Raw genomic sequence first — 125,864 nt, 5'->3', positions numbered from 1 at the left:
TTAAAAAATCCTGGGAAGTGTCGGGTGCTCGCCTCGGTCCTGTGGGGAATGCAGATATTGAGCCTGCTTGCCCTGAAGGGGTTTCTTTATGCCCCGAAGGAGGAGACAGAACTGGTTTCCTTGGGGCTTTAGAACGTGAGATACTAAGTCAGACGCTACGAGGGAGGCATACACTAACGGAGATGACAGCCGCTTGGATCGTCGGAAACGTACGACATACAGACTCCGAGACCGAACTTGGCATCAGGGATTTGAAGATGTTGGCTCACATGTTAACCGTGCAGCTCCGCACCTGTAGGACCCAGGACAGCCACCAAACCAATCTTGGAGCCCTTTCTGTGCACCAGCCAGGACACTCAGTACTGAAAAGATGCAGAAATAGTGGCTCACTTCAGAAAACCTATAGTTGAGGGCAGACACACGGAGTCCAGAAGTGCTGCATCTAGACAGAGGTGCGAACAGCGCCGAGAAAGCTGTGCATCTGCACCCACGTGGGTGTGTGTAGCCCCGTACTTGTAGGGACACTGCAGATAACAGGTGCTCCTAAATCTGAGGAAACCAGAGAAGATAGCCTTTTAGCAGGTACTTGAGTGGAGTTGATGCAGACAAACAGTTGGGGGTGGACTTTTCTACAAAGGCACAGAGTCCTGGGGTGTGTATGGTATGTAGGGAAGACGTGAAGCTGCTTGATTCTGTTGGAGAAAAGAAAAAAAAATTCCAGAAATGGAGAATGGTAAGAAAGGAGTCAGGAGAAGTAGAACAGCTCAGTAAGGGCCTTTTATGCCACATTTGATAGTAGACTCCAGGTTTCTCTGAGGTGTGATCCGTGGACCACCTGTATCAGCTATTTGGGAGCGGTCAGGACTTCTTAAAATGCATTCCAGGGACTAACCTTAGAAAAACAAGCACCTCTGGGGGTGAGCCTAGAAATCTGCATTTTATACCTCCCACACACACACCTTTATTCTAAACGGAAATGTCACAAAGTTTCTTCTGTAGGTGCTGGAGGCGGTTAACAATTCTGAGCAGGAGAGAGACATGATTCACTCTTTCATGACTTCCCTCTCATCTCTCTGGCCATTTGTCTTTCCTTTGTCGGTCCCTTGCCATTTTCCCAACCCCTGGAGTTTCCCACACTGATATATCTAAGCGCCATATCAGCCTGGAAGCCAGTGTGGCTGAAGCACAGTGAGCAAGGTGGGGAACTGGAGGAGATAAAACTCGTGTGGGGTCAGATTATGGGGAGCCTCGTGGTCCACTGTAAGGGCTTTGGCTCTCCGGGGAAGGTGGGCAGGCGGGAAGACTTGAGGCAGAGGCCTGAGGGGACCCCTGGGGAGCTCTGAGCATGGGAGTGGCAAGATCAGGACTGTGTTTGAGGACAGTCATTGTATTGGGCACAAGGTAATGAGGGGCGCTGGTGGCAGCCCCGGAGAAGCTGCCGAGCTGCACCGTCACCCTTTACTCCATCCTCCGCTGTGCTTAAGCATTCATCAAGCTGCGCGCCTTCAGCTCCTGCTCTGCTCTTCAATCTGCCCGAAAGGCTCAGGTGACCTTCAGGCCGCATGTCACCTTCCGACGTGCTTTGCCTCCCGGGATCCTGCAGTGGCCTCTCCTGCCCCATCTGTGTACCTCCAGCCTCAGCACCTGCGGCCCCGTAGCGATTGTTTACACACCAGATGTGCTGGCCGTCCCGGGATGTGGTTTAGCTCCTCATTGCCCTCAGTGTACTGTCCCGCAGCCTGGGCCTGGCTCTTGCTCACCTCTCCAACCTCGCTTCCCACTCTTCTTTCCTTTTAACTCCCTACCCTGGAACATCTCTAAATTCTTGAAACCGGAAATTGCTGTGGGCCTTAAACGCACTGTGTCCCCTGCCTGTGGCCTGCCCCCGCCCCTGCCCCTGCTTACTTCTCTGCTGCCCCCTTTATCCTTGCTTCCCAGCACTTTGACTACAAGGTACTTGGATGTAATATTCTTTGTGTTCATCCTTCTTGAAGTTTGCTGGGCTTCTCAGATCTGTGGTTTGATGTTCTAAATCAAAATTTAGGAAGGTTTTTTTAGCCATTAATTTTTCAAAAAAATGATTTTTTTTGTCATGTTTCTTTTTTCTGGGACTCCAAGATACATGTATGTTAGATTGCTTAGCACTGTCCACAGTTCATTGATGCTCTGCTTTTTTTTTTCTCCCCATGCTCCAGAATAGATAATTCTTATCAACCTATCTTCAAGCTCACTGAGACTTTGTTTTCTAGGGTTCAATTTATTATGAAACTACTCATCCAATAAATTTTGATTCTAGATTCTTCAGTTCTAAAATGTCCATTTTTAGGAGTTTCTGTTTTTCTCCTAAAATTCCTTGCAACGGGCAGCCCTGGTGGCTCAGCGGTTTAGCACCACCTTCAGTTGGGGGTGTGATCCTGGAGACCCGGAATCGAGTCTCATGTCGGGCTTCCTGCATGGAGACTGCTTCTCCCTCTGCCTGTGTCTCTGCCCCTCTCTCTCTCTCTATCTCTCTGTGCCTCTCATGAATAAATAAAATCTTAAAAAAAATTAAATTTCTTGCACCTATCTCCTATCTTTCCCTGTGTGTCTATGTACACACACACACACACACACACACACACACACATATATATGTATATATATATATATATATATATATTTTTTTTTTTTTTTAAGAGAGAGAGAGAGAGGAGGGAGGGGTAGAGGGAGAGGGGGAGGAAATCTCAACCAGGTTTCATGCCCAGCACAGAGCCCCATGCCTGGCTTGATCTCACAATCCTAAGATCATGACCTGAGCTGAAATCAAAGAGTCAGATGCTTAACCAACTGAGGCACCCCTCCCTGTATATTTTTAAAAACAAATTTATAATTGTTACTTTCAACTTTTTAAAAAGATTTTATTTATTCATGAGACACACACACACAGAGACAGAGACACAGGCAGAGGGAGAAGCAGGCTCCCTGTGGGAAGCCTGATGTGGGACTCGATCCTGGGACCCCAGGATCATGACCTGAGCCAAAGGCAGACGCTCAACCCCTGAGCCACCCAGGCACCCCTGTTACTTTCAAATTCTTATCTAATGGTTCCAGTATCTGGTTCACCTATATGTCTGCTTCTTTTAGGTTTGACTATGGGTTCTTTTTCCTCTGTTTTGGGATGTCACATATTTTTAATTTTTATTCTGGACCTTGTGAGAAAAAAAAAAAAAAGGAACAGTGGAAATTAAGTGAAGAACTGAGCCTTCAGATACTTCACACATTGAGTTGAACTGGTGCTGGGCTCTAGTTTTAATCAGACTGCATTCCCTTGCAGTTAGCCCAACTCCTGACCTCCTGTGAAGAGTGGAACTCTTTGATCTTGTCAGTGTCTGAGTTGGAGGGGAATGGTCTATGGTGTCAGAACATTTTGGCTCACCTTTGTGTTCAACTTCAGCAAGGCCTAGGACTCTAAACCCGTGAGAATGTGCAAGACTTTTAGTGTTCTCTTTACTTACCAGACGTATTTCCTTCTACTACTGCTATCTTAACAATCTTAGGGAGTGGGATGGAGGCCCAAGTGAATTTTTTTGGGGGGGGGGGTTGGGGTCCTTCCAGGCCCAAGTCTGTCCCACCAGCTTATACTGTTGGCAAAAAATCTCAGCTGGTTTCTTCTTGACTCCCTGTATATTCTGTATACTCAGAGTATACACTCAGAGTCCCTGAGTGTCACAGGCTTGTTCCTCCCCTACCTGTAGCTAGGCCAGACCTCCCTGAGCAGGGTAATGTGACAGCTCTTTACACACTTCCATCCCCCTAGACCCAGACTTCTCTGTAGAATTTAGTTCACTAAGGTCTTATTCCACCCACTGCTTTCTAACAACCTATGGAAAAATATTTTTTATTTTATCTGGTCACTTTTTATTAGCACAGATGTGACAGGCTTTCTCACATCTTTCCATCTCCTAAATGGTAGCAGAAACTTTGTCATCCTCTCCCAGGAGAAGCTTTCCCTGATCCACCAATGCTGGACTCAGTGTACCTCTGAATATATGCTTGCACAGTGTCTTCTGTGTTATGTTATCGTGGCACATTCTAGACTCACTTGTTTGCCTGAATGCCCTACTAGACCATTGATTCAGGGCAGGGGTTGTGACCTAAAGAAAATCTTTAAGTATCTGTCAAGTGATTCTTGGGCCTAATGCCCCTGTGCTTCCACCTTACTTGATCTTCCATGGATCTTTGATTTAGGCCAGCACCCTAATTCTGTGTAAACCCATTGAACCAGCTTACCTTGAGCAGAGGAGAACCAACCCCCACCGTGCCTTCCTGGTTACATGGCTTATATGTAAGCAGCAGGCAAGGACAGCTATAGTCTAGAATCACAGAGACATGAGCCTGCTCTCAGTTGTCCAATTGACAATTTTTTTTTTTTTTCAGAGCAGTTTGCTTTTTTAAAACACCAAAGGCTGGATGTGATTTCTGGTTAACAGAAAGAAGAGTGGCAGCTTTTCTCTGCCTCCCGGGATCCCTGGCGATTACTGTTCATGAGTCACCTGTGGCTCCTGACAGCAGTGCCAGTCACAGCTTAGTGACTGGATTGCTAGGGCGACCAGAAACAACTGGTGGCTACAAGTCCCAGCCAGCTAGTGGGAATCTTCTGCCGCGTACCCCTTCCTCCGGGTTTCCAGAGGAGATGGATTACATTCCACGTGCTGTGGTGCATTTTGGAGGCAAAACAAGTAGATTGGAATGAATACTGGTTCCAAAGGGCAGAGACTAAATGTACCACCCACATGTATCTATTCAATAAAAAAACCTTGAGGATGTTTCGGCAGTGAACTTTGTTATCATAGCAGATTGCTAGAAAATAATTTAATTTTATCGTAAGTTCTTAGGTAGGCAAAACCATGAGAACAGGGTGCCAGTTTTTCTTCTGCATCTCTTCCTGCTTGGTTCAGGATGAGCAGTTAGAGGGGTGCAGTGTTGCTTTGGATGAGCGGGAAAATGAAGTCCAATGTCCCCTATTCCCCACTCTGCTCCCATCACTTATGTATCTTATAGATTGTGAACTGGGACTTGGTTAAGCGAATTGGGTTGTAGGCTTATATCCTCTACGTGGGTCGCTGGATTGCCTCTGGAAAGCTACCTTAAGAGGGGTCCCCGTCCCCAGGAAGACGGCTTATAGCCTGGTGAGGATCCTGCTTCCTTTGATGAGTCTTGGAGGGGGGTGCTCTCACCGGTGGTTTGTACCCACCCGTTTTAATTTATGGGAGTAACTAACTAAGTGATGACAGAGTGATGCTACATTTCCCCAGAGAAGGGCACAGCACACCATGTGGCCATAGCGGAAACAGCGGAGCTGGGGAAGGAGGCAGACAGAGAGGCGGGAGCTGGATGAAGGCAGAGGCCAGAGTCTTTACTGGTATGTCAGTGGGAAAGGGAGGGCAGGGGAAGCAGTTTGAAGTCTTCCGCTGAGCTCCGAGACATCTGCGCTGTCCCTTGCTGTGTGTACCCGGCTCTGGGTAGGTACAGGACGGGAATACTGCTGGGCATACGAGTTAGATTAGGAGGTTGTTGGGGCTAATGGGCTCCAGATTGCTTGGTTTGTGTATGAAACAATGTACTTCCAAGGCAGTTAGTTTACTCTTCTTAGGAATTAGCTAGTTACGGGAGATTGGTGTCTCTCAGGGTCTGCAAGGCCACAAATGCCAGAGCTGCAAGAATACAGGAAAAAAAATGTATATTATACATTAATATAATTGGTCCTGTGATGAATGGCTGCTAAAAAGATAAATACAGAATCTAAGAAAACAGAACACTCACCTTTCAGTATGTGGATTTTAGGTAATAGTTTCAGCAAGGCACCTCACTTCTGAGTCTGGAGTCTCATTCAATTTCTGAAGAAGTGATCAGAGGGGAAAGGAGCCTTGCTGAAACTATTACCCCTGGCTCTGCAAGCCAGGGGAGGGTATTTGGACAGGGGTGTGTGTAATTACTACCCCTCCACACTCTCAAACCTCCTGCTCAGCAACCCCTGAAGCACTTCACCCCCCCTTCAGAGGAACTGATGCTCCAAGAATTCCAAGTGTCTTAACTTTCCTACTTTTGAAGAGGAAGCCACTCCTCTTCCTTCAATCCTTACAACACTCTTGCTTTCATTACTCATTAATTCCTAGCACATGCTACTGTTATCTTTTTCGTGACCATGTGACATCGCCAACCTCTGCAATTTCGTTGAGATCAGAGGCCAGTTTCCCTTTCCTTACACTGCCTTGTGTAATCTAAGAGCTATATGCACGTTGGTTAACATTTGCTGTTTAAGAGTTTATTTAAAAAAATGAAATATTTATCAGAAAACTTAAACCAAACAGCATAAGAGGGAAAAATGTTACCCAGTCTCTCTTTTTAGACGTAACTGTTAATAATTTCTATACTGTCAAGGTATCTTACTTTGAATTCACCGAGTCAGTTTTTCCCTCATTGGTGGGGGTATAAATGAGTAGGCCTCAATCATGAGTCTTTGCTTAGCTTTGTACACCTTTTATAGCACTCTGTTCTCTTCATAGAATAACCCTCTCCATTTATTTAAAAAAAAAAAAAAAGAAAGAAAGAAAAGAAGCAGGGGATGATGCCACTATCAGCTGCTTCTAATTAACCTCCTCTGGCTCTTTTAGTAAATGACTCAGCACCTGGACTTCTTAAAGCGGTCAGGTTATTTTGAATCATAACCACATAAAATCACTTAACACTACTCTGGAAGTTCAACATCAACATTTCTTCCTGTAGCCTTGTTTCTAGAGTCCAAAATGACCATGTTAGAACCTTTGCTATTATCCTTTAAAAAATGACTGGGCCAGAAGGTATGAGCCAGTCAGTCTAGGAAAGTAAGTGATTCACAATATTTTCCAGTGTAATAAGCCCTTTTTAATAGAAAAAAATTTTGAGGAACCCCAGATAATTGTGGCTGGATATTTAGTATTCACTGAGTGAATATATACATATTGTTGAGGATTTAAAATAGGAATGTGAAATGGAAATGGGTGAACTATATTGGGAAATCCATCTTAAAATCTCAAATATTCATTCAAAATAGTAGTTTGCTTCCCTTTATTTTCCAGGTTAGGTTCTATTAGTTTTCCTATAATATGCCCTACCTTAGAAGAAAGTCTTTTATATACCTCGTAGACTGGAATTGTTATTCTGGCTTTTATTTGAACTCCAGGGCCAAACCTGGAGGTCACATAATATCAAGATGATGGACACAACACCTTGATATATCTGAGACCTTCTTAACTCTCTCAAGATTTCGGAATGAGGGCAGCCCCGGTGGCTCAGTGGTTTAGCGCCGCCTTCAGCCCAGGGTGTGATCCTGGAGACCCGGGACTGACTCCCACGTCAGGCTCCCTTCATGGAGCCTGCTTCTCCCTCTGCTTGTGTCTCTACCTCTTTCTCTCTGTCTCTCATGAATAAATAAAATCTTTAAAAAAAAAAAAAAAGATTTCTGAATGAGGTCTTCAAAGACACTTGTTGAATTGGAGAGAAGCGTTCACTGGCAGGCTCATTCCTCCTACGGCCTGTGCATGGTATTTTGGGGGGGAGGAAGAGACCATTGACAAAACACATGAAATCAACATCTGCTAGAATTGTGAGGGCAAGTTTGATTTTTGGGGCTGTTTATATCATCTCAAGACCCCAAGAGGTCATGGCTTCCAAGGTAAAAGAGGATTTTGGTAGTGGTGATTATGAATACAATATTGAGAAACCCTTGCAATAATTCCATACTCTTCCATTTGCCATCAACACGTTGGGAAGCAACAACCCAGGGTTTTGAAAAGATTATATACACCTGTGAACATAGCTTAGTAATTGTGGCAGGTGGGTGGAATGATGGGAAAAAGACTAGGTCAAAAACACTGACAGAATCTAGAATTACTCCATGGGCTTTGGGGCCTAATGTATTTGTCGGGTAAGTCAAGGATGGGGCAAGACTTCTGAAGCAATTACATATATATATATATATATATATATATATATATATATATATGGTAATAGTTTCACCCCTCCACACTCTCAAACCTCCTGCTCAGCAACCAGTTTTATATATATATATATAATATAAATATATAATATAAATATATATATATATATAAAACTGGGTCCTGTACTTGCTCAAAATAAGTGCCAAGGAAATCTTACTAGAGTCCTATACTTTTCAGGTGGGGGATACTCCCACAGATTTCTCCTTGGAACAGGCAATTGGGAGAGAAATGCCATATTAGCTGTTCACAACAGCTTGAGGCCCTAGTGTCCAACTCTCATGAGAATTAGCCCGACATATCATTTGGCAAAGTATTTTAAATTCCAAAGTCTAAACTTACTGAAAACAAAACAACAACAAAAAAACATATTTTTTTGGGGTCTGAAAACCAAAGTGAGCTATTCTACAATATTTACTATAAAATATACCTGTTATTTTATCTGTAATAAACACCTAGATTTCATTAATACTAGTGGAAGGAGGAACTAGCAACTGACCAAAGACACATTGACTAAGAAAAGATGGTAGAAAGAAGTTCTTTAAAAAATAACCTCTACTGGTCTGGCTTAGACTAATGTCAACTAACAAAGTCATTTCTTACAGTTTCATAGGTCTAAGTGATAATGAACCAAAATGAATTAATTTGTTTAGTCAGCCTCCAATTCTTTATCACTGTGGCATAATTTATAACTAGTTGCCTCTGGCATACTTAGAGGTTAGTTTTCTGGGGCTTATTTCCTTTATACACTGTCTCAAAAATAGAGATTTCCTAAAACAGCATTAGAAAGCTCTTGAGATGGTTGCAGAGATTAACTGTGATTTTGGCCAGAGTCTAATCTTGTCTGAATTTGGCTCAGTAATAGGACAACAGCTGTGTTTATAAGAAAGATCAAAGTTTTGTGTTTAACCACCATTAGGAGCAAAGATACCAGCAGCATTTATTGTCTTTTACTGTAAAGAAAGGAAACAGGGAGCCAACTCATTCTAGCATTGAAAATGCAATTGGTAGAAATGCTTATTTTATACATCCTTGTATCTATGGGGTTACTCAAATTGTTTGCAAAGGCTGAGAAACCTGGTGGCCTCTCCTTCTACTTACCATTGTTCGTATGGATTTTATAAGCTTACATAAGTGTTACAAGTCCCAAGGTAAGAGCATTCTGTTAAAAATTAGTTGAGAAGGCAAATAGCAATATAACAAACACAGAAGTTAAACAGAAATAGGCCTATCCAAAGAAATTTCCAGGCAAATGTAACTTGACCCTAAATACAAGCAACTATTGTTTTTTTTTTTAAAGATTTTATTTATTTATTCATGAAAGACACACATACACACACACACAGGCAGAGACACATGCAAGGAGCCTAATGTGGGACTCGATCCCAGGACTCCAGGATTACACCCTGGGCCAAAGGCAGGAGCTAAACCACTGAGCCACCCAGAGAGTCCCATAACAATTGTTTTTACTAAGGTAGTTCAAAGAACAGCTGAAAAGGTCAGAAAGGAAATTCAGTGCTTTTGATTTCCCATGAAGTCTGTGTCCATGCATGCGAAAGAAATTGGTTATGTCGAATCTGAGTAATGGATATGTCGTCAAATGTGTGTTTGTTTTTCCTTTTGTGAAATTAGATCTTCAAAGCCGATATCCTAATCATTTTGTTGTGTTACTGTACTTAGTTGACAAAAGGTTGCTATAAATTAAGGTCATGTTAATACCAACAACAAAAGAAAACTTCTACCTATGGTTTACAAGGCATATTTCTTTAAATTTATAATTAGAAACAAATGTTAGATGTTTTGAAATTCTTTCCCAATGCCTGTTAAAATAAATGTTTTTGAATCAGCAAGGTGTTAGATTAAAGAAACAGAGTGTTCTCTCCTGTCCCTGTTACTGAGCACACCGACAGCTTGATAAAGATCTATTGGAACAGAATGTTGCTTCTGAGGACTTGACTATGCTCTCATGAGGAATATGTGGAAATGGACCGTCATAATGGTGATTTTTACTTTGTACATTTTATTTGGGCTCAAAACTAAGGCTATTACGGGTTTCATATAAAGTTGGGTTGAGTTTAACTTTTAGAGCTACAGGAAAACATGGGGAATAATCTGGAGCAAATACTTGTTCTCTCCTCAGAAATCAGTCTTGGGCACAATACTGTCTCATAACTTCCCAATCAGCATTTTTGGGATAATGTCAGATTTTGGACAATTACAAAAAACCAGACACAAATGTGCAAACCAGATTTCAATTTCTTCTTCACTGACATGAGATTTAAAACAGCAACAGGAACATTTCTAGGTCAGTGTCAATATGTAGTCACAAATTACCAAAGAAACAAATTGGAGTGCATGGGTGTGTGATTTTGTGTTTTGGCATGGGAGAGACATTGAAATATTCACGGTGTACAAGCCAAATCATAAAAATAAAATAGGACTTATGATCCCATCATTTTGAAAGAGTGGGATTTAGTTCTGACATCTTGCAGATTTGTGATATCCCGACTTTTGCTTCAATAATCCTAAATAATATGAGTTTTACAACATAACTTTTTTTCTTTCCACAATGTTTGTAAGTGAAGCAATCCTCAGGAAAACTTATTTTCAACAGAAGTCCTCTTAGATATACAGAAACATGGAAAAACTAAAAATGTGTATGGGATACATACACATACACAAAATCAGAACTCATGTTATTTATCAGGAATTAGAAGTTATGCCCAATAAAATTTTTCATTAAATACTGCCTCCTGTGTTAGTCTAATTTAAACATAGTTTACCAAGAACAAAGTTTTCTAAGGAAAAAGAATGCCATTACATCATTTAAAGTAACTGGACACAGTAAAATTTAACAAATGCTTATTCAGGATAACCTGAATACTGTTCCTGAAGCTAAGAGGTAAAGATATTCCTCTCATTTCTTGAGACTTTAGTGTCACCAGAGTCATCATATTAATTTACAAATGAAACAACCATTTTCTCATTTTAAGGGTAACACTTCCCACCTCGTTAGCATAAATCCACAAATTTGGTCCTTATAGGACCCCTGTGGGCTATCTTTTCCCAGGACAGCTTCCCTTAACAGATTGTAGTCCTACTGGGTTACTTCTTCAGACAAATTATTTTTGGGTAAGCTTTCATTCCCATTTCCTAAACAACCAAAATACAAGGCCAACGTACCTTTTCAATCTCCATTATAATCACAACCCATTCAATTACTAAGTCAACTTTCCTGAGGATAAAACAATTTTCAAATACACTGGCTCAATCTGTCATCTCAATATGTACCCCTTATTTTGGGGACACATCCTGAAATGACAAATTTTTACAAATTCTTTTGCCTATCCTAATGCTATTGAGGGTTCTCTGTTCCATCACAGAGATTGTTAAAAGGAAGTATATAAAAATTCTCTGCTCTTTGTCTTAAGTTCCAATCTGCTTATGAAAGGGTAAACTATTCCTACTATTTGGTAATATTTTATTGTATCAAATAACTGACTTGGAAATTGTTTGCTATGCACTTTTCTCATCTGTACTTTAAGCAGTAACAGTTTATACCAAACATCTACATAATTACAAAATTTATTGCATTAAAATTATCTGCAACATTTGTCTCTTAAAGCTAATTTTCTTGATTCCATAAGATATGTATTATAAGACATCTTATGAATAATAAAACACTTGAGTAAAAATATTCATTGGCATTTTAAGTAAATATAACACCTAAATTCCTCAAAAATAAGAACTGTACATCTCTGAAATAAATTAATAATACCTACAAATCCCTGAACCGTGAGGTAGACCATCAGAGGTGTTTTTATTCATGTTAACTTAACCCTCACAATAACTCCACGAGACAGTGACTCCTAGTTCCATTTTACAAGAGGAAATGCAGTTGTAGAGGGTATTAACTCACACAGCCACAGAGTTTGTAGGAATCAATTTTTCTCTATACTTGACTAATAAACAGAACTATAATCTTATACTCTTCAGATTACAACATGATGTGTCACAGAAACATGATATGGCTGCCTTGCGTAATGATAATTTCAGGGATTTTGAGATGGTGAAGAGTTCTGACACTAGGTATCATCTCAAAAACATTTCAGTTTCTGGGGTAAAAATGGTGAAGATTCATAAAAGGCAGAGGCTGTCAAGATAGTAAATTATAATCCATTTTTCAAGGTTAGCTTTATTCTATATACCAGATAGAACTTCTAAGAATGTTGAGATGTCTAGTCAAAAGAAATCTGCATATAGTAAACAGGGTTGAGTAAATTGGTCACATTTTTAAAAAATGAAAATCATTCTTTATATTAAATTGAATAATAATCTTTTATAATTACTGAGGAAATTGTAAGAGCCTTACACATACAGACTGCTAACAAAAATGCATACACCCACACATATACATGGAACCACTTCCAGAGTAACACTGAAATGAAAGACCTTTACCTTTTGTAAATGTTTGTGTCTCTGAGAATTAGGAAAACAGTATATATTTCAAGTATAGAGGACAGGATATACTTTGGATAATCCTCTGAAAAATCACAAATACATATGCTTCCTTAGTCATCTCTTTTCCAGAGCTGCTGAGTCAATTATAGTCTTAAAAGATGATTTAAAAAAATGTATGCATGTGTTATGTGTACATATGTGTTTATGTATGTGTGTGTGTGTATATGTATATACATATATATATACACACGCACACACAGAAACACAGAACAGAGAAGGAAAATGATTTTTCAAACCATTATTTTATTTAACAGAAGCAACAACTGGGACATTTCTAGACCGTACAGTATATTTGATATAAAAATAAGAAATTCTTCAAAATATGTATTAAAAATACAGAGTTTATGTATCTAAGGTACAGAGAAAATTTGTTCTACATTTCAGTTACCCAAAACAACAACTTGTGGTCTCCTCCAATTGCACACAGTGGGAGAGTTCTATGCCAGGAAAGACCAGATCCGACGGCTACAGAACCAATGAGGACAGGCTACAAAATACATGAAGAATTAAACTTAATAAATCACCAAAGTTGATAAGTAAAACTACCCTTCAAAAACAAGAAATGCATCGATAAATTGTTTTTGGTTAACATAGTGGAAATAGAATTAAAAATTTGCTTCCTCATAGGTGAAACACACACATTATTTGTTTGCAGCTGGCTAGAATGAAGGATACAAATAACCTATGAAAACTGTTGTAGCTTAGACTCAAACATTTTTGTAGCCTAAACCAAGCAAGCAAAATTATTATATTTCAATGAAAAAAGAAATAAAATGCTTCTTACATGAATAATGGCAACAAGTCTGTTACCACCAGCAATTTAAACATCAAAAAATGCTTTCTTTTTCCAACGTAAGCAGATAAGACATTCATAAATGTGTTTAGTTACACATTACAAATTTGGGGCTATGAGTAAAAAAGTAAAAAACACACATTTAAAAACACATGCCACAAAACAACTCCTAAATTACCTGAGGGTGTCCTAAATGATGAATTTGAAATTGACTTGCAATTTTGCCAGGATAACCAGTGGTTGCAAACAAGTTCTCATTAATTGTGGACCACCTGAGGAAAGACAAAAACATGCATAGTATCTTAGAGATAACTATAAGCTTTTCTAAACAAGTTATTCCTTTTTGCACAAAACCGATAGTTTTATAAGTCTAAATTTGTTAATACAGCTTTACAACTGGACTGGAAATTTCAGGGAAGTTAGCTATAAATATTTTCTCATTCTGTGAATATTTATTAAACGCTTATTACCACGTGCCACTTTGTTAGGTTCCAAAGTTACACAAAGTTAGCAGTTCTTATAACCAAAGGGCTAGCAGTGTGGTAGGAGATATAAACAAGGCATCAGACAAATATAAAATATTTCACAGTGCAATACACTAAAAAAAAAATTTAACGTTTTCATTGACATTCGTTATAAAATCAGTGATAAATTCATGCATTTAAACTCCTTGGGATGAATACAAACAACTAGAATATTTGGATATTTGAATATTTAAGTTTCAAAATATCCCAGACATTGAAACACAGTGAATTAATGAATCAAAAAGCATTAATATAGCTTCAGTGACATGCCTAGTACTGTAATAAGTGCAAAAGGGAAGATAATAAGAAAAAACAAAGGATTTTTTTGACCAAAAAAGAAAAAAAAACAAACAAAAAAGAAGAAAAAGAGAAAAGGCTAAAGTCTAGTTAATATTTTTATATGGGCAGACATTAGTTGTTGTCCAATAGCCTTTCTGACATTTTCTCAAGCTAACTGAACCCCAACTACATTCTGACAGTGTGTTCAACCCCAAGGGATGACACGCAATGAGAACAATTCCTAATAAGAGAAGAGTGTTCCTTCCTCTCCTCGTACTTTGGACAAGCTTGTACAAGGCTATGATGCCTGGAACTCTGGTAGTCATCTCATGACAGTGAAGCAACAAGCCCAAAGCCAGGCCGTGGTGGATGGATGGAGAGGGAGGGGGCTGAACTCTTGGCAGTGATGACCTACTAAAGCCAATCCTCGAGACTGCCTCCTTCAGAAGCCTTTACATCTCTGTGATGTGCTCACATTTCTGAAATCAGAGTGCACCTTACAATCTATGGCATTCTTACATTTTCTTGAATATATTTTTTTTATAAGGTGTACAAAAAATGATGGTGTCCCCAAGTCCTATAATTTTATTGGAGTTGTAAGAAATGTACTACTGGTTTTAGTCTCCGTTAGTAGTTTTCATGTTATTTGAAGTTAAAAGCACCCTAATGACTACTTTATGCAATGGAATATTATGCAAAAATCAATGAGAAAGATCAAGATGTACATATTAAAGTAGAAAAAAGTCACAGATACAAAATATACTGTTTTCTCATTTAAAGCATAATAATGAAGTTTACATGATTTTAAGTGCATAAACACAGGCCCGTGCATAAACACGGGCCCACCTACACTTTACATCTTTATCAGAACAAACTATAAGGAAGTATATAACCCAAATTGTTGGAGTGGTATTAGTGGAGTGGCCATGTGTTTTGTATTTTATAAAATTCTTCAAAGAAGGAAAAAAAATTCTTCAAAGAAGGAAAAAAAATTCTTCAAAGAAAATATTGGAAAACAAACCACTCCCTCACCCAGACCAAAAGACCAAAGCAAAGACGTAGTTAAGAAAGCAAAATAATCATCTATTAAAAAAAATCAGAAAAGGAACACAAAAACAAACACGCCCCCAATACCTCAATGTGAGGAGAAGGTTGGGAAAGTATTTGAGATGGTGGCACAACATGTAACAAAATAAAAAAATCAAATATAACTCCAACAAACATGGTATATTACCTGAATAAACAGGCTTGATCCATGTGGACAGGTCTCTTATCTTGAGGATAACTAAAAGATAACATTTTTGTATTTTATGAATTTATGTGCTGGTCTCAAGTAGAGGAACTTAAATTAAGGTTTAAACGGTATTTTTTCTTTAAAGGACACAATACCCAATGTACTTCAACTGTGACAAAATTCCAAATAAGCACTGGATTAACATAAATGAAATATGACAGAGACATAGATCTGATTTAGAACCATGATAGAACACCATTGTTCAATAGAGTCAATGGTTTTCTTCTTCTTTTAACATAAACATTGCTTAGATCAAAGATTTCTTCCTTTGCATTGTTCTTCCTCAGTTACTATCCATAAACCTGCAAAGCCTGAGCATATATCTCTGTTATGTAAGAACCAACAGCTCTGATCTTTCTGCAGGAGACTTGTTTCTGCTCTACAGTGAGGCTCAGGGAAACAAGAATGGCTCTGTGGACCATTTAGCAATAGCCACTGACTTTTTTTGTAAGCAAGCAACAGATAAATATACCAAGAAAGTACCTGGATCGAGTAATATCCCAAATTAACCAATCATTTCCTGCAACAGCTCCAACTTTGAAGGTATTTTTTAAACACCAGTGGGCTGACATTAATGGCATCTGTTCTGATTCAAGAGATAAAATAGCCTGTTGAGTCAAAAGATCATAAAACCGGATTGTTCCATTCTTCTCTGCAACCATGAGCTGTAAGACAGAAAAAAAAAAAAACAACAAAAAAAAACCAACTCAATTCACTAGCCAAATCTGAGGCAGAAATTCACTATTATATAGTAATATGCAAATATTTGCGTATATTACAAATGGGACATCAAATGTAAATGAAATAGGAGAGGCCTACATAAAAAAAATTTCTGTCAAACATTTAAAAACTTACATAAAATTGGTGAAAGACTCAGGAAAATTTGGTACAATTTTAAATGATGATGTATAGTTACCAGGAAAAAAAAAATAAACCCAAAGAATTATTCTGGGAAAAGCTATAGCTTCAAGTTAAGTAGTCTAGAATGGATAGAGAGCTAAGTGTGTATTTCTCAAAGAGATATATTATGTTTACACATCCTTATGAGATGTGAATTTGTTCCCAGAATGGAAGGCAGCATAGTGTGAGGAACATGGCTGCTTCCTCCACTTAAAAGCTAAGTGACTGGCCAAATTACAAATCTTTGATTGGCAGCTTTCTCCTTTCTAAAATGGATATGTGAGGATAAGAATAGCTACAGCATTTTTGTGCTGATTAAATGAGCAATACATGGGAGCGCCTGGCTGGCTCAGTACATAGAGCATGTGACTCTTGATCTTGGGGTTGAGAGTTTGAGTTCCATATGTTGGCTGTAGAGATCACTTAAAAAAAAAAAATAAAAGTAATATATGTAAAGCACCCAGTACAATGCTTGACAAATGTTAGCCACTCACTCAGTAAACACTAGTTACTCTTATTTCAGTTTCTCCTTTATTCTAAAATACTACTGATTTAAGATGTTGAACTCGCTTGCTTCCTTCCTTCCCCTCTCCCTCTCCTTCCTTCCCTTCGTATCTAAGAAATATTTTATCAATGCAAAAATGATTATAAGATAAATTTCAATCTTACCAAATATTAAGATGTGAAAAAATTTATTTCTCAGACTCAAAGAAGCAAGGCATTAGGATACTCACTTATGGCAGTTAAGGTAAAGAGATCACTATGAATGGGTAAGTAAGTGTTGCCCAAATAAAATAACAAAATGCTTTAAAAACTTTCTGTTTTCTGTAAAGTTCTAACTTTTACAGAATGGTCTTGTAATTCTGATTATATAAAGGTGAAAACATTCCTGAAGGTGTGAAGTACCAGTGGTAGCCTGGAAAGAATGAGAGACTGAATATCAATAATCATGGGTGCTACTAATCTGTTGAGTGACCTGGAGTTTGCTTTTTTCCTATCTGTGAAATGTTAGATAATTACATCAGACTCAAAATGTTTCCATCTGGCTATAAGTAAGATTATATATCACAGTACTTTTCTAAACCCTTAAAAGTATTGTTACTACTTCTAATAAGATATCATGTCTGGCTCAGAACCACTGGCAATCATTCTATTATTCATCATTTAGGAGACCCTCACCAAGCATCTACCTCTACCTTCCCCCACTGTTTACACAGACTTGAGTCTTATTATTCAGGGTAGGTAGAGTCTATTAGGTTGCTGCAAACAAGGAATTAGTGAATATTGAACACTGATCCTAGAGGAAATAAAGGGTTGGGTTCTTGTGAGTCTCTGGGCATAGTATTTTTTTGTCAGATGACCAATATATAATCTTGTCTTATGTATGTTTAAAAATACCGTATTTCATATTTATTGATTAACAGAACTCACAGCTGGGGTGCCTGGGTGGTACAGTCGATTAAGTGGCTGACCCTTGGTTTTGGCTCAGGTCTGATCTCAGATTCTTGAGATCAAGCTCCTCATTAGGCTCCACACTCAGCACAGACTCTGCTTGAGGTATTCTCTTCATCTTTCTCTGCCCTTCTCCTTCTCCTCACTCCTCAAATAAAATAAATCTTAAAAAAAACAAAAAACAAAAAACAAAACAAAACAAAAAAAACCCCAACAAACCTCACAACTACCAGCACTCTAGCTCAGGCTTGAATAAAGCTTATCTAACACAATGTATTTTCTCCATAAAGCACATCACAGCCTTCTGGCACTTAGGAATTCTAGACCGTATTTTAGCACTTATGCTTGGGGGGCCATTTTACACGGTGAAATCACCAACAAAAAGCACAAAAATGTAGCCCTAAATAGACCACAAATAGGACACTTTTTTTAGAGCATGAGGACTAAAACAAGAAGGCAAGAGCACTGGCCTCATTCAGCCTTAGCTGGAAATGTGCACATTGGCCAACTCAAATTTCTTGTTACTTTGAGCATGTCTGTGACTGTGAAATGCCATGAGTACTGATACTGGGGTTATAAATAAGTTCCAGTGAGTAGACAAACTTGCAGATATGGAATCTGTGAATAATGAAGATCAACTATATATATATATTATATATGTTTATGCAAAATACAATGATAATTTCAACAGAAGTCAAAAGTAAGAGATGATCCTTGATATCAAGAAATTTCCCATTTCAGGGCACCTGGGTGGCTTAGTTGGTTAAGTATCTGCCTTCGGCTCAGGTGACCCCAGAGTCCTGGGATTGAGCCCCCACGTGGGGCTCCTTGCTCAGTGGGGAGCCTGCTTCTCCCTCTGCTTGCTGTTCTGTCAAATAATAATAAAAAAGAGTTTTCCCATCTAGAGAAGAGAATTATGAAAAAAAAAAAAAAAAAAAAAAAGGACCATAGACTATAAGTAGAATATTGGTAGTCTTTGCAATTACCGGATTCTTAATAGAAAAGAAAGAACTTAAAACTACTCTTTAATAGGCAGGATGTTAAAATAATACTAATACTACTAACAATAACAACAGGTCAGTGACATATATGACAAGATCAAATTCAACACTGAGCTTTTATATGCCCTGTCTTATTGAGCCTCCTAATCACTGTATGAAGAAATTACTATCATTAATCCCATTTTTCAGAGGAGGAGACTGAGGCAGAGCCTGCAACTGCATTCAGGTCCTGAACCAAGGTCTGACTACAGAGCACATGTATTTCTTATTGTAAGTTGGACTGTGAAAGTCGGTGAATGGTCTGGTGAGCTATATATAGCTGAGGGTGGGGAAGCAGTGGAAATGGGAGGAGACCAAGGGAGCCTTACCAGAATTTATAAAAATATTTGAGATTTCGAGCCTGACTCTAAAAATCTTAAGGATTTCAGGTATAAATTATGGATTGTGGACAGGCAAAGTTCATCTGGGCCAGGTCCTAAATTAGGAGAGGCAACCAAACAGGAGGTTTAGAAAAGACCTTGTTTGGGTGGGTCCTAGCTCTGCTGTATGATCTCAAGCAAATGACCTCACATCCTCATCAGTAAGAATGGAGCTAATAACAGTACCTATTTCATAGTGTGGTATGAGGATGGTATGATTTAATTAATATATGTAAAGGACTCAGAACAGTCTTAGCACAGTACAGACACTCAAAAAACATTCACTATTATTATAGGTTGAAATCAGATTGAATACTCAGTTATTTATCGTTTTTTAAACTATGCTCAATTGTGATGATAGGTTATTTTTTAGGTTGAAAGCAGAGTAAAAACGTTAAGTAAGTTTGGGAACTGCTGTAGCTAAGAAATTTACAGAAGAATTTTTCCTTTAGGTCTTTTCTCAGAACCATAAACAGAATATGCATTGAATTTTCAGAGGGGAAATATCTTTTGTAGCACAGAACACTAGAACTTGAACTAGAGTGAAATCAAATCTGTGACTGTGTGGCCTTGGGCTTATTACTTATTAGCCTTTTCATGCTTCAGTTTTATTTACCAAATGAATAGAAAAATGTTACCAACCTCAGTGTTTTGTGAAAATTACAAAAGAGAACACATGTAAAATACTCAGCACAGTTCCTGGCACTCAGAAAGCATTCAGCAAGTGTTGGTTGTTACACTTCATGTCATTTAGTAACAGTCTACTCTCTTAGAGTCAGAGATGAAGATGTCCTCAGTCCCAATTCTCTTGATTCCATGACATCCTAAACTTTTGGTTCTGTTACTACTACCTGGTAAAATCCTAGCTCCAATTGTGGTTAATTAGATTTAAGATCTTAATTTCTTGAGATATTTTGATTTTTGTATCTTTTACTATTAAATGCTTGTGCCTGCTTTGTGGTTTCCAGACTACATGCTCTTTTGTGTAGTTCACATCTCACATGATTTTCATAAGAATTCTATGACACAGGTAATCATGGACCTACCTCTCTTCTCTGGCTGCCTCATTTTCATCCAGACTAAGCAAAACAGAACAAAAATTCTGGGCTTGATTGGATATATCAGACCAAAGAGAACCACTAGATCACTTTAGTAGTAGTGTCAATAATGACAAACAGCTAAAATCGATCTAGTGCTTATTATGTGACAGGTTCTCTTTTAAGGACTTTCTAAGAGTTCACTTATTTAGTCTTCATGAGTTTCCATTTTACAAGAGGAAGAAGTAAAGGCAGTGACTGACAGCTTTTGTGACTTGCCTGAGATCACACAGCTAGTATGTGGTAGAACTGGGACTGAACTCCAAGCTTAATCACTTTTTTGTCGCTTTTCCGTATTTTAGGTTTTTGAGTTTAGGGGTGACATGATGAAACTGGTATTTTAAGATTAGCTTAACTGAAGTGAGCAAGAAAGATCAAAGGGTGGAGAGCCAAAACTTTTGAAACAGCTAAGCCTTGGCGAGAGTTACTTGTGGGAACAGAAAGGTGAAGGATGCACCTAATGAGAGAGGAGTGTATTCTACTAATGTGTTCCTAGGGAAGGAAAAATTAAAAACCTGGAAAAGGCTGCATATACGGAAGGAAGACATCAAAGGCGAGGTCAGGATTTTTTGAGTGTATGTGATCTACAGCAGGGACTTCCAAACATTCTGAAGGCATGGAAGCAATAAATGGAGGAGGTGGGGTGGGATGGAGTTTTAATGATATACAGAAGAAAAACAGAAATTAACTTAAAGCACATGGAGGAAAGGGGTCTGAATCACAAGCATTAAGATACAAGTTTTGGGATAGAAGTTGTAAAAAAAGTTCTCATTTGTCATCTAGGTCACAGATTTTAAAAAGTAGCCTACTTGGAGTGCTTGGGCAACTCAGTTGGGTAAGCATGCAACTCTTGATTTCGGCTCAGGTCATGATCTCAGGATCTCATGATCTCAGGGTTAGTAGATTGAGCCCCATGTCAAGCTCCATGCTGGATGTGGAGCCAGCTTAAGATTCTTTCCCTCTCTAACTGCCTTACCCCCTCATGTACTCTCTCTAGAAAAAAAAAAAAAAGGCTATTGTATTCATACACGGTAATATTAATATTTAGGTAGACCCACTGCTATAGGGGAGAAATCTGGCAGGAAATAAAATATAGGGCCTGGTTTCAAAAATAATACTTATAGACAGAACAATCCCTATTTATGTAATATGAATAAATTGCAAAATTTTACTCATGCAAATATATAGGCTGTATATTAAACAAGCTTTCATGGCATCCCAAGGCTCAGAGAACATACTTATATAGTCTGGTATATAGTCTGGGACATCTCAGCTCAGCATTACCTCCTCAGTGAAGGCTAATGTGCAGATCTGATTAATGCTTTTTTATGTCATTGATCTATTCACTAGATCTTTTTATTCCAACACTTAAAATCTGTGTTGCCGTATTTACGTGTTTTTCTTCCTGATAAGCCATTCATTGTATAACTTAAGGGCAAGGGCTTTATTCATTCTTTTATCCCCTTTTACACATAGAATGCAGTATAGATGAGAACTACCCTTTCTAACAATTCACAAATACCTGGTGAAAGAAGAGTTGGCAGAGGAGAAAGAAAAAGGGAAGGTCCACCTATATGTGCTCAAGAGGACTAGAATAATGCAGCTTCAAAAAGCAGGTGAGCAAGGTTTCAAGATAGAAGTAACAGAAACGGTTTTCTTATCTGTTAAATGAGGATCATCATAGTTGCTATCTCATAAGGTTGCCATTAAGGATTAAGTGAGCTAACAAGAAATGCTGACAATGGGCCAAGTACATTTAGCACTATGTAAGGGTTTGCTATAATTAATCAAGCTCATCTTTTTGGGCAGTGTGAGGATGGAAAAGAGTCAATAGAGAAGCATGAAGACATTGGAGAGCTCTAAAAAAGATACTGAGGGAACTGGCATGAGATCTACACAGCTAAGGAAATAACTTTATCAAGATGGACTTAGTAACTTCTTAGATTCTAGGGAAAGACAAAACAGTGATGTCCAAGAGAAGATACTGGCCAATAAGAGAACTCTTTTGTTGAATGAATCCTATCTTCTCAATGAAATAAGAAATTAATTCAATTGATAATGTCATAGTATAGTTTTAGAATTTTAGAGAGCTGTACTCTGAATAGGAGCTGAATAGCACTGCAGCCAGCTCAAATTTGCCTTATGCCACTGATGCTTTCTTGTGAGTATAGATTTTAACTTTTTTTTGTTTTTAATGAATACTGCTACTAAATAGTCTGAGTATCTGTCTTTAGATTGCAATCTAACAAAGAGCAGGAAAAACGTACTCTGAAAAAATGTCATTTATGGATGATGGCAATAAAATACAAAATTATAGAGCGTTTTTAAGTTACAGAATTCTGGACTAGTCCAAGTGCATTTATGGCAATTAGAGTTTCTGAGGTAGAAAAAGTAACTGATTTTTCTCCTCTATGTATGCATGTATTACACATGTATAGGTCTTTTCAGCTTGATAAAAGAAAGCTAAGTTATAAATAACAACCTTAAAAGTTTCCTCAGGATGCCAGCACACACTCATTCCAGGGGAATGAAGAACAAAATGAGCTGTCTGCATTCCTTCCAAGTTCCAAATCCTAATTTAAAAAAAAAAAAAGGCATACAATGTTAAATATATTTGCTATATCACTACTAAAAAAAAGGAAACTTCCATGAATTTATTTAAAGCTATTAACTAGAGAGTATAAGGCAGACATTTATACCTAAAGTATATGTTAAAAAACACTTATAATTTTAGAAAATGTGAAAGTAGTATGAAGAATTTAACCTTTATCATAACCAATCATGGAAAAACAGTCACATACATTTCTGATCTAACACAGCAACACTGTAACACAGTAGCCAAATTAAATTATTCATATGTGCTTTTATTTTGTGGGCAGAATCTTCCAGTTTCCAGTTCACCAAACAGGCTACATTCCTACTCCAGTTGTCATTTCAGTAACAAATAATTTCTGCCAGGGGTGCTTTTTACACACGCGCGTGCACATGCACACACACACCCTTCTAATATTCCTATTTTTCAAAATACCATACAAAGAAGCTAGTTTGGGGTGATGTGATGTGAATTTGGGACGATAATTTCTGTACTTATCTATTTCTTCTGCTTTTGGTTTTTCGTGCCAGAGGCTACTTCCTATCTTACACCCTTTCTGATACCGCTCACTCCCCCAATTCTCCTTATCGAAGGTGGCCTTGATTGAAAGCTAACAGATTAAAGGTTGGCTGAAGGAACAGATACTCAGTTCCTCCTATCTTCCTCTCCTCAGTACTTGGCGAATCCATAGTAACAAGGACCAAGTGGCTCACTGACCAGGCTTTCCTAACCTCATGGTGGAGGTCAAAACTTAGCCTGGGTGACTCAGGGGTTTAGCGCCGCCTTCGGCCCAGGGTGTGATCCTGGAGGCCCGGGATGGAGTCCCACGTCTGGCTCCCTGCATGGAGCCTGCTTCTCCCTCTGCCTGTCTCTGCCTCTCTCTCTCCTTTTGTCTCTCATGAATAAAAAAATAAAATGAAAAAAATAACAAACACAAAATTTACAGATCTCAGTAATGGCACTCTGCTGGGAGAAGTGCGACTCCCTCCCCAAGCCTGCGAGCTGCCCCACTCATCCTTCCTGCTCACCACTGTTACTCCTCACTGGCCCAGAGTGTGGCAGAGCCGCATGGCAGGAAGCAGGAGGCAGAAGTGTGAACGGTTGGCAAAGTATTCACACCACTCCGGTCTTTAAGAATTTATTTTTTTTTGTGTATTTTTTTATTGGAGTTCGATTTGCCAACATATAGTATAACACCTGCAGTGCTCATCCCATCAAATGCCCCCCGTCAGTGGCTGTCACCCAGTCACCCTGTCCCACCGCCCACCACCCCTTATTCGTTTTCCAGAGTTAGGAGTCTCTCATGTTCTGTCACCTTCTCTGATATTTCCCACTAATTTTTAAGAACTAAGACAGCCCATTGGAATGGAGGTGGGCAGGGGAATGTGGTAACTGGGTTATGGGCAGAGGGGGGCAGCTGACGGGATGAGCACTGGGTGTTATACTATGTGTTGGCAAATCGAACTCCAATAATAAAAATACATATTAAAAAAATAGAATGTCTTGGGGATCCCTGGGTGGCGCAGCGGTTTGGCGCCTGCCTTTGGCCCAGGGCGCGATCCTGGAGACCCGGGATCGAATCCCACGTTGGGCTCCCGGTGCATGGAGCCTGCTTCTCCCTCTGCCTGTGTCTCTGCTTCTCTCTCTCTCTCTCTCTGTGTGACTATCATAAATAAATAAAAATTAAAAAAAATTAAAAAAAAAAAAAAAAAGAAAAAAAAAAAGAAAAAAATAGAATGTCTTAGACCTTTTTTTTCCCCTAGGGTTTATAGTTCATATCTCATTAGACACCATAAAATAATTTCAACAAACATTTAAAGATTAGGGGAAGTTTTACTTCAAAAACAGTAGGCATATGGATTGGACAATACTGCTATTCTGTGCCAAACCACACAATTTCAAATATTTATTCTCCCTTGTAGAAATTATAGGGTCTCCAATTATGAAATGTTATAGTCATAAACTAATGTAAATGTTTTTCAAGATGATTACTTGATTAAATAATTTAGAAGTGCACTCTTTTCTCTTGCCAAATCAACACTTTTCATCTATATTTACTATACAAGAGAAACAATTACAATTTAATTGAAGAGGGGAATAACATTTACTAATGGTTTGTGCAATTGTGTTTCACCCCCCACAATGAATAAAATTATTAATTATGGCAACTGAATATTTCTTTCTTCTCTATTGCCTCTTGCATAATAAAGTGCTGGGCTAGCATATATTTTACCACTACTGAAATAGTAAGAATATTTGGCAAACTCTGTAAGTCTCATGAGAGAATCGTTTGAAGGCTCCATTCTTTTGAACTTATTCTAATATGTATCTGATTTTTGTTTGCTATTCTATAAACTGAATATGTACCAGGATATTTTCATGATTTTTTCCTTTTATTTTTTTTATTTTATTTTATTTTTTTTTGATTTTTTCCTTTTAAATGAAGAAAACCAAAGAGGTAGAAATTATGAATAAAGATATTCAACAAAAACAGGTCAATTAATGAAATGTATTTTAATATGGTCCAAGGAACCAAATTTTAGTCTAATTTTTGAATAGTATTTTATCCTGACAGAATCTGACGCTTAAAAAAACCCAAAAACAAACTGACTTAAAAATGAGGAGGGTGATCCAGATTACTTTACCATACTAGGATATAGTGATTTACATGCTCATTAAGTAATTCTCAGTAGTTGCATAATCCAAGTACTAAGTATGCAAAATACAACAAATTGGGCTGAAATGATTTATCAAAACTACATAAGATACAGATGGTACACTTTAAGTTATTAAATCTTATTTCCCTTTTTGATAGGTTCCGTAATTAAGCTCTTCTCCAATCCCTTTGTAGAGCTCAACTCATTTTTCTGTCCTTACTTCATGGCTCATCTAGTTAATATTAGTTCCATCAGATAAAAATCACATTCTTTTATTTTTTGGATACAGTTTTTGCAGTTCGCTATACATAATAAAAAAACACAAATCTTAAGCATACAGCTCAGAAAGAACAGAACCCAAATTAAGAAACAGTATTTCCAGAACTCTGAAAGTTATCTCCTGCTTCTTTCTAGTCATCCTTCCTTGCTCTCTCACAAAAAAGCACCTACTATCCTGACTTCTAACAGTACCATGTACTTTAGCTTGGTTTCAACAGCATAAAAATGGAGTCATAGAGGTCTGGCCTCTTTCACATATCATTAGATTTTGTGAGATTCATGAACATCGCTGCATGTTGTGCATCGTTCACTCACACTGCTATAGGTAGTACTCCAGTGAGTACACTGTGATGTATTTACCTATTGTACTGTTGACACTTAAGCTGTTTCCAGTTTTGGCCATTGTTAATAATGTGGCTATAAATTCTCTTGTATGTTTTTTTAGTAAATACAGATACTCACAAATACAGAAACTCACAAACAATTTTTTCCACTCCTCCACCCCACCCCCGAGTATATACCTGGGCATGGAATTGATGGGTTATAGTTTACAAATAGTTTTCCAGACTGGTTGCACCTTTTCTTTTTTCCTCTCATATTTCTTTTAATTATCAATGGAAAAAACCTATACTTTGACAAATTTCCAACAAAAACAATCTTAAAACCATCATTTGTCTGACAGGCAAAATGTACAACTTTTCAGTTGGTCTTATTTGTAAGGCAGATTTTTGAAATCATCCCCTTTTTCTTATATTGTTATTTTCACATATGTATATATGGATTAACTTGCATCAATTTTAAAATATGGTGAATACAATGTATAGTCAAAGCTTTTAACTGACCTCCTTTGACAGACTCTTCCTTTTTCCCCTATGTAGGATTGACAGGAACAAGAAAGCTGTTTTCTAATAGGCCCACAACATGCAGTTTTTGTAGACTTAGAGGGAATATGAGTTTTTTGCTTATGAAGCCACCATAAGTGGCGTAAACCCATGGTTATTTATTAGTGTAATGACGCAACTAATATAATACTATACGTAAGCTAACAGAATATCAATGTGAAAGAGCTGTTTCAATGAAACTAAGTTGGTGGGAACTGACTAAAGATAAATTTCTAACTTAAAAAAATGCTCTTAAATTAGGAAGGTGTGTCAGTAACAAAAGATTAAGCAATCAAAGTAAAAAATCTAGATATATCTAAATTAAGAATTAAGCAAATGTTTTCACTGTAGACACTGTTTTATGGGTGTGGTTCATGCAAAAAAAGATCCAGTGCTGATCACAGACTCATAAATTACAGAAAAATAAAGGTCTTGGCCTAAAATTAAAAAAATGGCAATTAGCAAATTGGTAAATTTTCATATATATGCTATACATTACAAGAAGGTAGGTAGACAATTTCTTAAAATGATTTCCTAAGCTTACTCACACTTTTTAAGACCAGATTAGTTTAATTATTTAATTAATTAAATTTTAATTCCAATGTAGTTAATATACAGTGTTATATTAGTCTCAGGTGTACAATATAGTAATTCAATAGTTCCATATATTATTCAGTGCTCATCAAGATAAGTGTACTCTTGAATCCCTTTTACCTATTTCATCTATTCCCCCCACCCTCCCCTCTGGTAACCATCAGTTTTTTCTCTATAGTTAAGAGAGTCTGTTTCTTGGTTTATCTCTCATCTCCCCCCCTTGTTTCTTAAATTCCATATATGAGTAAAATCATACGGTATTCATCTTTCTCTGACTTATTTCACTTGGCATTGTATTCTTTAGCTCCAAATATGGTGTGTATACACACACACACACACACACACGCTCCACATCTTCTTTATCCAATTATCTATTGATGGACACTTGGCCTGCTTCCATAGTTTGGCTATCATAAATAATGCTGTAATAAACATAGGGGTGCACATATCTTTTCAAATTAGTGTTTTTGTATTCTTTGGGTAAATACCCATTAGTGTGATTCCTGTATTGTAGGGTAGTTCTCTTTCTAATTTTTTGAGGAACTGTCTCCATACTGTCTTCCACAGTGGCTGCACCAGTTTGAATTCCTACCCACAGTGCAAGGGGGTTCCATTTCCCTCACATCCTTGCCAACACTTGTTGTTTCTTGAGGTTTTGATTTTAGCCATTCTTATAGGTGTGAAGCGCTATCTCATTGTGGTTTTGATTTGCAATTCCTTGATGAGTGTTGCTAATCATCTTTTTATGTGGCTATTGGCCACATGTATGTCTTCTTTGGAGAAACGTCTCCATTTTTTAACTGGATTATTTGTTTTTTTGGTGTTGAGTTGCATAAGTGCTTTATATATTTTGGTTACTAACTCTTCATCAGATATGTCATTTGCAAATATCTTCTCCCATTCAGTAGGTTGTCTTTTAGTTTACTAACTTTTTGATTATTTAACGAACTACAGGTTTAGACCATGTGAGATAAGAGAGTTTCTGTTGTAATAGGAAAAAAATTAATAAATTTGAAAATTCGTATTACTTTTTCCAAACTTACTGCTAATAAATTTGTTTATAATGAATAAAATTACTTAAAGTTAATTATAACCACAGAAGCATACCTTTCAAGGACATGGAACATCACAAAAAAAGAAAAGCTGTTAGAGTTCATAGCCTTCTTAATATGCATAATCAAACACATGGAAAGATAATAGACTATAAAAGTATAAAAATATAATAGTATCAAGTTAAACTACCTTGACCAAAACTCAGGAGCTATATGAAATGTATTGTTTACCTATTTAAATGTTTGCAAGGGATTTCAAAGAAAAGCTTTTAAGGTAAAATTAATTTACTGACATATTAAGAAGTCAATATTACAGATTAAATCAAAGGACACTGGAGTACAGATAGCATCCCTCTTCAAGTAAAGGAAAATAAATGACAGTTTTGACCTAATTTGACTATCAAAAACCCCCTCCAACCCTGCCAACCCTGTGGTCCTTTCTAAGTCGAACTCTTAGATTTCAGCTGTAAAATGTACTGATGGAGAACTGTCCAGATCTACGATTATGAATTACACTTTACTTTTGGTAGTTTATTGTTAAAATTATTGCCTCATTTCAGGCTGAGCATTTTTCAGTAGAATATTAAGTATCCCTACCATATGGTATTTAAATATAATTGTCCCATTTAATTAATAAAAAGGTCCCGTAAGTTGAATGTTGGTGTATCGGAAATACGCTAGATATTCTCAAGGGTCTTTTAAATTGTCAATAGAGGGAGATGTTCCCTCCGAGAATATGAAAGGAAATTTCCTGGGTAATACTATGTTCTTTATTTGCTCTCCATTTTTGGCATCTCATTCTCTGTTAAGGAGTTCACTGTAGAAGGAAACTTCTGCTACTAAATATTTCTGACAACACAGACAAAAGAAGGAATGGATGACTTAAATGACACATCTGTAATTCATTTGACCATCTCTAATCAGTAAAGCAAAAAATACTAACCATAATCTTTCTTTTTTTTTTTAAAGATTTTATTTATCTATTCATGAGAGACACAGAAAGAGAGAGAGAGATGCAGAGACACAGGCAGACACAATCACTAAGTTACTCATCACAGTATGGATAATTTAGAAAAAGGAAAAACAGTATATTTCCTTAGTATGAGAACATAGAAATAGGAAGAAGTGAAACAAATTACAAAGTAATTTAGTGCTAAAATGTCTGGTTTGAGGTGCAAAATCTAGGGATTAGATGGGCAAATCTTGACAGTGGGAATGGTAAATTAGTGTGGTGACAGTGGGGGCAACAAAAATGGCATGTTAGTATAAAATAAGAATTTTGTATAGGGTATATACTTTTAGTATGTGTCAGTATTTCAAATATATTGAGGACTAAGATTAGACTAATTTTGCTTTTTATTTTAAATGCTAGATACTACTAAGCAAGTAGTATTAATGTACCAGTAAATATTAATGATAAAAGAAACAGACTACCAGAAATTTTATTCACTTGAGTGTAAGAAAAATTATAAAAATGAAAATGGTAATTGCATTTGCTTATTATTTGATCCTTCAATAAAAAAGATAATGAGTCAAAATAGAGTCAATAATCAAAGGCTGTATTTTGAAGGAGAGACAAAGGTGGCCTGTTTCAAACACAATACTAATAAACCAAGTAGTATACATAAAATAATCTACTATTGTAAATCTTCACAAAGCCTTGGAAGAGTTAAAAAACCTTATAAGCTCACATGTTATTGCTTCATTTTGTTTTCTTGAAATTATAAACAAATTCGGCAGAAACTACAAGCTTATCATCACATAGGTGAGAAACCAGCTGAGGCTGCCCCAGGGGAAAATTAACATCTTAATTTATGTAGAGAGATAGATTTTTGAAGGATAGGAATGAGAGAAATTTTGTCACATTTAAAAATAAACCTTAAAATTAAACTCTCAACTGCAAAGAAATACCATATGGTAGTCAAACAGATCATATATAATGATTTCATCTTCAAGGAATTCAGAGTAAAAGGACTTTTCCTTTAACATAAACACCAGTAATACTATCCAGGAAATATCAGAATTTCATTATTTCCAAGAAAAATTTTGATATATGTTACAACCTAAAATTTGACTATTATGTTGTAAATGAGGGAAAGTAGTCCATATTAGTGACATAAATGGGCTTTCAAAATAAACCTGAAAAAAGTTTATGGATCTGATTCTCATTTATACAATTCACTTACTGCAACCACACGAGGGCCACATAAAACAAGCTTAAATTACTGCAGTCACTGATATGGTAATACACCTTATGAAATAGTGGTTTTGTATTTCATCTACAAGGGCACATGAGAGAGAACAAAGAATTGAATATTAGAGAGGGGTATGACCAGTACACAATCATATAAAAGTTTAGTAAAGTCTTGCATCACTTTATAACTTTTACTCAGTTATAACCTTGCATTAACATACTACTTTACTGCATCGAATTTAAAAAGGTCTGCAAATATGATCAACAGATTTTAGTATATCTTTTGGATAGTTCTTTCTTATAAAGACAGAATCCTTACGTTCCATTCATTGGAGGAAAACTATTACCAAACCCAACACAAACTTTATTTATCCCATTCTTAAAGCTCTTGTTATAACTGTGCAATAATTATCTTCATTCAAAATGTTACAAAAAATTACATGGACTTTTAGAAGCAGAGAACTATATTTCTGCAATTATTTAACCATACATTAATAATAAATAATATAAATTCTGCTGATTTCACTTTGTACCTGGCATTATTTGGCACAGTTTACTTGCTCCTGATTAAGGGATTAACCTTTCCAAGGAATGCTTTACTGAAGGCTCCTTGTCCCCTTCTTTCTGTTTTCCTGCGAGGACTATTTTTAACTAGATCACATATTTTAAAATCCCAGTTGGAGTGGGGGTGGGGTAGGAACACTCCATCTTACCTATGGATTTTGAAGACTCTCAAATGTACATAACAATGGTAATATGGAAAGAACTTGACTAGCATGAGGTACAGAGAAGACATTTGATAAACATTCTTTTTCTTCTTGTACAATGTTTCAAAAAACAATACAACTGGCTTAGTGAACATCTTAGGTAATTTAGTATTCCCCTATCCAATGGTTTGGTTCTATTCCTAAAAAAAAAAAAAAAAAAAAAAAAAAAAAAAAAAAAAAAAAAAGAAAAAGAAAAAAAAAAAGCAATCTTATTTTTTATATGCTGCCCCTCTCCCATTCTTTTTAAAAATGATAACAGCTAGAACATGACAGCTACTAATATCCCATGTTTTATAGACGAAATGAATAGCACATTACATGTTTCTATTATTTTAGTCTTAAACTAAAAATTCTTAGTTTCTATTTTTTTTTTTAATTCTTAGTTTCTAGAAGCCAATTTTTCTTCACCATAAATTTTATCTAATATTTAAAAAGACTATTGGGGAGGTGGAGGAGGAAAGGGATTTACTTCTGACATCCTTTGTAGTAACAGTGAGTACTGGGTCTTCTATTTCTTTTGTATCCCCCAAAGTACTAAATGTTGGCTATACTAAATGCGTTTAATAAATAATTGTTGATCTGACTTGTTCTTACAGAACAGTACTGTTTTTAATATACAAGAACATCTGTTATTTGGCACTGACTTAGGAATAAGATGTTCTGTATTAGTGAGTTTTTAAAATAATAAACTTAACCCATTAAATACTTAAACACCATTTTCACCTTCTTTTGGAGGTGTGGGATAATTAATCTTTCTAAACGAATATGCACTTATTTACTTCTCAAATATTATAATAATTTTAACCTCCTTTTGATAATGCTGGATCATAACTATGGACACGGGTCCTGACATTTCCCTGTGCATATGTATACATATGCATACATGCACATATGTGTATATACATATACATGTATATTTAATTATGTGTGTATATGTTTATGCACATGTATTTGAATATGGTGGAGATGATGAGGAACCATCAAGGAAATGGTATCAAACATGAGGGTGAATGGTTAATGCCATAATTTACCTGAGAACTGGTCTTAAACACAAAACACATCTGTCAGATGTTTTGGTGATGGCAAGATGCTGTGAGAGGTACGGAGTGGTATTCATTACTTCCCCCACTCACTCACTGAGTACCTGCCACAAGGGCACCCTTGTAAAAGCTGTGATGACTCCAAGGTAGTAAAGCAGGGCTGACCCTGAAAAATACTTTACTAGTGCAAAGGCCAGAGCAGTCTCCTCTAGAGTAATTTTCCTTACCCCTACATAAGTCTGTTTCTCTTTACTCTTTTCCTCACCTATGAACTGGGCTAATAAAATATAAAGAGGGAACATGACATCATCATTTCAAGTACGGTATAGAATGTTTTAGCAAAGGCATCTTTCAAAAATTATAAATTCCTCATAAGTAGAAGGTAACACTTCTGTAGACATGACTCTACCATTCTATCAATTTTATTAAGCCCTACATAATGCTTGATTTTGATCAGAAGACACAGGTAATCTGAATATCTGCTTTTTCAATAATATAAAAAGACTAAAACTTAATGAGTGTTAAAGTAGAAGAAGCATAATGCAGTAAAGCTAGATGGCCTAGGATTCTCCTCTATAAAAAGGAATAAGAAGAAAACCTACCACATAAGGATCAAGGATTAAATGAACGGATTCATTAAATGAGAATGTAATTTACAAAATACCTCTAGAGGTGGGGGTGTTTCAAGGTAGAATATACACTTTTTGCAATTTTTGTTAGCATTCCATCCCATGGCATAACACTGAAGTATTCTGATATTATCCACATAAAAACTGATTTGCAAGAATATTATCTTTCCTTAGTTTTTCAACTTGACATCCTATAATTTGTCTTGTGTTATTTCTACTTTGAAAACATTATTTCCCTCTTTCACTTTCTATTACTTCTGACGTGAGTTTTATTCTAATAACCATAGCACTACTCAGGGATATGACGGTGCAGAACTCCAGATGGCATTATTTTACATTGTACTTTATGCAAAACATATCCTTCGAACTGTGCATTGGCAGCCTTGCCTCTGCCTTACATTTTCCTGTCATCTTATTTTTCTGATATTCCAATTTATTCATTGTAAACATGGACAAAGACTACCTCATTGTCTTCTTATGTAGTCCTGAGTAATTCACACTATACTGTTAGTCTGTAACAATTTTTTTTATAGAATCCTATAATACTATTAAGATACTAACATTATTTTTTATGATTATGTATTTTGAGAGCTTGTTTGGAGGTTCTAGCAGGGGAGCGCAGCTACTCGTATACCTTTGACCAAAGAACGGTCCTCCTCTATTGGGGATGGTCGTCCTCTACGACCGCACGTAGTTTCGGGAGGGACGCACATGGAGCGGTGAGGGAGGAAGGGGACACCCGCCTAGCCAGTCAGATCAGCCGAATCAACCCTGGCGATCAATGGGGTGACAGATGTCGCAGCCAGATCGCCCTCACATCCTGATTATGTATTTTGATACCTTATATTTCTCTGAGTTTCTTTCTTTTTTTTTTTTTTTATTTATGATAGTCACACACACACAGAGAGAGAGAGAGAGGCAGAGATACAGGCAGAGGGAGAAGCAGGCTCCATGCACCGGGAGCCTGATGTGGGATTCGATCCCGGGTCTCCAGGATCGCGCCCTGGGCCAAAGGCAGGCGCCAAACCGCTGCGCCACCCAGGGATCCCCATGAGTTTCATTTAAGACTGTATAGCTGGCATTTTAAAATATTTTTTATTTTTTTAAAAAGATTTTATTTATTCATGAGAGACAGAGGTGGGGAGAGAGAGGGAGAGAGAGAGAGAGAGGCAGAGACACAGTCAGAGGGAAAAGCAGGCTCCATGCTGGGAGCCCGATGCGGGACTCAATCCCGGGTCTCCGGGATCACCACCTGGGCCGAAGGCAGGCGCTAAACTATGGAGTCACCCAGGGATCCCTAAAATATTTTAAAAGGGGGATACTGGGGCTGATAAAGAACTGCTAATTTAAATGAGAACTCAATTTTCTTATAAACTTGCATAGATCACAGAATACTAAAACTAGATAGAAGCTTAGATAAAATTTAAGCTACCCTCTTCTATAATAACATTTCCGACTATGAGTAGCATGTTGGTCACAATTGAATTAATGAAGTTAGATTACAGAATATAGAGAGGACAGATCTAAAAATATTTTCAGATATGAATACCATCTTCTCAGGGTAAACATGAAAATTGTTACTCGGGCAAGTGAATGAGTTAAGAGTGCAGGTACTTGGGCCAGACTGCCTGATATCCCTGTTCCTCTACTTAACAGTTATGTCCCTTTCCACAATTACTTAGCCTCTCTATATCTTAGTATCCCCATCGTGTAAAGTGAGTATAAAATAGTACTTATCTCAGAATTGTTGTAAAAATTAATTAAATTTAGCTAGGTAAGGTACTTAAGAGTGGTGGTTAACATACAGTAAAGCACTCAATAAAATATTTACTAACATTTTTGCTTATTAATACTGCAATTAATTTACACAAAATACCTTTGTCAGTCTTGAAGAAGCCTGAATGGTTTTGAAATGATTAGTCACAAGTATAAAAGTAAGTCTGTGTTTCTCCCTCCCCTTCCTCTCCTCTTTCCCTTACTGTCCCAACACTCCAAAGAAAGAAAGAAAAAAAAAATAGGTCAGTGATGACTGAGTCTAGCACAGTGCCTGGTGCATAGTAGATGTCTGATATTTGCTGACTGAATGAACTAGTCTATGGGTCTATAGATTAGTTTATTCTCAATACATTTATTCTTTATAACTAGAGATAAATAAATGATAACTTCTTAAACCATATACTGACATACTAGTTTAGTATAAGTAAGAACTATATTCATTCTGATTCAGAATTTGGCAATTTCAATACAATAGATAAACGTTATGAACTTGTTCAGGGGATAGACTGTTTTGAAATGATGTCCCTATGGCCATAAATCTAGCTAATTATAATTCTGTGTCTCTCTTGGAAATGACAAAGTCAAACACTAGAAACCATGCATAGGTCAAAATATTTATTTTAAAAATTATTTTAAGTTGGCACTGAGTTAGTCAGAAATATTTTTTCTGCCCTTTATAGTATAAAATGTTAAGAATTCATATTGTAGTCCCGCTCCTGTTATATGGTCTTTTTGGTCATGGATGTAATGTGATATTCCTTTGTACTGACTATAGTATTTTACATAACATATCTTAGTATTTAAAAAATTTATTGACTTAGTCACTTACTTTATTTTATGCACCATTTTAAAGTGCATGATTCACGGCCACTTAGTACATTTACATTGTTGTGGAACCATCACAACTCTCTAGTCCCAGAACATTTTGATTATCTCAAAAAGGAACACTATTCCTACTGAGCAGTCACTTCTATTTCCTCCCACTCCCACTGTTCCTGGCAATCACTTATCTGCTTTCTGTTTCTATATATTTGCTTATTCTGGAGATTTTATATAAATGGAATCTGAGAATATTTTATGTCTACCTTCTTTCACTTAGCATAATGTTTTTGAGTTTTAAACATGTTGTAGCATGTATCTGTACTTCATTCCTTTTTTAGAGCTGAATTGTCTCTCAACATATGGATGTGCCACTTTTTGTTTATCTAGCCAGTTGTTTATTTCCACCTTTTGGCTATTGTGAAGGGTACTGCTAGAGATATTCCTTTGTTAAATTTTTGTTTGAATACCTGTTTCAATTCTTTTGGATGTATACCTAGGAGTAGAATTGCTGGGTCACATGTTTAGCTATTTGAGAAAACTGCCACAATGTTTCCACAATATCTGCACCATTTTACATTCCCATCAGCAGGGTTTGAGAGTTCCAATTTCTTCACTTTTCCCAACACTTGTTACTTTCTATTTTTGTTTTTAATCTATCCTTGTGAGTGTGAAGCAATATTTCATTGTGCTTTTGATTTGCATTTCCCTAATGACATTTGGCATCTTTTCATGTGCTTGTGGTTATATCTTTTTTTTAAAAAAAGATTTTATTTATTTATTCATGAGACACACAGAGAGAGAGGCAGAGACATAGGCAGAGGGAGAAGCAGGCTCCCTGCAGGGAGCTCGATGTGGGACTCGATCCCAGGACCCTGGGATCACACCCTGAGCCAAAGGCAGACGCTCAACCGCTAAGCCACCCAGGCATCTCTATTTCACATTTCTTTTGAGAATTCAAGTGTATTGAAGTCCTTTGTCCATTTTTTAAAATTGGGTTGTCTTTATTTTATTGAAGTATAACTAGTATATAGTATTATAATAATTTTAGGTGTACAGTATGATGACCCAACAGTTCTATCTGGGTTGTCTTTTGTCTTTTTAATGTTGAATTTTAAGAGTTCTTCATGTATTTTTGCATACCAGACCTTTATCAGTTATGATTTGCAAATATCTTCTTCCATTCTGTGAGTTGTCTTTTTACTCTTTGACAGTATCCTCTGATGTCCAAAGTTTTAAATTTTGATTAAGTCCAATTTATATTTATTTTGTTGTTTGGTGTCATATTTAAGAACCCATTGCCAGATCCAAAGTCACATATATCTGCCCCTATGTTATCTTCTAAGAGTTTTCCAGTTTTATATAGATATTGTTGAGGATTTTTTTAAAAGATTTTATTTATTTATTCATGAGAGACACAGAGAGAGGCAGAGACATAGAGGGAGAAGCAGGCTCCCTGCAGGGAGCCCAATGTGGGACTCAATCCCAGGACCCTGGGATCATGACCTGAGCCAAAGTCATACGCTCAACCACTGAGCCACCCAGGCGTCCCACTGTTGACGATTTTTGCATCAGTATTTGTAAGGGATATTAGTTTACAGTTCTCTCGTGATACCTTTGGTATCAAGATAATGCTGGCATCATAAAATGACTTAGAAAATGTTCCTTCCTCTTCAATTCTCTAGAAGTATTTGAGAGATTGGTGTTGATTCTTCTTTAAATGTTTGGTAGAATTCACAAGTGAAGCATCTTGTCCTAGGCTTGCTTTTTTGGGAAGTGTTTGATTACTGATTCAATTTCCTTATTTTCTATAGGTCTATTCAGATATTCTCTTTTTCTTGAGTTTTGGGAATTTTGTGTTTCTGGGACTTTACCATTTCATCTAGGTAAATTTGTTGGTTTGTAACTGTTCATAATACTCTCTTAAAAATCTTTTTTATTTCTGTAAGGTCAGTAGTAATATCCCACTTTTTCTGATTTTACTAATTGGAATCATCTGTCTTGCTGAAGGTTTGCAAATTTTGTTTTATCTTCTCCAAGAACCGACTTTTTTTTTTTTTTTTTTTTTTTAAGAACCAACTTTTGGTGTCATCTATTCTCTATTATTTTCTATTTCTATTTCTATTTCTATTTTATCTCTGCTGTCATCTTTACTTTCCTCCTTCTGCTCCCTTTGGGTTTCCTTTGTTCTTTTTCCAGCTCTTTAAAGGTGTAAACTGATGTTACTGATTCCAGTTATTTCTTCTTTTTTAATATAGGTGGTTATAGCCATAAATTTCCCTCTGAGCATGGTTTTGCTGCATCTTGTAAATTTTGTTGTGTATTCATTCGTACTCACCTCAGAGTAGTTTCTAAATTCCCTTATTTCTTTTTTGACTGTTTATATGTTGATATTTGTAGATTTTTCAATTTTACCTCTGTTACTGACTCCTGGTTTATTCTACTGTGGTCAAATAAGATACTCTGCATGACTTTGATCTGTTAAAATTTATTTAGACTTGTTTTTAGGCTTGACATAATGTTTATTCTGGAGGATGTTTCATGTATACTTGAGAAGAATGTGTATTCTGGTGATGCTGAAAGGTTTGGAGTGTTTCGTATACGTCTGTTAGGTCTAGTTGTTTATAATATTGTTCAAATCAAAAAAAAAAATATTGTTCAAATCCTCTAGTTCCTTGTTGACCTTCAGGCTATTCTATTGAGTATGTATTTTTAAGCATGGTATCACCTGCACATAAAATTACTTCCAAGATGAAAGAGGATTTGCCTATGATTGGACAAGGATTTCATTTGTCCAAGTGAACAAATGAAACATGCAGACCCAAACTATGGTAGGCATTTCTTTAGTATAGCGATAGGGATGATTCCTAGGATATAAATAGCTATTTCCATTGCCCAAACCACAGCTGCCATTTGGATGGTGTCTTTATTAGTAACTTGGCAATTAATTCTATACTTTGAATTAATGTAGATAGTTGTACTGAAATATTTTCCTCTTGTAGTCCTCTCGGAATCCCTTCTTCCATTTGTTATTATGAATGTATGATACTTATTATTCTTCCTTAAACTTCTTGATTTATGCTGTTTTATTTTTTTTTAAAGATATGTTTATTTATTCATGAGAGACACACAGAGAGAGAGAGAGACAGACAGACAGACAGACATAGGCAGAGGGAGAAGCAAGCTTTTTGCAGGAGCCCAATGCGGGACTTGATCCCAGATCCCGGGACCACTGCCTGAGCTGCCCAACCACTGAACCACCCAGGCATCCCTATGCTGTTTCTTTTAAAAGTCTCATATATATTGTTTTTGGTCCAAGAGGTTTGACTTTCTTTAATAGCCAATCAGAACTGTCCTTTACTTCTGATAGGAGAACTAACCTGATGAATTCTAAATTTAGCTTCCCAGCTATTGCTAAAATGATGTTATCAACCTCCAAATCTCAATGGCTTATAAAAATAAGCATAAATTTCTTGCTCACAAGTCTGCAGGAAGCTCTATTTCATAATACCAGATGGGTCCATATTTGTTCCATATGTTTCTCATTCTGGGACCAGTAGCTATCCAGACATGTTCATCTTATAGGAGACAGAGGACAGTAGGTCAACACAAACCAGGTAAATCATTTCAATGTCTGCTTGCATCACAACCGCTAACATTGTGATGGCCTAAACAAGCTAAACCCAATGGTGTGGGAAAATCTCCTTCCATGTGAAGGGGGAGGGAGAGTAAGTATTTGTTGAACAATAACATCATCAACCACAGTCTAGCAAAATAAGGCAATTAGGGGCATCAGAGTAAGTTTTTCAAAAAGCTAAATTTATTTAAAGGACTTACTTTGAAGTTAAGCCTTTCTCCTTTTTAGAGTAACAATGTTCTTACTTTCATAAAATGATGGTAATAATAGAAGGCAGCAGACTTTTTAAAATTCTTATTACTTGACAAAAAGTTGGCAACCCTTTGTCAGTCCCTAAAATTTTAGGACAATTTTACTAGTCTAAAAACCCCCAAAATTCTACTATAAGAAAAAAAAGTAATCACAGACCACTGAATGTAATCCCACGTCTCTAGCTATTGTTCACTATTCAGAGGTTATTCCTTGGCTTGCAAAGTCACTTATTTTCCCCCTTCTCAAGTTTCATTATTCCAAATGCTTGTGATTAGGAAAGTCCATGAGTTAGAGAACTAACATGTCATTATTTATATCTGTGATCTATTCTAAATTTTACCTTTAAAATTATCCCATTTACTCTTCAGGTCTCTATACAAACTTGGGGTTTGTAACACTTGAGGCCCTAACACCTTTTTTTTTTTTATTTTTTTTTATTTATGATAGTCACAGAGAGAGAGAGAGAGGCAGAGACACAGGCGGAGGAAGAAGCAGGCTCCATGCACCGGGAGCCTGATGTGGGATTCGATCCCGGGTCTCCAGGATCGCGCCCTGGGCCAAAGGCAGGCGCCAAACCGCTGCGCCACCCAGGGATCCCGAGGCCCTAACACCTTAATGGCATATAAATTTTTCTGTCCTTGACATGAACATTTTCACAGGCAGTATATAAAGAATAATGACCTATGACTCTGTAACTTTAAAAAAAGATGAGCTATTATGATTAAAATTGAAAGAGTAGCTAATGGCTTTACTGCCAATGTGAAAGGACACATATTTAAAGGTTTTATGTGTATATAAGTATTCACAAATACTAATGATTTTGTTATAGCCTTATCAAATATTAAAACTATGTGAAATAGCAGAGCTGTGTTTTTTTTTCTCACAGTACTGTTAAAGCAAATGAAACTGGCACTCCTTTAGAATTCCCTCATCTCACTCCTGACTCCTCAGCTTATTTCTACCTCCTACTCTTGCTCTTCATCTTGTTCTTTACTTGTGAAATTCTCCACTGTTAGGCACTATTAAAAAATGTTATAGCTCTCATCCATTCCAAACTGGGGAATGGGATGGAAGAAAAGGATATTGAAATGCACTCTATCTACAGAAAACCTTATATAGAGACTTCAGATTTGTCAAAACAGGAAATTTCCCATGTCTTTTTTTTAGCAAAGAAGATTTGCAATTCATTAAGCATCAAGTTATCAGACAGGATCTGCAAAATAAATCCACAATATGGCAACTGCCTTTTATTGCCCTACTGATCTTACCCAATAGTGGAGAATTTGACCCAATATATATTTAAATTTCATAAATGCATATATATATAAACTAAGAGGCAAGGAGGGAAGTTTTCATTATCTGGGATGAGAACTCACTAGTTTTGAAACTTATGTCTGTGCCATGCTTATAATTTAAATAAAGTGTGCATCTTTTACAACATTTTTATGGAGTATATATGAAAATTATATTTTCTGTAATTTTACAATGTAATTCTCATTAAAATAAGATGAAAATTGAAAAATGTGCTTTTAACGTAAGTAACATACCTGCAGGTATGATCATCACTCACACTTGCAATTTCTTGGCCTTCTTTGGGATCAAACACCAAGCCATTAATGAAATCTGAATGGCCCTCTAAAACCTGACATAAGGGGAAAAAGTAGTAAGAATACAGGAAAATAATCTACAATATTTCTAACTAATATTTTTACTTCACTGCCTTAAAAACTTTCACTGCATGCTTCCCTTTTCTATAAATATTTCTTAAGCAATCTGCTATTTTTAAAGCATGATTTATACACCCACTTTACTGGAAGGTTTATCTTGGAAAGAAGCTGATCACTCAACACACTGCTATTAGCTTGATCTTTTTTTTCTAGTATGCATTTCTTATAAAAACACACACACACTTTTTTACTGTACCTGTCCTCATCTCACCTCCTCTCTCACTTATTATATAAAGCTTTAATAAAAATTAAAGCTAGAAGAACTTTCTAGGGGCACCGAGATAGAGCCTCCTGAACTTTTTAACTCATACCTACTGCTCAGCAAACTTACTGCCTAATAAACACATAGTAAGGATTTCACCTTCTGAGGTCTTTATTCACTTCCTCAATGTGCCTGCCAGCACTGGAGACAAGTATTAGAAGCCAATAATCATGACACACTGGAAATTAATTTTTGTTTTGTGGTGAGAACATTTAAGACTTACTCTCTTAGCAACTTTCAAGTATAAAACCCATTCTATTAACTATACTAATTGTGCTGTACATTAGGTTCCTAGAACTTACTTATTACTGTAAGTTTGGTACCCTTTGACCAACATCTACTCATTTCCCCCAGACCCCAGCAACCACCACTCTACTCTGTTTCTATGAGTTTGGGTTTTTAAAATTCCATATATAAGTGAGATCATACAGTACTCATCTTTCTCTTATTTTACAGGGTTATTTATTATACTAATAGAAAACATATACATAGGGTTCACTTGTACAAAGCATTGTTTTGTTTTATATGAATTAGCTCAGTCAATGCTCATAATCTTATGAGACAGATACTATGATTATCTCCATGTTAGAGATAAGGAACTGAGCACAAAGAAATTGAGAACTTGACCAGTCACACTGCTACTAACGTGGGAGAACTGGCTTCAAACCCTGGCAGTCTGGCTCCTGTGTCTGCGCTCTTAAGTGCTTTGTAATTCTACCTTGCCCTATATGCTGCACTAATCATTGGTTGTCTCGAAGTTGGACTCTCAACTCTATGCGTGTTCATGTCTATAATACTCCTACTATACCCAAATGTGAATTTCTAATTCTCTCTCATTTGTTGTGCCTACCTAATATTTTAATAAATATCAAATTTATAATCTGTAGTTTTTACTATAGCCTAAAATAGAGTAAATGAAATCCTAAACTGTATACTTTAAAGGTGACCATTATACGTCATTTTAAATTGAGATAAATCCAATTAAAAAGGCAAAATGATGTTTTCAAATAAAGTTATGAATTACAGTTGTCAACATACCTTATATTCATTTTTATCTTGAAGATCTGAAGTAAATAATCTTATTTTCATATCAGCAGCTGAAGTACAAAATCTGGAATTAAGAAAACAAAAACCAACACAAATCAATAACCAGAGCTACAAGCAGAGACAAGGATGAATCTCACATACATAAAGTCAAATGAACAAAGCAGGACAAAAAAATGATATTATTATTCCATCTGTATGAAAGTTCATTAAGTAGGAAAAAATAATATAATAACTATATTGTTTTAGGGATGCATACATAGCTGATAAAACTATTTTAAAAAGATAAGAAAATGACTGCTGTAATAATCATGAGTTTAATTATCTTTAACGGGAAGGAAGAGGGTTGATTAGGGAGGGGCACAAGAGGTCCTTGGATGCTGGGAATGTTCTACTTCTTGACCTGGTGACCATTACATGGGTGTTTGTTTTACAATAATCCTGTTAAATTGCCCATGTACTTTTTGGGGCACTTTTTGGCACGTATGCTATATTTCATAACATACCAATAAAAGGTAAGAAAACGTAAAAAACAAAGCTTATCTACCTAGTTTTTCTCCTTCGAATTTATCCTACTATTGTTTTGGGTATTCATATTTTTCCACTCAGAGGAAACTCTAGAACAGATTTTTCTAACAACATTACTAATGTGAGGGTTTCCTAACATACATCTCCTCATACTTACGTCATAAGAAATCATTTAAAAATCATCTCTAATAAAATAGAAAAAGGCTACTTTAGAAGGTTTTTAAAAGAAATATTCCAAGCAAAAAGGTTTATAAATAAAGTATTAGTAAAAGAGTAATAAGGCCATGTTCAGTAAAAACATCGAAAACAAAGGACTTACAGGAGTCAAAGATTATTTACTTAAAAAAAAATTAACGAAAGGATCTTATTAAAGGAACACACACTCACCAAACTTTATGGCAAACCTTGTATTGTTCCACCTTTCTCCAAACGTTGCTACTTGAGTTTACATGCGTTAAGTGTATTTACACCATCCTTTAATTAAACCATAAAGCCTCAGAGAACAGAAGTAAGGTGAAGAGTTGCTCTCCAGCAAGTGTGAAGAAACGCAAGTAGGGATGAATAGAGAAAGACAGTTGTATGGAAGGCAACTAAACGCTAAATATAAAACTCTAGGAATGTGTTCTTTCTAACTGTAAGTTAAAAGTTAATGATGACAAGACAGCCACCAAGTTTTACTTCAGTCATCTTGACAGGCAACTCTTTAGTGGTGATAAAAATAGTATTTACTTTGGAATTTATATATAAAAGTAAAATAAGAAGTATAAAAACTTACAAATAGAGTTTAATCACAATTGTGTAAAATTATTTATGAAAAAATAGGGCATTGGGTGTAGAGATGATTTTTGAAAATGTTTTTGTATATCCCAAATTTGATACAGTAAATATGTATTATTTTGTAACAAAAATATATAATTTACTTAAAAACAAAATTGTGCTGTCAGCTTGCTCTAAAAATATTATCTTTAAAAGTGATGGTTAATGTTCTGAATTTATTATATATATTTGCAGAATTTCAAAAAAAATTTGAGGCCGCTTATCAAAAAGCAAAAACAAAAAATCAAACAATATAGCATATCCATTAAAAGAAGGACAGGAAAACAGGCACTAAGCAAAGCCATGGAAGAAGATACTTTGTATAAACGAAGAAGACACTTTGTATAGCTTTCAAAGTCCCCTAGAGAATTCAGAGACTGAGGGACTCCTGGTTTAGCTCCAGAGACTGTGAACATTTTCTTTTAACATAAAAGGAAATGAACAGCAGACTGGCTGTTGACAATGATATACGTATGTTAACAAGCACTATTATGTGATTATTTAAAATTCAGTTAGCTAACACCCGTATAGCTTATAGAAGGAACAAAACATCTTCACAATCTTGTAGGCAAATATTCTTTAGATAGGAAATAGGATGCATATGAAAAAGTGCTCAAAATTGTGAGTCATCAGGGAAATGTTACTTCAGTCCCAACGATAATGGCTAAAATTGAAGACTGACAACAATAAATGTTGAAGAGCTGGCAGAGCAAGTTGAACATCTTTAGATTACTGGTGGGAGTATAAAACAGAAGAGCCACTATGGAAACTGGTACTTTCTTAAAATGTTAAAAACCATACGTCTACCCTCTGATTCAGCAGTTCTACTCCTGAGAAAAATGAAACCATGTTATGTACTAAAAGGTATATACAGAGGTGCTTACAGCAACTTTAGTCATAATAGCTAAAAACTGGAAACTGCCCCAGTGTCTATTTAGAGGAGAATGGATAAACAAATAGTGGTATTTATACAGTGTAATGGAATATTCATCAAAAATAAAAGAATCACCAGTACTTGTAACATGAATAAATCTCAAAACCAACAAACTAGATTTAAAAAAATACGTTCTATATGATTCCATTTATATGAACTTCTAGAATAGACAAAATTAATTTCTGAAAATTACATCAACAGTTGCTTTGGCAAAGGATGGGGTACAAAGATTAACTGGGAAGAAAGAACCTTTTGAAGTGACAGAAATGTATTACCAGCACGGAGTATGCAAGTGTATGCACATTAACACTGATCAAATGGTACCCTCAAAAGTTGAAAATTTCACATGTGAATTATCCGTTAATTAAAAAAATTAGATTAGCTCAGTAAGAGCTAACTTATGGTTGCTATACTGTTACTGAAAGAAGTCATACCTTTTAGATTTCATATCTGTGGAAACAAGGCTAGTGTTTTGTAACAAACATTAAAAAACCTGACAAATACTGCCTTGTGAAGAAGGCCTCAGCAGGTAATGTTAAGATTTTTCTCAAAAAGCAATTTTCTTTTTCAAATGCTTTCATAAAAACTGAAGCCCAAGGATTAGAATTGTAGTTTTACATTATATGGTCTCATTCATTTGGGGAATATACAAAATAGTGAAAGGGAATAAAGGGGAAAGGAGAAAAAATGAGTGGGAAATATCAGAAAGGGAGACAGAACATGAGAGACTCCTAACTCTGGGAAACGAACAAGGGGTGGTGGAAAGGGAGGTGGGCGGGGGGTGGAGGTGACAGGGTGACGGGCACTGAGGGTGGCACTTGATGGGATAAGCACTGGGTGTTATGCTATATGCTGGCAAATTGAACTCCAATTAAAAAAATATATTTAAAAAAAAAGCAAGAATTGCAGTTTTATGTACTGTTTAAACATGAAAATGTGACATTGACCTATGTGTGTAGCAGGAAGGTTCATTAACGACTCAACCAAATTTACTTATTTCAACAGAGTTGTACTTTGAGTAGGTGGTGAATTCAGGAAGAATCTGTGAAGACTTCAAATGATTCAGATAAAATTCAAGAGCTTTGGAGTCAGGTCGCAACATATACTCAAGGCATCACTACCATGTTGCATATTTAAATTACAAATTCAGATAACAAGCCTAAATTATGATATAATGGCTGATGCTAAAATATCTAACATCTAAAATTGGGGAAAATGGAAATAGAGGGAAAAAAGTCCTCATGATCAAAGGCTTCAGATCACATGAAACAAAGGATATTAATACTGCATTTAAAAATTTTAAACTTACTTGATTACTGGAGGCAATGAATCAAGTCTTGTTTCTGGGCTCCAAGCTATGCCATCAACTCTGACTCCATGCTGAAACGTTCGTAATGTTTTATATTGAATTCCTTCAACGTCTGCTTCTTCCTCCTAAGCATATACAGTCAGTGTTTTAAGAAGTTATGAGGACAAATACTATAAACACCATAAACAAATACTCTGATTTCACTATAATGAAGAATTTATCAGGAGGCCATATATTCCTTTGAGAGGTTCAAAAACAGATTAGATATTGAAAATTAACTGGTTCATTGAACAATGACAGAGTTGGCAGAGCAAGCTAATGTCCCTAGAAGGACGGCCTGAGATGGAAGGAACAGTGAATAAAAAAAATCAAAAGCAAACAGGTAGGTTAATCTAAACAAATATTAATCATATAAAACACAACTTGTGGGTTAAAAAGAAAAGAAAAACAACAGAGAACTAAGATATGACAGTAAGTCTGGAGGGGTGGTAGTAGCTCAAGAGTCAAAGATCCTTATTTTGTTCACAAAGAGGTTAAAGATATTAATTTGACTTTGTGTAATTAAGTATGCATGTTAAAGAGTCTTTGGTAACCATTAAAAGAAGAGAAACCACATGCCGACCTCCAAATTATCAGGGAGGAAAACAATGAAAGGAGGTTAATAAAACATAAACAGTAGACATAAGAATATGCACATTGGCAAGTTTTCAAGAATGAAAAACTAAAAATAACCCAAATAGCCAACAGAAAAATAAAATATTAATTATAGTATATTTATATAATATACAACAATAAAAAAAAGAATTTTGACATGGAAGACTCCATCAAATACAATGTTAATAGCAACATACTGCAGAAGAACATAATGCAGAATCATTTCAATTGATACAAAGTTTAAAACATGAAAAACAATATATTCCTTTGCAACACCTACATATATGGTAACTCTATAGAGAAAAAAAGGAATCACCAACACAAAATACAGACCTGGTTACCACTTGGGGGTGAGGAGGAAAGACAGTAAGGGAAGAATGCCGTGGGGTCTTCAAAGGAATGGCTAATGTTCCATTTCTCAAGCTGGGTAGTGGGCATTTGGGAATCTACTTTATTATTCTTTATACCTTATAGATAAGTTATTTTAAAATACTTTTTATAAGCTTAAACTATTATGATTTAAAAACAATTGTTTTGTTATTTAAATCAATACCCTAGGTCTAGAGACTACAGCAAATTTTTTTCATGACAAATTTGCCCAAGGAATCCTCTGTATTAAGTGACTATAATTTTAAGCTCATAGAATTATAAAATATCATCAGGGAAAAAATTCGGAGCAGGTAAAACTTGTTAGGACTATTACCTAAAGGCCTGTTCTAAGAATTCCAGTTATCCTGAATCTAAATGCAAAGTTTTATAATGTGTACCTTAATTGAATCCTATTGGATGTGTTGGTTTTTCCAACATGGCCTTTGGGATCCTAGCAAAGCCATTTCACAAATATATTACACATGGCTTTCTCTACAGAATTCAGATGCCCCTTGGAAAATAACTTTAAATTTCAGATGAACTTAGAGTTAACAGCAAAAAGTTTTTCTCCATAGAAGAAAAAAGGAAATAGATATGTACCTATCAAGAAAAACACTGTCAAATTTCATTACCTTATAATCTGCGTGTATAATAACTGTATAGCTAACAGCCAGATATACCAAGGTAGCAACCTTTAAGCAATTTAAAAATAAGGTTAAGAGAGCCTAATCATAGCTTACTTCATAGTTCGGGTTACATCTATTTTTCCACACTGGACAAGTCAATCTTTTAAAAATGAAGTTCTTACCATCAAAATACACATTACTTTGCTACTGTAACAATAGTGTTGACACTTAGGTCCTGTAATTCGTTACCCAAAGTATATATGGAGTTATTGGGTGGCCATGGAGATAAATCCCAGGGACCGTATAGCTTGAGCTTTATGTATTACTAGTGAAAACTTTTTTCCTGGCAGCAATGTCTGCCACAAAGCCAACTAAAAGGCCAGGGTGTGTGTGTGTGTGTGTGGTATAGGCAGAGACAAATGCTATTTTGGGTTTAGTTTGGGGTGTAGGCAGTATTGTACAGGCAGGAAATTAAGACACTTTGGACAACTTGCTACAATACAAATCATTTACACAAGGCTCCGGTGTATTTGAGGTTGGGGCAAAGCCAGGTTGATGAAAGGACTCTTCTAAGGGTTTGAAATTGGCAGGCCCTCCCACCACACCTATTTAAGGCTAAATACTGAATCTTAGTCAGATGAGACTGTAAAGTTTACTTAGTCCATTTCTTTCACCTCACATTTGAATTTATATAACATCTGGAGAGAGTTTGCACAACCTTTCTCTGAACACTCTTAAGGACAGCAAACTAGCTATTTCTTGGGGGAGCTTATTCAACTCGGGTAGTTCTAATGAGAAGAGCTCTCTTTTACATTAAACCCAAATCTGTTTTCGTGTAAATTCTACTCACTGCTCCAAATTTTCCTCTCTGGCACCAACCATATGGATTAAGCCACAGCTGATCTTAAGTGAACACACCCAAATAAGCAGATTCCGTGACAGTCTTAAAGCACAATAAGCCCCAACTCCACTCAGACAGAGTTGACCAATAACACAAAATACATTTACCATTCTGAGTCTAATCCCTCTTTCACATGACAGTTTTAAGCATTTTAATATCATTCTGAAATGTCTTAAAAAAAAAAAAAAAGAAAGGTCTTCAAATACATTGACTCCTTTGCACATAATATATACTGCTGAGAAATGAAGTAAAGATTAAACAATCTTGGGTAGCCCGGGTGGCTCAGCGGTTTAGCGCCACCTTCAGCCCAGGGCATGATCCTAGAGACCCGGGATCGAGTCCCACATCGGGCTCCCTGCATGGAGCCTGCTTCTCCCTCTGCCTGTTGTCTCTTCCCCCCCCCCTCCCTCCCTCCCTCTCTCTCTCTCATGAATAAATAAAATCTTAAAAAAAAAAGATTAAACAATCTAATCAATTTAGAGGCAGATATAGAGCTATGCTATCCAATGTGGTAGCCACTAGCCACATGGGGTAACTAAGCACTTATATACAGCTAGTTGAAACTGTGTATACCTTATAAAGTGCAAAATCCACACCACATTTCAGACTTAGTATAAAAAGTATATAAAATATCTTATTAATTTTTTATGTTGGTTACACATGAAATATTTTGGATACACTGGGCAAAATAATACATTATTAAAATTAATTTCATCTGGTTTTAACTTCTCATAATGTGGTTACTTTAACACTTAAATTTATATTTGTGGCTCACATTGTATTTCTATTGGACAGCATTGAATTAACTCTTTTTGATAGTTTAATTGTACTGATTCATGGTGAACCTCCAGGTGACTAAAAACTGTAAGTAACCATTGTCCCTTCTAGCTCCAGCAGTCTATCATTTTAAGACTTTATTAAATTTTAGGTTGTTCAACTTGGCCCATTAATCCAATCTATTAATATTTGAGTTCGAATCACAGTGTCTGGCATACAACAAGTGCTCAATAAATACTTGTTAAATGTAGTTTATCCTTCATTTAGCATTAGGTATCCTTCTCAGCTTCATGTTCTATATAAGTTCAATGTGCTTGCTTAAATTAAATGTTCTCATTCAAGTACCCTATTCACTATTGGTGATCCTTTGAATAGACTTAGAAACTTTCATGTTCCCTCTACCCTTTGCACATAGGACTTCTTACATCAGTTTTCTTACTGCATTGTTTTACATTTAAACATCTTAAGGTCAAGGTCCTTGCTGTTTTTAACATATGTATTACCAGTTCTCAGCTCCTGATTTGCATTTAATACTTGACAAATATATGACACCAGTTAATAGTACTATTATTCAGCTCAAATTTCCATCATATTCAAAAGAACACCATAAGATTCTGAAAAATAGTTTGCTGAAATTTAAATCTACTGTATTGACAATGTTTTCCTAAGAGTCTTAGAATGAGGATTGCCTTTCCAAAAGGAATGTGGAAAACTTTCAATTCAATTTACCTTTCCTTAGTTTTCTCTCTCTCTCTTTTTTTTTACAGTGAGGAAAAGATAATCTCTTAATATATGGTGTTAGAACTGGACAGACACAAGCAACAGAATGAAATTAGACCACTACCTTACATTATATACTCAATGTAAAATTAACTCAAACTGGGCTAAAAGACTTGAATGCTAAGACCTGAAACCATAAAACTCCTAGAAGAAAACAAACACTATCAGTTATTTGACATCCATGTTGGTGATGAATTTTTGGATCTGATTCCAAAGTCAAAAATAAGGAAAGCAAAAATAAATAAGCTGGACTGCATCAAACTAAAAACTCTCTGCATTGCAAAATAAACCATAAACAAAATGAAAGGGCTATGTACTAAATGGAAGAAGATATTTGAAAGTCACTGTATGATAAGGGGCTAATATCCAAAATAAAGGAAGAACTCATACAACTCAATAACAATAAAATAAACAATCCAATTAAAAAATGGGTAGACGATTTGTAGATATATTTCCAAAGGCAATATACAGATGGCCAACAGGCACATGAAAATATGCTCATTATCACTAATCACCAAGTAATGGAAATCAAAAGGGAAGCATGAAATTGGATGCTATGGAACCTGAAGAATCTAACATGAGAGAATAGAAACAAATGAACAAGGGGTAGTAGAAGGGGAGGTCGGCAGGGGGACAGGTGACTGGGTGACAGCACTGATGGGGGCACTTGAAGGGATGAGCACTGGGTGTTATACTATATGTTGGCAAATCGAACTCCAATAAACTGATATACAAAAAAACCCCAATGTTTAATAGTGTTTAATTAGTTTAAAAAATAACTTTAAAGGAAACCAATAATTTATTCTGAATCTCCAAAGGCAAATTATTGGGACTCTATTCTCCTCCATAACTGTTTGAACTATGGCTTCAACCTTTTTGAATAGCAGCATGGAAGGAAAAGAACAGGTGTTTAGAAATGGAGTCTAGGGGTCCCTGGGTGGCTCGGCAATTTAGCGCTTGCCTTCGGCTCAGGGCGTGATCTGGAGTCCCAGGATTGGGGCCCATGTCAGGCTCCCTGCATGGAGCCTGCCTCTCTCTCTCTCTGTGTCTCTCATGAATAAATAATTAAAATCTTAAAAAAAAAAAAAAAAGAGGATCTTATTTTTCATTACTAGTCATACAAATCCCTGAACTTCTTTGAAGTACAATGGAAACTCTGAGGATGGGGATTATTGCTTAATTTTATTGCCAGTACTTGGCACAGAATATTTGTGTTAGCTACTTGCCAAGTTAATAAATCCAAATTTTTTCTTTAGGTTATTTGGCTAGAAGACCTAGCTTGCCAATCTGATAGGTCTGAGGATGAACAAGGACAATGTGCAAGACATGACAAGAGCAATACAAATGTTTTTTTGCTAGCTCCTTCTTCTAATTGTCTTTTTCTCTCTCTGCCACTCATTACCTCTGCCTTTCATTTTTCTGGATTTTTTTCCTCCCTTCTTGACTTTCTTAGCTGAACATAAACTAGAGATAAAACAAATTTTTTCAGTATTTTTTAACACAATTCTGTATTCACAGTTATTAATTTTAGAAGTGATTAAATAAAGTTAGTTTCACCTGTAGGAAGCTGCTTTATTCTTTGGTGGGTTAGTAGCCTGTACCAGAAAAATGTTTTTTTCCCCTCAGTCTTTTTCAAAAGCGTGTTATATTATTTCTCTTAATCACGTGAGCTTTTTATGATCCTAATGAATTAGTCCAGCTAAAGTCAGGCTGTGGGTCATGGCTAGCAATTCCTACCCTAACCCTAAGAGAGACAATGTGGCACAATGTAAGAGCTTTTATATTACATTCAAATACCAAAAACCTGAAAGCTTGAATTCATACTTTCTCCTTAGGATAAATATGCATGCAGTCTAATTTTGGATAATTTTACTTATTGTACTATAAAATGCTAAATTGCATTTATGATGTCAAAACACTATATTGAAATAAAATACTGAACTGCCTCCTGAGTAAAAGAGGAAATAATAATTATGTTTATAATAGTACCATTCTAGTGGTAAAGTTACTTTAAATCTTTGAAAACTGGGATCCCTGGGTGGCGCAGCAGTTTAGCGCCTGCCTTTGGCCCAGGGCGCGATCCTGGAGACCCGGGATCGAGTCCCACCTCGGGTTCCCGGTGCATGGAGCCTGCTTCTCCCTCTGCCTGTGTCTCTGCCTCTCTCTCTCTCTCTGTGGCTATCATAAATAAATTTAAAAAAAAAATTAAAAAAAAAATCTTTGAAAACTGATCACTGCCATATTATCTCACCGATTAACCTCAATTTGAGAAATATTGTTTTATGAATAATATTCTGGTAAACAAAGGATTAGCCAAGATTTCTGAGGGTTGAACTCTGATTGTTTAGACTCTTTCACATGTGGAACTAGCTTTCCTGTGAGAAAACATGGTGTGTGCTCACCGCAAAGCATCCTGCTTTGGTGATTAACCATGGGCCTGTGCTAGAGGGAAACAATGCCGAATTAATAACAGTTAAAGCATTATATATGTGTGTGTATATATATATGTATATAATATGTATATATGAATTAAACATGCAGATGCCTTCCAGGAACTTCACATGATGTACTAACTACATTCTCATAAAATCCTATTAAGTATTATTTTCCTCATTTTTATATAAGAGAGATTAAGTACCTGCTTGAGGTCATATTGCTATTAAGAGGTAAAGCCAGACAGGGGTAAAAACCTAGGCATTCTGGCTCCAGAGTTGAATCTTAATGAATATGCCTAATTGCCTGTTCAATTAATAGGGTCTCATATTTTGTATACTCTGGATTATGCTTTAGATGAATAAAAAGCATGAGAGCATACTAATAGAAAAGCTGAATATCACGACAGCTGTAAAATCTCCTAGAGGATCATTCTTCTAGGCTTGATTTCCATGTCAAAGTGGAATATAAAAAAAACTGGATTACTTAGATCTCATTTAATTGGTGTTTTCCCTGTACATACCAAATGTTCAATTAGTCACAACCTTCAATTACCAGAATATTCCATTTCTAATTATGAGGCAAAAGACAGGCCTCATGGTCTTTTTTTTTCACTATTTAACGTTTGCACAAATCTCAGGCATGTATTACTGGAAATATCTTCCTCTGTAGTTCTTCATATATTTTTTTATGACATTCAAACTCAATATGCTTTCCAACTTTAATCAGTTTACCAAAGTCTGTTTTTTTTTTTTTTTAAATTTTTATTTATTTATGATAGGCACATAGTGAGAGAGAGAGAGAGGCAGAGACACAGGCAGAGGGAGAAGCAGGCTCCATGCACCGGGAGCCGGACGTGGGACTCGATCCCGGGTCTCCAGGATCGCGCCCTGGGCCAAAGGCAGGCGCCAAACCGCTGCGCCACCCAGGGATCCCCCAAAGTCTGTTTTTTTAACCAGTAAAATAGCTTCATTGTCAGTCACTGAGTTTTGTACACTAACCTGAAAAGTACACATGCCAATGACCACATAATTACCGCCACCATATGCAATTAGGTTTCCTGAATCCCCACTGTCAAAGGGATTAAATTCTACCACATGCACATAATCTTCACAATCCACAGTGTAGGCAGCACTTCTTGTGGCATCTTGCTTCATGTTGTATGTCAATACTTGAGCAGTTGTAATAAAAGAGCCTTCTACTGGACAAGGTCACGAAACTGTGGATTACAGCAGAGACACAACACAGAAAACGTCAAAGTATCAGTTACTTTCAGCAACTGAATCAAAATAAGGACATGGTATTTCAGATGCCACAGGCAGCTAAAAAAAAAATTCAAGTACTTGTTTAAATACTTTATAATACTTGCAGAATAAATCGTCATAATAACCTGTTTAACCAGAAGATACAGTGAGTACTTGAAGATGTAAATCACTTTAGTTGTAAATATATTCATAAAAAATTAATAAGTTAACATTTACAGAGCACTATTTGCAGGTGCCATGTTAAGGATTTTACTAACATCATGACACCTAACACTTGCAAACCTAAGAGGAGGGAAATGGCTGCCACTTTACAGAAGAATCGAGACTTTAGTAGGTTAGTTGCCATGCCCGTAAGAGGAGATAGCACTTGTAATACTTTACTATGCGTTGGACACTAATCCTAGGGAAGAAAAACAGCCCCTCTGCCTTCCAGATCACAATATCCAGTAACAGTTATGACTCAGTGTGAAAAGCGCCATAACATAAGCAGATCGAAAATATAAGATCTGGAGAAAGGTGTGTCAAAATGTGTGATATAAAAATAATACTCATAAAACCAGGCACAAAAGTTCAACTAACCTGCTATGGCCTGGTGTGCACTCTGAAAGTAGCATTCCCAGATGAGACTCAGGAATGTAAAGAGGGTTTTTTGTTTTGTTTTGTTTTCTCTCTTAATTGGACGCAGTTGTCCTGAGAACAGTTGGGCTCAGTAACGAACACATCAAGAACCTGAGAAGTATTTACGGAGAATGAGAGGAATCCCAACTCACGTAGCCTATAACCTAGTAAGCATACGAGTGGGAATCCGGGACCTGACATGTGTTAAGGGTGACCAGCAGGTGGATGCCCTTAGAGGCACGGCGGTGTGGGGAGTGGAAAAGACTCCAGGTCAGGAAACTCGGTCCCCTTATTGCTCCTTAAACTAGTGCCCACTCTCACTGCATTTCAGGGTTTCCCTGCACACTGGGGGGGCGGGGGGGGGGGATCTGCCCTCTAAAACTGGAAAGGCAGAGGAGGGAAGGGATTGCGCTGCAAAGAGCCCCAACGCCTCTCCTAGACAGGCAAGTCCCGCGAGACCCCGCGACCACCTCCCAAAGCCTGAGGTCCGGGAGAAGACAGGGTGCGGCCCGGGAGAGAAGTAACTCGCAAGGACACCACGGGAGCGCTGGGCAGCCAGTAGTAAAGCAGCAGGGACCCCTAGGGCTCCCGCGCGATACGCACCGGGGGCGTCGGGAAGTAGCCGGAGGAAAGGCGGTCTCCGCTGGGGGACTGCCGCGGCGCGCGCAGACTCTGCTTCCGGGTCAGAGGGCGGAAGCGCCGATTGGCTCCCGAGCCTTCCCGCGAGATTTAAAAATATAACTCGGGACGAACTCTCACCGCTTGAAGGCCGCAGCCTGGCGGGACTACTGTTACGTGGGGTCTGCACCTGCCGGCTGTTCCCGAGGCAGGTGAGTGTCATCTCTTGCCCGCCCGCCTGTCACACATTAATCTGTGATTCAGGCTGGGGCTGGTGACAGCCAAGTGACCATCCAGAATGTGATTTGTTTAGTGGCTTTGCTCTGTAGCCTGCTTGGGTCTGGGGGTGTAGAAGAGTTCCCGGTTATCTGGTGAGGAGTATGGCTGGAAGGTCCTGAGGGACGCCTGAGGGACGCCTGGAGGGACCTCCGTAGGTTCCTTAGGGTGGCAGGAAACCATGGTTCGAGTCCCAAGACGCGAGCAGACTCCAGTTTCACTACTTTCTCTCTCTCTGTTACCGTCTCCCAAAGAATATTTAGGATCTGCACCCTGAGAGCGATGCCCCTTTTTTCATTTTTTTTTCTTTCTTTTCTTTTCTTTCTTTTCTTTTCTTTTCTTTTCTTTTCTTTTCTTTTCTTTTCTTTTCTTTTCTTTTCTTTTCTTTTTTTTCTTTTCTAAGATTTTATTTATTCATGAGAGACAGAGAGAGAGGCAGAGGGACAGGCAGAGGGAGAAGCAGGCTCCATGAGGGAGCCCAACGCAGGACTTGATCCCGGGACCCCAGGATCACCCCCCAGGCCCAAGGCAGGCGGTAAACCGCTGAGCCACGTCCCTCTTTCTTTTTAACGGAGCACCTATTAAGTGCGTGACCCTAGGTGGATGTTTCCTTGTGTTATAGTTTTGTGAGGTAAGCGATATCTTAACTCCTTTATGCTTGAGGAAATTTATGTTCATCAGAGATTTTAAATACCGAAGGACGTACATTTCATACATTGAGGAACCAGGATGTGGGCCCTGGAATATCCGACGTAGATATTCTTTTACCATCTCTCACTATCACCCCAGTGATAATTTCCCGTGACACAGTTTTTGCTCCAGTGCAGTTTGGAAGCTAGTTTTTTCAGGAGAGTGTTCATGATCACTGCCACCTGCCACTGTTGCTGTATAGTGCCAGGCAGCCTGAAATTCCGAGTGCTTGTGTAGTCATCGTCTCGGTGACTCCTCATAATTGGCTGGAAGGTATTATTCCTGTTTTATTTTTTTCATATATATAAATGCATATTTATATAATATAAATTATATTTATATAATATAAATGTACAAGTATTATATATATATTATTCCCGTTTTCTGCGTGATGACACCTCACCTGGGCAGTCAGGGGTAAAGTAAAGCTTGTTGCCCACTAGCTGTGGAAAGCATGGGGACTGGACCAGAGTTGGCAAACTCTTGGTCTACTTGTTTTTGTGCAGCCATTTTCGGTGCTAAGAACAGATTTTCCATGTTTGAATAGTTGAAACAAACAAACAAAAAGAATGATATTTTGTGACATGTGAAAATCATGTAAATGTTCATTTCAGTTTCCATAAAGTCTTGTTGAAGCAGAGTTATGCACCTAGCCTACGTTTATGTATTGTCTGTGGCTGTTTTCCCACAGGCAAGGTCAAGTTGAATGGTTGTGACACAGACGGAGCGCCTTGCACTGCTTAAATATTTCTGGTTTAGCCCTTTTCCATAAGTGTGCAGACCCTTGGATGAGACTCTGGGCTTTTCTACGGATCAGACACGCTGCTGAAAGCTCAACTTGTACTTCTATCCTTGACTTTTCACAAACTCCTGTGACATAGGAACTATTATATTTTCATTTTCAGGACAAGGAAGCTGAGGCGGGGGAGATGACGTAACTTGCTGTAGATCTCATGGCTAGTACATGGTGTGGCCAGGATTCAAAACGGTCTAGTTCTGGACTAGTTTTCATTCTTAGTAATCTGAACTCATATTACTTTTTTTTTTTTTTTAATTTTATTTATTTATTTATTTATTTATTTATTTAGAGAGAAAGAGAGAGATCGTGCTCACACATGAGCGTGGAAGAGGGGCAGAGGGAAAGAGAGATCGCAAGCCAGACTGTGCTTGGGAGCAGGGTGGGGCTCAATCTCCTGACTCTGGGATCATGACCTAAGCTGAAATAGTGGGTCCCTTAACTGACTGAGCCACCCACGCACTCCAGAACTCTTATTACTTTTAAATAGTACCCTAAATAATTTAGTACTAAAGATTTATTTCAGGCGAACTGATCATATCACTGAAGCATTACTTCTTTCCTTTTTTTTTCTCCTTTAAGAAAAAGGGTGATATTTTAAAGACAAATAAAACTTTTAGCTATTTACTAGCATTTGTGCATATGTAGATATTTTAATTTATTGGTTTTCGCTTGTATCTTTAAGTTGCATTATTGATGCAACTTTGAATTCTTGCTTTGTAAATGTTATATGCCCATTTTCACCATCATATAAACCCAAAATACATAGTAAATATTTGGGATTCTATTTATGCCACATAAAAAAAAAAGAAAAAGATAATAGAAAGAGTTAATAAATGGGTTGTGTACAATGAAATATATCCAAAATAAGATAATGGCATATGAACATGTTGGAGACTAGCATACAAAGTAGGAAAAAAACCTTTCAGCAACCATATCTGTAAACCCGTAAAGAAAGGAATTGCTTTCTTAGATGGACTTGAGTATGTAAAGTAGTGAAACTACATCTAATTATTTTGAAAGACTTTTGTCTGTTAGGAGAAGTTATGTAATACAGTGATGTAAGAGCACAGCTTATAGAGTTTGGAGTTAAGTTTGTTTTGCGATTTGCTAGCTGAATGACATGGGGTATCACATTCTCCAGATGTAAAATGGGGATAATAGTGGACCCTCTAATAGACTCTTTCAAAGATTGAAGGAAGTAATAAATATTAAGCTTTTGAAAAGTTTCTGGCATGAACATAGCTCCTAAATATTAGATATTGTATTGGTAATCTGTTGTGTAACAAACCACCCCAAAACTTAATGGATTTAAAAGAGCAGCCATTTTATTTACTTACGATTCTGTGGACAGCAGTTTTGGCTGGACTCAACTTGGTGGTTCTGCTGGCCTTGCCTGGGATCACTAATGTGGCTGCAGTTCATCTGGTAGGTTGATTGGGGCAGGAAAGTCTAACATAGCCTCCCATGTCTTTACGTTGGAATTGGTTGTCAGCTAGAGTGCCTTGGTTCTCTTCTATATGGCCTCTCCAGCAGGTGAACTTGGACTTTTTCTTATGGTAGTCTAGAGTGGCAAGACAGTAAGGACTAAAGCTGCAAAGCCTTGTATCAAGAGGCCCTAAAACCTACCCCAGGTTGGATTTTGCTAAGAAGGCTCAGAGGACTCAGTATATAGTTGTGCCCACACCTATAATTTATTACAACAAAAAGATGCTAAAGAAAATCAGCAAAGAGAGAAGCTACATGGGGAGAAAGTGCATGGGATGAATTTCTGGGGAAATCAGGCATAAGTTTCCAAAAGTCCTCTCTTAGTGGAGTCACGCAGGACATGCTTAAGTCCTCCAACAACAAATTGTGACAACCCATATGAAATGTTGTCTCCCAGGGAAGCTCTTTAGAGACTCAGTGTCTAGGGGTACTGATGTAGGCATTCTTGGTTTATGTTCCTAAGTTCCAGACTCAGAAGGAAAGCATGTGTTCAGCATAAACTATATTATTTGTATAAACAGTTGAGGCACAGTGAGCTACTCTTACTGGAAATCCTCCTGAATTCTAAGTTACCGGGTGCAGCCAAGGGCCAACCTTGTAAGAAATCTTTTTAAAAGATAGACATCAGGCCTACTGCATTAACTTTTCTGCATGGGCCTTTTGAGCACTAGGCTTGGAACCCCCATGATGTAATTCTTGCCATACTCAATTGGACAGGTTACTAGACTGACTCATACTTAAAGGGGTAGAAAAATAGACCACTTCTTTTTTTTTTTTTTTTTTAAGATTTTATTTATTTATTCATGAGAGACACAGAGAGAGGCAGAGACACAAGCAGAGGGAGAAGCAGGCTCCCCCATGGGGAACCCGATGTAGGACTTGATCCCAGGACTCCGGGATCATGACCTGAGCTGAAGGCAGATGCTCAACCACTGAGCCACCGAGGTGTCCCAATAGACCTCTTCTTTTGAGACAATATGGGGATGGGAGGAAATTGGCCTTTACCCCCCCCCCCCCAAATCTACCACACATATTACCATTTATCTCAAAACAAATATTTTGAAAATACAGCTTTAATTAGCTGTGTCTATAGGTTTACAGAATTTGTGTATCTGTTTTGTATCAGTTTTCAGTTTGAAGGTTGGATTTTGTTATTTCAAAAGATTTGGCTTAAGAAAACTAAAGGAGAGGAAAATATGATTGGGCAGAAAGTGTGTTGTTCTGTTTCCCTAAATTTAATGAAAAGCAATCTTAGTAAATATGAAATGACCTCTTGTTCACTACTTATTTTTCTCTAACTCTGCTTCCTTACACATGTTAAATATTAGTTTCCAATTAAAGTAAATCTTTTTAACATTGCATTCTGTCCTACTTTCAGAGAGGATGGCTGCGCTTAATCAGAATTCTATCTTGGATATGATTAAAGAGTTCAGAAGGAATTGGCACACTCTTTGTAACTCTGAGAGAACTACTGTATGTGGTGCAGACTCCATGCTCCTGGCATTGCAGCTTTCCATGGCAGAGAACAACAAACAGGTTAGTAGACTATATTTAGGTTTACTTTTCTTTAAAAGTGAATTTTGGTAGCTGCTTATTTTAATTATATTCATTTCTTTGGAATATATGCCCTATGACAATATCAACACAATTATCAAAAATATCTCTACATATCTGTCAAAATATTGCAATTGGATTTGAAATGATTTGCTTCAAAATTAAGGCCTTCATATGTGTAATATAACATAGGACATGCACATTCAATGTTTAATTTGAAGTCTTAAAGTAAATGTGCAACTGCTCTTATTGTGGTTAAAAATATTTTTATTTATGATTTCTTTAAAAAGTTTTAGAAGGCATACATAAATAATGTTGATTTTAATATTTTGTCAAATTATTTTATGACTAATTTCAGACTCTGTGGTATAGATTGATTATTCCTAAGCCAGGTTATGAATCAGAATCACTTGGGTGAGTTTTTAAACAATAGTGGCTTCTGTGCTTTGGTCTTGGAAATTTTGATTCTTCTAATCTGCACTCACTGAGACTCTGGAAATTGTCTTTTTAAAATCTTTTCTTAATCTGATCCTTGTGTAGTTGGCTTGGACCAAACTAGTTTTTGGAATGAGCTGTACGTAAAGAGCTTGAGGTGTTTGGGTGATGGAAAGATAGGCTGGAGTGGTAAGAAAATGACTTAAAAATTTTGGATTTCAGGTAATATACTTAAAGGAGGGGAAATCTTTGGATGGGAGGATTTTAAAGAAGGGATGAAGGAAGGAAAAAAAATCACTTAAGAAGCATCCAGGGGGATCAAAGTCTTGATATTTTGAAGATTATAAGGAGATGGTTTTGACCAGAGAGGATTTTTGAAGGGTGGAATAGTTTTAGTGGGTCTATTGGGCTAGATAGTGAAATGACATTCTGGTGAATTATTTTAATCCTATATGTCAGTAGTTCCCAGATTTTTAGATTTCATATGTCAATAAAATTTCCAAAAAAAAAAAATATTAGACACTGACAGATTTGAACATTTCTCAAGTTGGCAAATAAGGCCATTGAGAAAAAATAGAACCATCATTTTGAAAAAAATATATATATTAATGCCTAAAAATTAGAAATTGTATAATCTTAAAATGAGAGATAGTCTTTACTATACATGGTAGTTGGCAGTTTTGTGTGTTTAAAACAATAAATATTAAGATGAATTTTGAACATAGTAAGATTTTGACAAAATTCTCTTATATAGTCATTCTTTTAACAAGTATTTGAATTTTCACTATGTGCTAGACATTATTCTAAACATTCTGAAGGAAATCTCTGCTCTAATGGCATTAATCTTGTAGTGGAGAGAGACAGATAATACTCTAATAAGATATTTAGTATTTTAGGTCATAAATACTACAGAAAAAAATAAAACAGATACAGTTAAGGATTGTATAGAGTTTGGGGTGGAAGAGTTCTTGGCGGTTTGAAATACGATGGTCAAAGAAGGCCTTATCTACAAGTTGCCATTTGAGCAAAGATTTGAAACTAGTCATGGGAATTTTTGTGGGAAGGGATTACAAGGCAAAGCGAACAGCCGATGCAAGGACCCTGAGGTGGTATTATGTCTGGCATGCTCAAGGAACAGCAAAGAGGCCAATATAGCTGTTAATATAAATGTTAAGTGTTAATTTCTTCCCTTTGGGAGGTGTTTTTTTTTGTTTTGTTTTTTTTGTTTTTTTTTAGATCCTGTGTGGCAAGCATTGGGGTTAAAATGATAAGCAAAACCAGACATGGCTCCTGCCTACCTTTTCCTGGTAGACATGTAGAGAAAAATACAAATAAATTCTAAACTATAGCTGTGAGAAGAGATATATGATGCTATGAGACCAAGGAGTTGACTTGCTTGGAGAGATCAAGTTGAACTGTAAAGGAAGAAGAAGAGTTAACTAGGCAAAGACTCGGGGGCACGATGATGAGGATGAGGGAGCAGCATATGCAGAAGCTCTGGGCAGGAGACCGCAGAGAGATTTGAGAAAATGGAAAAGAACCAGTGTAGCTGAAGGGTGATGGTGAAGGTTACACGTCCCATTTGTCTGTTTCTTGTTTTTATCCACAGTCATTGTTAAAAATCAATTTTATGTAGGTATATTGAATAAAAGAAATGGAAGTCGTACTTTTTGGATTCTGTGTTTAAAAAAAAAAGTTAGAGACACCTGGGTGGCTCAGTGGTTAAGCGTGTGCCTTCAGCTCAGGTCATGATCCTGGGGTCCTGGGATTGGCTCCCCACAGGGAGCCTGTTTCTCCCTCTGTCTATATTTCTGCCTCGCTCTGTGTCTCTCATGAATAAAAAAAATACAGTCTTAAAAAAAATAAAGAATAAAAAATAAAAAAATAAAAAAGTCAAACTTTCAGAAAAGTTACAAGGATAGTACACTGAATTCCTTTATCCCCTTCACTTAGATTCACCAATTAGTATTTTGCCACTTTTGTATCATTACTATTTTAATATTTTTGTATGTGTGCATAACAAAAATATGTAAATAAACACAAGTATGTATTGTACACATGCATACACATTTATTCATATCACTCTGTATGAACCATTTGATGATAAGTAGTGGACATCCTGAGTCTTTGTTCGTAGAATGTACAACTCTTGCTATTGTACATTATGTGGGTTTTGACAATTATATAAGACATATATGCACCTTTATAGTATTTACAGAATTGTTTCACTGCCCTAAAAATCCTCTCTGCTCCACCTACTTATCCTTCCCTTTCCCCAACCCCTGGCAACCACTGATCTTTTAATTGTCAGCATAGTTTTGCCTTTCTTAGAATGTCATGTAGTTGGAATCATGTAGTATATAGTCTTTTCAGATTGGCTTTACTTTCTTTCAGATGCATTTATGGTTCCTCCACATCTTTTCATGGCTTGATAGCGCATTTCTTTTCAGCAGGGAATAATATTCCACTGTATGAATGTATCAATTTATCCATTTACCTTTTACTTTTCTTCCAAACGATATTCAATAAGATATTCAATATTTAATAGCTTTTTAGTTTAATAATTATTGGATTTTCTGTTATCCTCTTTTTTTTCAGATTTTACTTTTTAAAGTACTATCTAAGCCAATGTGGGTATTGAATTTACAACCCTGAGATTAAGAGTCACATGATCTTTTGACTAAGCCAGCCAGGCACCCCTGTTATCATCTATATTCTTTATTTATATATTTATATATATTTATATATATTTATATATTTATATATATCATCTATATTCTTTATTTCCAAGAGCTCTTTTGTTTTCTCTTTTTGAAATACATACTCATCTTGCTTCAAGCATATATTTTTTGTTTGAAACTATTAATATTTCTTGAGGCTTTCTTCTTCTTACGTAATCTGTTTCCTCCTAGTTTCTTATTTTATTAGTCTTATTTGGGAAGAATTTCTATTCTTCTATCAGAAACTTTCTTCCTGATGATCCTTGACCATGCACTTTCATTTAAGTGAACACTAAAATGCTTCCTGGAAACTCTGCATGGAGGATTAGGGGTTGTCAGCCTGTTCTGACTGGGCTCTTTGGCTGGGGAACATTTGATACCCATGTTTAAGATATCCCTTTTACAACAGTTTCTTTAAAAAGGAGTCTTTACACAAATGGTGTAAAGTTGAGCTGCCAATGTGTTGGGGGCTTGAAAGAAGTGTCAACATTTAGAATATAAATGGTCATGTGTTTCCTGTCATTTTCATTTGGGTACTCTTGTTTTCACTTGCACTCTTCAATCCAGAGACTGTTTTAACCTCTGTAGGGAATAAACCCTCAATCTTCTGCCAAAGTAGGTTAACTACTCTCCCCTTTTTCAGCAGAAGTTAATAATTAGGCAAAAGTGTAAATGAAAATACACTAACAATGAGACAGAAGAAAGGGACATTAAGGAGTCAATCTCATTTAAAATTGCACCCAGAACCATAAGATACCTAAGAATAAGCCTAACCAAAGTGGTAAAGGATTTGTACTCAGAAAACTATAGAACAGGGATCCCTGGGTGGTGCAGCGGTTTGGCGCCTGCCTTTGGCCCAGGGCACGATCCTGGAGATCGAGTCCCACGTCGGGCTCCTGGTGCATGGAGCCTGCTTCTCCCTTTGCCTATGTCTCTCTCTCTGTCTCTCTCTCTCTCTCTCTCTCTCTCTGTGACTACCATAAATAAATAAAAACATTTATAAAAAAAAAAAAAAAGAAAACTATAGAACACTCATGAAAGAAATTGAGCAAGACACAAAGAAATGGAAAAATGTTCCATGCTTATGGATTGGAAGAACAAATTATTAAAATATCTATTCTACCTAGAGCAATCTATGCATTCAACGCAATCCCTATCATAATGCCATCAACGTTTTTCACAGAGCTGGAACAAATAATCCTAAAATTTGTATGGAGCCAGAAAAGACCCCAAATAGCCAAAGGAGCATTGAAAAGAAAATCAAAGCTGGTGGCATCACAATCCCAGACTTCAAGGTCTACAATAAAGCTGTAAGCATCAAGACTGCATGATACTGGCACAAAAACTGACACATAGATCAATGGAACATAATAGAGAACCCAGAAATGGATCCTCAACTCTGTGGTCAGCTAATCTTCAGCAAAGCAAGAAGGAATATCGATGGAAAAAAGTCTCTTCAACAAATGGTATTGGGAAAATTGGACAGCCACATGCAGAAGAATGACACTAGGCCATTTTCTTACACTAACCACAAAAATAGTCAAAAGTGGATGAAAGATCTAAATGTGAGACAGGAATCCATCAAAATCCTAGAGGAGGACACAGGCAGCAACTTCTGTGACCTCGGCCACAGCAACTTCTTGCTAGACATATCTCCACAAAGGCAAGGGAAACAAAGGCAGAAATGAACTCTTGGGACTTCATCAAGATAAAAAGCTTTTGCACAACAAAGGAAAACAATTGACAAAACCAAAGGACAATTGACAGATGGGAAAAGATATTTGCAAATTTCTTATCAGGTAAAGGGCTGGTATCCAACATCTATAAAGAACATATCAAGCTCAACACCCCAAAAACAAATAATCCAGTCAAGAAATGTGCAGAAAACATGAACAGACATTTCTCCAAAGAAGACATACACAGATAATGGCCAACAGACATGAATAAATGCTCTACATCGCTTGGCATCAGGGAAATACAAATCGAAACCACAATGAGATACCACCTCGCACCAGTCAAAATTACTAAAATTAACAAGACAGGAATCAACAAATGTTGGCGAGGATGTAAAGAAAGGGGAACCCTCTTACAGTGTTGGTGTAATGCAAGCTGGTGCAGCCACTCTGAAAAACAGTATGGAGGTTCCTCAGAAAGTTAAACATAGAACTACCCTACGATCTAGCCATTGCACTACTAGATATTTACCCCAAAGATACAAATGTAGTGATCTGAAGGGGCACCTGCACCCCAAAGTTTATAGCAGGAATGTCCACAATAGCCAAACTGGAAAGAGCCCAGATGTCTATCAACAGATGAATGGATAAGGAGGATGTGATACACACACACACACACACACACACACACACACACACACACACACTAGAATATTACTCAGCCATCAGAAAGGATGAAATCTTGACATTTCCAACAATATGGATGGAACTAGAGGATATTATCCTAAATGAAATAAGTCAGTCAGGGAAAGACAATGATCATATGATCTCACTTGTGGAATTTAAGAAACAAAACAGAGGATCATAGGAGATAGGAAGGAAAAATAAAACAAGATGGAATCAGAGGGAGACAAACCGCAAGAGACTCTTATTCACAGGAAATAGGGTTGCTGGAGGGGAATTGGGAGGGGAGATGGGGTAACTGGGTGATGGGCATTAAGGAGGGCTCATGATATAATGAGCACTGGGTGTTATATAAGACTGATGAATCACAACTCTACCTCTGAAACTTGCATACATTTAATGCTAATTAATTGAATTCAAATTAAACAAAAAAAGAAATGAAAAATGTCTAAAAGATTATCCACAGAGGTAAGCATGATACTGAGGCTACTCCAGAAATCTCTTCACTGGCAAGTATCTTCATCATTACCTTCTGCTGTGCAGATTTTTTTCTAGCGGGCATAGTAAGAGTATTGACCTTTAGAGGCTTCGACTTCCTTTGGCAGGGTGAGGAGGGTGATCTAACTTCCCATCTTTTGTCTCCTAAACTTTGTGCTCAGAGTTCATAAAAACCAGTTTCCTTATTGCCAGAGAATGGTAGTTACCAGGAAAATACAGGCGCCACCATTTGCTTACCTCTTTATATTTGGCACTTGCTCATTGTTTTTGACCTTTAGTAATTTCCCTTTTCTTATGGTCAATTCAGTCATGCTTAAAAAAAGTTTTCCTAATTTCTCTTGTAGCTTTAGGTATTTTATACCAGGAGGGGTCTCTGCATATCCAGTCAGGCAGATTGCCCTGTTAATGTGTCTGTTTTAAAATTATAACAGATGGTATACATTCTTTCTGCATCTCGTTTTTATTATCCAGCATTGTTTTCAAGAACTCTTTAGGTGCTGATAGACAGAAAAGTTGATCTAATTTATTCATTTTAACAATCATCCTTTGTATGACTGATATATTTTACTCATTGATGGACCTTTGGGTTGTTTGAAGTTTGATATTTTTGGTATTTTTGCTATTATAAACAATTCTTCATTGAAATGAGATGTCTGTGCGCAGAATGAGAGTTTCTCTAGGCCCCATACACAGGAGGTCATATGATAGATACATCTTTAATTTAACTTGATGCTATCACATTACTCTTCAACTTGGTTATTAGAATTTACATTTATATCAACAGTATAGGAGAGTACCATTTTCTTATTTTTTGCTATATTAGATATTTCATTGGAAAAGAGAAAAATAATATTTTAACTTTTCTGTTAACTAGAGCATTTAAACATCTTTTAAAATGCTTATTTGACTGTTTAGGTATCTTCTTTTTATTGTCTACTCATACATATCCTTTGCATATTTTACCACTGAGTTATTTTTTATCTCTTTCTTACTCTTTTTTTTTTAAATTTTTATTTATTTATGATAGTCACACACACAGAGAGAGAGAGGCAGAGACATAGGCAGAGGGAGAAGCAGGCTCCATGCACCGGGAGCCTGATGTCGATTCGATTCCGGGTCTCCAGGATCGCACCCTGGGCCAAAGGCAGGCGCTAAACCGCTGCGCCACCCAGGGATCCCTCTTTCTTACTCTTTAAAACAGTTCTGCATGTACTTTACTCTCTTTGTAACACACTTTGCTGATAGCTTCTGATGCACTCTATTTTACCTACCTTCGCTGGATATGTTCCCCTTACATTGTTTACCAGTATTTATATGCCAGACTTCTCTACTGAGTCCTCCTTGGTGTGACCAGGTAGTTACTGGACATTTTGCCTTGATGCCCCAGTAAGGTCTCCACATCAGTTTTTAAAAGTAGACCACATTGTTTCCTCTCTCAGCTTACCATCTTGTTCATATTCTTAGTTGCAGTCTTATATACCATTGTTCACTCAGTCACTAGACTACCCAAGTGTCATTATAAAGTCTCTTTCCTTTGCTCTCCATTGCAATTCATGTTGAAGTCTTTCCAATTTTACTGCCTGAGCATTAAAAAAATACTCTCCCTCTTTAGCAACCTGAAGAAATGGTACTAAGGTAATTAATAGATTCTGAGGATATTATATAAATGAAATAGAGTAGCTAAAGGTTAAACTTTGGTGGCCATTCACTGGAAAATGAGGAGAGAAATTGAGGCAATTATTAAGAATCATTATTGTATAGTAATGGCAGGCTATCGTTTTGAAATTAAGCAGACCATGTTCAAATTACCTTCTGTTTATTTATGAATATTTTGAAACAAATATATCAAAAAGGTAAGTGAAATGTACCCTGAAGAAAACTTAGTTTTCACTGCAAAAATTTTGATCTGTTGAAGCACTCAGTTCAAGTAATTTTTTCTTCAGGGCTTGTCTGTGGAGTACTCACTCAGGATCTCTTTCTACTTAATTTTCTACTTGCTAATTCACTTAATTCACTGTGAAGGTTCAGACTCTGGGTGGGAAAGAAGAGGAGAGGTGAATTGCAACTGAACTTTTCTCTTTGTGTATGTGTGTGCCTGTATGCAATGGAGATGGTGGGCTGCAATTCTGATTGACTCTAACTCTCAGATGGAGTTAGCTCAGGCAGCCCCAACTGCCTGACTCAGACTTCTAAGTCACTCAGCAAGATAAAGCAGCATGCACATATCCCTGCAAATGCGTTCATAAGTAGTAGATCGTCATAAAAGTTGGAGTTGGTTGTATATATGCTTCGCCTATATTTTTCACTCTGTGATTGAGCTCTATTTAGGTTTTTAATTCTCAAAAGTTTGAGGATGCAAGTCTCTAAAGTATGATTCTTCCAGCTGAATTTGACTACAATAAAACTTGAGAATACCTAGTGGAGTTGTTAGCCTATCTATTGGCACGCTTGTTTTCTTAGCTGCTTTAATGGAGATAAAAGGTATATGAAAATAATCTTTGAATTTTAGGTTTTCTGAGGGCAAGTTTTTTTTTCTTTTAGCTTAAATCAGATGTCCTCTAGGAGTTTTATACTGCTAGAGATTTAACTTATTATTAGATTCATTGAGGACCATATGGCAAATATATATGACTTTTATTATTAAGTTGCAAATAGTGTTTTAGTTTTTCCTTTCTTTAGAATTGACTTCATGGTCTGATTCTGTCTGGCAATTAAATTATAAATGCTGTTTTTCATCTTAAATAGCTTTAAGAACATTACAAATATTCTATCGGGTGAAACAAAGATTTTAGTTTTATAACTTCATGGAAAGTCACAGCCTGTGGTTGACTGTCAGATTTGAAAATGACCTAACATTGACATAACAAAATAAGAAGAAATAGATTTTACAATTGTCTTACATTTATCTACCCCCAACAAAAAAACCCAATTATTATACTTTGAATAAGAAAAGAGAAAGAAAACTGACATGTTTTGATCACGTACCATTTATCAGGCATTCTTTAATCTGTAAAATCTCACTTTATAACCAAGGAAAAGTATTCACAGGATCTGAGTATTTTACCCAAGGTCACAGAGCCAATTAATGCTCTTAAGTGGATCTGCTATCTTTTCTGTTTTGATAACAACAAAAATTCCAGTTAGTTAAAAATGTAAAATTTAAGTTTTTGAATAATTATAAAAATAACTTCGGCAAAATATACAGAGTACAAGTGCTCTGAAAAAGTGCTCCTTTTTTTTTCTCATTTTATTCTTATGAAATACAATCCTTTTTATGTCCATCAGAGAATTAAAACATTGACCATCTTGAACTTCCTTCAGATATTAGCCAGCTGGCATGTTTTCCTAGCAAAACATTTTCTGATTTGACCACGAGCTCTCTGAATCAGTTGTTATTGGTTTGAATAATAGAATATGCTGTCATGGTGGGCACCTGATCATGAAAACTGATATCTGGAGTACATTTTTATTTGGATTTAAAATGTTTTTACAATCCCAGTATAAACACTGTTAATCTAGTCAAGACCTTTTCTCACAAGATCAAGAGTTTGTGTAGTTTAACTAGAGTCAACAAAATGAGAATGAATTGTACATTTACATTAGACAAAATTTTAATTTATTTTTAACATAAAGGATGTCATATCAAAATAGTTTTAGGAATTTTTGAGATAAAACAACTTAGTTTCCAAACTCTAAATAGCTGGATTTATTTAATTTAAATACCATTTGGAAATTTTATTGTGTAATTTTTGTGGGATTGCAAAGTCAAGTACATCATTTTTGATGCAATGCTGAGAAATTACAAATCTTTCTTACATCTGGGTTATGGATTCAAGGTTTGAGAGTTACTACTTCTTTTGGTTTTTCATTGAATTAGTTTCATGAAATATAATTTTTTTTTTTTTTTGAAATATAATTTTATAAAAAGATTTATTTATTTGACAGAGCACACACGTGTGTGCACACACAAGTGGGTAGGTTGGCAGGCAGAGGGAGAGGGAGAAGCAGTCTCCCTGCTTAGAGAGGGAGCCTGATGCGTGACTTGATCCCAGGACCCTGGGATCATCACCTGAGCTGAAAACAGACACTTTAACTGACTGAGACACCAGGTGCCCCTATAATTAATTTTTATAATTTTGATGTAACAGGTCTCTCCAAGGGACAGTAAGGATAATTTTCTTAGTTGTCTCCATATCTGTGAGTAAAAAGTTAATTATTTTAAGGCAGTTTGGACATAATTGTCTTAAATTGAGATAGTTAACTAGAAAATGTGGCTGATTTTTATAAAAGAAATATAGATTTAAAAGGGTTGGATATGTAAAAAATAGTATATTATTTGGCTCTGTTTGATTCTTTTTATTATTCTTCATTGGCTGAAGATGATGTTATAATTTTGGTTCCAGTGAATTATAGTTTTTTTTTTTTTTAATTTAATTTTATTTATTTATGATAGGCACACAGTGTGAGAGAGAGAGAGGCAGAGACACAGGCAGAGGGAGAAGCAGGCTCCATGCACTGGGAGCCTGACGTGGGATTCGATCCCGGGTCTCCAGGATCGCGCCCTGGGCCAAAGGCAGGCGCCAAACCGCTGCGCCACCCAGGGATCCCAGTGAATTATAGTTTTATTAAAATATCCATCCATCTTTCAGTGCAAATGATGGAAAGATCTTGGTGTTATCAGAAACTACTAACATATTAAGGAAACCTAACTGTGGAAGAGAGCAACATAATACATTCCACTAAATTACATATGGGTACTTAAAAGTATTTGTTATTCATGCTGCATTGGAAGGGAGTAGCTAGAATTTTTTACTGAATTAGGGCTAGCATTTTTTGGAGGGCACCATTATTAATATTTGGAATATTAAGTGGGAACAGAATGCAATCAATTAAAAAAAGCCTTCAATTCAGCATGTCTGCTGACTAATATATCATGTTGATATTGAAGAAGAGAAAAACAGAACAATTTCAACTCAGTAGGAACACCCAGCAACTTAGAGAAAGAAACCATGGCTTTTTAGTACTTGTTTATAGTTTAGTGTGTCCATGAGCAGAGAAGAATCTAAATTCTCTGACCCAAGGTTTTAGTACTGATATTTTGCTTTCCCTGGAACAGTAATGAAATAAAACATGGTTTAAAAAATTTAATTTTTATGATCATGTTTTAAGACTAACAGTTGGAAGTGTGTGGTATATGGTAATTCACTATGGCTTTGAGAATTTTAAATAAGAGATTAAATATACGTTGGCAGCAACCTCTTCAACCTCAGCACACACAGCAACTTTTTGCTAGACACATCTCCAAAGGTAAAGGAAACAAAGGCAAAAATGAACTCATGGGACTTCATCAAGGTAAAAAAAACTTCTGCACAGCAAAGGAAACAGCAAAACTAAAAGGCAACCGACATGATAGGAGAAGATATTTGCAAATGTCTTATCCGACAAAGAGCTAGTATCCAACATCCAACATCTATAAAGAACATATCAAGCTCAACACCCCAAAAACAAATAATCCAGTCAAGAAATGTGCAGAAAACATGAACAGACATTTCTCCAAAGAAGACATACACAGATAATGGCCAACAGACATGAATAAATGCTCTACATCGCTTGGCATCAGGGAAATACAAATCGAAACCACAATGAGATACCACCTCGCACCAGTCAAAATTACTAAAATTAACAAGACAGGAATCAACAAATGTTGGCGAGGATGTAAAGAAAGGGGAACCCTCTTACAGTGTTGGTGTAATGCAAGCTGGTGCAGCCACTCTGGAAAACAGTATGGAGGTTCCTCAGAAAGTTAAACATAGAACTACCCTACGATCTAGCCATTGCACTACTAGATATTTACCCCAAAGATACAAATGTAGTGATCTGAAGGGGCACCTGCACCCCAAAGTTTATAGCAGGAATGTCCACAATAGCCAAACTGGAAAGAGCCCAGATGTCTATCAACAGATGAATGGATAAGGAGGATGTGATACACACACACACACACACACACACACACACACACACATATACACTAGAATATTACTCAGCCATCAGAAAGGATGCAATCTTGCCATTTGCAATGATGTGGATGGAACTGCAGAGTATTATGCTAATCGAAATAAGTCAGAAACACAATTATATGTTTTTTCTTGTATGTAGAGTATAGAAAACAGAGGATCATAAGGGAAGGGATGGAAAACTGAATGGGAAATCATCAGAGACGGAGACAAACCATTAAGAGACTCTTAATTATAGGAAACAAACAGGGTTGCTGGAGGGGACAGGGATGGGGCATGGGGTAACTGGGTGATGGGCATTAAGGGGGGCACGTGATGTGATGAGCACTGGGTATTATGTGCAACTGATAAATTGTTGAAAACATCTGAGACTAATGTACTATATGTTGGCTAATTGAATTTAAATGAAAATACATTAGAAGAGCTGAAAGGAACTAAATATTAAAAAAATCAAATGTTTCACCAATCAGTGCTACTTAAGTACAGATCACTGCCCACACATTCCTCAACTGAGTAGAAGTTTAGTGAAGAATGACTATGTATTTGCTAATTTTGTCATGCACAAACTTGCCATAGTTATCTTTTATAAAACCATCAAAATCTTTTTCTTTCATATCTGGTTTTAAAATTATTCCATAACTCAGCTTGGATGTTCTCTTCAATAATGTAGCCTTTTCTATTGAATTTTTGAACAAAATTCAATGTATACTCCCATCTCAATTATAAGTAATGAATATTCTGACATCCAACTTTATCTTTTTATTTTTGGCATTGTCTCTTTCAGCACAGTGGAGAATTTACCGTTTCTTTGAGCGATGTCTTATTGACCTGGAAATACTTCCTACATGAGAAATTGAACTTATCAGTTGAAAATATGGAAGTGATTGACCATTATGAGGACATTAAGAGGACTTATGATGATTTCTTAAAGAAGAGTAATATGCTAGATCTGATTGATGTTTATAAAAAATGTATTTTGATTTCTAGTTGTGAAAATGCCAACATATCCCCTGTAAGTTTTTTTTTTTTAATTCTATCTTAAATGAAAATTTGGCTAGATTTATTTCTATTTTAAACTATGGTGTTAGCATTTATAATACCTTGATAATGCTTTTGCTTTTCAGATGATGTTAGAAATAGAAAATCTAGCTGCCTGAAAGTTAGTTATTACTGGAAAGAAATATTTCAGTGGTAAATTTTGCTGAAATTCTGTTATTATTTGGTTGAAACAGCTTCTTACTAGATCAAAAAATTTTAACAAAGAGATCAGTTCCAAATGTGTGATTTCTTTTTGAATTTGTGCCAAGGATTGCTTTTCTATTTTACTTTCTTGGTTTAATGTGCATCTGTTCTTTTGGCATATGTTGTATAAATTATTGCAATGACTCTTTATATGGATTAAAAATACTATTTCACTGAGATGAGGTATCTTTTGTGATGACAGTATGATGCAATAAACATGAAGTTATATACTATTCCTTTTTTTTTACATGTACACATATTCATTGTTTTATTTTTTATTGAATACAAATTTTAAAACTAATGGGATGCCGTCCTTTGCAGTTTGGTTTTATATACATTAGACTTGATATATTTGGATGTGTCTAGTTTGTTTTAAAGTGTTGAAATGTATTTCTTTATCTTAACGTTTGCTGGGTACCATTAAAGTAGTAGTTAAATACTGGTAATAACTAAATAATTGTAGATATAATTAGAAGAAAATGTTTATTGTATTTTCTAAGATATTAAAATATTTGATAAATATTTCCATCTGATACTTGGAAATCATGTTTTGGCTCCTTGTAATAGGAACCTCCACAGTAACAGTGGTTTATGAAAATGGAACTTTATTTCATTCTTTAATAAAAGGAGTCTTAAGGTAAGCCTCTGGGGCTGATGTGATAGCTCTGTGGTTATCAGATACCGAGGATATTTTTGTCATTCTGCCCTCCCATCTTAGTTTTTGACCTCTACCCTCAAGATCATTTGTGATCCAAGATACCTGTTGGAGCTTCAGATTCCTTATCAGCATTCCTAGTATCAGGAAGTAGCAAGGGAGCACAGCACTCTCCTTTCCTTTTAAAGAGACATAGCTCTTTTGCTTCCATGTCCTTGCCCAAACCTTAGTTACATGGCATACCAAGATGTTAGGGGAGATGGAAAATAAAGTTGTTTTTTTTTTTTTTTCTGGGTAACATGCCAGAATAAAAACAAAATCTCTGTTACTGAGGAAGAAGGGGAGAGTGGATGTTGGCAGGCAGTTTGCTGTCTTGGGCTCAATGGGCTATAATGGAACCCTTTGCCCTGTTATAACTTTCTTTCCTTTCTTTTCTTGTTCTTTCTTTATTTTCTTGTTCTTTCTTTTCTTGTTCTTTCTTTTCTTTTCTTTTCTTTTCTTTTCTTTTCTTTTCTTTTCTTTTCTTTTCTTTTCTTTCTTTCTGATTTTATTTATTTGAGAGAGAGTACGAGAGAGAGCATGGGGTGGGGAGGGGCAAGAGGGAGAAGGAGAAGCAGGCTCCCTGCTGAGTGAGTGAGGGGGTTCAATGCAGGACTCTACTCAGGGCTTCCTCCCAGAGCCCTGGGATCATGACCTGAGCCAAAGGCAGAGGCTTACCCAACTGAGCCACCCAGGCCCCCCTGTTGTAACCTTCCAAGCATACATACAATATGGTAATGATAAGTGTGAGGGAAGATAATTTTTTTCCATTTCTCCCTACCTTATTTTATTTGCTTGTAGAAATAATTTTTGACTACTTTTCACATAGTTATTTTAGAGAGGCTAATCAAACATAAGTATTTGATTGTAGGAACAACAAAGACAATCTTCTGATAAAACCAATGGGAGTAAAATCTGCCTGAGGTTTTTGGACACATTATTTTCATCTTATCCTTTGCTCCTAACTCTTATTGTAAACCTTTTCATTTAAGTGAATCAACCATACTATGAGATATATAGATCTACATTGGAGGGAGTTCTGTGTCTCCAAATGTCAGCATGTTCTGCAGAACATCAGGAGTGGAGTGGAAGCTGCTGAGATGATAGTATGTGAAGTTGAAATTTTTCTGCACTCAAAATGGAAGATTTGATCTCTCATATTTGTTTGCTCCAGGGAAATTTCCAATGAAGAAAAAGTGAGCAGGAAGACAGATCCCTAGATTGATTTCCTCAAATATGCGCTAAAATAACCCTAACTTATGCTAGAAGTGTCTTTAAAGAAAACAAACAAACAAACAAACAAGGAGTTATTTATTTATTTGAGACAGAGTGGGGAGGGGCAAAGAGAGAGAGAATCTTCAAGCAGATACCCTACTGAGCACCAAGTCTGATGCAGGGTTTGATCCCAAAACCTGTAAGACCTGGGTTGAAACCAAGAGTCAGATGCTTCACCAAATGAGCCACCCAGGTGCCCCTGAAAATGTCTTTAATGCTTATGTATCTTCGTTTCTTATTTATTGTAGCCTAAATAAGGCAGGAATTACGAGGAATTAAGATAAAGGTAAGACAAGGCTGTTCTGGTAGCATGATAACTTGAACAATGCCCCTTTCCCCTGTATTTCATACATATAATTCCTCTTTTGGGGAACAAGGATGCAGGGTCTGTGGACATCTGGGAGCTTATAAGACCTTGGATTCTAACTGGAGTCCAAGTAGAAGACAGTTGGTACAGTTGGTACAGTTTGCTTTCTCATGAATTGAACAATTATCTGAAAACCATTGGAGACTTGGGCTGAGGAGAAGAAATAGTAGATCTTAAGAAGAGCTTAGCAGCCCTCAGAAATCTGGGAACTTCTGGGGAAGGTCAACAAATACCCTCTGTGAGTGTGCCAGGATTCTTTGATTCTCAGGAAGCCAAGAAGGAGCTGAATGGGTGAGCATACTATTGGTGATCCTTCAAAGACCTAAGAAGACTCTCCCTTGGCTAAAGCAGATGACTGGCATCCTGTTTATTTTTCCACTGATGCTTCATAAAGACTAGAGACTATTTCAATTTCTATTGCTTCTAAAATTGTTATCACTTCAGGTACCTCAACAGTCAAGGCTATAAACCCCAAAGAGCCAATGAAGAAAAACAACAGCCACTTAAGGAATCCCAGCAGCTACAGAAAGATGAGTTACCTCAGAAACACATGTGCCCAACAAAATAGAGCTCTTAGTGGTGAATGACAACTTGAATCCATAAAAGTAAGAAATTCAAGGATACACCTAAACATAAAACTTTCTAGGTTTAAAAAAAAAGAAGAAAAAAGGAAAGTTTTCCCAACACAACAGATGAATTCAGATACAAATTCATATTCTGAAAGTCAAATAAATATTTAAAGCACAGAGAGAAAAGTATGAAGATGAAGAAATCATGAAGGAAAAGTTAAGAAACTTGGAGACTGGATTTAACATGACAAATGATAGGAATTTCAGAAGGAGAAAAGGGAACAGATGCACAAGAGGCCATGATTAAATAAAATATTTCTTGTAACCACATTTGTTATAAAATTTCCCTGAGTCTGTTAGTTTAGAGTCTTTATGAAGTTCCAGGCTATATTGAAGAGAAAAGACTCATACGTAGACATCCTGGTAAAATTCCCAAACTCTTAAGGATGAAGGTAAATATAAGTTTTCTGGTGGAAAGAACAAGCTATTTAAAAAGAACAAAAATTAAATAGCATGTCCTGAAAGAAGAGGGCAGTGACCTAAGGATCTCATCTTCAACAAGATAATCACTTAGCTAAGTTGAAGGATTTGTGAGGATATGCAGAAATTTGAAGAATGTCATATTCATACTTCAAGTGAAGAATTTGTGTTTTCAAAGACCATAATAATTAAACAGATGACCTGGAGAGCAGATAATTAGGGGATGGTAGTGAGCAATGAAACTTGGAGTGTATGTGTGTCGAGTTAAAATGATACGGAAATATGTATGCTAAAATGGAAGGCTTATGCTAAGGGAGATTCTGATACTGGTTTAAAGTTCATTGGATTTAGCTCATGACCTGAGCTAAATATTGTAGTTTGTTGGGGAGGTGGGAGCCAGGAAGTAGGAGGCATTATCACTTTTAAATAATGATAGAAATGGATCTGATGTGAGTATAGGAACATGAGGTAACCATTAATGGAATGGAGAAATATAGTTAATATGAGGATAAAAAGGTATAAATCAGTAAAATTAATGTATCACAAAAAAAAACTATTGTGATTTTTGTGCTTACCTCAGAAAGCTTTATGCTTTATTATCTAGAATCCTTGTCAAATTTTTAGGTCTAGGAACTCCTTTGCACTCTTAAAAATTACTTAGGACTACAAGGAGATTTTGTATGAGTCATGTCTGTTACTAAAGATTAAAATTGAGATACATTTAAAGTAACAGTTATTAAAATATTGATAACAAACCTATTACATGTTAATATGAATAGTATTTTATGAATAAGTTTTCCAAGAATAAATTGTGAGGCTAGTGACCCTGTTTTACATTTTTAGAAATATCTTTAATGTCATGTGTGATGGAAAATAGCAGGATTCTCATGTCTGCTTCTGTTTGGTATGTTGTTTTGACTGATATATCAAGAAAATTCAGATTCACATTGGTACGTAGTTGGAAAAGGGAGAACCTCCTGGGTCCCCTGAATGGGTCTTAGGAACCTCAGGAGTCCTTGGACCATATTCAGTGAACTGATCTAGAATATTGTACTTTACATGTCATTAAACATGAAAATAGTTTTAAACTAGAGAGTAATACTATCCCATTAAAAAAAAATAACATTGTGTTTATGGAAGAATAAATCTTTGCTTTTAACATCTGTTCTGAAAACAACCACAAGTGTGAGGACTACCTGTGTTCAAAATTTGTTATATAGTAAATTCTTTTTGAAAAAGAGACATACCAAGAACCAGACTCTGAACTATGGAGGACAAACTACAAGAGCAGCAGGGGATAGGGAGAATCAGGTGATGAGGATTAAGGAGTATACATCTTGTGATGAGCATGGGGTGAACTATGGAGGACAAACTACAAGAGCAGCAGGGGATAGGGAGAATCAGGTGATGAGGATTAAGGAGTATACATCTTGTGATGAGCATGGGGTGATGTATGGAAGTGTTGAATTGCTAGATTGTATACCTGACACTAATGTAATGCTATATGTTAATTCTACTGGAATTATAATAAACATTTTTTTAAAAATGCTAGATTGTATACCTGACACTAATGTAATGCTATATGTTAATTCTACTGGAATTATAATAAACATTTTTTTAAAAAACAGTGATTGTCAGGCACACCTTCCCAAAGGATTTTTCTGTTGAAAGATAATGACTGTGAATTATTTCATAACATCAATTTTTTAAATATTGAAAAGTTGCACTGTAACGTCATTGGTGGTCATTAAATGTTTCTGGCTAGTATTTAGAAAATAGGTATCTAAGTTGTCCTTTGTTTTTATTTTCTTTTTTAAAGATTTTATTTATTTATTTATTTGAGAGAGAGAGAGAGAGCATGAGCAGGGAGAGTGGTAGAGGGAGACGGAGAAGCGGGCTTCTCACTGAACAGGGAGCCTGACAGGGGCTTGGTCCCAGGAGCCCAGGATCATGACCTGAGTTGAGGGCAGATGCTTAACCGACTGAGCCACCCAGGTGCCCCCTAAGTTGTCCTTTGTAACAAAGGAGTAGAAGTCAAAACTTATTTTAAAAAAAGTAAATTCTTTTTTTAGTGAACTTGAATTTTGAGATTCAACCTATGAACAACAAAATCCTAGTCTTTCTAGTTCTTTTCTTTCTTATGATTAGCTCTGAGTTCCAGCTCATCATATTAGAAGAATAGTGGCAAATGCTATTGCCTTTTAAGAAGTATATATTGGTGAATTGTTTTCATTATAATTTTGCAATCGCTGAGAGGATAAGGGGTTTGCAATGTCATTAGGCTTTGTTAATTCTGTTCGTAGGTTCCCTCCAGGTTTGCTCATTAGAAATGGGGTATGCGAATACCTATGTGACCTTAGAGCCCTTAGAATAAATAATGTGGAGATGTTCAGTGCTGTGCCAGGGTGAAAGCAAATATCTCTTTATAATTATTTTTTTTATGGAAATTCTTATTTTGCTTGAAATATGCTGTTAGGACACTAGGTTTATTTATATATAAGTCCAAGATGAAGCATTTATTATGTGCCTTAGGTAAGCCCTTTGTCTTTAATTTTCTTCTATAAAGATAAAAGGCTTAGATTAAATTTCTGTGGTTATCTTTTAACTCTCAACTTGTAAACTCTTTGAGTATGGCCATTGGAAACGGCAGCATTTTGTTAGAAAGTTTAATTCCATGTATACTTACTGTCAACAAAGATCGGGTAATAAAACTGTACACGGGATGACACCATGTAGAGCTTGGTGTGAAATAGTACTTATAGTTGGCATAGCACTGTATTATTAGTAACCTTCTATGTTTTCTACAGAGTCAACTACGGGATTTTCTGTCTGGGAGACAGTATGAAGTAGCTGATGAAACTGATCTTTATGTACCAACATCACCAGTGAGTAGACACAACCAGGACAATGAAAAGGTACTGATAAATTATGAGTAAATTAAAGTAGGATATGATCCTCTTCAAATCACTATAATTTGATTGTACATTACAGTTATTTTGTTAATTTTTAAAAGTTTTTAATTTGTTTAAATAAAACTGTATTTGCAAAGAATAATACATTAGAGACTGGTAAGAGCCTAATAGTTTCTTCCTGGTTTTGGGCCAAGGTAATAGGCACTGTGTAAAAATAGTTATCACTCTTCCTTTTTTTTTTTTTTTTTTAAAGATTTTATTTATTTGAGAGAGAGAATATGAGAGAGATCACAAGCAGCATGGAGGGGTAGAGGAAAAGAAAGGCAGACTCCCTGCTGAACAAGGGGGCCCGATCCAGGGCCCAATCCCAAGACCTGGGATCATGACCTGAGCCGAAGGCAGATGCTTAACCAACTGGGCCACCCAGGTGCCCAGGTATCACTCTTAAGTCTCTGAAAAGTAGTTGGAAGGTCTAGGTTGCCAGAGTTCTTTGAATCTTTGTATTTGGTAAAGTCACTTATGGTTTTAAATGAATGAATCTTGGGAGGATATGTACAATTGAAAAATCTGTTCTGTCCCCTTTACAGTAGATAACTGATTCATCACAAATTGTAATAATAGAGTTTGTTGTGCAAACGAACCATAGAAAACGAACCACAGGTTTGGTCAAATATAATTTACCTTCAGTTAAATACTATGCTAGATACCTAATTAAATATAGTAACCCCTTACTAACCATGGGAGTTATGTTTATAGAAGTTTCTATGATAAATAAAATCATTATTGATAAGATAAAAAATAAGGATATTGAAAGAAGTAGTAAAATTACATTCAACTTATCAAAATCCATCCTCTTCATTCAATTTGATGAATTATCTTCTTCATTGTTTTAGGAACCGTTGCTAAGGCAGATTCTCCCATAAGTCCTGTGCCAAACAGATAACACTTTAAAAAAAATTTGTTTGTCACTGGCCTCAAATAAATATCTGTGCATTTACTTCCTAGACTTACTAATGTGCTTGAACATCTGCATCTAATATTTTTTCTGCTGTATTTGAAAGTTAAGTTTCTGACATCATGACACTTAATGCCTAAAGTCCTTCAGCATATCATTTCCTGAGAATAAAAGCATAATCATAATATTAACATATATAAGAAAACTTAAGTATTCTCTAATATCATTTACTATCTACCCTATTCAGATTTCTCCATTTGTCCCTCAAATGGTTTTATATTTCTTTAGACTCTTAATCTAGAAGTATTCCCCTCCATCTTTTTCTCTTATTTATCTGTTTAATTTCTCCTGGTATTATTTATCTTGTTCCTGTATTTCCGGTAAACTGGAATTTTTATTCAAAAGCTTGCTTGGGGGCACCTGGGTGGCATAGTGGTTGAGCGACTGTCTATCTTTGGCTCAGGGCATGATCCCGGGGTCCTGGGATTGAGTCCCACATTGGGCTGCCTGTGGGGAGCCGGCTTCTCCCTCTGCCTATGTCTCTGCCTCTCTCTCTGTGTCTCTCATGAATAAATAAATAAAATCTTTAAAAAAACACACACACAAAAGCTTGCTTAGATTGAGGTTTAATGTTCGTAACATTGTGGTGGAGACACAAACTCAAGTTGTCCCAAATTGGCAGATATCTAGGATATAGATGTCATTTTCCCTTTGCTATGAGCAGAGATCTGTGGGGTGACAATGTATAAATATCCTGTCCCCCAGCAACCTTTCACCTACTGGTTTTACACATGTGTTCATGATCGTTTTCTGAATCAATTATTTCTTTACTGTTTGCAGAATGGTGAGTTTCTAACTTTGTCCTATCTTTATATTAATTTGCTGCCATTTCTCAGTAAAGCAGAGCTTGATAAGATAAAGCTATTTAGGGAAAGAGTTCCCAAAAATGGCAGAGTCACAACCTAATTCTCTTTCATTATCAGTTTAGCAGTTGGGATAATATTTATAAGATGGAATGCAAATTAGATTTTTTCCTATTTATCTTCTTTATTATGTGTGTATTTATTACCACGGAATGATGAATTTTTATTTATTCAGTTTTAAATGGAGGGATTCCCTTCAAGCTGGCTTCTGTGTCTTTTTTACATCTCCTATTAGACTTCTGAGCACTTCCCTTTTTTCTGGTACAAGAGAATATTTCAAGCCCATTTTTTTAAAAAATATTTTATTTATTTATTCATGAGAGGCACAGAGAGAGAGAGAGAGAGAGGCAGAGACACAGGCAGAGGGAGAAGCAGGCTCCATGCAGGGAGCCTGACGTGGGACTTGATCCTGGGTCTCCAGGATCACGCCCTGGTCAAGCCCATCTTTGAATGTTTTCTGCCCAGATATGATTCTTTTAGTGATTTTAACTATTTTCTCTTGCTTGAAATTAATTTTTCATTTACATTGTTTCCTTCCTCTTTTCCTCCTTTCCTCCTCCTACTGATAAAATGTTCACCAAATGCCTGGTCTTTCCTCATTGGTACTTGAGTACATTCATTTACCCCCAGAGTAGATCACTTGCAAATTGCCTCTGTGATTTATCTTATAGGATCTACAAGGAGGAAATAATAACTGTTATTGTGCCTTTTAATTAAGAGAAATAAACTGATTTGTACATATATAAAATACCTAAGCATTTATAACTTTGGCTTACAGGTATAAAATGTTGAAGGGACATCCGTGAGAAAAGAGTATAGCATATAGAAACTAATGCATCTGCACTGCAGGCATATAGTTTTCTCATTTAAAAAAAAAAAAAAAACAGTGATAGTTTCATTGTGTGAATCCTCCACTTTTCTCTTGCCTTCCTAGGTTGTTTTCTGAGTATTTTGTCTACTAGTTAGCTGATAGATTAGGTTTTATGCGGACTTTTACAGTAGCAGCTATCCTCTCAACTATTTTTCTGTTACTTGCAGACTTCTAATATTTTCTTTTTGCAAAGTATTTTTGGAAGGCAATATATTTCTATTAAAATTCCAAAGTGACTTTTTGGGCTGAAGTCTTACATAGATATATTTTGATCACAAAATGTACCTTACTAATGCCACACCAGAGTCATCAAGTAGATGAATGGCATGAATTTGAGAAACGATACTTTTGTTTCCTTATTTTATTTTTCCTAAGGTTCTAAACTGCTTTAGAAATTCTGAAGTAAAGAGGGGGAAAATGGAGTAAAGGCCCAAAAAGAAAATCATCAGTTACATAAAAAATTCTATCAATATATTAGTGCTAATCCAACTTTTTTTTTTTGTCATTATATGTAAGAATTTATGTGTTGACAAAGAAAGTAAAAAATACCTGTAGAAATTGTTAATCTCAATCTAGAAAAATGGACTTTCTTCAAATTTTGATTGAATATCTGCATTTCAGTAATAATTAAGGGATAAGAAAAGAAACTTGGAATTGCCAGAAAGCTTAAATAAAATTGTTCAACTTCTAAACAAACATTGCAAATACTTTGTGGTATGGATTGAATCAGTTTATTAAATAAACAGAACATTATCTTTATTTTTGGTATCTTGGTAAAAGCTTCAATCTTGTGGATTTTTTCAATTTAGACCCTTGCTTCTGGACATCATAACTGTATTTATGTGGAGTGCTTTTCCAGAGAGCCTCTTTAAAACACACTTGCAAATACAAGAGCAGGGAAACCATAACTGCCATGTTATATGACCATAATGATAGGGATAGATTTCCAATTGCAGCCATGAGTTAAAAGAAACACTCTTGTTTCTTGGAGTGAGGACTCCAAGATGTTTTTCCCTGATGTTTGTCTAGTGTCATAGATTAGAAGGGCAGAATTGGTTAGCCCTTAAAGAGCAAGTTGTAGATGTGGAGGTTTAAGCCCCAGTTTGTACCCAGTAAGGATCAGATACATACATTTTGGTAATTCTCATTTTTGGACATCAGAAGCACAGTGAAACAGGGATTGAATGAAAATAAAAGTAGAACGAGTAAAAAAGTTTGATTGCAGTGTGAATCTCACATTTTCTCTGCTTTGATTTTTCACAAAATACGTTACTCTTGAAATGTGAAGGGATAAGATAAAGAGATTCATATGTTTCAGACTGTTGCACTGTGAGGTTAAAATGGAAACTTTTGTATTAGAGATTCACATGAAGTATTATAATTTACACTGAAAGTAAAGAATGCTTGAAATATAAGCAGAAAACTATGTTATGACTTAAGTTATAAAATTTTAGGATGGATCCTAAAGATTTTAATTTAGTTGTACCTTGGAGCAATTTTCTTTTTAAGGCAATGTAATATAAATATGTGAGTGCTTAACTTGATCCCAAGTACTTTTTTATAAATGGTTTTCATTTTGAAATATCTAAAATGGCCAAATACGTGTATTAAGTTTTTTCATTTATCATTGAACACAAACTAATTGAGAACCTAATAACAAAAATGGATTGATTACCTACTACAGTGTCAGTCATTCTTTTAGGCTGTAACAATACATTAGTTGCTCTCCTGGAACTCATGAAGTAGTAGAAAGATTAAGAAAATACACAGCATTGGAAAGATCTATGCAGGGAATTATAATTGATCTGTATCGAGATGACAGGATTATAAGAAAGGGAGTACATGAATTGCTATTCTATACTGAGATATCATGGGGCCTCTCTGCAAAGATAACATTTGTCCTATATGTTTAATATTCAAGAAAAAAATTTTTTCATAGGGCTAAAAGTAAAGCTTTTTTTGAAAAAAATCAATTTTGCCTAAATTTTGAGTCCATATTTAAAGTAACCTTTTCCTGTCCAGTAAAGTTTTTTTAAATTGACCCTGATTGCCTCTCATGTTTCAAGACTTGTTTTTCATAAGAAATTTAAATAACTGAAAAGCATGTTACCTTTAAAAGTGCTTTTAATGCATGTGTGAACCTGAGACGTCCTTAATAATTGTTTCAGAGACTTCCTAATAATTTGTAATTTCTTTTGATTTGTAATTTTTTGCTACCTTTTAAAGCTCTCTTTTATGCTTCCTAATTTAAAATTGATTAAACAGAATATGAAAAAAATTTAGGAAAATATTTTCTTAGTTTACAGATGATAAATTATGGAGTCTTTAGCTAAGTTGTCAGTCACTGAAGGACTTAATGAATTTCATGTTTTGAGAAGGAATTGAGTATAGAATTTGTGGAGTCCATCTTTCTAAGGGAATAGGCAAGGAGAGGATTTCAGGTAAATATGTGGGAGCAACATTTAAGAATTAGATACAAACAAGATTCCAGAACAAGAAGATGGAGTGGAAGGAGTTGAGAAGGTGATGAGAATTCCATAAAAATAATTTAATTTTGATGAAATCCAACTTGTCAGTTTTTTCCTATTGTCAATTGTGCTTTTGGTGTGATGTGTAATAATTCTACCTAATTCCAAGTCATAAAGATTTTTTTCTTAGGTTTTCTTCTTAAGTTTTACAGTTTTATACTGTACATTTATACCTATGATCTGCTTTGAGTTAATGTTTATAAAAAGTGTGAGGTTGGGGTATCTGGTTGGCTCAGTTAGTTAAGCATCTGACTTTGGCTCCGGTCATGATCCCAGGGTCCTGTGGTGGAGCCCTACATTGAGCTCCTTGCTTAGCGGGGAACCTGCTTCTCTCCCTCCCTCTGTTCCTCCCCCTGCTTTTGTGCTCTCTCTCTCTCTCTCTCTCAACCCCCCTCAAATAAATAAGTAAAATCTTAAAAAAAAATGTGAGATTTAGGTGTGTTGCATTTGTTTTGCATATGGCTGACCAATTGCTCCCACACAACTATTGAGAAGTTGTCCTTCCTCTGTTGTTTCTTTTGCACCTATGTCAAAAATCAAATGGCCATATCTGTGTTAGGTCTTTGTGAACTTTGTTTCATTGATTTGAATGTCCCTTCATAAATACTATATTATCGTGATTATTGTAATTTAAGATAATTTTTCAACATATTTAATATGTTGCTCCAATGTCTTCTGGCTTACTTTTTGATGGTCTGTTAACCTTATCATTGTTCCCATTATATAATCTGTCATTTTGTTCTGGTTCTGGTTCTTTTGTTGTCAAGATTTTTTCTCATCTTTGGCTGTCAGAGTTTATACCACAGGAATGATATTCTTTGTATTTTTCCTACTTGAATAGCTTCTTAGATCTGTAAATTAATGTTTTCTACCAAATTTGGGTTGCTTTTGGCCATAATTTAATGAAATATTTTTTTCTGCTTCTGCAGGGATTCTAAGTACATGCCCCACAGAGCTCTATGGCTTTATTTTATTTTTTTTTTCTTCTTTTGTTTTTCTGCTTTGGTGATTTCTATTTATATATTTGTAAGGTCACTGATAGTTTTCTTCCACCTTCTCCAAGTTGTTGTTGAGCTCACCTAGCAAATTTTGTTTTGGTCATTGTACTTTTCATTTTTAGAATTTACTTTCTTTATAGTGTTCACTTTGCTGTTGTCATTTCCACTGTTAATTCATTGATAATATTTTCTTAATTCATTGAACGTATTTTGTTTGGGTTCTTTGAATATATTTGTACCAGCCACCTCAGTGTTTTGCTGCTAAATCTAACATCTAGGTCCATTTGGTGTTAATTTTTATTGACTGCTTTTTATCCTAAGAAAGGGTCACACTTTCCTTTTATTAAATTGTCCAGTAATTTTTAGATGAAAACTAAACATTACAGATAATATTTTATAGTGATTCTGGGTTTTATCATGTTCTTCTGAGGACAACTGAGTTTTTATTCTAGTAGGTAGTTTTCTTGCCTGGATTTCAACTTCATATTTTGTCGCCTTGGTATGTAGCTTTTTGGATATCTATTCTTACACTTTCTCTTTGCTGTTTTTTGTTTGTTTTGTTTTTTGGGTTTTTTTTAGGTTAGCTTTTGTAAATCTTTCTTTTGCCTGCCAAATATGACAGTCAGCCAAGGATTTGGCAAAGTATGGAGCTCATTGTTACCATGGATTCCTTTTTTCTAGGGATTTTCCTGAATTTTCCAGTTGTTCTGACAAGTTTTGGCTCTGTACACCTAAAACTTCAAGCCTGTCCAGCTTTAGCTTTCTGAAACTTCAGCTACACGCAGTTGTGGAATGCACTCAGTTTAGCAAACGTTCCAACTCATAGTTCTGGTTCCTCATGGCTAAATCTTTCTTAAATATATTTCTTTTTGGTTTTTGCCTGTATTTTTGATGGGCCCTCAAGAGTCTCCTCCATGCTTGTGCAGTTTCACTGTTAGCTAGGGATTTGGGCTCTTTATACTCTCAATTATTTCCAAGATTTTTCCCTTTAAATTTCTAGCTGCTTTCCCAGGCCTGGATTCGGAGGGCACCTTTATAGTAACTTTTATCTGCGCAGCCATAATCATGAAAATTGGGCCAGTAAACAACAAACTATTCATTACCACACCACCTTCCTTGCCTTTTTTTTTAAAAGTAGGTTCCATGCTCAGTTTGGAGTCCAAAGTGAGACTTGAACTCATGACCCTGAGATTAAGACATGAACTGAGATCAAGAGTTGGATACTCAACTGACTGAGCCACCCATGTACCCTTGATTTATTCCCTTCTTATTGCAGTTCTGTTAAAGTTAGATATTCCTCCAGTTTCTGTTTACCTTCTAGATACTTTCCAGTATCTTTAAATAATATTAAAAATTTCTTACTTACTCTTTTATGTTTATTATCTGTGAGGTTTATGCGATCACTCACTTCTCCACTATTACAGGAAGTTTAGGGCCTTTTTTATTTGATATTTTATTTATTCATGAGAGACACAGAGAGAGAGAGGCAGAGACATAGACAGAAGGTGAAGCATGCTCCCTGCAGGGAGCCCGATATGGGACTCCATCCCCAGACCCTGGGATCACGACCTGAGCTGAGGGCACCAACTGCTGAGCCACCAAGGCGTCCCTTAGGGCCTTGAATAACCACAAATTTGTTATTCTTAATGCTTCTTGTTGCAGTTCTTTTAAAATTAAATTCTTCTCTAGCGTGGGTCTACTTTTTGTGTGCTTTCCCGGGTCTTTATGTTTTCTGTTTTTAAAATTTTACCTAAAAAAATAAAAAATGAAATAAAATAAAATTTTACCTAATAATTCATAGTTACCTGTGGGAGTTAACAGGTACTTTCCCAGTACTAGAAGTTGTAAGGCCTAAAATAGGTGTAAGTAGATAATTTTTTTTTTTTTTAGATTTTATTTATTCAGGAGAGACACAGGGAGAAAGAGAGGCAGAGACATAAGCAGAGAGAGAAGCAGGCTCAATGCAGGAGGCCCGATGTGGGACTTGATCCCAGGACCCCAGGATCATGCCCTAAGGAGAAGGCAGATGCTCAACTGCTGAGCCTCCAAGTCGTCCCTGTAAGTAGATAATTTTAAGAACAAGATCATTGAATGCCCTGGTTTTTAAACTGCTTGACTTGACTATAAAAGACAAGTACAGTATATTTGAAAGAACTGATGCCTAGGATGCCTGGGTGGCTCAGTGGTTGAGCATCTGCCTTTGGCTCAGGGTGTGATCCTGGGATCCTGGGATTGAGTCCTACATGGAGCTCCCTGCAGGGAGTCTGCTTCTACCTCTGCCTGTGTCTCTGCCTCTCTCTGTGTGTCTCTCGTGAAAAAATAAATAAAATATTTTTTTTTAAAAAAGAAGAAACAACGGATGCCCATATTAAATTCTCACAAATATTATTTATCTTGTACTTGAACAGTCTGTAACTCTGTTTTAGTAGTTAATGTCAACATCAACTACTTGTTATTATTTTCTTAACATTTGCTTGAATCTCTTCATTGTAATATGTACTTGGTTATTTGGTATTGTCAAAGTCAGTATCTAATAATTCTCCCCAAATTTAAAAATTTAAACTTCAGCCCTTATATCTAGCCCTGTATAGGTACAGGGCCAAATAATGCCAATTGGCTCGTTCCCTAAGCTTTAGGGGGCTTCATTATTCCTTGTTATTTAGTGACAAATATCTGCAAGGCAATGAGATCCAGCCTCATCAGAAATGCAGACCTTGGACTTTATCCTTTATAACATTTTCTAAGAGGTGTTTTTCAACAATTATGATAGTTATTTGCTCATTGATACTTAGCACACTGGTTTCATGAGCAAGGATATATTAATTGTCCAACTCAAACTTTTGTTATATGGCAGTTTTCTTTTCCCAAAGAACTGAGTGAGATATTGTTATTGAATGGTCATACTATTTTTACTGCATAGAAAAAAGATTATTGACTTAAAATAACTTCAATAGAGAAAATAATATTTTGTTGTACAGGTGCAGTTATTAGCAAGAAAAATTATCTACTCATATTTAAATTTGCTGGTGAATTTGAAGAATGACTTGGCTCTGGCTCATATTCTCAATATTCCTGATAGAGGACTTGGAAGAGAAGCCTTCACTGATTTGAAACATGCTGCTCAAGAGAAAAAGATGTCTATCTTTTTGGTATGGACATGTTAAATTTTCAGGATGTTTTAAATTAAAGATTCTTATGACAGTAGATACAAGTACCTTCATATAGAATTCTTTTTTAAAAAATAATAAATTTATTTTTTATTGCTGTTCAATTTACCAACATACAGAATAACACCCAACGCTCATCCCGTCAAGTGCCCCCCTCAGTGCCCATCACCCAGTCACCCCCATCCCCCGCACTCCTCCCCTTCCACCACCCCTAGTTCATTTCCCAGAGTTAGGAGTCTTCCATGTTCTGTCTCCCTTTCTGATATTTCCTACCCATTTCTTCTCCCTTCCCCTTTATTCCCTTTCACTATTATTTATATTCCCCAAATGAATGAGAACATATAATGTTTGTCCTTCTCCGATTGACTTATTTCACTCAGCATAATACCCTCCAGTTCCATCCACGTCGAAGCAAATGGTGGGTATTTGTCGTTTCTAATGGCTGAGGAATATTCCATTGTATACATAAACCACAGCTTCTTTGTTCATTCATCTTTCGATGGACACCGAGACTCCTTCCACAGTTTGGCTCTGGTGGACATTGCTGCTAGAAACATCGGGGTGCAGGTATCCCGGCGTTTCATTGCATCTGTATCTTTAGGGTAAATCCGCAGCAGTGCAGTTGCTGGGTCGTAGGGCAGATCTATTTTTAACTCTTTGAGGAACCTCCACACAGTTTTCCAGAGTGGCTGCACCATTTCACATTCCCACCAACAGTGCTAAAATAGAAATTTTAGATTAAATAGAAATAGGAGGATTCCCTTTTCTCCGCATCCTCTCCAACATTTGTGGTTTCCTGCCTTGGTAATTTTCCCTATTCTCACTGGTGTGAGGTGGTATCTCACTGTGGTTTTGATTTGTATTTCCCTGATGGCAAGTGATGCAGAGCATTTTCTCATGTGCGTGTTGGCCATGTCTATGTCTTCCTCTGTGAGATTTCTGTTCATGTCTTTTGCCCATTTCATGATTGGATTGTTTATTTCTTTGGTGTTGAGTTTAATAAGTTCTTTATAGATCTTGGAAACTAGCCCTTTATCTGATATGTCATTTGCAAATATCTTCTCCCATTCTGTAGGTTGTCTTTTAGTTTTGTTGACTGTATCCTTTGCTGTGCAAAAGCTTCTTATCTTGATGAAGTCCCAATAGTTCATTTTTGCTTTTGTTTCTTTTGCCTTCGTGGATGTAACTTGCAAGAAGTTACTGTGGCCGAGTTCAAAAACGGTGTTGCCTGTGTTCTCCTCTAGGATTTGGATGGAATCTTGTCTCACATTTAGATCTTTTATCCATTTTGAGTTTATCTTTGTGTATGGTGCCAGAGTGGTCTAGAATTCTTTTAACTATGATAAAACAACTTTTAGATTGTGAATAACTGTTCTTCCTTTGTATTTGAAAATATATGGTATTTTTATTTATTACCATATTATTCAATTTATCAGGTGAGAATTTCTCTGAAGTAGTATTTTCCTACATGTGTTCTACAGAGTTGTATCTCTGTTAAATTCTCCTTTAATAAATATTTCCAAAGACAAAAGTCCCTGTTAAATGCTCCTTGAATAAATGTTTCCAAGGGCAAACAGTTTGGAAAGAGTGTCTACCTTTATTGGATATATGTAATGCATGTTTGTATATCAAAAGCTCTGATATCTGCTTAAATTAACCTTGTTACTTAATCTGTTGTTTCCTGAGCTATTTAACCATGGAACTTTCTTCTAAATTACTGAAATTTTATGGAATTTGTTTTAAGATACACTTTAGAACATATCATCTTTAATGGAAGATGCTCTTAAGTGTAGCCACCATATATGTATTGTTAATTTTGTAAAGGCAAGGCCTTTTGAACTACACATGATCAAATAATCCTAAAATGTGAAAGTTAGATAGGGTTTTGTGATTATTTAGTCTAAATATTTAGTTCATAAATAAAGAAGATAAAGCTTGGAAGAGTTGTATTAATTGCCCAACCTTGAATAAATAAACACAGTTGACACTGAAAAACCCCTTTGTTTCATATAAAAATTCCAAAAATTTCAATCTATAAAAGAATATATTCATACACTAATATTTTATAATGAAAGAATATATTCATACACTAATATTTTATAATTACTGGCATACTCTTATGAATATATTCTTATGCTTTTAGCTTGTCACCTAACTTGGCTCCTCAGATTCTACTTGCATTACCATCACCCTTGCTGGCATGAATGTTGCATGGCCTCTGTTTCTTTATTATTTGCTTCCAAATCAAAGTGACATGAATCATAAAAAGTGCTTACTTTACCTGCATCTCTAGAAATAATATAAATGTACCCAGCTTCATAAAGTTTTATTTTTAACTTACTAAATCATTAAACATAACTAAATCATTTATTTTAATTCATAGGTGGCCACATCATTTATTAGAACACTACAGCTTGGAGGGAAGGGATATGCACCATCACCATCTGATCCTTTAAGGGCACATGTAAAAGGACTGTCTAATTTCATTAACTTCATTGACAAATTAGATGAGATTCTTGGAGAAATACCAAATCCAAGGTAATGACTTTTCATAAATTACAAATGTTTGGTATAAGTATGTCTTGAAAACTTTACTGAATCAGATGTAGATTTGAATATATGAGCTATTGAAATGACCAAGCATCAACAGTAGGGAAAAGATGAGTAAATTATAATCTCATGACCTTCCCCACTAAATTTCTGCCTATCTTTGATTCTAAATTTTTGCCAAAGTCAAGTGGCATGTACTGTTTGTCTTTTTCAGGAAGAAAGATTTTTGAGGACTGGACATGACTGAATAGATAATTTCCTTAAAATTTCTATTTTAGCACTAAAGGAAGCCTATACCAAGAATGACTAAGGGAATTGACAAAGATGATGAAATCTTTATTCTATTTCTTGTTACTTTTCCCCCCTTTTCCTGGGTGTAAATCTTTGATTCATCTGGAATTTGTTTTTATATGATACTGAAAGTAAGAGATTCCTTATCAGATAGAGTCCCATATATAATATATGCATATTGGATGATTAGTAATTTTGGTATTAATTTTTGAGGGGGGCAGAAGTGGGTTGTATATTTCAGCAATACGGTAGATCACTGTCACTTTGGTTGGTATGCTTTGGCAAGTACTAATAAAAACAGCTAGTACTTACTGAACACTTTTTAGGTGTCAGGCTCTTTATGGGGATTATCAGTTGATCATTACAATAACCTTACAGTATAGATACTATATAAGTACCCAGTTTAGAGAGAAAGAAACTGAAACACAGGACTAAGTAATGTACCTCAGTCACATAATGTTATTAAGTAGCAGAGCTGATATCTGAACTCAGTTCTGATCTTGGAACCCATTCTCTTAATCACTGCATCTTATTTCATGAAACTTCTTTTCATTTTAAGATCCTAAGAATTTGTTTTCTGGATTTTCTTCTCAGTTGCATCCTTCTGTCTTTATGGATATCCATTATAACAAAGTAAATTTGGAAGAGAGTTTTGAATATGTTTTTTAGGCAGTATCAGTGTCATCTTCTAAACTTTCAAGTAAGGTATTCGCTGGCTAATTCTTCTGAGAATGTGCCAATAATTTTAAAAAATATACTTTTAGAAAATATACTTTTAGCAAAGCAAATATAAGTATATTTTGTTAAAGTCAAATAATGAAAAAGTCCTTCACAGATTGACTTTAAATTTTTTTGTATTTGTTTTCATTTAGATGAAAATTTTATGCATCTATTTGTTGATTTTTTTTTTTCCCATTCGAGACCTTATTAACTTCTACCCTGGAAGATGGTAATTTGCCACTCACACCTTCCTGGCACCCCCTTGTCTGCCTCCTGTTGCACACACACACAACTTCTCTTCTTTCATCTTTCTAATATAGTTATACCACAATTTCAGATTAAAATATACATCAGAATTTATATTATTACGCATCTTGTAAATACTGCCTATACCTAAGCTTTGTGATATGCTGTCACTAAACTTCCTTTCTTGTACAAATTTTTGTGTTTCTTTCCTAGAGTTAATAATCATCTACTTTTTTCTTTTGCTTTAGTTCCTATAGATTTATCATTGATTCTTTAATGAGTTTTTCAACAAAACTATTCATATTCTTATAGATTATGGATCAGTTCCGGCTTTTGCCCTTCAGGACATTCCTTCTGGAGAGTCCTCTATATTCCTCATTCAGTGTAGACTTTTGCTTGGTAAGCCTGTTCCACAGTGGTAACCAGGAAGCTTCATTACTTTGTGAATTTCTTTGGCTCTGCCTTGTTTTTTGGATCTCAACTATATTTTTAATTGGTAAATCTCTTATTTTTTAAAATAAAAAACAAAAGACAAAAAAAGAGAAAGCCATATGTGTAAAATATTTTATTTAAATTCGATTTGCCAACACAAACCATAATACCCAGTGCTCATCTCATCATCTCACATGGCTTTCTGAGAAAAAATAGGAAGCCGGTATCTTTATCATTTTCTCACATTCGATTGTTTATGATCTTGTATCATTTCATGTCTAAGATTATTATATTTATTTTTTAAGATTATCTGCTTCCTTGGATGGTCTTTGTTTTATCTAAGTTGAATGTTTTCATTTGTTTTGCCCTCTTTCATGTTAGAGGTATTTCTAAAATGTGTGGTGATTCTGAACAGTCCTTTCATCATATTTAAGAATGAGACAATGGAAAGCTGATTAGTAGGTCTGTACAATGGATTTCATTATAGTATGGTAGTCATTTGGCTCTTTTGTTTGGGATTCTCCAAATGTTGGTAACTACAGATCTTTGCTTTGGGAATTACCCCAGAATGTCCAGAATGACATCCTTCAGTCTCTTTCGAAAAGCTGTTAGCCTAGCTAGTAGCATTCTGGAATTTGAGGTCAGGTGGGGGTTGATGCTGAGTCTCTCTCAGTTCAGAATGTAGACTTTTACTCAGTCACTGTGTCTTCAGTCCCTGTTGCCTTGAGGTCCAGAGCTGATCTGGCTTAGTTTCTCTAGAGTAATCTTGCTTTTTATGCTGAGGGGAGAGAATTGCACTGGCCTGACTGCTCAGTATAGGAGAGGAGATTTAGGTGTCTGAGTGTTTCTGATGTAGACTCTTAACCAATAGAGTCTTTTATTTGCAACCCTATCTTTATTGTAGCCGTCAGTTTTGAAATCAATTTCTGAGAATTTCTGGGGTTGCTTCTTACTGGTGTCTCTTTTAGTAGTTACTTATATTTTAGCTTTCTCTGTTCTGAGTAGTCAGCTACCACATGTCCATCTGCTTTTCATTTTTCCATGCTTTCATTATATGTCTCTGCTGTCATCCGTGATTGTCGTCTCTAACATTCTCTTTCTTTGTGGATTTAAAACACTTGCCTCTTTCTCATTTTTAGTGCAATTTTAGGAGGGAGCAGATAAAAATGCTTATATTCAATCCAATATAGTTTTTTATAATTACATTTCCTTTGGAGGAATTTCTGGTAGGGATAAATTATCTACAGGATAGAAGTACATTTTAGAGGCATTTAGGATGAGAGAATAGACTTAAATTCTTTAATTTATCAGTGAATTATTTTGGATATCCTGTCTTGTCAGAGTAAGAAATTACTCTATGTTCTAGGGAAGACACTGAAGAAGTAGGTATCTAAATAGTGAATATGTTCATATGGGTGTCTAAAGAGTCCACTTGAGCAATCTTTCTTTTTCTTTTTTTTTTAATAAATTTATTTTTTATTGGTGTTCAATTCTGGGTCTTTTCTGATTCCACAAAAATCTTAAAATAATTTGTTCCAACTCTCTGAAGAAAGTCCATGGTATTTTTGATAGGGATTGCATTAAACGTGTAAATTGCCCTGGGTAACATTGCCATTTTCACAATATTAATTCTTCCAATCCGTGAGCATGGACTATTTTTCCATCTCTTTGTGTCTTCCTCAATTTCAGAAGTGTTCTGTAGTTTTTAGGGTATAGATCCTTTACCTCTTTGGTTAGGTTTATTCTTAGGTATCTTATGTTTTTGGGTGCAATTGTAAATGGGATTGACTCCTTAATTTCTTTCTTCAGTCTCATTGTTAGTGTATAGAAATGCCACTGACTTCTGGGCATTGATTTCTAATTGTTTAATATGTATTTCTCCCCAGGCTATAAAGTCTATGCGGGTTTTATTGGTTTTCTGCACTAATATTCCCTAGTCCTAGCACAGTGTCTGGCAGAGTAGACACTCAGTATTTATTTACTTGTCTGTACTTAACTGACTCACAGTAATTCACTTTTCTACTCTATTGAAGCTGTTCTGCCAAAGATCACTTGTGATCTAGTTGGTGTAGACTTTTTTGGTCTCTTTTGAGTCTTCAAATTTGATGGTTTTCTTTCTTAGAACTCTTTTCCCTGTACTTCTGAGATTTCATTCTCTTATTTTCCACCTACTGGGACTGCATATATGCAAATTATTACTCTATATTTCAGTGGGATTCAAACCTCTTAGCTGAATTTCAAAAATATATCTTTAACTATATGTTGTGACCTCAAGGGCAACTAAAACTTAACATGTTCCAAACTAAATCTTTGTCTTTTCCTGAAAACCACTTCTCCTTCTGAAGTGCCCAGTTTGACAAAGCTGTCTTTCTGCAGCTGCCTAACCAGAAATCTGAAATATATCCTAAACTCCTTTTTCTCCTTTCTCTTTCCCTTCAGACACCAGGATCCATCAATTCTTAACATTTTTGATATTCTTCTCATCTCTATTCCTATATTATTTGTTTTTTTTTAATGGAAAATCTGTTTTCAAACTTTTAACCTTTCTTGCCTGAACTTCTTCACTTCTCTCTGAGTTGTTTTTTCTGCCTCCAATTTTGAGTTACCCCATCCTGTTGTCCTTACTGCTGCCAGTGGTCGTTCTAAAACAGCAGGTGTTACTCTCGTAATTAAAATCCTTCAATGATTTCATGTTAGGTTCAGGATAAGGCTTACAAAAATCTCAATATGATATAGAAATTCTATAGGCTCTAACTCCTGCCTGTGTGTTGTTCTAGCCTCTGTCTCTCAACCTTAAAACTTCAAGATAAAAATGTGTTTAATTCTTATAACTGAGTATAATAGGATAGAGTTAGTAGGGAATCACAATAATTGTTGAATCAAAAGGAGGATGGGGAATAGACAGGGAAGAAATGAAAGAAAAACTGAGTCTCACATTTCCCTCTCTACTGCCAACTTTTCATCAGGCCATATTAGCTATAATTTGGTTGTATTTCTACATTTTGCCAGTAGGTGCCACCATAAAATGCATACTATAGTTTCCTGAAAAATCTTAAATTAAGGGTTTCTTGTTACATAAAATATTTCTGTTGTTCAAATATTTAAAATTATGTATTTCAAGTTTATAATAGCAACTTGAATTCTATTTATTGGACTAAATATAATACATTTATAGAATGTTAAATCTAGTTGAAATTATCCAGTCCAAAATATTGTTACATTTTTTTTCTCATTTACAAATATTCTAGAAGAATTTTTGATGTATCTTATGGAGCACTTTTAATCATACTTAATTTTAATTTTTAAAAATTTATTTAAAGGTTTTATTTATTTACTTGAGAGAGATAGAGAACAAGTGGTGGGGAAGGGCAGGGAGAGAGAAAAGCAGACTCCCTGCTGAGCAGGGCTCAATCCTATGACCTAGAGATCAGGACCTGAGCCAAAGGAAGATGCTTAACCCACTGAGCCATCCAGGTACCCGCATACTTAATTTTTACAGATATGTTTTAGCAAGTAGTTATCTAACTCTTGAATATGGTAGGGGAAAGCCAACCCATATAGTAAAGATATTCAGTAATTACAGTGAAATATTACCAATTTGTTTGTATTATTACTTATTGCTCTGTCTCAGTCACTAGGTATTAATACAAGCCTGTGGATTTAATTGTGTTTTTCTTTACTAGTTTTTTTTTTTTTCTCCCTTTTTCTGCCCTAGGGCCCTTTTTTTGTTGTTGTTGTTTGTTTGTTTGTAAAGATCTGCAATTTACCTCTTTTTCACTTAAATTCTTCTATTAATATTTGTCCAGAGTACTCATAATATATCTTCTGGGATGCCTTCCTGAATAACTCCTTTTTCCCTTACCCACCCACTCAGACTCCCTCAGTATCTCACTTTCTCACATGATCAGTTGTGACCTCTTAAAGAGAAAATATGTTGTTCATTGTATCCCAGTGCCTAACACAAATGTCCTGGTGTCATTTGAGTTAAAACTTCAGAGATGCCAGTCTCTAGAAGCAAGAGTCTGGATTATGCCACCATGTTGCTGTGCAGATATTTGGCTCTTAGGAGAGAATGTATAACAATGGACTGGTTGTAGCACTGGTGTTTGAGGTATTTTGCCGAGGTCAAAATGTTGAGCTTCATAATATCTGAAACACAAATTTTATAAATTTTTTCCTAGTATAACTCAGGGTATTATATCATCTTTAATATTTTAGGGTATTTGTTCTTATAGAAAGAGTGAGAAAAGGAGGGAAAGGTGACTTTAACCTAATACTGTTGAAAGCATTTTTTTTTTTTGTTCTTGTAATTGACATTAAAACACTCTTTCATATTTTATTATCCTTTTGAATCTTTTCCAAAACTCTTCCATTAGATTACTTCCCAGAGAAAGCACATAGTGTTGTGTTTTCATTTTGGCTTCATTTCATCCAATTACTTTCTGTGCTTTTGATTGAAAATCAAGGGAAAACACTGAACAAGAAAGTGCCTATATATATACACACACACATATATATATATAACAGTTATATATATATATATAACAGTTCTTAGAGTTTACTCAGACTTCTGATTACACATTTATGGCAGACTAGGTCCCCTGGTTGACCCTTCCACTGAAAATTGCTAGTAATGCTGGATAGCATATTTTTAAAATACTTCTTGAATGAATTGATGATTAGGCATACGTAATGAAAATATAAGCCGAAAACTAAGGGAGGGAAGAAAGCCAGAGAGGGGAGTCTAGAAGGGAAGTGAGCTTTTATTTTGAGAGTATTTAGCAATTCGGAAGATCTATTCTTACAGCCTCTAGAGTCTGAGAGTGCAAAGACAAAGCCCAGGGACTGCCTAAGGTGAGGAGTCTATTGGAACATACCCACTCTACAGGGCTACCACTCTGTGAAATGAACTGAGAGTAAGGGCTTTAGCCTGATAAAGGGTTTCTATAAAACCCTACTTAATGGTAAAATGTTTTAGCATCCTATTTAGGATTTAGGACAAGATAAGAGTTCTTGCTCTTATCATTTCTTTTTTAGTGTACTATCAGATATTCAATTCAGTGTAGTAAGGCAAGGAAAAGAAAAAGGAGATTTAACAATTAAAAAGAAGAAATTAAAAAAAAAAAGAAATAAAGTTCTATTTGATGATAATAGGATTGTAGATGTAGAAAACTCCAGGAACCTAGAGACAAATTATTAATATTAATAATAGTGTTTAACAGTGTTGCTGGACACAAGGTCAATAAACAAGCCATTGTATTCCTATGCTGTCACCAAATAGAAAACTTTAAAAAAGAAAAAAGAGCTTCAAGAATATAAAATACATTTAAAAAATCTAATAAAGTCATACTAATCCTTCCCCTTCAACTAGTTCAGGTTGAAATTCTCTGATTGCCTTTTTCTACCCAGGGCTTTGTGTCCTGATCAAAGTGCTACCAGAGATTTTTGTCTTCAGGAAAACCCATTTATTCTGCTTGCCTCCCATTTAACAGCTCCCAACTTTCCACTCTAGCTCTTGTTTTTCCCTTTTTTGGGGAGAGATTAAGTGGTACTTAGAGATTTTCCCCGTTCCTGCCAAATTCAGTAAGATATTCCCCCAGAGTATTTATTTAGTCTGCCATAGTGTAAGTGGAAAGTCCATAAGTACTTTTGTATCAAAAATAATAATAATAGTAAAAAATATATATCTTATGTCTTACTATTAAACATTTTTGATTGTTGTGTGTGATAATGGTCATTTACTCAACAAATGTATCATTTCTTCTGTGTGCCAAATATAAACTGGTAGTATAAAGATTAGTAAATATTGTTCCTTTCTCAGGGAGCTCTTTTCTTTTCTCTTTTCTTTTCTTCCTTTATTTTTAAATGAAATGTTTCCCAAGCTTATGTAGTTGTCAGAATCACCTGTAGTACTTTTAAAACAATGCAACTGTTTTGTATCCTTCTCAGCAGTTTGTGATTCAACAGGGTATGAGCTGGAGTTGATATTTTAAACAAATGCTGAATATGATTCTGATAATCAGGCAAATGTGGGAGACACTAGTCTAATCGAACATTAAGTGTCTCTGCAGTTTTCTTCTCTATCTTGCCTTCTCTATTTGGAACAGCTATTTGAATGTAAACAATCATACTTCCAGTATTTGTTATGAAACCTGGCTTCTCCCCCAAAACATCAAACCTGGTAATTAGGCAGTCTGGATAAAAACTTTAATTCATAATTTCCTTTATGCCGCCATGAAAGTCACAGAAAAGTTAAATAACATACCCAAGGTAAAAGGCAGAGGTGGGAAGCAGGAGGTGGGAGATGGGATCTGTTATTCTGTGCTCTGGCAGCTGCCTTTATAGCCAGGACATACCACCTTCTTCTTCAGCACCATGCCGCCTTTCCAGGGATACCTTTAGGGAGAGAGATCTCCTGACTTTAAAAAAAAAAAAAAAAAAAAAAAGGCCTCTCCTAGTGTTGGGCACCTCTAATTTCTTCCTTGCAATAGATCAAACTCCTTCTTCCTATATATTTCTTACATTTTTTTAGGTCAGCCTTCTAGAGCAGGAACTGCAACCTAAATTCATTTCAGGTTCAGGCTTAGTATAAAGAAATAATTGATTTCAGGTTTTTAAAAACACTTGTCTATTGAACATAGTTGGTCCAGTCATTGGTTTGCTTTAGATCAATATTAACTAGCCTTAACTTCCCCCTTGCACACAATAACAATTCTCTTATCAGAATGCAATGTCCTGTTTCGGGTCTGTCCTCACCACCTCCTTCCTAGCCCAGAACACTCTTGTGTTCTTGGACAAGCTGTTTAACCTTTTTGAGACTCAATTTTCTCATCTGTTATTTGAGAATAATAATACTTACTGAATTGATTTTAAGATTAAAGTAATGTAGGATTCTAGGTATTCACTGAGAGATAGTGTTTCTGTTACCTTGTATCTAAATGTACATATTTTAATTATATTATGTGTGTATGGCTGCACTGCACCTGAAACTGTTATTATATATAACTAAAATATTTCCCTTCAGCTTTCAAATCAGGGAAGAAGTAACTTTGTTGAAATGGCTTGCTTTAAGAAAAACCTTAATTTTCTTGCTCATGGTTCTCATTCTTTTCTTAAATGTGTTAGTTTGATTTATGAGATCAAAGTCATATTTTTTGAAAAGTGTTGATTAACTTTGAGAAGTTTACTTTCAAGCTCATACGCATAGTGTCATTTCTAATACTATTATAAAGGTGATCTTATTTCTATCTTCAGCATTGCAGGGGGTCGGATACTCTCAGTGATAAAGATGCAGCTGATTAAAGGCCAGAACAGCAGGGATCCTTTTTGTAAAGCAGTAGAGGAAGTTGCTCAAGATTTGGATTTAAGGATTAAAAATATTATCAATTCTCAACAAGGAGATGTAGCTGTTAGTACTACTGACATCAGTCCTGCCCGGGTAATGAACTTTTTATTTTTCATTATCCTTCTATACAAAACATTGTCACTTCTACTTATTATGGAAATGGTTTACTATTGCTACTTAAGCCAGAAGAATGTTTTTCCTGTGTTATGAGATATTGGAAATTTATGTTTCTCAATAGGATTATCAACTTGAGTAAATCATAACATCTTTGGGCCAAAGTCTATTTGTTAAAGTGGAGTATTGGATAATCTTCAGTATCCCTTGTAGCACTAGAAGTTTATAATTCTTAGTGGATGTTAAAGTGTTTTACAGTGTTTTTCAGTAATTATTCTTATGGAACCATTATTTTGCCGTCTATTCAAATATAAAATAAGAGCTGGGTTTCTCTGGTTCTGATCCCTGTATTAGGTACTGTGTAGAACAGCAATAGAAATGGTTTCTATTCAGGTTATTTTTCTTAAGTATAATTATTTCATCCTTATGATCTGTTGGTTTCTATCTCTATTACCAGCCTCCTGCAAACATGAGGAATTTTTCCTATGCTTAGTAATCTTTTAACTATATAGTCCCAGAATGTTTACCTCTTTCTTGTTTTTTTCTTTTTTTTTTTTTAACATAGGTACTCAATCATTGTACAGTGTTAGTATTATAGGAGAAATTGGCTACCATCTTTCAGCTGTAGAAAAGAATTTGGGAGTATGTGTGATAATCCATTTGTTGCAGTTTAATTACTCAAGCAACAAAAGCCCCCTTCCATATGTGTGATTGTGATAATCTGTGTATGAAGAAAGACTTTTGCTTATGTTTTATTATTCATCTATTTATCCACAGTCTTTGGGAACCATTTTTAATTGTTTTTCTGTAACAATGTATGTTTTCGGATGTTTTCTGTAACAATGTATGTTTTCCCATTTGAAGATGGGACCTGGGGGAGATTCTGTGTTGTTGCCCCATGTGTTTTATGTTTGTTAAACCGTGACTAGCACTTTGTAATGCAGTTGTTGGTTACTTACTTATTTTATCTAGGAGACTATGGATTCCTTGAAGTGGAGGTGTTTACCTCTGTAGCCTAAACTTCAAACACTGTGCTTAGGACTTGGTATGTGTTTATCAGTGGATTACTGAATGAATGAATGCCAACTCATTTTTTTTTTAATTTTTGCATTTGAATAGATCTTTACAGCCATCTATTTGGTTTGGTATTCAGATCAACAGAACCCCATCTCTCTTTGGCATAAGAAAGAGAAAATACACAGGGAGGCTAAATCCTGAGGCTAAAGTCACCAAGCTAGCTAGTTACTAAATTTTCTGACTTAAAGCCAGATGTTATTTTGACCAGAACCAATATCTTTCTGTGATGCTATTATCCTATTATTTTCTATATTTTCTATATTCTTTTATGCTTTGGGAAGGTGATAAGATTGATTTTAGTATGACTTGAGGGGGAAATATCACGTGCCTTAAAGCCATTTCCCATGGTTGATTTTTTTTTTTTTTTTTAATAACATAAACAGTAGGAGACCAGTGGCACAAGAAATGAAAAAGAATGGCTGATCACCAACTCTGGTGATTGTTAACTTTTTTTTTTTTATTGTTAACTTGTACTTAATAGTATTTATTGTTCTAGCCAAAGTCTTATGCCATAAACCATGGGACTGCATACTGTGGCAGAGATACTGTGAAAACTTTACTAGTTCTTTTGGATGAAGAAGCAGCCAGTATGCCTACCAAAAACAAAGCAGAGCTTTTATATGATGATGAAAACACAGTTCATAATAATGGAATTTCTATTCTTACACTTTTTAGGTAAGTAATGTAGAAGTTATATGTATGTGAGTATTTAGTCTATAAAGGGAATTTTTGAAAAAACACCTCTTGGATTAAAAAGAAATATATTATGGTAAGAAACTTAGAAACTAGAGAAAAGTATGACGAGAGAAAACAAGTTAAAAGGAGATTGAACATTTGGATATGAGAAAGTTTTTATAAAAATATAGTATTTTATGAGAGTATGGCAAGTATTTTTGTTTTTATTTTTTGGTGCTTGTATTTTGCTTTGGAAATATTTATTTCCTTTGCTGTGTATATCAAGAACTTTGGTAACTGCTTTCACTCATATTATCTCAGCCCTTGTACAACATCTTTCAGTGATATCCCCACTTCATAAGTAAAAAAAAAATTAGATACTTGAGAGACAGAGATTAAGTAATTTGCCTAAGACGGTACAGTTAGCAAGTAGCAAAAGTGTCTTACCCCAAAACCTAAGGTCTGTCCTCCAAAGATTGTACTGCTGTGCATGAGAACAGGAAATGGGGAATATAAAAAATAATGAAAGGGATTAAAGGGGAAAGGAGAGAAAAATCAGTGGGAAATATCAGTGAGAGTGACAGAGCATGAGAGACTCCTAACTCTGGGAAATGAACAAGGGGTGGTGGAAGGGGAGGTGGGTGGGGGTTTGGGGTGACTGGGTGATGGGCACTGAGGGGGGCACTTGACGGGATGAGCACTGGGTGTTATAGTATATGTTGGCAAATCGAACTCCAATTAAAAAAAAAAAAAAAAGGAGAGAGCATGTATACCAGACTACATGGGAGTTGACATCTGTCGGTTCGTCATCGTATGAAGAAAAATACTTAACTAAATTAATGTGTTGATATTCTGGACAAGACATTGATACGCTCCAGTTTTAACAACAACTAGGTCAAACACTGAGTAGGTTGGTAGTGTTTTCCATTAATGAACGTTCATTTGTAGAAAAATGTAAAGTTTTAGAACGATTTTAAATTGTATTTAGTACCTTGTGGAGAAACTTTACAAAATCATCCTACTTGTTTGCTCTCTTCTATTTTTCTTTTCTCTTTGAAGAGAAACTTTGCAATGACCTGTCATTTAGTGTTGTCCTCCAATTTATTTAAAATCTTCTTCACCAGCTTTCAGTGATTATTATGTTATATTTCAGTGTGATATAATTTTCCCATGTTCTATCTTAAAAGTGTTCAAATATTTTCGTAACAATGAAAATTTATTCTTTCAATGATTTATGAAAAAAGTGAAAAGAAAATGAACCTTGGTTTTTTTGCTTTTACTTCTGTTTAACAAAGTTTGCTTTTTAGATAAAAATATAAATGATTAAATTTTCTCTCAGATTCAATTCTACCCTTAGAGAAAGTTATTTTGTGTTTATAGAATTTTATTAAACAAAATCAATCCCTACATCCACTTTATTTATTTATTTATTTATTTATTTATTTATTTATTTATGATAGTCACAGAGAGAGAGAGAGAGAGAGAGAGGCAGAGACATAGGCAGAGGGAGAAGCAGGCTCCATGCACCGAGAGCCCGATGTGGGACTCGATCCCGGATCTCCAGGATCACACCCTGAGCCAAAGGCAGGCGCCAAACCGCTGCGCCACCCAGGGATCCCCCTCCAACATCCACTTTAAAGAAGTATTTTTCTCAGCCATGTGGTCACACATATTTCAGTTGTTTACAGTTACCTTAACATTTGCAATTGTCATTGTGCAGACAAGTGCCAATTCATGGTAAGGTGAATTTTTAGTGGTCTGCATTGGAATGATAAAATTAAGGACAATGTGGTGTATGAATATAAGTCAATGTAAGGTTATAAACTAGTGTTTCTTAGAATAGACTATTCTTTATCCTTATATAACAGTCTTTTGAGTTAAAGAGGTTATGACTCTGGCTCTATTAAGCCAGAAAGGAATTTATTGAGGAATCCAGGTTTGTCTGGCTCCAAAGCTCCAGTGTTTCTTTCTCCATTGTGCCTTCTTTGTCCTATTTCTAAACTGTATTTTTCTCTTGAATTCCCCTGCTACAGCACTTGTCCTTTTTTATTTTAAATTTTAGTTGTGTGGATATCTTATTTCCTTAGGCTTCAGGAGTCTGAATTCAGGGCAATGAATTAATCTACTTTCTATCCTTTATAATATCTTGCACAGTACCATATGTATATTAGAAACCCAAATATGTAGTGACTGAATCAATTAACTTAGCAAATTATCAATACTTAGAACTCTCATTAGTAGTACTAACACTTTTATACAGTGCTATAAACAATTAGATTCAGTTGTCTTTTTATTTTATAACTGCTTTTGGGTAAGAGAGGGGCAAAACCAAGTTAAAAAGCTACTTTTGTTTATATGTTTTTTGTTTTTTTTGGACATAGATCTCCCACACAAGTGAATAATTCATCAATGAAATCCCTAAGAGAACGCATCTGTAAGTCAATGCAAGAGAAAAAAATTAAGGTACGGTTTAATGTACTGTCATAAAAATGATAAAAATGGTTTTATTTGTAGAACAAAAATAGAAAGCTGAGCTGGATATTATAAATATACATTGTACTTGGAGCCATAAGACTTAAATGGAAAATGAATTATGGCAGTGACATATAGAAACTTTACTCTTATACAATCATGGCTGATTAGTCTTTGGCTTATTCAATCTGCTGGACCTAAATGAAGGAAAGAATTAAGTACTTGCTATTTTAAGTGTTCAATACATATTGTTCAGTAAATGAAGGCAAAAGTAAAGAAGATATGATGTTCTCACTTACATTTCTCACATTTTAAGCTGATTCTTGAAAGACTAAATAATTTCCATTTTGTTCCTGTCTGAAGACATACAGCAGAATATCATTCATTGTAGATTAAGACAAGAACATTTCACATTGTTTATTGATTAGAGCTATTCTTTATAACTTTATTTTATTTGAGCTAAGTTTTTCTGCCCTCATTCAAACATTTGTTCCTGTAAGTAGCCAATAATGTGTTTTTTTTTTAAGTATTTAAAATTTTCTTGGTCTTATTTTCTTTTTTCTTTTTTCTTTTTGGTCTTATTTTCAAAAAGAAATTTGGTCTTAACTCATTCGGCATACATTTATTGAGCATCTGCTATGTGCTAGATATTCTTCTATGGTTAAGAATTCATTCATTTGTTCAAAATTTTCATGTAAAATTTACAATTACCTTAAATTATCAAAGTTATTCATCTTCATACAACTTTAAGAACTCTAATTTGTATGCTTTTTATATCGCATTTGGTAAGTTAGTCCCAATTCACAGAACTTTTAGTTATCTGTTTCATACCCAAAACCCATTCAATTTATATTAATAAGTCTTATCTTTCTTTTGGTTATTATTTGTTGTCAGTACTTAATACCTGTGGAATATGTCAAGGATTTTTATACAATTTTTCTATGAGTAAAATTCGTCAATCCTTTGTTATATTACATAAGCACTTATAGTCAAGGCATAAGATCTTTTTGAAAAAAATCCATTCTTTCGACTTCATTAGAACCAGAAATGTAATGTACAAATTCTTTAATTTTTTTTCCCTGCTATGGATACTGACAAACTTTAATATTTTCATTTAAAGATCATTGGTATAATACCCCTTAGTTCTACCCATGTCAACGCAAATGACAATATTTCATTTTTTTGATGGCTGAGTAATACTCCATTGTATTTATACCACCTCTTCTTTATCCATTCATCGGTCAATGGACATCTGGGCTCTTCCCACAGTTTGAACTAGAGAGTTTTATGCTAAGGGAAATAAGTCATTCAGAGAAAGACAATTATCAAATGATTTCACTCATCTGTAGAATTTAAGAAACAAAACAGGGTTATAGAAGAAGGGAGGGAAAAATAAAATGATGAAATCAGGGGAGACAAACCATAAGAGACTTAACCATACGAAACAAACTGAGGGTTGTTGGAAGAGAGTTGGAAGGATGGGGGGTAACTGGGTGGTGGGCATTCAGGAGGGCATGTGATATAATGAGCACTGGACTGGATATGATAGATCACTGAACTCTACCTCTGAAACTAACACTATATGTTAATTAACTGAATTTAAATAAAGAATAAAGATCAATGGGATATTTTGTTAGAATTAACTAAATCAAAATGAAAAAAATCTATTTTAAGAATAAGGTGGGGTTTTTTTAATTTTATTTTTTTTTAGAAACTGGTAAGAGTCAGCTAATTTACTATAAAATGTATAGTCAAATTTAGAAAGTTTTGGGAAGTAGAGGAGAGATTATCTAATGCTGTCTCATTTATGGATGTGGAGACCAAAATCTTGAGAAAACACCTTGTCCAAGATCTCATAACTACTATGAAATGTGGGCAAAGCCATGGTTAAATACTAATGAAATTATAATTACATTGCTACCTTTACTTAATAGTGGAGCTGGCTTAGTCTATATAGCTCTGACACAAAATGGCAATAGAGAGAGGAAGGAATTGGTGTTTATGATTGTACAATGTCTTTATAAAAGCAAACTGTGAAAATAATTGGTTTAGCCAGGTATACAGCAGAACCATAGCCAGCTAAAGTATTTTGTTGGAATAACAAAAAAAATTTATTAATATTTACTACTAAGTTACTATGGAAAAGTAGTTTAACAGCTTCTTGTCTTATTGTCTGGTTACTTTTGCTCTTTTGGCATATAGTTCTTTTTTAATCATGGTAAGAATACATGATTTACATTTGAAATGGTGTCTTGCAAAGAGCACTTCAAAAATAGAAAATATTAGGGTACTTAGAATTTTGATGTCATAGATGATAATTGATTGGAAGTATCCATGTCATTATTATATGGGGCAAATGAACTTTTCTTAGATTTGAGTTTATCATTTATAAATAAAAATAAACACCCCTCTGATCATAAAATCTTACGAAACCATATTCATTTTAAGTCCTCAAGTTTTATTTCCTACTGTTGCTTATTAGGAAACTTGTCCATGGTGGTCAAATAAATTCTACTGTGATAGATAGGAACCTTTAGGGAATGGTTACATCCCAACACCCCCTCATCCCCCATTTCAAGCAGTTTATACAAGTATCCTCATATCTCTTTCTTTAAAGATTTTCCAGAAGATACTTACCTCCTTATATCTCTGTAAATTAATTGTATTCCTTTCATGGTTTAGCAGTATTTTGTGCATCAGGCACAACTGAAAAGTCCCATGTACAGGTGTTTTCCTTATTCTGAGTTTAATGTTTTTGCCCATATACATACAATAATACATAGGATAATCAGCAGCAACTGATTTAGTAATTTAAGTGAGCTGATCAGGAAAATGCTGGATCTTTAAAACAAAGTAGCTAGGACAGTGAAAATTAGGGTTTAGGTGGTTTGAAAATAGACTGGCTATAATTCTGGTACCTTTGTAAGTAGTCAGGTCAATGCTCATGGTGTTGGAAAATTCTTAAATAGATATCCAAGTTGAACTTTTAGAGTCTTAGAAAACTCTGGGTACATCCAAATTAAAATGTTAGATTGAGCTTAACTCATAGAATTTCTCTCTCCTTACAATGTTTATAAAATAGTAACTAGCAAAAGCATACATCGAAAGCAAACAATAAAGAATAATACAACTAGATACAATAACTTCAAAAATGAGGCCAAGGAAAGAATCTGAAGATTTTGGGGGGAAGAGTCACAATATGACTTAATACAGCCGCACTCCCCAGATATTATACTAGTGAGAATTATCACTAATATATCCCAAACTGAAGGGCCAACTAAGTGCGTGTGTTCCTTTTTTTTTCTTCCCCCCTTATTAGAGAAATAGTAGAAGTGGCAATGAGGGGATGCCTGGGTGGCTGGCTCAGCAGTTGAGCATCTGCCTTCAGCTCAGATCGTGATCCTGGGGTCCTGAGATCCATTCCTGCATCGGGCTCCTCACAGGGAGCCTGCTTCTCCCTCTGCTTGTGTCTCTGCCTCTCTCTGTGTGTATCTCATGAATAATAATAATAAAAAAAAAAGTGGCAACTAGATAGTAATGAGTAATGTGGTTAAAATGTGGAAAATGAATGCTGGAACTTATATACTTACACAGATGAAGCCTCCAATGCCACATGATGAACTGGGGAAATTATCCAAATGACCCCCTTCCATTTGAATGAGATATAGTGGCTAAGTAGACAGAGTAAACCTTCTTACAGTACATATAATGCATAATAAACTCCTACGGGTAAGTGTAGCACCCAGAACATTTTCAAACTGTCTCCTCTGCTGTGTCCACCATTCCTCAGGCTACTGAAAAATGAGGAATAACAAAGTATGTGGCCTTCAAAATGTGACTGAGGAGAAAATAAAATGCTCTCAAATAAGGAGGGAACAGAATCAAGAAATCACTCACGGACTTAGAGGCTTCTGTTTGGAGCTAGGATATGGTGGCAGAAAACCATTTCTGCTACAATAACAAAATGAAAAGCATATAAATGGGAGAGAATATATTTTAAAGACATAGGAAAGCTATGTAAGCAAAGTGGTTTAAGTAAACTAAAAATCTGAGGAGGGTAAAGTCCTTCTGAGGTGAGCACCTTATTATCAGCTTCTTTCTTCCCCAGGATTATTTGCCAGTTTTAGATACATGCCAAGGATTGATATTTGGCCGCATAAAGGAACTAATGATGGAAAGAGGGACCAACAGACTGTGGATATCTGGAGGGCTGGCAACAGTTTGGAACCTTTAGGAGCCCTGAATGCATGGTTATTTTTACCTAGCGCACATATTCTGGATTTTGAAGCAGAGTGGGAGGCCGAAGAGCTTGTTTGGTAAACTAATATCATCTGTGCTCTTGGGCGAGCTAGAAGACAAGGCTCTGCTTGAGGAGTGGGACCCACGTTCAACATGTGGCTGTCTCCTTTCACATATTTGTCATATTAGGAAATGAAGTAAGATCAGAGGCCAAAGAGTACAATGTATAAACCTCTGAAAGGCAAACTAAACCCTCCCCCCACCCAGACATTTAGGTCAGAGATGATAGAGATTCGCAACATTCTTGACTTAAAGCCTGGGAAGGACATTCCTGAGGAAGAGATTAGAACCAGAAGTCAGATGTAAGTTATGACACATGTAACTGAGCTCTTGGTCAGCCCAGTCCCTGACTGCATTGAGGTTATCAGCCCTTTGCTATGTCTACCTACTAGAGACAAGGGAAACCTTTCTAGTGGAAGAAGGTTCCTCCTCGGGAGCCTCTACACTTTCTTTACACACAGTATCCAGCATGAAATAAAATATACTGGACATGAAAAGAAATAGGAAGTCTTGTCTTTTAATTAAGAGGAAAAACTAACAATAGTGGCAGATGCACAAATAATCCAGATATTTGAATCAGCTGACAAGGAATTGAACATTTTTTGATATGTAAAAGTTAGGAAAAGATGGGCAAAATGAATGAAAAATTGGGGAATTCCAGCAGAGAATTAAAATCTCTGAAACTGTATAGAGACATTCCAGAACTGTAAAAACATTATCTGAAATTAAGAACTCATTACTTGATTTTAATAGTAGACTGGATGTAGCATTAGGTTGCAAAACTAGACTTGAAGATAGGTTGTTAGAAAAATTAGAAAAAGTCTAACATGTGCCCAATTAGAGTCCCAGAAGGAGAGGAGGAAATAGGAAAGAAATGGTATTTCCAGAAGATAAAGTGATTGTAATTTTTTCCCAAAGCCTAATTGGTCCTTTTATATCAGTTGATACTTAGAAGACATAGGGAACAGATGGGAGGTCTCTCTTACTAATATAAAGCTGCATATGGGTTCCAGTCTTAGAGACTCAGGAAACAGAAAACGTCTCAGAGTCCTTTGAGGATCCATTTGCAGCACATAAAATGGCACAGAATGGGGCACCTGGGTGGTTCAGTCGGTGAAGTGTCTGCCTTCGGCTCAGGTCATGATCCCAGGGTCCTGGGATATACTACATGTGGCTAGCAGAGTATAAAAACAGTTACAGTTCTGGTGGATTAGATAACCACAAAAGAAATAACTAGAGACCAATAAGTAAAGGAAATGGTGCTCTGACCACGAGAGTTGAGAATAAGATTTAAATAGAATGGAAGAGAGACTTCCAAGCTGAGCACATAACCTGATGAAAGTATTAGATTATCTCAGTGGTATAGACTGTATATTGGGTAGTTGTAGAAAATAAGTGAATAAATAGTATGAGGCAAGGTTAAGGAAAATGTGGCTTTTGTGGTTTTAAGGAATAGTCTTTTTTTTTTTTTTCCTTGTAGGGTTTATGTGCATGAGAACTTAAGAAAGGTGGACTATTTAAGACCTGTAAAGGGACGGTGGATATAATAGGGCCTACAGACTCAGATGCATAATTCTCAGTACCTAAATATGAGGTAGGTTTTCCCTGTGTGTATGCATCTCTCTTGTTTCTTTACCCAATGGTGTCACCATTCTGTTGAATAGAGGAGTTTACTTTGTCTAGACATGTTTTTCTATCTCAAAGCTTTTGTCCTCAGAGTGATTTAGCTGTTCTTTGCCCATCTACTTCTCTCATTTCTGTATTACATGGTTTCCTTTCATTCTGTTAGAGTAGAATCCATTCTGTAAATCTCTTTTTCTTTCTCTAAGCCTTTGCTTACTCATGTCTCTGTTCCCTCATGCCTTCCTCTTGCATATATATATATATATATATATATATATATATATATATATTTGCATATATATATATATATATCTGTTATACTGTTCAAATTTTACTTATTAATTGATTCATTCACCAACATGTATTATTAAATGCCTCCTGGGTACCAGACAATGTTCTAGGCACCGGGAATAGGGTAGTGAACAAAACAGACTAAAACCTTGCCCTCATGGACAGGTCTTCCCCAAATATTTGTAGGGCTGAGATACAAGAATATAAACAAAAGTCACTGGCCCACTCCTGGATCCCTTTTCAACCCTTATTCTGTGCCACACTCAGGGACACTCCACCAAGAGGTGTGCACACTCTACTCTCCATCACCCTCGCCATAAACTGTAAGTCCTTGAGCCTAGAGCAGGAGGCTAGTCCAGTAAGGAGGGGAGGGCCGTAGGAGGGCCAGAGCAGGTCACCAGTTGCCATACTAAGGGTTTCATTCATGGAGCTTCCATTTTAGTTGGGAGAGGCAAATAATGAACAAAACAAGTGAATCACAGGGAGCATTAGAAGGTTAGTAGTGCTGTGGAGTGAAATAAAGCTGCAGAAGGGAGTAAGGAGAGTGTGTTCCTTTGTGTGTGTTTTGGCTTTAAATAGGATGCTCAGGGACTCCTGGTGGCTCAGCAGTTGAGTGGCTGCCTCTGGCTCAGGGCATGATCCTGGTCCCGGAATCAGTTCCGCATTGGGTTTCCTGCATGGAGTCTGCTTCTCCCTCTGCCTGTGTCTTTGCCTCTCTCTCTCTCTCTCTCTCTCTGTGTGTGTGTGTGTGTGTTTATCATGAATAAATAAGTAAAATCTTTAAAAATAAATAAATAGGATGCTCAGTAGAGGTTTTTTTGAGAAGGTGACATTAAGCAAAGACTGTAAGAGAGTGAGCAGCGTTTTTCAGTAGAATGAAAATGGGATATTTGTATTAAATGAAACTAAAGTTGAATTCATTGGGCTGAAATAAATTGGCATTTATTGAGTACCTACAAAGTGTGAAGTGTTATATTAGGCATTTTATATCCTTCATTCCAGTTAATCCTTGTTCACTTCTAGAAGGCATCATTTTCTAGTCTTATAGTTAGTAAGTAAAAGAGCAGGGTTTGTATTCAAGTATAAGACTTCAAAGACGTCATGCTATTTCCAAAGAATAAGTAAAGGCATAGTAATTATAGTGAAGAGTCATAAAAAAGTAATGCAACTACTTTTGCTACTATTGTGTGTAGTAATACTACTATTATCTTTCTTAACAAAATAAGTGAAATTTCACTGATGAAGAAATAAATGATTATTTGATGCATTTACAATCCATATACCATTAAGGGTAGCAAATTTGTTCTTTTGAAAAGATAATAATATATGAAAAGATATATTTAGAATTTATTTTCAGTTACATATTACCTATGTGTTTTGAGAATAATTTACTTTTTCTTTTTTTTATAATTTTTTAAATTTAATTTCCTTTTTCAAACTTGTTGATATATCAGCATAATGGGGCTTACCACTTTCATTATCTTATTAGTGTAGCTAACTCTGAGAATGACTGCCACTTTTTGGTGTTTTGACTCATTTGTTTTGATTTAACAGGAGTCAGGCTTTCCTATGTGAAGTACTATTTTCCTCAAAGTGGGAACCTACTAATAATTCCAATTTAAAAAGAGCTTGTGGCAAAAGGACTTTTCCAATTCTTGGCAAGTTTGAAGTTCATTGCAATTTTACTGTGGATAGAAATCTTTCCAAAGGGGGGAAATCACTCTACAAAGGAAAACATTCAATCCTTTTCTGTCATGTGACTTGAACATAAAATGATTTTAACAGCCATGTATGAATCTGGACATTATTCTTAGTTGTTTAGTACTTCAAAAGCACTTTCAAGAGGGAATTGTTTTGCTTGTTTGTGATTCCAAATCAAATACACAGAAAGATTTGGAAGATTTACAACAGGAAGTAATCTCAATTCTATGTAGCCCCTAATCTTGTGCAGAAAAATTCAACTTTTATGAACAAAGGAAAAGCAATCTCTTTTAAGTTATGAGTACAAGCCAGTGCATTCTGTATTGTTTCAATAACTAAAATGAAGATGCTGATTATAAGTTCAGTTTTTGAATGGCATTCCTAGAATAATTTTAGAGCTGGCCTGGTCCTGAGGAATCCAATTTAACATATTTCTTACTCTGCAGAAAAATTATCCTCATATATGTTATTGCATTAATTAATTGCATGGTATCTACAGGGATCTCTAGAACTTATATAGTCCTTTTTTTTTTTTACCTGTATTTAATTCTGATGGTTATGTGAAATAAATATTATTCCTATTTGTGGATAAGTGAGAGGTTTAGAGGTTTACCTGAAATCATCTAGTTTATAAGTGATAGGGCCAGTATTAGAAGGCAGTTCTTTTAACTGCAAATCTGATTCCTTTCCCATCATATCATTGTCTTTTTGTGCATGATCAATGAAAATCTCTAGGTCTTTTTCATTTGTTACTTTTAAGTCAGGTTTTCCTCATCATCATCTGTAATGGATATTTTGAACTTAAATATAGGAGTTTGGTTATCCTCATTCATCTTCATCTTATTATTTTCTACTTATGGTTCTAGCTTTCTGACATCTTTTCAGTCTTGAGTCTGTTATCCAATTTATTTATTATTTCTTCCAGCAGCAGGTCAGCAGCAGGTTTTATAAGTAGAATGTCTTGATTATAAGAGTCATCCTAGTAATCTCTTTAATATTCTGGGTGCCTATCACATAGTTGGAACTAAGTCATAATTGATTTTAAAAAAAGAGATTTTTGTAAGGGCAGGGAAAAGAAAACCCATATATATTTTCTTACAAAAAGAAAAACAAATTCCTTCAATGTAACTACTTAGTTACTTCTTTTGGAAGTAAGTATTCCAAGATTACCATAGAACTGTTGTGGTTCTCATGTTTTGATATTTTTATAAGTGATATTTTTTGTAGTGTATAGAGTGGTTAACTATTTCCTTTCACATCTGAATTCATGCTCAGTATTTTAAAAATCCATTGCCTTATAATTCTGGTTTTCTGAAATTACCCTACTGTCACCGAGGCTCACGAATTTCTCTCTAGGAGGCTTGAAGATAGGAAATCTAGTATAAAGAGGGCTATGCACTTATTTTGTCACTGTATTTACATAGCAAGGAAAGGTTTTAACTTAGATATACGTCAAAAATTACTAAGAATAATACAGCTTTCTAAAGAAATGTTTATTTTTGCGAACCATGAGATTGAGAAAACATCAATTTTCTTTTTTTATATGTATATTTTTTTTTTTTACTGGAGCTCAATTTGCCAACATATAGTATAATACTCAGTGCTCATCCTGTCAAGTGTGCCCCTCAGTACCCATCACCCAGTCACCCCATCCCCCCGCCCACCTCCCCTTCCACTACCCCTTGTACGTTTCCCAGAGTTAGGAGTCTCTCGTGTTTTGTCAATTTTTTGTACTAAATATATAATTATTGTATTTATATTTAGAGTGTTTTGTGGGTAGTGCTGATATAGATTCTGTGGTGGGATGCTAGAATCCTCCAAGCTACTCACAGATGCATTCACCGTCTGGGTACTTTGAAAGTGATCCTAGCTAGTCACCTAGCATTCATTTGCGTTCATGGGCTTACCATACTCTTTTTTTTTTTTTTTAATATATTTTTTTATTATTATTTATTTATGATAGTCATACAGAGAGAGAGAGAGGCAGAGACACAGGCAGAGGGAGAAGCAGGCTCCACGCACCGGGAGCCCGATGTGGGATTCGATCCCGGGTCTCCAGGATCGCGCCCTGGGCCAAAGGCAGGCGCCAAACCGCTGCGCCACCCAGGGATCCCTACCATACTCTTTATAACTAATTTTGGGCAGTAAGTTTAAAATTTTCCCTAAGCAGTAACTCTGATCCAATGAAAGATATGTTGTGGGATGTCACAGATAATAATAATGATAATATTAAAGATATTTCAACAGTACTGGTTTTGCAGATAGAAATAAAAGGTTTTTGATAACATTATAGTAATAATGTGATGTAATATAAACTTTAAAAAGTTCATTTTATTAACAAAATCTATTTTAATAGCTTTATTATTTGATTTAATTATGTATTTTTGGAATTACTAAAGTCCAGAAAAGTCTAGTTAAAACCTTTAGTTATATTTTAGGGCATCTCATGATGGAAACTGTATAATGGTAGTTATATTCATATAGATTCAGGATCCGTCATCCATAATCAAGAGCCTACTCTCTTGTATTATTTAAAATAGTTTTTGATTTTTTACATTTTTACATTTCTTTCAATTTTGTGAATTTTTGTGCTTAAAATGGACACTATCAAACTCCAGTTGTCTAAATTTTGAAGCAAATTAAACATGACTTTTAGTGATCTGGGAACTGGAACTCTCATAGACATACCATTTGTTAGAAGGATATAAAACTTGTCATCAAAATAAATAAATAAATAAAACTTGTCATCCTGGGAACACTTGCTTTTTGCCTTTTTTTTTTTTGAAGATCTATCTATCTATCTGTCTATCATCTATCTATCTATCTTTCTATTTAGAGAGAATAGGTGCTAGCAAAAGCATGGGGGAAGGGGCAAAGGGAAAGGGAGAAGGAGAGAAGCAAACTCTTCGCTGAGCATGGAGCCTGGCCTGGGGCTCAATCTCAGGACGCTGAGATTGAAATAGAAAATTGGATGATTAACCGACCGAGCCACCCAGGTGCCCTTTGGAAACGCTTGCTCTTATGAAGCAACTGGATTAATTTAATTTCTTTTAAACTGAAGCCTGTGAATTTCACTGCCATTATTTTTGCAAACATTTAAGTTGATTAATACAGTAATCTTTCTGAATGTATAATATTAAACTAGTCAATATGAAATATATAAAGTGCTATTTCAGACTTTATGAACTGTATCAACCAATATTTTGTAAGTAATATTCAGCATAATGTAATTGTTTTGAAGTGTTAAATTTTTGAATTGTTGAGGTCCTCTTTATTCATTTATCTGAAATTTAAACATCTATTTCTGAAAATGTTTTGACATCTCAATTTGAAGTTATCTCCTCATGATAACTAGACTTCATTACACATCAGCTATGATTACTGAAATTTGCATTATCCATATACGTTACTTTGTTCTGAAATTAATTTCTATTCCTAAAACAGCCACTGGTTTTATGTTTGCAGAATACATTGCCAAAGCTACTTTTTTGACATCCTTTTTTGTGGTTAAGAATTAAAATTTAGCTTTCTGATTTTCTCCTACTTATGATCTTTGAAGATAAATGCAAGAGTTTATTTTGAATATTTGACCATTCAATCACTTGGTCATATCTTCCTAGAATGGTATATTTGAATCATCTTTCTTATTTTCCTAAATATTCAAGTAGTCACATATTCTGGAATCTAAAATTGATTTTTCTAAACTCTTACAAAAACTATAAAAAGTTTGCATAAAGCTGGTATTACTAAAAATAAGAAAAATTCCAGTTGTAACAATGGATGCGATTGTAAACTATGAAACATCAAGGTTTAAAAGTTTCCATTGCATAATGGAATTTTTAAGGGAAATTTTTATATCTTGATTACTGTAGAATATATTTCTATCTGGATAAAAAAAATAAATCAAAATAAATCAAATAAAATAAATTGCAAAATCTTCTTTCTTCCTGTTACTAGATGAAGCAAACCTTAATTAGATCTCAGTTTACTTGTACTTACAAAGAAGACTGCACAATAAGCAAGGATAAATGGAATGATATTAACTCAGCATCAAAGCCTTTGTCTATCCTTCATGTGGAAAATGACCTTTCTGGTAATTGAACTTATTTGAGTAATTAAATGACTATTTAATTCTAGTGTATTAATTGTTTTCTTTTTTAAGATTTTATTTATTTATTTGAGAGGGAGAGGGAGAAAAAGCATGAGCAGCGGGAGAAAGGAGAAGCAGACTTAATCCCAAGATCCCAGGATCAGGACCTGAGCCAAAGGCAGATGCTTACCCAACTAAGACACCCAGGCGTCCCACATTGGTTTTAACTTAATTAAAACTAGATTTTGTTTTGCAAAGTATGAAATGTAAAATGTAAAGTTTTATATTTTTAAGACCTGGGTTTATTTAAAAAGTTAAATCTAAGTATGAATCTAGGAGGAATAGACAGTTTGATTTAAGTAAATGTATCTAAGAAATAACTTGTCATGCATTCAAATGAAACAAATATTTGTTATTTGGAAGGATAATAAATGATATGGTAAATGGTAAAATGAAAAGTAATGGGATAGTAATGTAGCTGTATTTGCTCATCATGTAATTTATAGTGTTATGTGATTACAAATCAAATTTTTTAATATTCTTTAGTGATTTTTAAAGTTTATTGTAAAATTTTCACATGGAATAATACTAAATATTATAAAATTTCTTTCCTCTTTTCATCTTGCATAACAGAAGGTGTAAATTCATCTGTTGGAAGGCCAACAATTGGAACAAGTTCTGGAAATGTTCATCTGGACGGAAGTAAAAGTGAAAAAGTAGCAAGAAAACCAAGTAGTCAGACAGGAAGTAAAAGCTCAAAAAGGAAACAGGTGGACTTAGATGATAAAAATAATCTCTGTGATAATGAAAATGAACCAGCGCAACATAAAAATGTTAAGATACCCAAGACATCAAACAATTTCCAGAATAAATCGTGTGGCAAAATAGTCGGAGTAGCAAAAAATAACAAGTGTACAGCCAAGAATAAATTGATTACTGGCCAGACAAAGTTAACTCAGTTTTTTAGACTATGAATTTGTTTTTTATGTGCTTTAGATTTCTGTGTATATTAAACCATTCACCAAGGGCATCTACTTAATTTTTAAGAGATCAAGATGTAAGTTGTGATCCTTTGTTATATTAGTCTGAAGTGTATATAAGATTAGTATGTTAAGCATTTAAAAAACACTAGTAAGTCATAATTATGCAGAATATTCACAAAGTTTAATGCACAGATAAAGCATATCATTTAGGCTACAGATACATCTTAATAACTGCTTTCTTTTAAAGCAGACATTTAACATAATACAAGTTATAGTAATGTTAAGGGCTTTTTCTCCGACGGACAGTTAAATGATTTTGTTTTCTTCAGAAATGATGATGTGGTCCAACAGGTTTCAGACTTGCCAACAAGGTCGATAGACTCTTCCCAGCATGCACCTGAGCACTGGAGGGAAAAAAAGTTTAAATTGTTTAAAGCACTATTATTATCACACAGAATTTATTAGAAATGAGAGAATGGGTCTAATACAGCTAATTCTGAATAAATCAAAATTACAATAACTCTTAAATGCTTTTTAGCCCCACATCTTTGGCAGGGGTCACTTAATGTCAAGTGTAATTGAACCATGGTCTTAATTGATTTTGTTAAGATTGGATCCAAATCCAGTTAAACTCAGAATTCTATTTTATGGTATCAGATATAAGAATTGAATTTTAAAAAGACTACTCACTGTCAAAATCTCTCCTTCCTATAGGAAATTTAGCTGAATTTTCTTCATCCCCAATTTCTCTCTTTTCTTGTGTCGATTCAGTATTCTGAACTCCATTCTCAGCTGGAAAAGCTACGGATCCTTTTAGTGCAAGATAAGGTTTTATAGCCAGATTCAGTGGCAGACCATGATTTAAGAAATTATGTTTGGAGCCTGTGTTCTGTAAAGAAAAGATTGATTTGTGTTTTAGCTGCCTTACTGGTAATAGAACTATAATATATTTATAATATTCTCATTGATCAGTTCAGAGATATTTTGCACTGTTTTGACTCTTTAAAAATACGTTAGATACAAGTTTTTGGGAAAAAAACTTTTGGATAAGAGGTATTGTTCAGAGTGGAAGAACAACCTGGTATGTATGAAATTTTATTGTTGTCCTAAAGCATAATGTGACTGTTTATATTATATATACTTCTTTTTTTTTTTTATATACTTCTGTTTATAAAAGTATCAACTTACTTTCAAAGATATCGTAAAAATCATTCAGATTTCCATCAGAGAAAGGATAAGTCACATGCTACTCACCTTTGAATTTTTGTTTTCCTCATCATTCATGAAACTGCTGTCATCATTTTTGTATTGTTCCAGAGAAGGAGCAACAACTGATTTTTGTGGAGTATCTTCCTTCTGAAGGGCTTTCCCCAGCCTGAATGTATTAAATACCATGTCGTCTTCTAAATTTCTTATGGACTTGGATGCTGAAAGTAAAATGCCTTGAGAAAACAGAGAAAAAGTTAGTATTAATAGGTAGGAAGAAAGACTCATTTTTGCCATTCTTAGTTTGATGTTTGCATCGAGTCAAGTAAGGGTATGTAAAATGAAGAAAAATTTCTCAACCTACTCTGTGATTCCTACCTTATATATATTCCAGCTTGAATAGAAAACACTTCAAAGACCTAGACTTTCATCATTTTAGAAATGACTCATCAGATAGAGGCAAACCCCTTGTATAGCTGCTAATACCTACATTGTTTTGGTTTTAGTAGCATATTGTTTATTTTGAGTGTGAATTTTCTCAGAATCCGATTAAGATCCTTGGTAGAATGCTTTCTGTTGAGTAGATTACAGTCTCTTGAAAATGGATTGTTATTAAGGAAGACCATAGGACACCAGGCTCTCCATATTCTTATTGTTTTCTTCTGTATATTTTCCAATTAAATATGATATTAAAACTAAAGTTATTTTATTTGAAGTTGATAAAGATAAAAGTGTTATTTACTTTTAATCCTGACTAAATTGAAATAATCTTTAAAAAGGATTTTCTTTCATAAATGCTCAGTTTAGTCTTTGGTGATTAAAGTATATATGCCTGTCAGTGTGGACAAAAAGTCATTCCTAATATATCAAAAGTTGACCTGTGAGGTGTGTTTTATCTTTGCATTTACAAAAGAATATTATATTTATTAATGAATTTAACAATTAATGAATAAGAAGTCCATGAAGAGAATATTTTTATGTTCCATAAATATCAATTTTGGATAAATATGTTGTAGTGATTCTTAAACATTTAACTATAATTTTTAATTTTGACCCCACTAAGTAAGATAATATATTCTTTTATTTATCTTCTGGTACATATGTGCAAAATTTTTTCTACAGTATATTCCTGGGTATGGAATTTCTGAGTCCTGGAATACACATATTCAGCTCTACTGATGCCAAAATATTTACAGAATAGTAGTAGCCAATTTAAGCTCCCACCAGCAAGGTTTGACAGTTCCTATTGTTCCAAGTCCTAACCACTACTTGGGTATCTTATTGTCCTTTTAATTTGCATTTCTCTGATGACCTAAAGAAGTTGAGTGTCTTTCCAAATGTTTATCATTCCTCTTATATAAAATGCCCTTTAAAAAAAATCTGTGTCCATTTTTCTTTTGGGTGGTTTGTCTTTCTCATATTGATTATGGGAGTTCTTTATATATCCTGGATATTATTCTTTGTTAGTTAAGTGTGTTTTAAATATTTTTTTTCTCACTTTGTGACTTGTCTTCTCAACCCCTTTGTGTGGTGTCTTTTGGTGAATCAAACCGCTAAATTTTATTGTTTAAATTTCTTTTTTTTTCTCTTTATGGTTAGTACTTTCAACATGTTAGAAATTTTTTTCCAATTACGAGATCATTAACATATATCTATACATTCTAAAGTTTAAATGTTTTGATGTTTACATTTAAATTCTTAATTCATCTGAAATTTTGTATATGACGTAGAATAAAAATACAATTTTACTTTTTCCTGAGGTCCTTACACATTTCTTCATCTTGTCTCCACTAATCTGCACTGACATCTCTGTAGTATATCAACTTTCTGTGTACATATGGGTTTATTTCTGAACTCTTATTTCACTGCCAAATCTAGTCTTAATTGTTATAATTTTAAAATAATTTTTGATAACTGTTAGGTCAGGTTTCCCAGCCTCCTATTCATCTACCAGTTTTTTTTTCTATAGCAGTTCCTGAGTACTTTTGTCCATTTTTTTTTTTCATATAAGTCTTAACATCAGCTTTTTCAGCTTTTCAGCTTTTCAAGCTTTTCAAGGTCCATGAGAAACTTTGGTGGGATTTTGGAGGGAATAGTATTGATTCCATAGATTAATTTTAGGGGGTAATTGAGACTTTTAAGATAATTCATTTTCTTCCCTGTGAACATGGTACTTTTCCATACTTATTTAGATTGCTTTAATCTTTTAATAACATTTACTATTTTCTTCATAAAGTTCTTAGTTTTTGTTGAAAGAATTATAATCGGAGAAGGACAAACATTATATGGTCTCATTCATTTGGGGAATATAAAAAATAGTGAAAAGGAATAAAGGGGAAAGGAGAAAAAGTGAGTTGGAAATATCAGGGAGGGAGACAGAACATGAGAGACTCCTAACTCTGGGAAACGAACTAGGGGTGGTGGAAGGGGAGGTGGGTGGGGGGTGGGGGTGATTGGGTGATGGGCACTGAGGGGGGCACTTGATGGGATGAGCACTGGGTGTTATTCTGTATGTTGGCAAATTGAACACCAATAAAAATAAATTTATAAAAAAAGAAAGAATTATAATTCTTTATAATTAAAATTAAACTATCTTAGTTATTGTAAATGATAGTTTTAAAAAATTTACCTTTTCTACTATTATTGCTGGTTATACATGTGCAATTGGCTTTTTTGTAGTGCTCTTCTAAATAAAATACTTTCTAAGATCTTTTTTAATTCCAGATAGTTTAAAAATTTTTTTTAAATTTTTATTTATTTCTGATAGTCACAGAGAGAGAGAGAGAGAGAGGCAGAGACATAGGCAGAGGGAGAAGCAGGCTCCATGCACCGGGAGCAATTCCAGATAGTTTATAAATGTGTTAATTCTATTGGATTTTCCATGAAGACAATTGATATAAATAATAAAATCATGGCATTTTATTTCCTCCTTCTAAGTCCTTCTATATTTGTGTGTGTGAGTGTGTGTGTGTCTGTGTGAGTGTACATACTGAGAGTGACAGAACCTCCAGTAAATGTTGGAAATGTAGATAACAGACATCTTTGCAGTATTACTGATTTTATAGAGTGGTTTGCCATAGAGGATGATGTTTGCTCTTTTTTTTTTTTTTTATAGATGTTCTTCATAACTTGCAGGATGTTCTCTTCTGTTTCTGCTCTATTAATGGTTTTTATCATGAATTGTTATTGAATGTTATTGGGTAGTTTTTTCTGCATCTATTGAAGTGATCATATCATTATTCTCCTCAGTCTTTCAAATTTTTCTCATGTTAGTTACATCAACCATGTGTTCATGAAATAAACCTTTTAAAAATATAATTGGGATCAACGTGGTAATATTTGATTTAGTACATTTTATATTTATTAACATGACAGATTGTTATGTACTTTGCCTTCCTTATTTTTCCTTTGTCTAATTTGGCATTAAGGTTGTCTAGCTTCATAAAGTGAACTGAGGAGTAAGTTTATTGCTTTTCTTTTTTCTTCTGTAAAACTATTTGAGTGTGTTTTTTTCTTGGTGGGATTTTTTTTTATGATTAATTCACTTTCTTCAGTGACTGTAGAAACATTCAGCTTCCTTATTTTTTTAGTTTGTTTTGGGAATTTAAATTATTATAGAATTTGCCACTTAAGTTTTCAAATTTGCTAGTATAAAGTTATTAATAATATTTTCTTCTACATTTTTAAAACCTTGCTCCATGTGTAGCTGTATTTCTTAATTATGTTTACTTGTAGTCTTGTGGTCTCTGCCTATCTCTCTTTCACCCCTCTTTTTTGATCAGACTTGTTAGAGGTTTATCAGTTTGGCTAGCCTTTTCAAAAACAAACTTGGTTCTGTTGCTCTTCCCTGAATTTTTCTATTTCATTATTTTCTACTTTTTATTATTTTAGGGGGTGTTATTTTTTAAATTTTATAACTTCTTAAATTAGAAGAATAAATCATTACTATTTATACTTAAAAATAAGCATAAGGCTGTATAATTCCCTTTATGTATCATTTTTGCTACTTCCTACAATTTGATAAATAGAATAATCAATGTTTAATTCCCAGTTTTTATTGTTTTCATTATTATTTCTTCTTTGACTCCTCAATAACTTAGATATTTTCAACATTTCAAATATATGAGAATTGAAATTGTGGGGGAGAGAGTACCAAGTTCTAACAAAATTGTTGTCAGAAGTCTTGGTCTATAAATTATAGAGTATTTGAAATCTCTCTTAGATTGAACAGTATGTAATTATGATTTTCAGCTATTTTTGACGTATATATACCAATTTTGTATGGTTCACCATATAGAAACTTGCCTTATGGCCTGTATATCTTTATTTTACATAAAAGGTCTCTTTATTCTTGAAAAGAATATGTATGCCTTATTTTTGAGAGCAAGGTACTATGTGTGTCCATAAGATGAAACATGATAATATGTTGTTTAAATCTTGTATGCTTTATTCATTTTTTGTACACATGGATTATCAATTATTGAACGAGATATTCACAAATCTTTCACTACAATGAACTTATCTAATTCTTGTAGTTTGCAATGTTTACCTCATTTTGGGCTGATGTTATTAGAACACTCAAATCAGAAATTGTTTTATATTCCTCATAAACCAAACCATGTATCATGACCCTCTCCAGCTTTAATAATGTGACTATTACTGTTATTTTTTCCTGTATCTTTATGTTTTAGATGTATCTAATGTAAATACTATGTAGTTGAATTTGGAATTTTTAGTCTGACAATCTTTGCCTTTTCTTGGAGACTTTAGTCTATTTACATTTACTGTTTACTAAATTACTGAGATTCAGTACTATCTCATTTTGTAATTTTTATTTGTTCTGATCTGTTTTCCCACCCAACCTCCCTTCCTTGCCTTCTGGCTAAATTTAATCTATTTTTTTATATTGTTCTTTTAGAGGGTACTCTAGATATTTTATTTATTTTTATTGATTTGTTTTTTATTTTTACTTTTAAAGATTTTATTTATTTATTTATTTATTTATTTATTTATTTATTTGAGAGAGAGAGAGAGAGAAAGAGCTAGAGAGAGCACAAGCAGGAGGAAGGGACAAGGGAAGAAGAGAGGGAGAAGCAGACTCCCCGCTGAACATTGATGAGCATGGAGCCCAACACAGGGCTGGAATTCAGGACCATGAGATCATGACCTGAGCTGGTCAGAAGCTTAACTAACTGAGCCACCCAGGTGCCCTACCTCAGACACTTTAACATCATCTTCAGTTATTTATGTTTAAGTTAATATTTTTTGCCCTTCTTCCAAATAATGTAAACACCTTAGAATCTTTAACTCCAGATATTCCTAATTTGTATGCTATTATTTTCTATGATTCAATTTCTATTTTATTTTTTAATGAAGTGAATTAGACTATTGTTTGTTTTATACTGTTAACAATTTGTTTAGATTTACCTACAAAGTTACTATTTTTTCTCACCATTCCTTTTTACATCTGAGATCTTCCTTTGACAATCATCTTTCTGAAATACAAGTTTCTGTAATATACTGAATTAGATGCTAAGTTAGAGTTAGTTTTGAACTAAGTTTTGTTTTAATTAAATGTATTTTGTTTTTCTGTCTTGAAAAATAGAGTCAGTGACCATATAGTTATTTAGTTGACAATTATTTTCTCTTAGTACATTATTATTTTATTTTCTTCTGATTTTCATTGTTACTGGTGAGATATCACTTGTCGGTTTGAATCATGATGTCTTTATAGGTAATCTCTATATTCAGTCTGGCTACTTTTAAATCTTCTCTTTGGCTTTGATGTTCTGCTGATGTTCTGCTTTCATATGATGTATCTGGGTTTGATTTCTTTTAATTAATCCTGGCTTAGATTCTGGAATCTTGAGGTTTGAGTATTTCTTATGAATCTGGAAAATTATTAGTTAATATTCATTTGAATATTGCCTCTCTCTGTTCTATTTGTCCTTCTGAAATTCCCCATAGATATACATTAGGCCTGCCTGCTTACTCTGTCCTCCAGATCTTTCCTACTTTTTCTTTCTCTCTCTGCATTTTATTTTTTTATTTTTTTTAAAATATTTATTTATTTATGATAGACGTAGAGAGAGAGAGAGAGGCAGAGACACAGGAGGAGGGAGAAGCGGGCTCCATGCCGGGAGCCCGACGTGGGACTCGATCCCAGGTCTCCAGGATCGCGCCCTGGGCCAAAGGCAGGCGCTAAACCGCTGAGCCACCCAGGGATCCCCTCTCTCTCTGCATTTTAAATAATTATTCAGAGTTTTACTCCAGCTTACCAGTGCACTTCACTTGTATCTAATCTGCTGTTTAACCTGTATATTGAGCTTTTAATTTCTTATATTTTTTATTTTTAAAAATTCAGTTGCTTTTTAGATCTGCCTAGTCAGTTGAGGTTTTCCATTTTTCAGCATATTTAAAATCTCTTCTTTTATTGCTTTAAATCTTTTAAACATTTTATTTTTAAACGTTTATATTTATATCTAATTATTCTCGTATCTGCAGTTTTCTCCTGCTTGATTTTATAGTTTCTTATTTCTGCTGATCCCTAGCTCGTGGTGTCTTCTTCATGTGTTCAGTGAATTTTCATTTTTTGCATATATTCATTGAACTGTGTCTAGAGGAGTTCTTGAGATTCCTGTGTTTGCTTCTGCCTGCCCGTGGAGCATAGCAATCCAGGGTCACTTTAAAATTTCTGCTTGAGGATTTTCGGGCCACAGAGTCAGTACAAATACCAAACTAAGTTAGTATGTCTTTGTCTTTAGGAATTCTCAGGACAGTATATATTTTTTCTTCCCACCTCCCCTCTCCCCCT

At 35.4% G+C, this 125,864-nt stretch overlaps 3 protein-coding genes across 9 annotated transcripts; 1 reads left to right on the top strand and 2 right to left on the bottom strand.

Moving 5' to 3' along the window:
• Nucleotides 1-12,759: 12,759 nt before the first annotated feature.
• Nucleotides 12,760-55,191, bottom strand: NUP37 (nucleoporin 37). 3 transcript variants are annotated; one of them, XM_041739062.1, is made up of 11 exons: nt 55,112-55,172; nt 54,470-54,619; nt 53,627-53,844; nt 46,086-46,210; nt 42,493-42,565; nt 41,013-41,107; nt 22,778-22,868; nt 15,910-16,091; nt 15,367-15,417; nt 13,508-13,601; nt 12,760-13,023 (listed from the first exon to the last, which is right to left on the bottom strand). In XM_041739062.1, the coding sequence occupies exons 3-11, from the start codon at nt 53,780-53,782 to the stop codon at nt 12,910-12,912; spliced, it is 981 nt and encodes a 326-aa protein (XP_041594996.1). In that variant the 5' UTR covers nt 53,783-53,844; nt 54,470-54,619; nt 55,112-55,172; the 3' UTR covers nt 12,760-12,909. The 3 variants fall into 3 exon arrangements, with proteins under 3 accessions (XP_041594996.1, XP_041594998.1, XP_041594997.1); XM_041739064.1 differs by lacking the exon at nt 55,112-55,172 and adding an exon at nt 54,979-54,996; XM_041739063.1 differs by lacking the exon at nt 54,470-54,619 and having other exon boundaries at nt 55,112-55,191.
• A 65-nt stretch (nt 55,192-55,256) lies between these two features.
• Nucleotides 55,257-117,843, top strand: LOC121481579 (PARP1 binding protein). 5 transcript variants are annotated; one of them, XM_041739057.1, is made up of 11 exons: nt 55,257-55,338; nt 59,755-59,912; nt 72,739-72,966; nt 79,389-79,496; nt 88,747-88,917; nt 91,319-91,473; nt 100,429-100,612; nt 102,207-102,385; nt 104,767-104,848; nt 116,729-116,864; nt 117,495-117,843. In XM_041739057.1, exons 2-11 carry the CDS (start codon nt 59,760-59,762, stop codon nt 117,833-117,835), a joined length of 1,737 nt encoding a protein of 578 aa, XP_041594991.1. In that variant the 5' UTR covers nt 55,257-55,338; nt 59,755-59,759; the 3' UTR covers nt 117,836-117,843. The 5 variants fall into 5 exon arrangements, with proteins under 5 accessions (XP_041594991.1, XP_041594993.1, XP_041594992.1 ...); XM_041739059.1 differs by lacking the exon at nt 72,739-72,966; XM_041739058.1 differs by lacking the exon at nt 88,747-88,917.
• Nucleotides 117,844-118,198: 355 nt separating this feature from the next.
• PMCH (pro-melanin concentrating hormone) lies at nt 118,199-120,770 on the bottom strand. The gene is made up of 3 exons (XM_041739065.1): nt 119,099-120,770; nt 118,535-118,733; nt 118,199-118,248 (listed from the first exon to the last, which is right to left on the bottom strand). The coding sequence occupies exons 1-3, from the start codon at nt 119,345-119,347 to the stop codon at nt 118,199-118,201; spliced, it is 498 nt and encodes a 165-aa protein (XP_041594999.1). The 5' UTR covers nt 119,348-120,770.
• Nucleotides 120,771-125,864: the final 5,094 nt, after the last annotated feature.

This window comes from Vulpes lagopus, chromosome 23, assembly GCF_018345385.1.
Source record: "Vulpes lagopus strain Blue_001 chromosome 23, ASM1834538v1, whole genome shotgun sequence".
Lineage (NCBI taxonomy): Eukaryota > Metazoa > Chordata > Mammalia > Carnivora > Canidae > Vulpes > Vulpes lagopus.
Note: the sequence above shows the minus strand (reverse complement) of the source record. Positions and strands in the feature narration are given on the sequence as shown.

Excerpts from the sequence above, each read along its gene's own strand:
- NUP37 (XM_041739063.1), bottom strand. The coding sequence starts at position 53,782 with ATGAAGCAAGATGCCACAAGAAGTGCTGCCTACACTGTGGATTGTGAA. Across the intron at positions 46,211-53,626 it reads TTGGCATGTGTACTTTTCAG|GAGGAAGAAGCAGACGTTGA; the intron begins GTTAGTGTACAA and ends GTATATGCTTAG. Across the intron at positions 16,092-22,777 it reads ATCCTGAGGAAACTTTTAAG|CTCATGGTTGCAGAGAAGAA; the intron begins GTTGTTATTTAT and ends TCTGTCTTACAG.
- LOC121481579 (XM_041739057.1), top strand. The coding sequence starts at position 59,760 with ATGGCTGCGCTTAATCAGAATTCTATCTTGGATATGATTAAAGAGTTC. Across the intron at positions 91,474-100,428 it reads GGAGAAATACCAAATCCAAG|CATTGCAGGGGGTCGGATAC; the intron begins GTAATGACTTTT and ends TTCTATCTTCAG. Across the intron at positions 102,386-104,766 it reads TCTATTCTTACACTTTTTAG|ATCTCCCACACAAGTGAATA; the intron begins GTAAGTAATGTA and ends TTTTGGACATAG.
- PMCH (XM_041739065.1), bottom strand. The coding sequence starts at position 119,347 with ATGGCAAAAATGAGTCTTTCTTCCTACCTATTAATACTAACTTTTTCT. Across the intron at positions 118,734-119,098 it reads AGGAAAACAAAAATTCAAAG|AACACAGGCTCCAAACATAA; the intron begins GTGAGTAGCATG and ends TTTTCTTTACAG. Across the intron at positions 118,249-118,534 it reads AGGAAGGAGAGATTTTGACA|TGCTCAGGTGCATGCTGGGA; the intron begins GTGAGTAGTCTT and ends TTTTCCCTCCAG.